General features: G+C 37.4%; 1 long non-coding RNA gene and 1 pseudogene across 1 annotated transcript, besides 1 other annotated feature; both read right to left on the reverse strand.

Moving 5' to 3' along the window:
• Nucleotides 1–3,208: 3,208 nt before the first annotated feature.
• Nucleotides 3,209–120,695, reverse strand: LOC105372529 (uncharacterized). Its single transcript, XR_937261.2, has 3 exons — nt 120,639–120,695; nt 48,655–49,148; nt 3,209–6,561 (listed from the first exon to the last, which is right to left on the reverse strand). It is a non-coding gene; the product is annotated as an uncharacterized LOC105372529 (long non-coding RNA).
• Nucleotides 38,784–39,256, reverse strand: RPS11P1 (ribosomal protein S11 pseudogene 1; annotated as a pseudogene).
• Nucleotides 73,975–74,024: an enhancer, noted in NCBI's record as "active region_17548". NCBI's record gives its function as "activates an Ori minimal core promoter by ATAC-STARR-seq in GM12878 lymphoblastoid cells {active_cell/tissue: GM12878}" and the evidence as "EXISTENCE:reporter gene assay evidence [ECO:0000049][PMID:35858748]".
• Nucleotides 120,696–144,179: the final 23,484 nt, after the last annotated feature.

The following is a 144,179-nucleotide window of genomic DNA, read 5'->3' on the forward strand; positions in this document are numbered from 1 at the left end:
CCAATCCATATCATTGAGTATTAGGCAAGGAACTTTTTCTTTTTCTCTGAAACTATTAGAAAAGAAAAGCATTTTTTGTTAGGATAGCTAAGGTGATGGAACTTAAACCTAGACTGCTGCTAGCCATCTTTCTGAAACATGGCAAGGGATTTCTTGAGAATGAAGTGCAGATGGGAAAAGTGCAGAGCCAAGAGATGAGGAGAAAGCACCATTTGGGTGCCTTAATCCTGACTAACCTGAACCTGGGACTTGAATCCCTGAGGCTTTTCAGTTATAAGAGTTCTTTTTTTTTTTTTTTTCTAGCTTAAGTTGGTTTCATGCCTTATTTCAAGAGAAGGGTGATGTCTGGCCATTATGCAAGGGTAATCAACACAGACTGGATATCTGATTTCACAAAGACTATAGTCTAGTAGGGAGATGGGCAGTAATAAACTACTCACCAAAATGACTAGTATTACAATTTATAGGTGCCCTGAGGAAAGGGACATTTTCTCTTTATCTTTAAAAGTATATCACAAAACTTTTCCTGGGAGGTGAATCAGGGAATTCTTTCCTATAAAAATTACCAGATATATGATAGATAAAAAGGATTTAAGTAGATGGAATTTGGATAAAATGTGGTTCAGATAGAGGGAACGGATACGCAAAAGGGATAATTGTGTATCTAATAAAATGAATTAATTTCAAGGTACTTGGTAGAAAAATAGTATAAGAGAGGGCTGAAAAGAGCCAAGTCCTATATGACCCCATAGACTGTAGAAAAAAAATTAAAGCCCTACCTTAAGAGAAACAAGAAGCCGTGGCAAGTTTTTCATCATGCTAACATAATCAGACTTGATTTTTGAAATGTAACCTACAGTGAGGATAGAGCAAAGGTAGCTACGGTGGATGTCAGAAAACCAGTTAGAAAACTACTGCAGTGGACTAGGTAACAGGGGATAGTATCTTGAATTGGGAAGGGATGTCAGAAGCTCTCCACTTCAGGAGAGCTAAAGTGGTTTGGGAGATATTTTAAAGGTGAATTTGGTGGGAGAGGAAGCAGAGAGAAGGGGAAGTAAGGGATGATTCTTAGTTATCCAGCTGTGCAACTAGATAGAAGATGTCCTCCTTTAATGATATAGAGATCAACAGTAGAACAAGGCCTAAGCCATTGGTTAAAGGAATAAATTCAAGCTCAATCCTGTTGAGCTAGAAGTGCCTTTGAGATATGTAAGTGGAAATGTTGAATAGGCACGTAAAATTAAGTGTCTGTGTTTGGAGCTTAGACAATAAGGTTTTAGATAGAGAAAAAAAATATATGGGAGGAACTGATGTCATGGATTGAGGCTAATTGAAGCTGTGGGTGTAAATGAAGTAGCTCAGGAAAAAAATATGGACTAAGGATTGCTGTGAGTCTAGAGATGAGCTGTGTGATACTCTAATATTTATCTGGTATTAAAAATAATTTTCATGAAGACATAAAATCATAACTTTTATAAACATGTAAATGAACACAAGTTAAAGACTTTAGTGACTTATTATTAATAATGGAACAAGGTAGATCTTACAACATGATTTAATCTTCATATTGATCTACAGATTCAACACAATTCCTATTGAAATCTCAACTGGCTTTTTCTTTTTTTATTTTTATTTTTTTTAGAAATTGACAAACTGACCCTAAAATTCATATGGAAATGTAGAGGACTCCAAATACACAAAACAACCTTCCAAAACACGAAAGAAATTTGAAAGACATACATTTTCCAATTTCAAAGCTTACTACAAAGCTATAGTAACTAAGACTCTATGGTATTGACATGAGGATAGACATATGAATCAATAGAACAGAATTGACAGACCAGAAATAAACTAACATTTATAGTCAATCGATTATCAACAAAGTGAGCAAGCAATTTGTTGGAGAAATAAGAGCCTTTTCAACAAATTATGCTGGTACAACTGGATATCTACATGCAAAATAATGAATTTGGGTGCCTATCTTACACTATATGCACAAATAACTCAAAGTGAATCACAGACCTAACTATAAGAGCTAAAACTATAAAACTATGAGAATAACACATAGGTGTAAATTGTGAAGTTAGATCAGACAGTGCTTTCTTATATATGACACCAAAGTGTCAATAGAAAAAATAGGTAAACTAGACTTCATCAAAATTAAAAACGTTTGTGTTTCAAACTACGCAATTAATAAAGTGAAAGATAGTATCTAGTCTTGGAGAACATACTGACCAATCACGTATCTGATTAAGAACTTGTACCTAGAATATATAAATAACTCTTAAAACTAAATAACAAAAAGCCAAATAATTCAATTACAAAATGGGCAAAGGATTCAAATAGATAGTTCTCTGAAGAAGATATGCAAACAGACATTAAGCATATAAAAGGATGCTCAATATCATTAGTCATTAGTGAAATGCAAAACAAAACCACAGAAGGTATTACTTCATACCCCTCAGGTTGTCTATAATAAAAAAGACAGACAATAGCAAGTGTTGGCATGGACATGGGAAATTGGCATTACCATACATTTCTGTGGGAATGTAAAATGGTGCAATTGTACATACTGCATTTTGGCAGTTTTTTAAAATGTCAAATATACAGTTACCGTATGGGCTAGCAATTCCTAAATATATACCCAAGAAAAATAAGAACATATGTCATACAAACTCTTGTACACTCATGTTCATAGCAGCATTATTCATAATAGCAAAAAGTAAAAACAATACAAATGTCTACTAGTTGATAATAAATAAAATGTGGTTTTATATATACAATGAAATATAATTTAGCCATTAAAAAGTAGTGAACTATTTATACATGCTACAAAATGGATTAATCTAAAAAATATTATACTATAAAGGAAGCCAGTCAGAAAAAAAACATATATAGTATGTATCCATTTATATGAATTGTCTACAATAGGCGAATCTATAGAAACAGAAATTAGACTAGTGTTTGTCAAGGCCCTGGGGTGAGATTTGGGGCAGGTGTTTGGTGAGCCATTGCTAATGGCTACAAAGTTTTTTTTTGTGTTGGAAATTTAAAAATCAAACAAACAAAAACCTCGTACCATCTAAAATGTTGGAAATATTCTAAAAATGATTTTGTTGATGATTGCACAACTCTATAAATATATAAAAATATTGAATTGTACACTTGAAAAATGGGTGAATTTTATGGTATATAAATTTTGTTTCAGTAAAGCTGTAAAAAATGAGTACAAATCAAAATAATAGACTATTGGTCAAGTATACTGAATACACAGAAATGAAATTGCAATTTGCTCAAATCTGGCTTTTTCACAGGAAAGGGGTTGTTCATCCACATATAAAATTTATTTGCATGTGTACAGACAAGAATTAATTGCATTGCCTTTAGTGCTGTACAGCATACAGAGTTATAAAATTGCTCTGCACAGGATTATGAAATAGCTTAAAGCAATGAAAGGTCCAGAGCCCCTCATAGAATCAGAATCAGATAATTCAGGAGAAAATTTTTTTTAGGTTTTTTTTTTCATTTGTATTGTGCTAAAATACCTATAATGTAAAATTTACTATCTTAACCATTTTTAAGTGTAAAGTTCAGTAATATTAAATATAGTCATATTATTAGGCAAACATCACCACCATCCATCTCCAGAATTCTGTTCATCTTACAAAACTCAAACTCCATACCCGTCAACTCCCCATTCTCTTGTTCTTGCAGCCTTTGGCAATCACCATTCTACTTTCTGTCTCTATGATTTTGACCTCTCTAAGTACCTCATACAAGTAGAATAATAAAATATTTGTCTTTTTGTGACTGGCTTATTTCACTTAGCACAATATTCTCAAGGTTGTAGTATACTTCAGAATTTCTCGCCTTTTTATCGCTGAATAATAGTCTATTTTATGTGGATACTGCATTTTGCTTATCCATTCATCCATTGATAGACACTTGGGTTGCTTCCATTACTCAATGCCTTTCCACAAGGTTCTATTGGCTAAAGCAAGTCTCGCGAGCTGGCTAAAGCAAGGCCAGCTCATATTTAAAGGGGATGAAGAAATAGACTTTACCTGTCAATGAGAGGAGCTGCAAAGTCATGTTACAAGTTGTGTGGTTATATTGAGTGGAACAATTAGGGTCATTTTTGCAAATAATTATCATAATATCCTGTTTTTCTTCTTAAACTGTACCTAGATTTGCAATTGCATATTGATTAATGTGTTCTGGTTATTGTTGTTAATGCTAATCCCTCCCACCAGATGAAAGCCACAAAAGCGCCAAGACTGTGCTGGTTTTTATTTAAGTTGGATGTTTGTTCCTAGCCTATTTTTTTGGTGCATAAGACGCACTAAGTGAATGGTTAATTAATTACCCCCTGGCTAATTCCCCGGATTGATGCAAGCACTGGAAATAATGTTGGCAAGGTGACCGAGACAGATCTTGCAATTGACTATCTAGTATCCACTGAGAAAAGGTATGGCTGATGACAGCTCAAATATATTGTTATATATGTACCACCAGTTGCCGGTTAGGTCAGCACAACTGGAGATAATTCATAGACATACAAAATCACTTTAGAACATCTGAAAATCCTTTGGGAAAGAGGCTGAGGGCATGACGGTCCTGCTTGTGTTGACAACATTGATAAGTAGTTAAAAAGATTATTAAAAATATACATGCATGGACTACCCACTCTAAGATTTTGAGTTAACAGGTCTGGAGTGGGGCCCTGGTATCCACATTAAAGGCAGTTAAATGTTCCAGTTGCCTTTTCCCTCATGCTCCGAGGAATAGTTCAGTGCAGTCCTTTATGGGTACCAGCACCAATGGGTCATAGTTCTGAGTATCAGCTCTACAGGGCCACTTGTTTGCATTTCTGAGGAATCAGGAATAGTTAGAAAGCACCACCATCTCAAGGGCCTGGGTTGCAGCTTTGCAGGACTTTCCTGCAAAAAGTAGGACAGATAGCCGTCCCTGTATTTACTCTGTCTGTTGCATTAATGTTTCTGTTTTGCCTTTTCGTACTCACCCAATTTCCTACGTTAAGTACATTCTGTTAAAATAGCTGGTATGGTTTTGGTTTTCCTGACCAAGCCTTGACTAATATACACATTAAACTTCAAATGCATTCATTTTCTTCCCTTGGAGTCACCTGGCATAGTTTCCTGTACATGGTTCTCCCATTGAGGAAGGTGCTACATAGAATAAACCCTTGCCAGCATCACACCCTCACCCACACTGATTGTTTGGAAAACCCCACCCAGATGATGTTGCTACACACCCTGGGGCCCAAAATATCCCTACCGACTTGTGGAACATGTTGTACACATATGACAATTCCAACAACAGACATCTGTTTTGAGATATTAGAGGTTAATCTATTTGGCCTACACAGATGGAGCCACATGAATGAAGGAGAGAAAAGCAATTTAGTCTCACTTGTTAGCAGTGACTTGGCTGGGGAGTGAAGGGCCATCTAGGTCCCACCCTGTTGATTTCCGGAACAAAAGTAATTACATTGGCCAAAGCCAGGAAAATCTCACCCTCTATTTATAGCGTGTTTGATTCCCCAGAGACAGATGGAAGAACCTGAGTCTAAGCATGTACCTGATTCTATGATCTTCTTTTAAGATACTACAGTACTCTAATGGGCAAAAGTAGTACACGGTTACTCCCTGTACCAACAGATATTTCTTTGGGAGCTAAAGTTTAGTGAAGATATTGGGTCAAAAAACAGAACAGAAGTGGACAACTGAGATTTGTTTTCCAATTTTTACATCCTTTTTTTTTTTCACATAAACATGAACTTTGTTTTAGCATCCTGATGCCTCAGTTCACCTACTTACAAAACATCTCTCAACCACATACATTAACGTATAGAACTGTTGAAAATCTAAGCAGGCCCAATATGAAACATAATTATTTAAGAAAAATGAGTTTACTAAAGTCTCCATTTGCCCCAAATCTATCAAATCCATTTGTATTATAGGATCTAGCTCAAATCCTATTTCCTCCAGGAAACCTTGCCAAATCCACAGCTAGAAGTAATATGTTCTCCTCTTCAATCCCCATGCATGTTGCTTTGGCCATGAAATGGGCAGAAGTGATAAGTGTAATTTCCTAGCAAAGGCTTGGGAACCAGCATATGCCTTTTCATAATTTCTTTTTTCTTTTTTCTTCTGCAATGGAACTAGTAATAGATGTATCTCAATCAGTCTGCACCTGTGAATAAAAACATCTAAACCAAACGCACAGCCCTGGATGAGGTAGCATGGGCTACAAATAGAAAACCTTCACTGATGTAAGACATTGAAATTTGGGGCTAGTCTGACTGATACAAGCCATGTGGTATGTTATATGTGATAGTACTGAATTAAAAAAAAAGCTTCCACCATTTACATGACTGGAGACATTGACACCAAGATATTTAACTTTCCTGGACCTCAGCTATTCCATCTGCCAAATGGGAATAAAATCTTCTTGCCCGAAGGTAGAATGCTGGCTCTCTTGAAATTTATTTCTTCTCTGATATATGAAGCTGAATTCCTTACTGTTTCAAGGTTCCTCCTAAGGAAAAAAAAATTACTTCTATTAGCAAAGATGTCCATTCTTCAGCAAAGCAAATGTCTAAGAAGTCATAGTTGTGAAGACTTGTCTGCAGAAACAGGGAAACTTTCCAAAACATCAACTGCCACATCCATCCATCAGAAAACAAACAAACAAAACAACAGAATTAATGAGACACACAGAACTGAGCTATAGTCCTATCGAAAAACTAAATTATGCAACAGCTGCAGTAACCCCAGATATTGTTTTTGTCTTCTCATTTTTTTAGATATGTACAATTGGCGGGAAGGTATTCATGTTTGGCATTTCTTTTTCTCATACTTTGGCCAAAGATGACAATTACCTGGAAAGAAGGGTAGCTATGCTCACCAGTAGGCATTTGTGCATGCTTCTAGCTGACCAATGCCAGAATAAATTTTTATAGGCACACTGAGAGTATTACATTCCAGGGGGTGTTTTCATAGAGCTCTTCTCAAAAAGTTGGCCTCTAGTTCCTCCCAGTACCTCATAAGTTGCCACACAAGGTAGATCAGCCTGACTGCCAATTTGAGCAACTGGCAATGCTTTGGTGGAAAACACCAAGCTAGTCTCTTCCCAGAGTAACATTTGATGGGGATTGGGTCAAATGGGCTATACTTTAGCTATATTAAATTTATTTTAGGTAAGCCTTCTCTCATTATAGAGTCTCAAAGGGGTTTGTTTTTTAATGCAATTTTCTTGCAAAATTAGGGCATTTGCCAAAATTATCATGGTGGAAATTTGGGGTTTCAGTTTTGAATTGACAAAATGGCTTTATATTCAGGAGGAATCCCACTACTATGAATGTCAAAGGTACCTGGATATTTTTTTCATCACCTCATGTCTGCTGGAGACTATGCTTAACACTGAAATATGATCAATCAGAGACTGACTCCTACTTGGGACTGTGAATTCTAAGGATGTGATGAAATGGCACAGGGTCAGTAAGTCATTGTGATAGCCATTGTAGAGTTGATAGTTCAGTGATATTGAACTGTGTTCTGGGAATGGTTACTTAGCAGCACAGGGACAAATATATAGTGCAGCAGTGCAGGAGAACTGCCCAGAGATAATGGTACAAACACCATGATGGTACAAGTGGCCCTTCCTGGACCACTTGTCATGACCAGGTCTTGGCTAAGCCCTTGCTCCTCTTGATACCTCTTCAAGTCTCCTTTCCAGGGTTACTGAATGTTTTTGAGAATACATTGTTACCCTTACTTTCTACTTAAGTTAAAATAAGATCTTTTTTTTTTTTTGCCACCAAGTGCTTTGACTAATGTTTCATTTCTAATATTCTCAAGTTTCATTTTGAGAATTTTAATTTTAGAATTTCTCATGCATTGTTCTCCACGCTTTGCTCTTTTCTTAAAAGTCTCTTACTCATCTCTTGAAGTTTTATCAAAACCTCATTTAACACTGGGACAGTAGGATCGTGTTTACATTTTATTTGGTATGCTAAATATGTAAATTTAATTCTGTTCAATGAATCTATTTAAAAAGTCTATGTATACCTTTTGAAATCTCTCATGGTACTTGAGTTTTAAAATATTAATAGTATTTTAAGAAAATCATTCTAAAATATTTGGACGCCCATTTATATGCAAAAAAAAAAATTTTTAATGGATCCTTCCCTAAATTTATAACCTAAAACAATAAAAATTCTAGAAGAAAACATAGAAAAATAGAAAATTATGTGACTTTGGGATAAGCAAAGATTTCTTATATGTTACACAAATGTACAATCCAGAAAATAATAAATTAGACTTAATCCAAATTAAAAACCTTTACTCTTCAAAAGACATTTTTAAAGAAATGAAAAACCAGGCCACAGACCAGGAGAACATATCTGCATAGTACATATCTGATAAAGTACTTATAGTCAGAATACAGAACTGTCAAAATTAAACAATAAAAAGTAAATAAAACAAAGAAATACACAATCCAATTCTTTTTAAAAGGGGCAAAAAAATCTGAATACACACTCAATGAACAAGATATACGGATGACCCAGTTACAAAAAGTGCTCAGTATCATTAGCCATTAGGAATACAAATTAAAGCCACAAAGAACTAACAATACACATCTGTTAGAATAGCTAAAGTTGTCATCAACATTATCATCATCACCATCACCATTATTATTATAAAACTGACAATGCCAAATGTTGGCAGGGATCCAGAAACACCAAGATTCACATACATACATTCCCATGCATATGAACACTGCTGGTGGGAATACGAAATGGTACAGCCCCTCTGGAAAGTAGTTTGACAGTTTCCTACAAAGTTAACCATATACTTTTTATATAATCAATCTGTCTTTTAGGTACTTACCCAAGAGAAATAAAAATCTATGTTCACAAAAATACCTATTTACACATGTTTATAGTGACTTTACTAATAATCTTCAAAAACTGGAAACAGCACAAAAGTCTTTCAACTGGTGAACGTTTAACCAAACTGTGTTATAATGTTTAACTAAATTGTGTTGTATCCCTACAATGGAATGCTACTCGATGATAAAAAAGGAATTATTAACATATGCAACAACACAGAGAATCACAGATGCAGTATGCTAAGTGAGCAAAGCCAGGACCAAAGGGCTACTTACTGCATAAGTCCATTTATATAACATTCTGGAAAAAGGAAAACTATAGAAACAGAAACTATCAGTGGTTACCAGGAGCTGGGTATGTGTATGGGGTGTTTTGTTTTGACCTCAGATACTTACCATTTATTTGTGGTAAGGACACAAAAAATCTACTATTTTATCAGGTTTCAACTACACAATACATTGTTATTAACTAAAATCATCATGTTGTGTGGGGTGTTTGGCTACAAAGAGGCACAAGGGAATATCTAGAGATGATGAACTGCTCTACATCATAGAACTATCCCATTAAACAGACTAAATTTTACTCTATGTAAATTATATCTCAAATCATGACTTTTAAAATGTTAACAGAAAATTATTTGTTCTCAAATTAAGTACTAGAGAATGTATTCATTTAACAAACATTTATTGAGTGCCTACTATGTGCCAGATCTGGCTCTAAGTGCTTAAAAACAGTGAACAAAATACACAAAAGAAACTCTGTCCTTGTGGAGCTTGCATTCCATCAGGAGAAGCAGTGAATAATAAGTGTGATAAATAAGTGAAGAACAGAAAACAATGCTTCCACAGACATTACTGTATATGAGAAACTAGAAGGTGTGTGAAAATACAGAACCCTGTGCCCCACTCTGGTGATGCTGATTCAGCAGGTCTAGGGTGGAGCCCCAAAGTTTGCATTTCTAACAAGCTCTCAGGTGATGCTGATGCTACTGGTGAGGGAACTACACATTGGGTAGTTCTGACATATGATGTCAGAATGTGGTGCCATAAATGTAAGAAAAACAATGACTAAAGGAATATTAGGAAGGAAATCTGGGAAGATGTAGATCTCAACTTTAAATAGTGGGCTTCATGGAGCAGTTGGCTTTTGGGCAGAAACATGGAGAAGAGGAGGAAGTTGGCTGTGTAGATATCTGGAGAAGACACTGCTAGCTAAATAAACAGCCAATGCCTGTGAATTATGTCAGGGGACATGTTTACTTTTTTTTCAAGGACAGAAAGAGGCCAGTGTGACAGGAATAGAAAGGGTGAGAAGGAGATGAATAAGAGATGTGTTCAGAGGAATAATTGTAGGAGGAGAGTAGGCAGAAGAAGTTAAGGCCTTTCATTTTTGCTCCAACTAAAACATGAATCCACTGAAAGGTTTTGAACAGACAGTGACATCATTTGACTGATAGCCTACAAGAACCACTTAGGCCATTTTGATGAGAGTAGATAAAAATGGAAGCAATTCACTCACCTAAAAGGTTGTCTTAGAAACCTAGATGAGAGAATACTTTTGCATAAACCTCGTGGCCAATTGTGCATCTTCTTTGAAGAAATATCTGTTCAAGTCCTTCGTTCATTTTGGTTATTTGTGTCTTTTTCAAATTAGTGTTAGTAGTTCCTTATGTATTTTGGATATTAAGCTCTTCTCACATATATGGTTTGCAGTTCTTTTCGCAGTTCTTTTCCATAGCTGCTTTTTCACTCTGTTGATTGTTTCCTTTGTTGTGCAGAAGCTTTTTAGTTTACTGTTGTCCCACTTGTCTATTTTTGCTTTTGTTGCCTGTGCTTTTGATGCCATATCAAAGAAATCATTGCCAAGACCAATACTAAGAAGATTTTCCCCTACATTTTTTTTCTAGGAGTTTTAAAATTACAGGTCTTACATTTGAGTCTTTAATCCATTTTTAGCTGATTTTCTGTAAAGTATATGGGTCTAAGTTTTATTCTTTTGCTTGTGAATATCCAGTTTTCTCAGCACAATTTTCTAAAGAGACTATCTTTTCCTCATTGTGTATGTTTGGCACTCTTGTTGAAGATCAGTTGACCATATTAATGTGGGTTTATTTCTGGGCTTTCTATTCATTTAATTGGTCTGTATGTCTGTCTTTATGTCAGTACTGTACTGTTTTAATTACTGTAGCTTTGTAATATATTTTGAAATTAGAAAGTGTGAGGCCTCCAGCTTTATTTTTCTTGCCCAAGATTAGTTTGGCTGTTCAGAGTCTTTTTTTTATTCTCACTGTTTGGGATGGGTTGTTTTCTTTTTTTTTCTTTTTTTTTTCATAAGTTTTTGGGGGGAACAGGTGGTGTTTGGTTACATGAGTAAAGTAAGTTCTTTAGTGCAGATTTGTGAGATTTTGGTGGACCCGTCACCAAAATCTTACAGTGTATAGTATACACTGTATGCAGTTTGTAGTCTTTTATCCCTCACCCTCCTCCCACCCTTTCCCCAAGTCCCCAAGGTCCATTGTATCATTCTTATGCCTTTGCATACTCACAGTTTAGCTCTCATTTATGACTGAGAACATATGATGTTTGATTTTCCATTTCTTAGTCACTTCACTTAGAATAATGGTCTTGAATTCCATCTATTTGCTGCAAATGCCATTATTTTGCTCCTTGTTATGGCTGAACAGTATTCCATGGTGTGTGTATATATATATGTGTGTGTATATATATATCTCTCTCTCTCACAATTTCTTTATCCACTCATTGATTGATGGGCATCTGGGTGGGTTCCACATTTTTGCAATTGTGAATTGTGCTGCAATAAACATCATTAATCACCAGGGAAATGCAAATCGAAACTAAAATGAGATAGCACCTCACATATGCTAGTGTGGTTATTATTTAAAAAAAGATAATGAGTGTTGGCAAGGATGTAGAGAAATCAGAACTCTTGTATACTGTTGATAGGAATGTAAATCAGTACAGCATTGTAGAATTCAGTAGGGAGGTTCTTCAAAAAGTTAAAAATAGAACTATCATATGATCTATCAATTCCACTTCTGGGTATTTATCCAAAGTAATTGAAATCAGGATCTTGAAGAGATATCTGCACTCCCATGTTCATTGCAGCATTATTCATAAAATCCAAGATATAAATGTCTATAAATAGATGAATGGAAAGAAATACACACACACACACACACACACACACACACACACACACACACACGAATGTTATTCAGCCTTAAAAAAAAAAAGGGAAATACTGCCATATGCAACAGCATGAATGGACCTGGAAGATATTATGCTAAGTAAAATAAGCCTGTCAAAGAAGGACAAATACTGCAGGATCCCACTCAGATGAGCTACCTAAAATAGTCAAACTCATAGAAACAGAATAGAATAGTGGTTGCCTGGGGCTGGGGGGAAGGGAGAAATAGGGAGTTGTTCAATGGTTATAAAGCTTCAGTAATGCACGATGAATAAGTGTTAGAGATCTACTGAACCACATATTGCCTATAGTTAATAATACTGTATGGTACACTCAAAAATTTAAGAGAGTAGATCTCAAGTGCCCTCCTCTCCCACCCAGCCCCTGGCACACACACATGGAAGCAGGGGGAAGCTACTGGAGGTGATGAATATGCTTATTACTTTTATTGTAGTGATGCTTTCATGAGTGGATGCATATGTTCAAACTCATCAAATTGTATACATTAAATGTGTGCAGCATAGTATATATTAATTACACCTCAATAAAACTATTTCTTTAAAAAAGAACCCTAGATGAGAGAATATTGAGACTTGGACCAGAGTGGTACAAGTGGCAGTGGTTAGATTTTAAGTCTACTTTTAAGATAAAATCCATAGGGTTCCTTGATTGATTAAATACCAGTTATAAAAAAGAGAGGGTCAAGTGTGACTTGAAGGTCATGGACATGAGCAACATCCCTAGATATGATGGACATGAGCAACATCCCTAGATATGAAGACTGGTAGATTTGACTTACAATCTACCAGTCTCAGGTTTCCAAACATTAAGCTTGCTAAAAGACTTTGGCTGGCAAATATCTTCCTTTCTTAACTCTGCAATAGTGGACAAAAGTTACATTTTTCCCAATAATAAGTGAGAAAAATATCAGAATAAGAAGCTGTGTAAAGTAAGATATATCTTACATGATGGACTTGGCCATAATAATCAAGGTATTCTTTATTGTTTTTATCACTCTCCTTATCATCTTGATCATCATCATCATTGTATTTTAGATTTTAAAGGAATCTGGATATTAAGAATCCGATGCACTGATTTTCAGGTGAGAACAGCCAATCTGATGCTCATTTCAGCTTGCAATACTATTTTTAGTAAACTCCATTTCGTAGAAAGATTTTTCTCTTTTTAAGAAGATTAACTGGTATTTTATCATTTAAAAGCTGAAAATTACTTCTAAACATCTTTGCTGACAATTTTAAGGAAATAATACTATGTGACTAGTGAAGACCTAACTTTTTGGACATTACACTTTTATGTCTCATTATCTCTATTTATTCAATGAGAGGCAAAGACAATTTTTTTATTAAAATATATATAAGGCACTACTAGAAACACAAGATGATTAAGATAATTTCCACTCACAAGGAGTTTATAATCTAAATTTAAGAAAGATATACAACATATTTTTTAATATTTCAATTTCATAATGTTTTCACATTTGGAAGCCTATTGCATCATATATTTTAATGCAACATCAATAAGATTTAGAGAAGATATTTTTAAGAATAATGAGCTTGCTGTAAGAGGAATATATACTTAGAATTAACAAATGTGCCTTTGAAGTACTTAGAAGCATGTGTTGCACTTACCTGACAATCATTAACCATTATCATTGTTTAAAATTATTTCCATTGCTACTATTATTACTACTACTGTCCTTACTAGTAATATTTTTCCAGGTTCCATGTATTGAATAAAAAGTAAGTGTTGACCTGGAAAGTGGATATGAAAGAGGGAAATCTGGATTTGAACATAGGCCAAAAGGTAGGAAATAGTAGGCTATGTGAACTCACAGAAATATGTTCATTGAGGTAAAAGGATGGGGTCAAATACTGCCTCTGATACTTATGAGGTATTCAACATTGTATAAGTTTCTTAATCTCTGTTGTGTCTCAAACAGAAAGAATTTTTTCAATTTGAAATAAATGAATGCTAGATAATAATTCAAAGCCACAAGAAAATATAAAGTTTTCCAGTAACAGTGAATACATAAACAAATATAAAAGCTAGTATTATTGTTGTGATTTATACTTGGCCTTTTAATTCTTTTATAGGATTTAAAAGGCAAAGCATAAAAATAATTGTATAAGTTAAAGAATACCCAGTATATAAAAATATCAGTTGTGATCTCAGTAATATAAAGTGTAAAGGCAAAGCTATACAGGATTGGAGATTTGTTTGGAATTGGAGCTACATTTCTATCAGTTAAAAATAGATTGTTATAACTTTAGGATGCATGTAATCACTTTAGTAACCATAAAGAAAATATCTGTAGAATATACAAATGGAAATGAGAAGGGAATCAAAATATGTCACTATAAAAAAAAAACTAAACGTAAAAGAGGGCAATAAGACAAGGAAGAAAGGATGTACAAAAAATCTATAAGACAAATTTCCAGAAAAACAACCTACCAGACTGAGCCATGACAAAGTAGAAAATCTTTGCAGACCTGCAACTAGTAAGGAGATTGAGTCAGTAATCAAAACTTTGCAACAAAGAAAAGCCAAGTACCAGATGGCTTCACATGTAAATTCTAACAATCATTTAAAAAAGAATGAACACCAATACTTCTAAACCTCTTCTAAAAATGTGAAGTGGCGGGAATATTTCTTAATTAATTCTATGAAGTCAGTATTATCACATCAAAGCCAGACAAAGACACTACAAGAGAAGACCACTAGAAGCCAATAATTCTGAAGAATAGTGATAGAAAAATTTTCAATAAAATAAAATCAAACAGAATTCTACAACCTATTAAAAGGATTATACATTCTGACAAAGTAGAATTTATCTCTGGAATTCAAGGATGGCTCAACATGTGAAAATCAGTGAATGTAACACACAACATTAACAGAAGGAAGAGAAAGCAAACATGCACACACACACACGACCATCTCAGTTGATACAGAAAATGCATTTTACAAAATTCAATACATTTTCATGATTAAAAAATAATTTGCAATGAACTATGTATTTTTAAAAAGCTATCTGCATGAAAAGCCCACAGATGGAAGACTGAAAGCTTTTTCTTTAAGATCAGGAATGAGAGAAGGATACCTACTTTCACCTCTTCTATTCAACATAGTACTGAGAGTCATAGAGCTATTACACAAGAAAAAGAAATAAGTGGAATCCAAATAGGAAAGAAAGAAGTAGAATGATCTTTAGATAACATAGTATTTAATGTAGAAAACTGAAAATTTCACACACAACAATGTTAGAACTAATAAAATAATTCAGCAAGGTTGCAGGGTACCTAATCAACGCACAAAAGTTATTTGTGTTTTTATACATTAACAATAAACAATCTGAAAAATATTAAGAAAACAATTTTATTTATAATAGAACAAAAATTGGTTTTTAGAATAAACTTATCTAAGGAAGAAAAAATGTATATACAGAAAACTATAAAATGTTGATTGAAAGAAGTTGAAGACACCAATATATGGACAGACATCACATAGACATGGCTTGGAAGACTTAATCTTGGTAAGATGGCAATACTACCCAAAGTGATCCACAAATTCAATGCAATCACTACCAAAATTCCAATGACACATTTTGCAGAATAGAAAAATTCATCCTAAAATATGTATGGGATTTCAAGAGACCCCAAATAGCCAAATAATCTTTTAAAAAAAGAACAGCAAAGTTGGAAGTCTAATCCATCTTGATTTCAAAGCTTAGTATAAAATTACAGTAATCAAAAAAGTGTGGTATTGACATTAAGACAGGCATATCAAACAATAAAATGGAATAAAGAGTTAAGAGATAAACCCTCCCTCAAACTGTGAATCTCTGAGAAGAAAACACAGGGAAAACTTTATATTGGTTTCAGCAATGATTTCTTGGATATGACATCAAACGCACAGGGAACAAAATCAAAATAGTTTAAGATATGATTCAGCCTTAAAAAGAAAGGAAATTCTGACATGTGCTACAGCATGGATGAACTTTGTAGACATTATCTTCGGTTAAATAAGACAGTTGCAAAAAGACAAATGCTGTATGATTCTACTTATAGGGTACCTAGGATAGTCGAATTTATGGAGACAGAAAGAAGAATGGTGGTTGCCAGGAGCTTAGGGGAAGAGTGAGTGAGGAGTTACTGTTTAATGGGTACAGTGCTTCAGTTTTGTGAAGTGAAAACAGTTCTGGATATGGATGGTGGTGATGGTTGCATAATAATGTGAATCTACTTAGTCCCACTGAACCCTATGCCTAAAAGTGGTTTCAAAAATAATGATCAACTGTCAAATAGGAAAGCTTAGGTCAGAAAATAAAACCCATCCATTGGGCTTGGAGATTTGGATTACATTCATAATTTTGCAAGTTAAGTGGCTCAGTGGAGGCACGCAACTACAGAATGAATAGAAGGTGGAAAAGTAGTGGATTGAAGGGCAGATACCACTGGTGAGGAGCTTGGTGAAGGCACGAAAAAGAGGGTTTCTAGAACGGTAAAATTTGTCCAGAACCCCAGGTGTGTTGCCAGTCACCTCTAGAATACACTTCCATTCTCCAGTTGCGGTGTTAGCCAACTTAGCGAAGTCACAGATTTCAAAGTGTAGCCCAGGACATACGTCTTTTTGATAAAAGACATATAAAATAAGTCTCCCTATATCAACAAAGCTATTGCTAATTAAAAATAATCATACTTTATTAATGTCTATATCAGTTTAAAAATATTATTTTTCGTTCTCAGAACAATCTTGCCATGCAGGCATTATCCTTATTTGACAAATAGGAAAGTCCAGTTGAAGAACTCCAAGGTCACAAGGGTCCAAATGACAGACTCTGTAACTCGAAGCCAGTGTGCTCCTGAATCCAAGTGTAGCTGTGGACTGATGGTCCTTAGCCTCCTTCCTCAGAATGGTGATCCATCACTCTGTTTACTTACAGGCAAGGGCATGAGGTAATGCCATTTATTCTGGCGAGACCATTGATGCTGTGTCTAAAGGAACCTGGCACAAATAGGTTCTCCGTAGGTAGACATATTGGGGAAATAGAAATACCCTTGAAGGACTAAGGCAACTTGGAAAATAGAAAGTAAGATGGATGGGTATGGATATGGAAATCCACTGAATCAGATACAGACACATTCCTTCATGGTTTAAAAAAAATAAAAAATAAAAGAAACTATGAAAGTACCAAAGACATGACCCTAATTCTCCAAGGAGCACAGTTGTAGGGCTGCTTTGGGTCTCTCTAGTTTCCGTGAGAAAATCTTGGCTGGCAGGGCCCCCTGATGAAAGAGAAATGACTCCTTGTGTGAGATTTAAAGCATTTCTAATTTGAAAGCAAACATAATTGCACATACTTTACATACACATGCCATGTGGAAATAATAAATGCATTTGTGATGAAAATGCTTGCTTCATTTATTATACTAGGAGTTTTTCCAAGAAATGGAAACAATTGTTAGAAGTGACATTAAATATTTAACTGAGTTTCTTTTTTCTTCTTTTTCTTCGTATTTTTTATTAACATATTTTAAAATGTTACTACCACCCAATAAGGCATATGGCTCCTGATTTGTCGGAGTCTTTCATTAGTTTAAAATGGAGAAATCAGTCTCCAAAAAACACATGCAACGTTAGAATATGACACAGGTGAAACCTGAAATGTAAAACTATGCTCTCCAAGGATTTTGAGGTCTGTGGAAAATAGCCTTCAATTCTTACACTGTGAAATGGGACTTCCTAAGTTAGGACTTGGAATAGCATTTGGTGGCATAGTAACCATGACCTAACTAACTGGATGGCTGTTTTCTGAAGTGGATAGTTGAATGGCCTTAAATTTTCAGGGTGAGATAGGCGAAAGTCCAGCCATTGATGCACGAGTTGTGAGGCAGGGAGATTTGCAAATGTAAGTATATTCGTGAGGAACCTACCTGCTATAAACTGAATGTTTGTGTTCCCTCAAAATCATATGTTGAAACCAGAATTCCCAGTGTGATGGAATTTGAAGATAGAGCCCTTGGGAGACTTTATGATAAAATTAGTGCCTTTAAAATAATAGGCAGGAGATCTCTCTCTCTCTTTCTCTTTCTCTTTCTCTCTGTCTCTTGCTCACTCTGCCATGTGAAGATACAAGGAGAAGATGGTTTTCTGTGAACCAGTAGGGCCCTTACCAAGAACATGACCATAATGGCACCCAGATCTTAGATTTCTAGGCTCCAGAACTGTCATAAAAATAAATGCTTGTTGTTTAAGCCATCCAGTCTCTGGTATTCTGCTCTAGAGGCCTGAACTGACTAAGACACTATGCGTCCATTAAATTGTGAGTTCTATTTCAAAAGACCACAAAAGCTCATTGTGATACGATTGTTGTATCAGCCAATACTGCATCATAAACCATCGCAAGGTCCTGTGACTAAAAACAATAAGCATTTATCATTGCTCATAATTCAGTGGATTGCCAATCTCAGATGACCTCACCTGGGCTTCCTCCTGCATGTGTAGTCAGCTATGGGCTAGGAAAACAATTCTGCTGATATTGGTTGGGCTCACTCACTGTTTGGTGTCTGGCTGGGTGCTGGCTGGTCATGGATAGTCTCTGCTTTGTCCCCACATGGTCTCATCATTCATTTGATTAGGCCACGCTTGTTCACATGGGGACTGACACCTCTGAAAGAATAAGCAGCTCTTCCATCCTCGGCTCTATTTCTCCTTCCTCCAACACACATAAACACACACACACATACCCCCAGACCGAAAATTTCAGAAGGTCAAATAGCAAATTTTTACCCAACATAGGATAAGTAAAGTGGATACTTCAGGGCTAAAATCATACATTTTAACACATCTTTCTCAGGTAGAAAAACTAGTCAAAGATTTAAAAAAATTGAACAATATGATTAATATTTAATCATATTATTAGTGAGAGGATTTGAATAATACGTTTCAAAAATTTGACCCAATAGCCATATGTGGAACACAACACCCAACAATTGCAAAATATACATTTGTTTCAATCTCATGGAAAATTTATAAAAATTGACCTTATACAGGACTATAAAGTTTCAATAATTTCAGAAAGTTAGAGTTAGTTTTATAGTTATGTATAGAGTTAAGGTAACTGTTAGGTTTAGACTGGAAGTAAGGAATTGGGTCTACCATTATCTTTAGGTTGAGCTTAGCTTTAGATGTAGGGTTTGTATTTAGAATAGATCTAATTCGGATTAGGGTAGATTTAAGACTAGAGTTATCATTTTGCTTGTTTTAAGACTAGTGTTAGTTTTAGTTTTAAGATTAGTACTAGAACGATTATTAGGTTAATGGTGAGAATTCATGTTGGGATTAGGATTAAAGTTAGGGTTGGGACTAGGTTTCATAATTCGGTCAGGGTTGGCTAGCATTTTATAGAATTAGTAGAGTTAAGGATATTATTAGCATTAAGATTTGGATAGACAAACTAATGAGGCAAAACAGAAAATCTGAAAACACACTTTCTTTATACAGGTGGCACTCTAGGTTAGTAAGAAAGTGGCTATCATTTAGTGGAGGCCACTGGACAAGTGGGTATCTACATGGGAAAAAATGATTTGGAATTCCTACTTCTCACTATCCTTAAAAATTAATTTAAGTTGGAGCATAGTGATAAATTGAAGAAAAAATCATACACATTTTAGAAGACAATATAAGTAACATTTTTCCTAATAATATAGGAGGAAAATGGTTTTTAACGTAAGATAAATGAAAAAAAACCTGATAAATATACTATATCAAAATGATCCATTTTGATTATTCAAAAGTCACTATTAAGAGAGTGGAAAGGCAAATCACATCTGGAAGATGTTTCAATACAAAGAGCCAAAACGACTTGCCTTAATGTATAAAGAACACCCGCAGATTAATAAAGAAAAGAAAACTAGCCCAAAAAACCAAAAGACTTAAATAGACCCTTAATAACAGTACACAGATTTGGCAAGAGATTTGAGCTATAAGAACTTTACAATTCTGCTGGTAGGTGAATAAACTGATACAGTTGATTTGAAAAATAGATTGTCAGCATGTAGTCTAGTTGAAGTTATAGCTATGTCCAAGTAATGGCATAGCAATAGATAGCAATACAGATACAAAATTGTGTGCTCAAGTGCAACAGGACAGAAGTTCATGAATATTCACAGTGGCATTGTTTTGTTTTTAATAGTTCAAAACTTGCATATTTCCCAAATTGAATCAACAATGGAATGGACAAATAAATAGTAACTAAAAACAGCCAGACACAATAGAATACATACAGATTGGATTTCATTTATATAGGGCTCAAAAACAAGAAAAAATAAAGCTACCTTGTTTAGGATTGCATCCATAGTCAGAAAGCAAGGAACTAATGATAACAAGTTCAGAAGTAGCTCTGATCAGAAAGTTGGGGAACTTCTGGAATGATGGCCCATTTCTCTTTTTTTTTGTTTGTTTGTTTTTTTCTGAGACAGGGTCTCACTCTGTCGCTCAGGCTGGAGCGCAGTGGCGCGATCACAGCTCACTGTAAGCTCCACCTCCCGGGTTCACGCCATTCTCCTGCCTCAGCCTCCCAAGTAGCTGGGACTACAGGCGCCTGCCACCATACCTGGCTAATTTTTTTGTATTTTTAGTAAAGACAGGGTTATGTTGGTCCACTTCTTGATCTGCATAGTGAATACATGAGTATTGTCTTTACAATAAATCATTAAGTTGTACCTTCAGTTTTTGTGGACTTTTCTGTAAGCATGCCACATATTATAACAAAAAGATTAAAACCATATTATTTTAATGGCTGCATTTTACTTAATGATTTACCTCATTGATAAATATTTACATTGCCTCCTCTTGTTTTCCCTGCTCAAAATAGTGTTTCAGTAGGCAAATCTTCATATGTATTTTTAAACTTCTTTCTTAGAATAGATTCCTGAAAGAGAAAAGACTGGGCCTAACCATATGGAGTTTTAAAGTGTTCTTGATATAGCATTAAAATATTTTCCAAGAATACTGCACCAGCTGCACTCCCTATAATGTAAAGATTTCTGAATCATTGCACATTCACCAGTATCAAATACTATAGTTTTTTTTAACCTATGCTTATTTAACTGGAGTGGGGAGATGGTGTTGAGAAACCAATATCGTGCTATTTTAATTTACATTTACTTGATTTCTGCCTAGTAAAATTGTTAAAGTATGCTACAACATTCAGATTGAAGGATCAAGAGTCAAATTTTTGGTGTTCGAATTCTGGCACTACCGCCCACACACTACTTGGCTTTGTGATGTTACCTAATCTTTGAGGGTCAAATTCCGTACATGTAATATAGAAAAGGGTGCTGTGATAATTAAATAAATTTTCTCATATAATAAGCATAGCACACTACTTGGCATATTTTAAGTCCCCTGTAAATGTGTGTGTGTGTGTGTGTGTGTGTGTATGTGTGTGTGAATAGTGTTGCATGGAGCACTGGAGATATGGGACATTAAGGGTGGAAAGATGAAGGAGGGAGGGAGAGAAGGATAGAGGATGAAAAGAAGGAAAAGAGATAAGAAGGGAGGGAAAGAGGGGAGGAGAAGAGCAAAGGAAAGAGGTTGGGAAGGAGAGGAAAGAAAGGAGGAAGGTTTGGAGTGGGGAAAGCAGGAGCTGATGGAGGAAGTTCTAAAGGGAGTAATGAATCAAGTGTTGGATGATAAGTTAAAGGGACTGGTGATCAGAAGCATTCAGTTCTTTATTCCTCCCAGAACAAGAGTTTATTTTTCAAAATTTAAAAACACAATATAGAGATAAACCATACCGGAAGCAAGTGTCAGTGATCAAGGCTCTGGAGACCCACAGTTCTGGTTCTATCAGTCTTTAGCTACATACTCTGGAACCACAACTCTCCGAACCACAGCAAACACCTAATGTTCGCTGCCTGCCTAAGAATTAAATAAGAAGTATATATAAAGCCTGGTTCACAGTATATTTCAGAAAATGAAAAAAGATCTTGTTTGACAATCACTACAAAAGTATTAGCAATGGCTTAACGTGTCATTACCTTAAAATTGGTAAATTTTAAATACCAGAATGTGATGAAAGAATTAATCACTTAGGAAAGGTTCATGGACTATTAGCATGTGAGTGTGCGTATGTGAGTGTGTGTTTGCCCATTCAGGGTAGAATCTGGAACGAAAATGTGGATAGCACAAATAAAGAAGAGATATTGAGAAAGTGTTCTTTGACCCATTTCCTTGAGCTATCAGGAAAATCACGGAAATCCCCGGTGTTGTTTGGCAGTTGAGTGGAACAAGGAAGGCACGGTGGCAGCCCTTGGCTGAGAATAAGAGAATCTTTACCTCCGTCATCACACCCAGAAAGACTTGGACTTACTGAAGCCAAGAGAGGCAAGTTAACAATGTTAGACCAAAGAGGCCGGGAACATGGGGTCTGAAACATCATGAGCTACACGGGACACATTTTATCAGGTAATCACATGTAAGTATCATGCACAATATGACCATTTCATTCTGTAACGTCAATTCCAATTCATAGCATGGGTATGCCTTGCTATTTTTCAGTGGTATTCCAAATATGCTCAAGAATAGCCGACTTTAAAAAAATATGAATAGAGGACCAAAAATACAAAGACAAAAAAACCAGTGTGTGAGTATCTGCAGGGATTTTACTTCATGGTGTTAATGATGTGAGATGAACTATTGGATGACTCAGTCAAGCTTGTCAGCCTAACTGCCATTCCTACAGGTTCTATTATTGTGTTCTCAAATCTCAACAAGCCTAGTAGAAAAGAAAAGACTCTAGGAATCAGGTTACATAAAGGGAAAAAAAAAACAGTGTGCTCTCTGGGAGCTGCAACCTAGTTAATGTATAAATAATGGCAAATTTATATTATAAAATATGTATTAAACATAGAGGATGACTGTCAGGTAAGGCTGTGGCCCTAGTAGATGAATCTCTTTCTCATACTCATGAAACCCTTCAAAACAATTGATGGATATGGGATCTGCTGAAAATCCTTCCACTTTTTGGACTAAGAATATCAGACTCAAATACTCAAATATTTTCCCGCATGAGAGAAATACTTCTCTAAGCTGTAACACGACAGCCCCTTCTAAACCTAGAAAGCTGATTACTAAGCTATCTGTGTTTGAACCAGCTCCCACAAATGTTGCTTATGAAATAACTTTATCTAGTTGAACTGATAACAATAGCTTTTGAAATTATAATATAACAATAAGAAAAACAAATCAAAAGTAATTCATTAGTCCCTAAAAAGGGCATTTCCTTGTAATGGTAGTATGTCATTTGGTTCTAGATTGCAATGGTAACATTCCCTTGAGGTAGAAGAGCTTTTATCTAATAATCTACAATTTCTATATGAGTCTTTTTTATCTGGAGCAGTAGTGAATGGTCTTAAAGGAGCCCAGACTTTATTTTGTGTATATCTTCTGGCACATATCACAGTTAATGGAGCTCTTTAAGATTTTCTCTAATGATGTTAATCAACACATTTTATAGTCCTAATCTGTAATTTAAATGGGAATCTAAGAATAAGATAGCATTTGGCTCAGAAGTAAAATGTGGGAACACCCTGGGCACACTGATTTATTTTGGTAAACAGAGCTGGCAAAGTTGATTTTAAGGCAAGAAGGCATATTTGATGAGAACAAGATGATAGGAGATTCTTCAAAACAATTGATGGATTTGGGATCTGCTGAAAATCCTTCCACTTTGTCTAATGTCTGATGATCAAATATCTTTGTACTGTGACCAGAGGGACATAATGAGTTAAAACACACACACACACACACACACACACACACACACACAAAAAAAAAAAAAAACGAACCAACCAGACAGAAGTTTACACCTGGGAAATTAAATTATCTGAATGGGGATCCTACAAGAAATATTCTCTAACTCCTGGATTCTGTCATAAGTGTCCTCTACAAAGTACTGAGATCATTTGTGTCTTGGCCTTCCCATGAACAGGATTGTGTTCTAAGTTGTATTGCTATTTTTCACAGAAAAATAAGTGGACAGTAAGGGAACAAATGGCTAATTGACTGGTTCCATCTCATTGGAGAAGGAGGAACACTGTCTAAATTGAAAGCAAATTTAATTTTTCCCTAAGTCATGTTTCTTGATGTCTCTGCAACATATAATGCACTTGACCATTCTTGTTTTAAAGCAAAAACAGCTTTGTTACGTTTTTGTTACTTAGCAAATTTGTAGTGATTTTAGAAAATTCACACAATATGGGAAAAAAATAAAAAAGAAAGTGAGAACCATCAAAATTCCTCTAATCATCATCCCTTTGACCCCTAAATAGCTAGGTCACCATTTTCAACATTGTAAAGATCATCTTCCTAGATATTTTTCTATTCCTTAAAGAAAGAACATCTATATGATTTACATAGATGGTATTATTTAAAAAGTGAGATGATGTGTCTCTTGCTCTCACTTATCAGCATGCCAAGTGCCCGATCTGGTTCAATAATACAGACATGCCTCATCTTTTTTATTAGGGCGATGTAATACTCCTTTGAATGTATGAGTCACATTTTATTTTACCAGTCTTCTAGCTGACAGACACTTAGCTTGTGTCCAATTTCTTATTATAGTAAACTACACTGCCATGAAAGTCCCAACTCTGTAACAGACACCTGGAGTGCCTTCCACCTCACTGGTAGTGTCCAGATTCTTGGACTTTTTTGGCCACTTTATCCTACACCATTTAAAAATGCTTCTTGCACCTCCTCTCTGAGAAAATACAAGCTCTGGAGCCAGACTGCCTAGATTTAATCTTATGATGTCTCTGTTACTATGGGCATTATTCTTTTACCTCTCTTGTGCCACAGCCTCCCGGCTATAAAATAAAAACAGACAACAATATGCATATCCTAGTTATAATATGGATAATAATAATAATATCAAATGAAATTATCCGTGTATAATGTTTGGCATGTATGTGTTCAATGTATTTCAACTATGGCCATTATTGTGATGTTCTCATTCATCTCTCTCAGAAAACCATTTCCCGTGTATTCCTGATCTTTCCTACTCAAGATTTCTAAATTATGTCTTTTGCCCACAAGTGTTCATTGCATGTTCTCAAATTTCTGGAAGACATTTATGCTGGATGTTCTAACACCACATAAATTTTATACAGATCAAAATGGCTACCAAATGACCTTAATACAATCCTCAGTGTCATATGTTATGGTTTCTCTTGTCTACTATATGCCCAGTCAGTCACAAATTCATGCTGAGTTTTCTCATTTCCTCAATGTGTTCCAAACCTATCTCTTTCCATCACCCTATTTCCAGCTTAGGTCAGACACTGCTGGGCTCATACTCAGATGATGGAATTATTAACACCTTTACGGAGACAATGCTTTCCATAAATGACATATCAGGAGGAAATCCAATATATTTGACAAGTGAAATCATCACTGCTGCTGTTATTGAGACAGGATTTAGGGCTTGGAACTCCACCTCTCTTCCTTCATCTTCCCCAAATGCCCCCTTAAGTAACTGAACCCCAATTATTCCTCCGGAAAGAGGAATTTCCCTTCAAGCTTCCACTTGCTTTTTCTCCAAGCTCTCCTGCACATGGGAGACAACATAATCAAACTAATGATACAACTGTGGTCACATTTCTCCCATGACCCAATCTATGCATAGTTGCATTCAAATTCCATCACTGACATTCAGTTCCTTCTCAAAAACTCCAAATTTAGCCCCAAGAAGTATTTTTGACTTTATAAATAAATCTATTCCAAAGTGGCCCAATAAGAATCTACATCATCATCTTGTTGTTACACATCTTGGTGTGGGGTTCATGCCCTCAAAGGCTGGCTTCCTTCCACCCACATGCTCTGACATCTCCACAAGCCCTCAAGGGCTTATTTAAATTCTGTCTCTGTGGTTTCACAAACATTATGGGACTCCCCTCTTAGATTTGAGCTCCCTTTTCTCTGATCTGCAGAAGTATCACATATTTCTGAATATCATTTTGTACTGAGAATGTGTCATGTTTTCTAAAACTTAAATTAATTTTTCAATGCCTTAGAGTGCCTCATACATGCTTAAAGTTCAGTCATAGACGCTGGTATCCCTGGATACAGTGTGCTCCAACAAGGCAAATTTTAAGATGCTGTGAAGGATTGGAAGGCTGTGAGTATCACCCTTCAGTCATTTACTTTTCATTTGTAACCAATGATGTTTCTTTTGGGGTATATTTGTATTCACTCTCACATCTTTTACGATTACAACTGTGGTTATTCTTCTGTAAAAATAAAACTTTGGTTTTTCTTTATTGAAAAAGGTAATATATGTATATATTAAAAACACAAATCATCTCCCAAAGTTATACAGTAGAAATAAGCATCCTTCTCCCTCCAAATCCCTCATCTCCTAGTTCTACTTCAAGGCCAGCATTGTTACAAATGTCTTAGTGATTATCTTGTAATCATAATTTGGCCCTGGACTTAACGCTGCCATTTCACCACAAAATTACGTTTTATTTCTCTCTGTGTCTGAAACAGTCAAGCAGACTTTGCAATCTCCTTCCTATCCTCAAGGATTACTGGCATCCTAGAAAACCTCCCAAGGCCCCACCCCTCTATGCTCTGGCTCAAAGCATCCCTTCAGTTTTAAACATTTGATAATGAGCTCACTGACCTTTTATTTAGACTAACTCTTCCTCTATTCCCACTTGGATAACTCAAATCAGACCCCTACAGCATCCAGTCTCCAAATTCCTGGAAGAGAACTACCAAGAGTAGAGTACTAATGTGGAACTTGGGCAACCAAAAAGAGTAAAGCCCATTAAATTAGCTTATCCATGAAAAAAAAAAAAAGTTGCTTATACTGAATTTGAAAATAAAGAAATATGAATAAATCTTGTTTGATGTGTTTGGATATAATTTAGAAGGTAAGAGAAAGAGCAGAGGGAATGGGGCAAATGAAAAACAGGGTTTGGGCAGGGTTACATTAAAGTGATTTCATTGATGAGATTTAAAAACTTAAAGTAATAATTAATTACTTTTATTTATTTTATTTTAGCATTTTATAAATAAATACAATTTTTATTTATAAATAAATAAAAATAAATATTTATTTAAAGTATTGAGTTAAAATTTAAGGTAAATTTTATTGATGAGAAATTCTGACTGAGGCAGGATCTCTGGACTAGATTCAGAACAAACATAATAAAATTCTCCACAGCTTGTGTGGATGCACACACCTACCTCTTCCCACACATGCCAACCAAAGAGATTCCATGACCAATTTCTGAAAAAACTTACATCTCAGGCCACACATGTTCTCTGCTGGGTATATTAATGGAAAGGCTGAATTCACAAACATCTATTTTCCAGAACTACTATTATACAAGCTGGGCTCTAATCACAGTCTGGGCCAAATTACTCTGCTCTGGTTTTAGAAGAATTCAGTTGGCGAGAAACAGTTGACTTGAAAACAGTCATTAGCTGAGTTCCTGACAACTTTATTGAATCAGAAAATTTATTTTTTTCAATACATTTGAACATGTCATGGATGCTTTTATGTAACACAAAGAGGTAGAATTAGACAATCCCTAAGATTTCTGCAAATTCTAAAATATTGTTATTAATATTACATCAAGTGACTGGGCAATATTCATACTCCTTAATGGGTATTCACCCTACTGAGTTTACAATTCAAATTATGGAAGTTTAAGAAGGATTCAATTCTGAGATTTGGAAGCAGCTATAAGATTGTTGAAAGTGTATTTGCTAAAGCAACATAGTTTAGTTTAGTATCCCTGCCTCCTACCAGCTAGGATTCAGGACAAGTTCCTTAAACCCTCTGAGTTTTTGTTTCTTGTCCTACAAACCTGAGATAATAATGACTTGCTTCACAGGGATGTGTGGAGATAAAATGAGATAACATGTGTTAAACAGCTGGCAGGTAATCAAGAAAACTTAACTCCCTTCCCCCACTCTCAATGAAGAGCAATTTCAAGATGGGAATCACTAGCATTTTTCCTGGGATGTGATTTTACCAGCCCTAGGGATAGAAGGTTAGGTCAAGAGCCTTTAGAGAGTAAAAAACACCCACGCAGTGAGAATATGCATTCCAGGCATTTAGGCAGCTTCACCTCTCACAGGGCCTTGAGAACAGGGCTTAGGAAGAAATCTCTGAGACTTTTGGTCTCCTGTTGTATGGTGCAAAGAAATGAGATTGTAGAGTTAGATTACGTATTAGCACAGTGCGTTTGAGACAAAAGCTGAAGTGGATGAAAAGAACCACATAGAAATAGCTGTATATTACACTGGCTCATATGTTCCTGTCAAGTAGAAAGTAGATGCCAGAAAGTCCTTTTAGCAATTGAAGAGCCAACAATATATGCAAAAAAAAAAAAATGGCCCAGGACAAAAAGAAAGGTTTTATATACTTTTGCATTTCGGTAAAACACAGGTAAGCATGTGCTGAGAGTTTGTGGTGGTTTGGAATCATTTTTATTCTGTGGATGACTTCAGAATGACAACTTTGATAGATTCATTCTTGCCAACAGAGTATATATAAATTCACTCTATGAATGAAAGGAGAGAATGGGAGTGTTTTCATGATCCATCTTAAGACTTTAATTGGCCAGGAACCCATCAATGTGCTAAGGCATGCATGCTATCTTAGAATTAATAGAACAAGAATGCTACAGCCTAAGAGATCTTCCTGAAAGAATAGGAGAAACCTCTGATTGCCCCCAAGTTCTCTGTTCAAGTGTATTTTAGAACTCATACTGAACTTATATTTACTCCTATTCTGATGAAATGTACTAAGACGGTATGTAATTGTATACATGATATAACCCAACTAAAAGCAGGGGTGTTGGGAAAGAATATGCAGTACTGATCCTTATTGAACACCTACTAAACTACAGGCAATTTGAATGTATTGTTTAGATTTTTCAAAGATTTCCAATGAAAGGGTTATAATACTAATTTTTCAAAAGAGGACAATTACATCTCATCTGATGCTGGTCAAAGGTAAACCAAAAATAGCCTTTGCTGTGAGAAGAATCATCTGACCTCCTGTCTCCTAAACTCCTAATGTTGTTCATTGAAAAGTAGCTTGCATGAAAGTGACCTTCTTTTTTCAAAAGGCTTTTTTTCCTCATCCCAGTGAACCCTGGTAGTATTCTGAGTGTAGAAAATAAAACAACAACAAAATGAGCTGAGACATTCAATTTCTCTTCCAAATCAATTCCTGCTTGCTAGGGCTTGAATGGAAACATGCTTTTTTTTTTTTTTGCATCATTGAATGAAGCTATTTGTTAAGATGTGTTTATTAGACTTACATAAGAGTTCTTGCCCAAAGAACTCACACTCAGTTTAAGGGGGAACAATCTTTATGATCTCTGGCTCTTTCATTTTAACATTACAGTGAAAGGCTCATCAACATGTCTACTTTTTAATTTCCACAGATGAAGAAGCAACAGAATAGAAGGAGGTGTTTAAAAATCATATACTCTATTTTTTTTTTTTCAAATCACAGGTCTATGTCAAGGTATACTTTTCACAAACTTAAGGATACTTATCTGATACAAATAGTGAGGGCCAGGCATAGTAGCTCACAGCTGTAATCCCAGCACTTCAGTAGACTGATGCAGGAGGATCACTGGAGCCCAGGAGTCCAAGATGAACATGGGCAACATAGTGAGAACCCCAGCTCTGCAAAAAAAATTCTCTTAAAAAATTAGCCAGGTGTGGTGGCATGCTTCTGTGATCACAGCTATTTGGAAGGCTTAAGCGGGAGGATGGCTTGAGCCTGGGAGGTCCAGGTTGCAGTGAGCCACGATGGTGCCACTGCACTCCAGCCTGGGTGACAGAACAAGAACCTGTCTCAAATAAATAAATAAACAAATAAATAAATGCATACATACATACATAGAAAATAGTGTGCATGAGTCAAAAATTTATTTAATTTACTAATAAAGGAATCAGCAAGGTGGTAAAGTGGTTGAAAGAGAATTTAAGAGACTAAACATATATATAGGCACTAAAATGGTTCTGGGATAAAAATGCTAGCTTTGATTCAACCCTGGTTAATGTTCCACAGGCAAAAAGACTGAAACTTTTGGAGTTATTTTTTTTTTAACCATACAAATCCTATACAGGTGTCTTTGAGACTGGTCCATAGTCAGTAGCAAATACTAACTCAGGCAGAGGACATCAAAGCTTTTCCATAAAGAACCAGATAGTAAATATCTAAGACTTGGTGGGCTATATGGTCTCTGTTGCAACCACTCAAGTGTACCATTGCAGCACAAAAGTGGCCATAGAAAATACATAAATGAATGTGGCTGTGTTCCAATAAAATTTTGTTTACAAAACATGTTAAAGGTCAGATTTGGCTAGTGTGTCACAGTTTGCCAAAACCCGCCTTAGAAAATTAAATAATCTTGGGAGGGCCTATTAGACAAGGTTCAGGTAGTGCTTTGAAAAGGTACATCGACTATTTGCATTATATCTTAGTATTGAATCATTTTTCTCAGATCATGTATAGTTCATGAGATCTTATCCAAGCTACTCATACTTCAGTTTCCTCACTTGCTGAATAGGGATAATTTTTAGAGATCTTTGGAGTATTGTAAGCATTCAGTTGGTTAGTATTCAAAAAATGTTTATTCTTTCCAACTTTCATTGTATTCTTATTCTCATTCAAAAAGGTGAGAGATGATCTCACACTGTCTGTAACAAAATCTGCTTGAGAAAATAAAGCTGCTTGCCTAAGTTGGAGGCAGAGATCGACTGACTTAAACAGCAGGAGGTTCAAGGAGAAAAGAACAATTGCCCACGTTTTTTTCTTAGTGTAACAAAAGTCCTGCTGCGATGTCCGATCTGGTCTGGGGCTTCTCTGGCACAGCCAAGACAAGCATGGAATGAGCTATGTCTTTATTTCATTTGCCAGATGTGACTTGAACTATAAGAACATCTCTGGAGACTGAAAAGGCTCAGTGATTTTTACAAACAAGTGGCTGAGGCCACTAGCCCACTTTATTTCCCCAACTGTGTGATGTTCACCTGTCAGTGTAAGCTTGAGCTGTAGGCATGCAAGAAGAGGTCATGCTAATGGTGATAAAGAAGGCTGAGCTGGGATCTATCCAGGGAAGATAATAAAACCCAATGAGCTTATTGGGAGAAAAATATTTACTTAGGAAGATTTTATCACACAATGTCCTGGGAGAAGAATTTAACCAGAAACACAAATGCCTTAAACTGGATTCTCCAGAATACATCAGGAGTTGTATGTAGAAGGTTTATTAAGGCATGCTCTTAGAAGGTGAACCTGTAAGGAAGTGAGGAGCAATATTGGGCAAACAGAAAAGCTGACCCCAGTGCCATTATGAAGGGGGTCTCAGCTGACCCCACAGGGAGCTCGGAACTGGGATGGTCTTTTGAGCTGTTGCAATTGAAACAAGGGGGCCAGACTCCTGTGTTTTTACATTAATCAGTCGTGTCCACAGCCATCCCCTGGAAGATGGTGTAATGTTGGAAGAGATAGTTCCTTGAAGCCAAGAGAAATTCCAATGAGGGAAGAAATTCTGAGCCATCAGTATTCACTGTTTCCATCACCTGGAGAATGGGTATGTTAACCCTGAAGAGCATCTTCTATACCCAATTGGTATAGATAGGGCTTCACATTTCCTCAACTGCATTTCAACTATGTAACTATTAATAAAAAGGAAGTGTACTTATTTATGTTCATTGTTGATGCTGATTGCAGATTTCTCTGGCTATGCTCATAGCAGGACCTGTTAGTTATCTATGGCTATATAATGAATTACCTGAAACTTAATGGCATAAGACAACAAACACTTATTATCTCAGTTTCTCTGAGTCAGGAATCCAGGCTGTAGCTTAAGCTGAGTGCCTCTGACTCAGGATCTCATGAGGCTGCAATCAAGATATCAGCTGGGGCTGCTGTCATCTCAAGGCTTGACTGGAGAGGATCCGCTTCCAAGCTCCCTCATGTGGGTGCTGGTAGGAGGTCTCAGGTCTTCACTGGCTGTTGCTGGGTAAGCAACAATCGCTTGCTTGCCATGTGGCTTCATCCACAGGATTGCTAACAGCTTGGCAGCTATCTGCTGCCAGAGTTGGAATCTGAAGAAAGGAAGAAAGGAGGAAGGGGGGAGGGTGACAGGAAGGAAGAGAGAGAGAGGAGATAGAAAAGAAAGGGAAAGAGGAGAAAGAGAGAGAGAAAAAAAGAGAGAAAAAAGAGAGGGAGAGAAAGAGAGAGAAAAAGGAGAGAGAGAGAAGAAAGAGAAAGGGGAAAGAGGGAGAAGAATAGAGAGACAAAGAAAGAGAAGAAAAAGAGAGTGGAGAGAAAGAGAGAGAGAGAGACCCTGACATAGAGAGAGAGAGAGAGAGAGAGAAACAAAACAGAGAGAGAACCTGAGCCCAAGACAGAAGCCAAGGTATTTTTATAACCTAATTGCATAATTGACATCTCATCAGGTCTGCTATCTTCTATTCATTATAAGTGAGTTAATAATTCTAGCCTACATTCCAGGAGAGAGTTGTATAGAGCTTGATGACAGTAGGTGAGGACCATCTGAGCCATCTTAGATGCTGCCTACCTCATAGAAGAATTAAAAATATTTTTGAAGAAAAATTAGTAAGACCATTCTGAAGCACAATCAATCAAATGTACCTATTAAAAATTTTTAAAAATCATTGTAGGACACACTGAATTTGGGTTAGGATGATATCCAATGTGTAGACCCTCAGTGAATTAAAATAAAGAAAGAAACTGCTAGCCATCTGCATGAGATAAGTACAGAAATTGAAAACAAACCTTAAGAAATTTTATGTTACTTGACATCCAAGTGCATGTTCAATGGATTCATCTCATTAACTGGGTACAGAACAAAAATATTGGCTCATAAGGGATTTGGAAAGAAAACTCATTCCTCACCACAGAATCTGAGAAGCCCTGCTACAACGATGTAACACCCTTGCCAGGTGGGCCACTCTAGGGCAGAGGAATAAGCTTAGGTTGTGGCAGATCACTAGACAGAGAGTCAGGAGATTTGGTACTCATTCTGCCTCTGATATTTCCTAAGAAGAACTGAATATCACTTAACCCACCTAGATTTGTTTCCTGGACTGCAAACAAATTGTGTTAATTACAAGGTTCCTTTGAAGTCTAAAGGATATTAATTTGTTAAGCAGTCCCTTCTATAATTAGACAAACTAATGTATTAGCAATTTTCCCCTGTGATTTCTACATCTCCGAATCTGCCATCTGCAGCTATCTAGACCTCACTCAAATTGACTTACTTCTATAAAATCCTTTCCACCTCATCATGGCTTCTTAAATGGTTCTAGAGACAATTTGGTAGTCTGTACTGACTCACAGAGCAGAGAGTGATGGCCATCTTCATAGTAATAATATCAATAATAATTTTTCTCTAAAAATACAGTTTTAATAAAATAACTTTTTTAAAATGAGCTATTTAAATTTTTTTTACTCAATAGTGCTTCATAAATGTACTGTTTCAGTTTTTAGTTATGTTACTAAACTCCAGAATTTACTAAATTTTATTCAGTAGAGGTATTTAGAGCTCTTCTGTCGTCCTGTTCCTATTCCTCCTCATAGCAAATGAAGATTGCTCTGGGAAGTGTATGTCCTAAACATCTGTCAGCAAAGACTCTTGGGTGATTGGTACAGAAATCATCCTATAGGTCAATGTTCTTAAATGTGGAGTTTTTGTGGCTAGCAGACTCTTCCATGGTCAGTACATGCAGCATAATCTAGAGAAGTATAATTATAATAATTGTAATAATAATAGCAGTGATTATCCCTTGATAAAATAGTATGTGCCCAGTGCTGTGCTAAGTATTTTCTGTGTATCACTTCATTCCTCCTAAAAAGTCACTTAATATCTCTGAAATAGGTACTGGCATCTTCATTTTACAGATAAGAGAGCTGAGGCTTGAAAGATAAATCAACTTCACCCAAGGAGAGGTAATTAAGTAATTTCTGGAGCTAAGATTTAAACCCACTGTGGTTGACTCCAGCATACAGTCCCAGTTTGAGCCTTAGCTATGCCTACTCTAGAATTCAGGCCTCCTGGCCAGGTCTGAGGAAGCACCCACGATGGATCTATCTGCATGGGACATCCTAAAGGAAGAGATGATTATATAAAATTTCATGCAAGAACAAGAGGCAGTGTCAGATGTCAGCATTTTAGACAACAGTCTGCCACCCATGAACTCTGGTCCATTCTCTTCAACTTGAGTAGCAGTGTTGTGCAGGGGCTATGATTTTGCTAAGGCACCCAGAGTGTGAAGTAACTTTGTTCTGTGGTCTATGTAACCAAGCACACAGAGCCCTTTCTTCGTGTGGGGTACAGTGGAAGCATAGCACTGATGTAATTCCCTGAGCTGTGCTCTGGGAGAGCTACATCTGGAGAAGAAAAGAAAAAGGAGAGGGCTTAGGTACCTGTCTATGCAGGCATTGTTGGGATATAAGGCAGAATCTCCAGGAAACATGGAGCAGTACTTGTGGATTGTGAAGGAGCAATGGAAAGAGTAGATTCCACCTCCTGCTTGAGAGCTTATGAGACTCTCCCTGAGGACCCCCAGAACTACTTGTGCAGAGTTTGGAAGAACTGGGAAGAACTAAAGGAAGGCATGTTTTATTAATATCCAGAATGTAGTTCTCAAAAAAAAAAAGTTTCATGTCTATCAATGCTTTCTAAGATTGTATTAGGTTTTATTTTTAACTACTATATTTTGGTTCTTATGGAATAATATTAACTCCATTAACCATGAAAGTCTTTATTTGTATGATTAGACATGAAGTCTGTTATGGCTATTGTACCTTAATATAAATTACCTGATCTCAGTCACACATCTTACATTGGCCTCTCGTAAATCTAGTTGATTTTAGCCAGTTATTCCAATTTATGAAGGATATTTTGACTCATGATTCTACCAGAAAACATTTTAGTTCTCTTCCAGCTTTTATAGTTTATAAATCTAATGAATATACTTATCAATCTGTGTATTATTTCTTGATATAAAATACAAGAGACCTCAGCTTAGAGCCAAATTTCATCAAGCCCAGATAACATCAGCCAAACTTCAGCAAACCGATAGTGAGTGAGAAACATAATTTTTTTCTCACTAAAAATGTCTTGTAATAGTCAAAGGTCAATGTCAGAGACCTGACACATCCTCAGCCAGTTTCACGCAGGTTGTCACTAAACCTCTTCCCAGTATGTTGTGATTGTTCAACACACTATACTTTCATGTACCTGTGATATCACCTGGCCCAGATTTCCCTAAATCCTCCATAATTATATTGTGCATAATGTTGTCAAATACCTTGCAGAAATCAAGATGCATTGCCTTTAGATAGAACTCTCTTAAAAATACTAGATTTGTTTTTGTTTGGAATGACTGATTTTTTGCCAACTGAGTTTCAACGGCAGCATGTGTAGGGCTTATATTTCAAATTTCAAAGTCAAGACTTATCTAATTTTTCTTTGCCAACATGGAGACAGGTGTTATGGAAGACACACTTTGGAAATAGTGTGGATAATACCCTTTAGGAATTTGCTGCCCTTAAGAGAAGTTGGCATAGACACAAAAGTGTGAAATGTCCTGTAGAAAGGTACAGATCCTGTGCTTTGGGAATTAAGATGGTGGAGAGATCATCTTCTGCATGATTCATCAGAGTAACCTTCCTTTCAGAAGTTGTAATTAAGCTGTCTCTGGTTGTGTGTGTGTGTGTGTGTGTGTGTGTGTGTGTGTGTGTGTGTTAGTTTGGGTTTTCCCAGAAGTAGACTCTGAAATAAGGAGTCAAACACCAGTAGAGAGGTAGAAAAGTGAGACAAAGAAGGGAGAACAGTCAGTGAGGTTCACATATGAAGAAAGTTACCACAGTGGGCAACTTAAGTCCTTATGGGAAGCCCTGGGAAGGGTTGTTGAGCAAGCACTTTAGATGAATTTTCTCCAAAGGATGAGAAAGCTGCGGTTTTTATGCATTATTCCTGACACCCATAGGTTGAGGCTGCTCCTGGGGGAGGAGGGCGTTAATTCTCTGGCATTTTCTGCTTGCCTGTGCAAGGTCAGAATTGGTTTCCTTGGCCAGAGAAAGGCCACAGACAAAGAGAGGCCAAGTGCTGACACGTTGGAAGTTAAGCCAGTGAGTGTGAAATGGCAAAGATGAAGCAGAGCTTCACACATAGTGTGTGCTTATGTGTGTGTTTGTGTGTGTGTGTGTGTGTGTGTGTGTACATGAAAATGAAGATATCCAAAGAAGGAGAAGATCTTCCAAGCTGAGAGAACAATAATTTATCAGGAGCAAAGTATACATGAAATGATTTAAGAGAAATTAGATGATAAGGATGCATCAAAATCCACATTGCCTGGATAACGAAATGTATCTAACATTCCTTAATTCCACAATGGGATTAGGAATTGTCGATATCCTCCTGGCAGGCCTGGCAAAATGCTGATTGTTTCTAATTAAAATGAAATAATAAAATAATGAAGCTAGAATTTGCGAGGCACACCAGAATTTTCCATCCATACCCTCAACCTGTACTGAATTCTGAGCTGTCAATTTGGCAAGAGAGAACGCCCAGCTCCTTGGAAGGCATTTTGTTTTCCTCTTAAACTCATCAGGAAAGGTAAGAGTACTCTGGGTAAAGAAGGCAACCTGGTTATGTTATCTTAAATATGGATTCCTACTGCCTTCTGTTACTCGTACCTTTTTTTCACTTAAGCATGCTATACAGTATGCTCTAGAATCTAGAGTTTAGAATATAAAGTCTAGATCCAATAACCTATTTGTTGTTTGATAGTAATTAAAAAGCATTGCCCTTATAAGACATTACACAGTGTTAAAAGTCCTTTTCTACTTAGAGAATACTAGTTTTATTTTCTTTGCAATTACAGTTCTGCATATTTATATATTCTTTCAAAATGTTATTCAAAACTAGATTTTTTTCTATATGAGAATCAGAATTTATACTCCACTGATAAAACATAGATTCTGACTGTATTTCTCTGAAAGTGCTTTCATATAAAGCTTTTGGTTTAGAATGATCCATAATGTATGGCAAATTCGGTGGTTATTTGACAGAATTGGAGCTTAGGATACTGCAAGGCTGGAGCGATGCAGTGAGCCAGGAAGTGTCCCCTGGGAACAGAAGGTAGTGGTAGTACAGCAGCTAGTAATTTTTTTTTTTAATCTGATATCTTCTGAAAGAAAAAAAGCACTTCTTCTATCATCTTCAAGACAACACTAATAGCCTTAGAGCTGCTGATTCTTTAGGCAGTAAAACACATTTTTTTTTTCCTTCAACACACACATTCATCTTGTCTATGGCTCTTTGGAGACATCTCAACTTTGACATCATCTTTTCTCCATCGTATTTCCAGATCACCCTCTCTGGGCAGTAGATTGTTCTGTCTAAATATAAGTTTCATCATGTTACGACCATCACTCACCTTAAGACCTTCACCCCCCCTTTCAGAAAAGTTATCTATATTCTATTTTAATGAATCATGTTGTTCTTAAAATAGTTTATTTTTTTAAATCCAGAGTTAAATTAGGAAAATATGTAATATAGAGAGTTTTTTATATTAAACTTATTGAATTTAAAGGACTTCATGTTATTCTGGGGTTATTATTTTTTGTTTTAAAATTTGCAAGTATATTCTCTTTATTAAATGACTGTATATTAGGAGAGGCTTTATCAGGTGCAGAAATAAACCCCCAAATCTCAAAAGCTTAACATGAAAGTTGATCTCTCATTCACTCAAAGACTGCTGCTGGTCTAGAGGAATTTTCAGGAATCATTTTTCCAAGCAGTAATGAAAGATTTTAGACTACTTGCCTACCCATTTTAGCAATGCCATCTGAAACATGTGGCCCCCCAGGGTCACTATGAAAAGAGCTGGAAAATACACTGGAACTTATCTCTGCCTTAGCACTAAAGTGATCCACATCCCAGACTACTGGCCACAACAAGTCTTGTGGCCCAAGGTAAAGTCAAGGAGTGAAAAGTGTAGTTTTTAAGTTTAAGTTAAGTCCAGGAAGGGATGCTTGAGATATAAAATAGTTTTCACTGGGAATTTCTGCTACAGAGATTTGTTCCTTAATGCCATGTTATGATAACAGAAAAAAAATTAACACCCTATGTGAGCACCCCACTCATTTGGGGATAATTTCTTGGTGCATGAAATGCCAAAATTTGGTAACTACCAATGCATTCTGTAAAATATAAACATCACAGCCAGAACCATCACATGGTTCTTCAAGCTCTGACCTGGCCAATATCTCCAGGCTTATCTATGGACACCCCCAATATGAATCATACTTCCTAGTTTGTGTCATTGCAGTTTACTAACATATGCCCATGTTCCAGTCATGCCCTACACCTTGTTCCATTTTCCCTTTAAGTCTCTTATTGAACATCTCCTGGTTGGGGATGCCATGCCTGATTCTTTCAGACACAGCCAATGCATTCATATCCTCCTGTAAACATGGATGCCCCTTTAGATCTTTGTGGGTGTGTGTGGATGAGAAAATAACTTTACTTCATTTTGGTGAATGGGAAGATGTCCATAGTCAGAACTTCTGAAATTGTTTCTTGGTGTTGGACACTTTGGTGACCTTGAGCATGTTGAAGTGTACAGTCTTGCTCAGGGGCTGGTACTCACCCACTGTGACAATGTCACCGATCTGGATGTCCCTGAGTGGGAGAATAGGTACACAGGCATATTCTCATGGCACTTCTCAACACAATTATACTTGGACATGTAGTGCACACAGTCTGGGCAGATGACAATGGTTCTCTGACTCTTCATTTTGTTCACCATGCCAAACAGAATCCTCTCTCAAATGGAGATGTTACCAGTGAAGGGAAATTTCTTGTCAGTCTAGGTGCCCTCAGTGTCCTTTTTGGGTGTCTTGAAGCCCAGACCAATGTTCTTTTACTACCGCGGGAGCTTCTCCTTCCCAGTTTCTCTCAGCAGGACTTTTTTTGTTTTGAAAGATGGTTGGCTGTTTTTGATAGCCTCACTCTGTCTTAAGTCTGCTATCTTTTCTGCTTCCTGAATAAAAAGCCTACTTTAGTTCATTGTTTTGTAGACATCCTTGAATCATCAAATAGGCCATGAGTTCTTTGAGTAAAGGCGTTGAGTTTTACTCATCTCCGTAATTCCAGAATCCACCAGACTGCAGGACTTAGTGCTTGGTAAACACTGAAGGAAAACTTGGCTCTGTTGATCAAAGCTCTCCTTGTTTATATTTTAATCAGATTTTTTGAAAGGGTCTCAAAGAATGGTTAAACTCTACCAAGTCTACTGTCCCTTGGCTTATGTAGCTTCTGAAAGTCATATATTCATCAGCTCTTACCTTATTTCCTCCCCACCACCATCTTGACCTATGCAATTGGTGAGGCCACAGACCCCTAGCATGAGGCCCTGTTTTTCCCACAGCAATGGGATTTATGAAATCATTCGAACTTCTCTGTCTGGTGGGGTTTGTGTTGATGCTGCTGTGTTGCAGTGAACAGGCGAATAGGGTCCTCTTTTCAGAAATTGTACAAAGCTGTGGTAAATTTGATTTTCATTATGATCTGATGGCACAATCAAGTAGCAGTTTTCAGCTTACTGATTGTAACATGAGAGGACCACACTCATTTCCTTCAGTAAATGTTCACCAGGAATCTCTGCAAAGATGCAATGGAAGACTGAGACATAAGTAGAATTCCCTTGAGAAGTGTTCACAGAACTTAACTTACTTGATTACATTGCATACTCACTTTTTGCAAAGCTACAATATGGATGAGGAAATGTCTTAACCTGCTGGACTCATAATAGATTACATACATGCTGGAGTTAGAAAGAAGATGAACGAGACAGCCTAAGGAATAAAGCTACAAGACAAATGGTCCTCTAAGCGAGGGACCACGATCAAGGAGTGAACTCACAGAAGAAAATAAATCATTGACTCATCTCCTCATGCTCCTTAACAGCTACTGGCAAGTTGGTTATTAAATGAACCTTGATAACTTTGGAAAACTAGTCAAGTACCAAGCAAGACACAATTTGTGATTCTTGGCATGGCTTGTATTACTGGCTCCCTGTGCCCGGGACAGTATTGAAAGGAGAAGTATCTATAAACAGAATGAATAATGTGCAGCCATAATATATTCTTTGTTTATTTTTACATCAAATGTTTGGAATGTTGGCACTATTAAGAAACTCATTTAATTTTGATTCCCTTTTGAACCTGTGATGTTATAATGCAAGCCCCCGAAATGAGCCATATTCCTAGTGACGAAAATTGGGTGCTGGTGCCATAATTATACCAATGTTGGTTTTGATAAGTCTCTTTTAATTAACAGAATCTTTGAAGTTTGCTGGCAATTTTTATTTTGTGAAAAGGCCAGTAATAATAACAGAAAGGTACCCGTTTAAAATTGTCCACCTGGTCTACTTCTTAAAGCTTTTCATCTTTGGATTGATTTGCACGTCATGACCAATTATGGAGGTGGGAAGATTCTATTATACTCATTTTGCAGATGAGGAAATTGAAACTGGGAGCTTTGGGGACTTGCCGGAGCAGGTGAGAATGACTCTCACACCGAGACTCCTAGAGACATCCCGCTCCCTGATAATCACAGTGGTTCAGTTCTCAGAACACGGGCTTTCCTTACCTTGCCACTATTGACACTTGGAGCCAGATAATTCTTGGTTGTGAGGATCTGTCCTGTGTGTTGTAGTATGTTTTGTAACATCTTTCCTTTGCCTACAAGGTGCCAGTAGCAATCCCCCTAGTTATGTCTCCAAACATTGCCTAAAATCTCCAGGAGGACAACATCATCTGATTGAAAACCACTTGACTAATGGAATCGGGCTCCATGACAAACGGCTTCTCCCGTTTACCTGGTTTACTCTTTCCTGTCTGCGTGCCAACAGGGGCCTCAATTTTTTTTGTGTGTGTGACAAATTATAAAAAGCTACAGTGAATTTGCCTTGCACTACGTCCTGACAGCATAATCAAATAACAGTTTTCAACCTACTGCCTGCACAGCAAGAAGACAAAGTGTGTAAGGACGGGAGCCACATTTTTTTTCCTTTAATAAATCTTCGTTCAGTGAATGAAAAAGTGGATTGCTGCTGCTAACCACGAGCCAAGCAGGTTACAGACTCTACACACATTATACAGTTTCATTCCCCAACCACCTATGCATTACATATTAAAAGGCCTGTTTCTGAAAGGCAGAGTGTAGAGGATTTGTAGGGCAGTGAAAAGGTATCCATAATCAGTGATCTATTGCCAAACCTTAACAGGAAGTCACATGGCCAAGGAGAACACGGTTTGTGGAGTTCCAGCACCAGCCTCAAAGCAGAGCATGGAAGGGTAAGTTTCCAGCTCAGAGACAATTGCTTCATATTGGGCACAATTTCTTGTACTTTCTTCCAGAGTATATGGGTATTTTATTTTCTTATATTTGTTTGTTTGTTTGTTTTAATGTCGCACTATTCCCTCTTTGTCTTTTGTTGGTATTTTAAAGACTTTTCTAAATCAACCCAAATCTACTTCTTTTCTTTGTTGCAGTTTATTCCATTATCTGGATAAACAGCTCTGTAAATGAGCACCTGGCAGCTGCTGCTTCTCCTTTTCCCTCTCCTTCCCCTTCTCTTCCTTTTTTTTTTTTTTTCACTCTTTTGCTCTCTCATTCTCCTTCTCTTTCTCCATCATCATGCTTTTGCATATATGAAAGTATATCTAAAAAAATCTAGAGCAATTTGGTGGGACTAAGGGCACATGTTTTAATTTTCAAACACATTACCAAATTGCCGTTTAAAAATATAGTAATCTATTTTTACCTTCAATGTTTGAATATATTTTTTATCACAATCTTACCAACATGGTATAAAAATATACTTAAAATATGTTCTTCATTTTTAAGGTAGGAAATTATGTCACATTGCTATATTATTTTGGATTTTAAAATTTTGTATAATATTCAACATTGGTTCATTTATTGTAAATCTTTGCATTCTTTTGCTTGTTTAAATCCTTGCTCACTTTTTCTTATTGATGTATAAAATCTTTTTACAAACTGAGGACAATTGTAATATGAATTATGAATATTTCCCTTGCTTGTTATCACCTCTCTTCTGACTTTGTTCTTTAGATATAATGTTTTTTAATTAGTGATACAGTTTGGACATTCCCTCCAACTCTCATGTTGATTGGTAATCCCCAGTGTTGGAGGTGGGGCCTAGTAGGAGGTGACTGGATCATGGAAGTGTATTTCGCATGAATGGTTTAGTACTATTCCTTTGGTGCTGTCCTTGTGACAGTGAGTGAATTCTTGTAAGATCTGATTGTTTAAAAGGGTGTGGCATCTTCTCCTTGCTCTCTCTTGCTCCTGTTCTCACCAAGTAATGTGCCTGCTCCTATCTTGCCTTCTGCCATGAGTAAAAGCTCCCTGAGGCCTCCCCAGATGCAGAGCAGATGCCAGCACCATGCTTCCTGTAGAGCTTGCAGAACTATGAGCCAATTAACCCTCTTTTCTTTACAAATTACCCAGTCTCAGATATTTCTTTATAGTGATGCAAGAATAGCCTAAAACAATTAGAAAGTTTTATACATTTCTCATTACAAATTATGTTACACATTACCAAGGTTCTTTTCTAGAACTTTCTGTTTAATTACATTAAAGAGTAATTTAATGTGCAATTTATATTGAGATAAAGAATAAGATCCAAATTTAAATTATTTTGAGAAGACAAATCAGGTTTTTCTTAAACAATACAACATAACTGATTTCAAATGTTGCCTTTGATATATGTTCAACTCCTGTGTGCATTTTGCATAATTTCTGAACTCTATTATGTTCTACTGATCAGAACATGTTATTGCCAGGATGTCATTTTAAAAAAAATGAATGAGTTACTAGGGGATATTTTTTTAATGCTGATTTGGATCCAAAGCCAAATGGAAAATTTTAGGAGTTTCCTCCAGTGGACTTTTTTCGAAGTGATCTTTTAAAATTTAACTTCAATAGAAATGTGTTGATTTATCTTATAGATCTTTCACTTACTGCTTTGAAGTTTTCTCTTTGTGTAGGACATTGTCTCTGTTTAGTGGGGTTGTCAGATGGTTTACATCATCTTCATTTGTTCCCTTAAGAAACATTTTTTTTTGAGCTACTACTATATCTAGGGCATTGTTCTAAATGCTAGGGATACAGCACTGAGCAATTCAGAATAGGTCTTTGCAGTGATATTGTAGTGGGTGGAGACAGGCCCTGATTTTTTAAAATAACAGAATTCAGATGTATCAAGGGCTATGATATAAATAATCAGAGCCACAACATAGAGAGTAATTGAGGTGGGGCCAGGTGAGATAAAGTGTCAGTGAACTCTCTGAGGAGGTGATGTCTCGGTTTGATGTCTGACAGCTATAAAGGGAGTTGTCATGTTTCTGTTCTTCGGTGCAGTGTCCAGGACTGTGCTTGTCATATACTGTTTCTTGACAGATATTTACTGAATGAACCAATCAATCAGTGATGGCTGGAGGTTCTGGCCTTGGCTGTGGGAAGCACTTCATGTTGCCTTTAAGCTTCTATTATGACAAGCTGTTTAGACAAGTTAAGTGGTAGGTTTTTACTTTGGGGAGGAAAGAGATTTTTCCTCAGTCTTTATTCATTACTTATTGCAAAAGGGATTTCGCAATGACTGATTTCAACATTTCTCCCTGGGCTTCCAAACCACCCTGGTCCTTAGCAAGCCCAAGCAAGTTTCCAAACACAGGGTTTTTCCTTCAAGCCCGACCTCCCAATCTGCCATGAGAGAGCTTTGCACATGCACACCTGTGTGGGGCACAGCACGGAAGTGAGAAGGAAGTTGAAAACAAGCCCGGAGGACCTAGGTGATATGTTTTCAGAATGTTGCCTCTCCCAAAATATTTCCTGTGGATCAAAATGTCTTGCTTAGACATGGTATCTGTGGCTCCATTTGCAGTGGATGATACACCAGCCCCATCTTGTGCTTCTCTAAAAATCTTTCCACTGTATAATTTTCAAAACAAAGAAATTCAGACTAGCTTAAGACACTTGCTTTTCATTGATGACTTGAGTAACAAAATATAAAATGAAAAATCAGAATGGATGAAAAGGTGAATGTTTGTATCTTCCATCGATTGCTTCATCTACTGTCTTTTTGTTGAGGGGATTTGTTTTTAAGATTGAAAGCCATTGGCTTATTTATTTATTTTTTTTTTGCTATGGTTTCTCTTCATGATTATTGATCTCTATTAGCATGATAATTATAAATACTTGATAAATTTCTTTCTTTGATCTGGCCTACTTGTCACTCAACAGTCTTTTAAACTCTAGATTCTTTCTTTCATTCTTGACATTTGCCATTGTCCTCCACCCTGAATGCCTCCCTGCTGTTCTCAAAAGCTGCCTAGAATCATTGAGAGAGTATATTGCGGTATCAAGTACCATGGCTTCAGGCTCCGCTGCAGCTGCCTGCTTTCTGAAAGCTCCCTTTATTCTTTGCAACTGCACTTATCGAATTCCGCCTAACAAATGTCAGCTTTTTTCCCCTTACCTTTCATGCAAAACACACACACACACACACACACACACACACACACACACAGTGTAATAAATCCTTACCTCTGCACAGTGTACATTTATACACCTTGTAATTGCCTTTCTCTGTTGGTTTTAGTCCTTTGCCCTTTTATTCTTTCCTTTTGTACTCTGGCTTCCTCAGCTCTAGTATTCCCAGCCTTGAAATCCAAATTGCAAATGCAGAAAATATGCCCACCCATTTAGGACAAACTGAATGACTCCAATTGTAGAGGGTAGCACTGCGTCTGGTGGTACAGCTCACTAAAAGCACTCATTGCCTGGTTCATAAGAAAGTAGCAGGTCTTGTATTCAAGACTAAGAATCTGTGAACTTCAGAGCACACTGTGGAGCTTCATGGAGGTGTGCAATAAATTAATATATTGTAGTATATCTATATATAAACTATATATACAGTATAGCATATTTGTGGTAATATGTAGTATTTTTCCACCGGCCACCATATGCACCCACATGAAAAAAGCTGGAAAGTTTGTCGACTGAGTGTATGATTCTCTGCTGCTCCTCTGATATTCTTTTTGCTGGTTTTAAGTAACAGCAGTTATTAGGACCAGCCATGTTTTCCTGCATAGAATAAACACTTGATGAGAGTGGCCTTGAGGAGGTCAATTAAAGCAGATGTAAAGATTATCCTGCCTCTATTGAGTTGAAAATAGGAGCTAAAAGAGCTCTTCACTTAACTGCAGGCCATTAGGCAAGAATTAAGGCTTTCCTTATAAGGAAACTGGAGTTATTCTGAAGTCATATTTGTTGTTTTATAGAACAATTCAAATGACCATTAAATTCTTTCAGAGCTATGAGCACCAAGGCCCCCTGAGGAATGTGAATGGACCTTTTTTTCCCCAAACCTCAAGGATTCTAGGAGCTGAATAGGACTTTAGAGACAGGACTGGATAGGGAATTCCTAAGGGCTTTTTTTAAGCCAATATTCCATGACTCTCTGACCTAACCCTTTGCTACTCAAAGAGTATAGTAGTCCATACACCAGGAACATCAGCATCACAGGCACCACATGAGAATAGGTTAGAAATGCAACATCTTAGGCCTCACTTCCACCTGCTACATCAAAATTTGCATTGTAACACGATCTCCAAGTAATTCATGTGCACATGAGAATTTGAGACACCCTGATCTACTCTAATCTCTTTTTTCCCCAAATAATAAAAATGAAATAAATTTCCCAAGGTCACTAAGTAAATTAGTAGCTAGGATAACTAAGAAAGCATTACATTAGTCAAGCTGTCCATTCTGGATAACAATCTCCTTTTTCCAGGCATCTAGTTCTTCACCTATATGTCCTGGAGTTGGCCTATGTAACCCAGGACCATCTATCTCCAGATATCTGTAGACATTCTCGAAGTCACCTCCTCCATCAGGACTTTCTGTGTTGGCAGAGACGTGCTATGTGTGCACTGACCACTTGTGCCTGTTGAGTACCTGAAATGAGGCTGGTGGGTCTGGAAAGCTGGAGGAGGAATGAGAGCTCCATCTCTAGTGCATGTTCATCACTCAACTCTAACGTGAAAAGAGGAGTTTCAGGGCTTCTGTTTGGATAATTCTGCATGGTGGTAATAGCTTTCAGGAAGACTTCACTAGAAAAAAACTCTAGGTTATTGATACAGACAGGAGACAGGGAAATATTGGGTAGAAGAGGGCAGTACCCCAGCAAACACCCCATCCTCAAGCCTGAAAACCCATGGCCCTAAATGAGGATAGGCATTTCTGTTTTCATTGCCAAAAAGTGGCCCTTTGGCCAGCCATGCCCCCTATCCTGCACCCATATAAACCCTGAACCCCAAACTCCAGAGCAGACCAGCAAGCAGCAAGCCAGCAGACCACCAGAGAGATGGCAGAATGATGCGGCAGAGAAAGGGAGAAGAGGGTTGGTCAGAGAGGAGTCCAACTGCTGGGCGGCCCAGCTCCGGGGGAGGATCACCTACCCACTCCATCCCCCACTTCCAGATCTCCATCCATCACACTGAAAGCCTCCTCTACCACTTAATAACACCTCACATTCATCCTTCGGGTCTGTGTGTGACCCAATTTTTCCGGGACTCTGGACAAGAACTCAGGATACAGAAAGCTGTTACACTGGCCCTCTGCTTTTGTGAAAAGACAGAGGGCCTATTGAGGTGATTAACACCCAAGCCATCTGTGGCCAACAAAGCTGAAAGAGCTTTGTAACACTGGAGTTGCAGGTACCCACTCCTAGACACTACCTGGGAGCTGGAGCTGGAGCCCGGAGAGCTCGCCTGAGCCTCTGCACCTGCCTGTCTGCATGCTCCCCTGTCCCTCAAGGGGTTTTGAGCCACACCCCTGTCGCAGGTCCTGCGAGGAGAATCAGGGAACTCTCTTGTTTTATTATCATTTTTGAACTGGGAAAAAGAGCAAAGAATCTTTAGGGTCATCTTTGAAACTCACAGTTTGTTGGATAAAATGTAAACAATCTAGTAACTTGCGGCTTCTTAGGCAAATGTAATGTCCCTGTTCTTGTGTTTGTTCTGAGGATTTTCCATTTAAAAAAAAATGAATGTTTGTGTACTGCTTATGATTTACCTGGCTGTGAAGTTTTAAATTGTCTAACTTAATGAGTGAAGCTTTAAATTGTCTAACTTAAAAAACACATTTCAAAACGTTTCAGAGAGAATCATGCAGACTCATCTAGTCATCATCTGGTTGTGTTGACTAATGGCCAAATTTTCCATTTTTTCATTGCTGCCAGTTTCCATACACCTCTGCAATGTGATTTTGTAGCAAAAATTGATGTCTATGTCCACACCTATAAATTTACTTTATGATGTACTTTGTAAATGTAAACATGCAGTATAATACATTGGAAGCAATGAAGTGCCAGTTCTGAACCGAGGCCCAAATGGCTTTGTGTACTTCCATTCTTTTAGAGAACCTGCCATTGATGTGGACAAGTCTGCACTAGCCTCTGGAAGACGAAAAGGTCCAGGCATTAGAAAAGACCCCAAGCCATTCTACCTGTCCCAGCTGAGTCCCACACAGACCAGCCATCCCCCAGCTACACACAGGTTTACTGCAAGCATGCGAGTAAATCCAGTGAAGTTCAACAACACCCAGCCAAAATCAGCCAAATTGTCTAGTCTACTTCCAGATTTGTGAAAATAGTAAGTAGTGCTGATTTTAAGCAACCAAGTTTGGGAGTGATTTGTTACAAGATTATTATGACTATAGAGGACTGCTATGCCAATGTTGTCATATTTTAACATTTTCAATGTTATTTCACCTTTCTAAAGAGAAAAGTGGACTTTGAGGCCATGATGAGATTAAGTTCCTTAGGATTAGAGTCTTTTAAAGAGGGAAGGACATTAGAATTAGTCCTCAACTATAGACAGAGTTTTATGGCTGAGAAAATGGAGGCCTAGAGAGGGGAAACAAGTACCATTGTATCACCCTGCCAGTCAGGAGCAGAACAGGACACAGGTCTCCTGTCTCCAAAGTCTTTGCAAGTCCTCAGTCCGTTCTTTCATGAATATGCTCTGAGTTTTGCTTGTCTGCCAACCAGCAAGTCTTTGAAAACATAGCTTTAAGAAAGGAGATTACAGTTACAGAGACCAATGCTTCCGACTTTACAATCTGATTCTTCAGTTTCTAAAGGCCCTCTTGATTCTTTGTTAAAAGAAATCCCCACTTTGCCATTTGTCTTTTATGAAAAGATTAGTGGATAGCTTTTACCATCACCATAGCACCGCTTACTTAATCAACCACTATGTTCTATTTGTAATTTGTCAAAGATGTTGGATGTTATAATAAAAAAAAAGTCTTGAACGTGGTGCATTTTCTACTCACCATTGAGTGAATTTCTTCCCTGGAGTGTGTTCACTTCCCTGGCAAGTTAGTGACTCAGCTTGTCTTCTTGCTTCTATTCTTTTTAAACTCTGGTGGTCACGCTTTACATCTCAGAGATTATAACATATTTTCACGTAAATTATCTGATTTGAATTTCCCAATAACCCATTTCCATCTCCATGAGAAAATTAAGGCTTAAGGCAGTTGTGTGGTTAGCACCAGGTCAAGTGGACTGGAAAGAGAAGGGCTATGCCAAGCTTCTCGATTTCTGTAGTCTGATTTTCTACTGATGATGTCACTTTGCCAATTTACAGTCTGCACCTGTTGGGTTTGTTTAAGTGCCAGTCATGTCCAATTTTCCCCTTCTTGCTGAAATGCCCTGGTCCAAAGACCCTTCCTAAGGAAGTAGCCCTGGGCTTTTCTTGGCAGAGAGGTTGTCCATGATGGATGATCTCAGGTCCAGAGCCCTTCTCTTTGCTGGGCCAGGATTTAAACTGAAAATATGAGGGAGAGAGGAATCTGTGAGTCTGAAGAATATGAAAGGAAAACCTAGAGAGAGATTATAGGCAACCCGTTGTTCTACTCTGTTCTTTGGCGCTTTCTGTTTCCAGTTCCAATCCATTCATGTCCTTAAACTCTGTTTTCCTTATGAGGACTTGAATTCAATTCACACAGTCACCTTTCCTTTGTATGGCATTTTATTTTTTTAAAAAATAGTAGTGCCATTTCATAAACAAAATCAATCTGTTAAGGGACTTGCAATCAATTATTATTATTATCATTTCATGAGGAATAAATATAGCTTTGAAAGGAGATTAAGTGACTTGCTTAAGGTCACACAACAATATAATAAAATTTAAGCTTAGTTCTCTCACTACTAAGTCCTAAGAACTTTGGGATTAAAAAACATGATATGGAACATTTTTAGTAGGCTACATATAGTATGTCTCTCAATTTTCTTTACTGAAAAATCTGCAACAATCACCTCGGGGATTACGTCAGAGGAGAATTTGGAGCCTCACAGAACTGCTCAAAAAATCCTGCTGCCAGCAGTTTGTTGATATTTCAAGGCAGGGTACATATCACGTCCCACTCTCTATACCACACTGAGCTTTTGCCTTCTTGAAGGCTATTCAACAACACTCAACACTTTAGTTGCAAATCACAAAACCATCTTCCAAGTTTCACCTAACAATGTCAAAGGCCCCATTGCCCCTATATTTCTCCAAAGGAAACATAGAGCCATAGAGCTTTCTTGTAAACACACAGTTGACAATTGCTCTGATAGTGCAGAATTCCTAAGGTGAATATATATATATATATTCAGTGGATGTTTATTTATATGCTGTATGTCATATTTATGAAATGCTCCATGAGATGTCAAATAAACTGGTATATGGTTCTTTGAACACTAAACATCCACTGTATATTTTTGATAAGGAGGAAAGTTATGGCCTTGAGATTGTGCCTTGCACACCTTTGACTATAGGGAGAGTCATTGACCAAGGATCTCAATTGCTGTAGACTGACATCCATCACCTTCTTTGCATTGAAGCTACTCTCCACGAATAACTGAGCATGGTAGGAATACTAAGGGAGGCCAGTTTCTGGAAGACATGGGGTTCCTCTGACAGCCAACTTTGGCTCAGGACCTCTTTGCCAAGCTTGCCAAACTTTCCTTAGATTACACAGTTGTCTTGGGTACTTCCATACAATCTTCCTTCTCTCTTTCTCTCCCTCATGGGATTCCAACCTGCATCTCAATCTAACAGTTCTCCCAGCCTTCCCTGACTCACCCTGATTTTTCTCAAGACATTTTTTCTAATAAAATCTTTGCCTAGCTAATTGCACCTTGGTCTTCTTGGAGGAACTGGCAGGAAGCAGATGAGTGTTATATGTTTAAGTCAGCAGCCACTATATGTATATATACTTTGATATAGCAACTTTGATACTAAAAATCAATTTTAAAAATTATTATAGACTCTGAAGATGGTTCTAGTCTTGGTCAGATACCAATAAGTGCCTGCTCTTCCCATATTTATCCTCAGATTACAAAGAATCCAAGAGCCTAGGCACAGCTGCTGACAGAGGCTGATACACCAAATCTGTACCATGCAAGTAGTGAGCAAGATAAGACAATGGAAGATGTGGTCCACTGAAGCATCTTGTCCAAAATGCTTTTGTATCATAGAAGTCTCTTTCTATACCTACGGCCTCAAGGAAAGCAGAAGTGACAGAGGCAGATTGTTTTAAATCCAACGCCCTGAGTAGAAATTTGGGCAGGAATACCTCACCCACACCCAAAGGACAAAACTTCCTCCCCCTTCCTGCTGGTCTCAGCTGCTGATCCAAACTGAACAGAGAGGGAGCAGGGAAACCATTACTCTTCTTTTTTCTCACAGCTCTTGCCAAGATGGGAATTGATTCCAATTGTGTTCCAGAAAGAACACTGTCTATAACTCAGTTCACTTCAGCCTGATGCATTCCCAAACCTTTATTAAGCAGCCCTATAAATGGCAGAGTATTAAATCCTGAAGCTTTCCTTCTTTATTTGCTTCAATCCAATGTAAAAGCAGCACTACTTGGCTTTCCCTTTTTTCCAATAATTTATTTATATTTTGCCTAATTCTATATTCTATCTAATCAGTTCCTGTTAGAGTAGATTGGATTGAAGCTATGCTGTAGACTTAAGCATCATTTCCCAAATTTTAATAAGCATACTGAACTACTGAGGATCTTGTTAAAATACAGATTCTAGTTCCATAGGTCATTGGTTAGGGACTAAGTTCTTGCTTTCCTAACAAGTTGAGAGGGGACCAAATTGATGGTGTGAAGCTGAGGCCCTAAAGCCATGCTTCTCAAACTTTAGCATGCCTCAGAATCACCTGAAGAGGTTATTAAAAATAGATTCCTGGACCTCACACCAGAGATATTGATTCAGGAGTACTGGGGTGAAACTCAAGATTTTGCATTTTTTTTGGTAATTGATGAGTTTAATTTAATAACTTGGAGGTTTATAAAATTTCTGTTATTTTACTTTAGGTTCTGGTATACATGTGCAGAATGTGCAGGTTTGTTACATAGGTATATGTGTGCCATGGTGGTGTGCTACACCTAATGACCTGTCCTCTAAGTTTCCTCCCATCACCCCCCAACCCCCAACAGCCCCTAATGTGTGATATTCCCTCTCTGTGTCCATGTTTTCTTATTGTTCAACTCCCACTTATGAGTGAGAGCATGCGGTATTTGGTTTTCTGTTCCTCTGTTAGTTTGCTGAGGATGATGGCTTCCAGCTTCATCCATGTCCCTGCAAAGAACATGATCTCATTCCTTTCTATGGCTGCATAGTATTCCATAGTGTATATGTGCCACATTTTCTTCATCCAGTCTATTATTGATGGACATTTGGGTTGGTTCCATGTCTTTGTTATTGTAAATAGTGCTGCAATAAACATACCTGTGCATGTGTCTTTATAGTAGAATTATTTATATTCCTTTGGGTATATATACAGTAATGGGATTGCTGGGTCAAATGGTATTCCTGGTTCTAGATTCTTAAGGAATTGCCATACGGTCTTCAACAATGGTTGAACTAATTTACATTCCCACCAACAGTGTGAAAGCATTCCTATTTCTCCACAGCCTCACCAGGATCTATTGTTTCTTGACTTTTTAATAATCACCATTCTGACTGGTGTGAGATGTTATCTCATGGTGGTTTTGATTTGCATTTCTCTGATGATCAGTGATGATGAGCTTTTTTGCATATGTTTGTTGCCCACATAAATGTCTTATTTTAAGAAGTGTCTGTTTATATCCTTTGCCCACTTTTTGATGGGGTTGTTTGTTTTTTTCTTGTAAATTTGTTTAAGTCCCTTGTAAATTCTGGATGTTAGACCTTTGTCAAATGGGTAGATTGCAAAAATTTTCTCCCATTCTGTAGGTTGCCTGTTCACTCTGATGATAGTTTCTTTTGCTGTACAGAAGCTCTTTAGTTTAATAGAATCTCATTTGCCAATTTTGACTTTGTTGCTATTGTTTTTGGTGTTTTTGTCATGAAGTCTCTGCCCATGCCTATGTCCTGAATGGTATTGCCTAGGTTTTTTTCTAGGGTTTCTATGGTTTTGGGTTTTATATTTAAGTCTTTAATCCATCTTGAGTTAATTTTTGTAAAAGGTATAAGGAAGGGGTCCAGTTTCAGTTTTCTGCATATGGCTAGCCAGTTTTCCCAGCACCATTTACTGAATAGGAGATTCTTTCCCCATTGCTTGTTTTTGTCAGGTCGGTCGAAGATCAGATGGTTGTAGATGTGTGGTGTTATTTCTGAGGTCTCTGTTCTGCTCCATTGGTCTATATGTCTGTTTTGGTACCAGTACCATGCTGTTTTGGTTACTGTAACCCTGTAGTATAGTTTGAAGTCAGGTAGCATGATGTCTCCAGCTTTGTTCTTTTTGCTTAGGATTGTCTTGGCTATGTAGGGTCTTCTTTGACTCTATATAAAATTTAAAATAGTTTTTTCTAATTCTGTGAAGAATGTCAATGGTTGTTTGATGGGAATAACATTGAATCTATGAATTACTTGGGGCAGTATGACCATTTTCATGATGTTGATTCTTCCTATCCATGAGGATGAAATGTTTTTCTATTTGTTTGTGTCCTCTCATTTCTTTGAGCAGTGGTTTGTAGTTCTCCTTGAAGAGGTCCTTATATCCCTTGTTAGCTGTATTCCAAGGTATTTTATTCTCTTTGTAGCAATTGTTAATGGGAGTTTATTCATGATTTCACTCTCTGCTTGTCTATTGTTGGTGTAAAGGAACACTTGTGATTTTTGCACATTGATATTGTATCCTGAGACATGCTGAAGTTGCTGATCAGTTTAATGAGTTGTTGAGTTGAGATGATGGGTTTTCTAAGTATAGAATCACGTCATCTGCAAACAGAGACAATTGGACTTCCTCTCTTCCTATTTGAACACCCTTTATTTCTTTCTCTTTCCTGATTGCCCTGGCCAGAACTTCCAGTACTATGTTCAATAGGAGTGGTGAGAGAGGGCATCCTTCTCTTGTACCGGTTTTCTTTTCTTTTTTTTTTTTTTTTTTTTTTGAGATGGAGTCTCGCTCTGTCACCCAGGCTGGAGTGCAGTGGCTTGATCTTAGCTCACTGCAACCTCCACCCACCGGGTTCAAGCAGTTCTCCTGTCTCAGCCTCCCGAGTAGCTGGGATTACAGGCGCCTGCCACCGCGCCCGGGTAATTTTTGTATTTTTAGTAGAGATGGGGTTTCACCATGTTGGCCAGGTTAAACTCCTGACCTTGTGATCCACCCACCTCGGCCTCCCAAAAGGCTGGGATTACAGGCATGAACCACCACGCCCAGCCTGTACTGGTTTTCAAAGGGAATGCTTCCAGCTTTTGCCCATTCAATATGATATTGGCTGTGTGTTTGTCATGAAGAGATTTTATTATTTTGAGATATGTTCCATCAATACCTAGTTTATTCAGAGTTTTTGACATGAAGGGATGTTGAATTTTATCAAAGGCCTTTTCTGCATCTATTGAGGTAATCATGTGGTTTTAGTCTTTCGTTTTGTTTATGTTATGGATTACATTTCTTGTTTGCCTATGTTGAACCAGCCTTGCATCCCAGGGATGAAGCTGACTTGATCGTGGTAGATAAGTTTTTTGATGTGCTGCTGGATTTGGTTTGCCAGTATTTGATGATTTTTGCATCGATGTTCATCAGGGATATTGGCCTGAACTTTCCTTTTTGTGTCTCTTCCTGGTTTTGGTATCAGGATGATGGTGGCTTCACAAAATGAGTTAGGGAGGAGTCCCTCCTTTTCAATTGTTTGAAATAGTTTCAGAAAGAATGGTACCATCTTCTCACTGTAACTGGTAGAATTCAGCTGTGAATCTGTCTGGTCCTGGGCTTTTTTTGTTGGTAGGCTATCAATTAATGCCTCAAGTTCAGAACTTGTTATTGGTCTATTCAGGGACTTGACTTCTTCCTGGTTTCGTCTTGGGAGGGTGTAGGTGTCCAGGAATTTATCCATTTCTTCTAGATTTTCTAGTTTATTTGCATAGAGGTGTTTATAGGATTCTCTGATGGTAGTTTGTATCTCTGTGGGGTTAGTGGTGATATCCCCTTTATCATTTTTTATTGTATCCATTTGATTATTCTCTATTTTCTTCTTTATTAGTCTAGCTAGTAGTTTATCCATTTTGTTAATTTAAAAAAAAAACAGCTCCTGGATTCATTGATTTTTTGGTGGGTTTTTCATGTCTCTATCTCCTTCAGTTCTTCTCTGATCTTAGTTATTTCTTGTCTTCTGCTAGCTTTTGTATTAGTTAGCACTTGCTTCTCCAGCCCTTTTAATTGTGATGTTAGCGTGTTGATTTGAGATCAATCTAGCTTTCTGATGTGGGCATTTAGTGCTATAAACTTCCCTCGTAACACTGCTTTAGCTGTGTCCCAGAGTTTCTGGTACATTTTCTCTTTGTTCTCATTGGTTTCTAAGAACTCCTTGAATTTTGCCTTAATTTCATTATTTACCCCAGAGTCATTCAGGAGCACATTGTTCAATTTCCATGTAATTGTGTGGTTTTGAGTAAGGCTCTTAATCCTGAGTTCTAATTTGATTGCACTGTGGTCCGAGAGACTGTTTCTTATAATTACAGTTCTTTAGCATTTGCTGAGGAGTGTTTTACTTCCAATTATGTGGTCGATTTTAGAATAAGTGCCATGTGGCACTGAGAAGAATGTATATTCTGTTGATTTGAGGTGGGAAGTTCTGTAGATGTCTATTAGGTCCACTTGATCTAGAGCTGAGTTCAAGTCCTGAATATCCTTGTTAATTTTCTGTCTCCTTGGTCTGTCCAATATTGATAGTAGGGTGTTAAAGTCTCCCACTACTATTCTGTGGGAGTCTTAGTCTCTTTGTCGGTCTCTAAGAACTTGTTTTTTGAATCTGGGTGCTCCCGTATTGGGTGCATATATATTTAGGATAGTAACTCTTCTTGTTGAATTAATTCCTTTACCGTTATGTAATGCCCTTCTTTGTCTTTTTTAATCTTTATTGGTTTAAAGTCTGTTTTGTCATAGGCTAGGTTTGAAATCTCTGGGGTTTTGTTGTTGCTGTTGTTGTTGTTGTTGTTGTTTGCCTTCCATGGTAAATATTCCTCCATCTCTTTGTTTTGAGCCTATGTGTGTCTTTGCATGTGAAATGGGTCTCCTGAATATATCACACCAATGGGTCTTGACTCTTTATCCAATTTGCCAGTCTGTGTCTTTTACATGGGGGATTTACCCCCATTTACATTTAAAGTTAGTATTGTTATGTGTGAATTTGATCCTGTCATCATGATGCTATCTGATCATTTTGCACACTAGTTGATGCAGTTTCTTTATGATGTCATTGGTCTTTATATTTCGGTCTGTTTTTGCAGTGGCTGGTACTAGTTTTTCATTTCCAAATTTAGTGCTTCCTTCAGCGCCTCTTGCAAGGCAGGCCTAGTGGTGATGAAATCCCTCAGCATTTGCTTGTTTGGAAAAGATTTAATTTCTCCTTCGTTTATGAAGCTTAGTTTGGCTAAATATGAAATTCTGGGTTGAAAATTCCTTAAGAATGTTGAGGTCAGGAGATTGAGACCATCCTGGCTAACATGGTGAAACCCCATCTCTACTAAAATACAAAAAAAAAAAAATAGCTGGGGGTGGTGGCAGGTGCCTGTAGTTCCAGTTACTCGGGAGGCTGAGACAGGAGAATGGCGTGAACCCGAGAGATGGAGCTTGCTGTGAGCCGAGATTGCACCACTGCACTCCAGCCTGGGCAACAGAGCGAGACTCTGTCTAAAAAAAAAAAAAAAACAAAAAGTTGAATACTGGCCCCCAATCTCTCCTGGCTTGTAGAGTTTCTGCTGAGAGGTCTGCTGTTAGTTTGATGGGCTTCCCTGTGTAGGTGACCCGGCCTTTCTCTCTGGCTGCTCTTAATCCTTTTTCCTTCATTTCGACCTTAGAGAATCTGATGATTATGTGCTTTGGGGTTGATCTTCTCATGGAGTATCTTAATGATGTTTTCTTTATTTCCTGAATTTGCATCTTGGCCTGTCTTGCTAGGTTAGGGAAGTTCTCCTGGATAATATCTTGAAGTATGTTTTCCAGCTTCCTTCCATTCTCTCCTTCTCCTTCAGGTACTCAATCAATAGTAGGTTCAGTCTTTTTACTTAGTCCCATATTTCATAGAGGCTTTGTTCATTCCTTTTTGTTCTTTTCTCTCTAATCTTGTCTGCATGCCTTATTTCAGCAAGGTGGTCTTCAAACTCTGATATTCTTTGCTCCACTTCATGAATTTGGCTATGGATGCTTGTGTATGCTTCATGAAGTTCTTGTGCTGTGTTTTTCAGCTCCATCAGGTAATGTTTGCTTTGCTCTAAACTGGTTATTCCAGTTACCAGTTCCTCTAACTTTTTATCAAGGTTCTTGTCTTCTTTGCATTGGGTTAGAACATGCTCCTTTAGCCCAGCAGAATTTTTTGTTACCCATCTTCTGAAGCCGACTTCTGTCAATTCATCCATTTCAACCTCCGTCCAGTTCTGCACCCTTGCTGGGGAGATGTTGCGATCATTTGGAGGAGAAGAGGCACTCTGGCCTTTTGGATTTTCAATGTTGTTTCATTGATTCTTTCTCATTTTGTTAAGTTTGTCTAGTTTCAACCTTGGAGGCTGCTGACCCTAAGATGGGGTTTTTGTGAGGGCTTTTTCTTGTTGATGATGATGCTGCTGTTGTTACTTTCTGTTTGTTTTTCTTTCAATGGTCAGATCCCTCTTCTGTAGGGCTGCTGCTGTTTGCTGGGCATTCACTTCAGGCCCTATTCATCTGGTTCGCTTCCGTGCCTGGAGATGTCACTCAAGGAGAAGGAGAATAGCAAAGATGGGTGCCTGCTCCTTCTTCTGGGACCTCTGACCTCAAGGGGCACCAACCTGATGCCAGTAAGATCACTCACATATCGCGTATCTGATAACCCCTGTTGGAGGGTCTCACTCTGTTGGTGGCATGGGGAACAGGACCTGTTTTATGATGCACTTTGATTGTCCCTTGATGAAGGGGGTGTGCTTTGCTGGGGGGAAACCCACTCGTCTGGGCTGCCCAGACTCCTCAGAACTACCAGGAGGAAAGGCTAAGTCTGCTGGTCCACAGAGACTGCAACCACCTCTCCTGCTAGGGGCTCAGGCCTAGGGAGATCAGAGTTCTGATTTTGCGTTTCTAATAAGCTCCCAGATGATGCCAATGCTTCTCATCCCTTTGAGTAGCAAAGATTTAGTGAACATATCTAATAGGGGTCCGTTAGTGAACTGATGAGAAAAGTGTCATAAACCCTAACTCTTTTTGTTATTGATTTTATTTGCAGGGGAAAGTGGATTTGGAAAACCTGCTGAATATTTTTGCTTGAGGCAGAGTCTTTTTTTTCTCCTTTTTTTTTGAGACACTTATAGACAGTGCCTCAAAAAAAAAAGTGGGGGGATCTTACCTTGTCTTTGTTGCTCACGCTGGAGTGCAGTGGTATGATCACAACCACAGCTTCGACCTCCTGGGCTCAAGCGATCCTTCCACCTCAGCTTCCCAAGTAGCTGGGACTACTGGCATGTGCCACCGCGCCAGGCTTATTTATTTATTTATTTATTTATTTATTTATTTATTTATTTATCTTGTAGAGATGGAGTCTCACTGTGTTGTCCAGGATGATCTCAAACTCCTGGGCTCAAATGATCCTCCCACTTCAGCCTCCCAAAGTGCTAAGAAGAATACAGTTGTGAGCCACCTTGCCAAGCCTTCTATTTTCAAATTGACCTTTGAATACAAGGAGAAATGTATGTGAATAGGGGCTATAAGTCTGGGAAGTAGATGAAAATCATGAAAGATGGGAAATAGCACAGGTTTTAAATCAGAGAACCCTGATTCACCGTAGCCGTTCTCCCCCAATTTTAACCTTTTTCATCATAAATAAGGCAACTTGCATTTTATCTCTGCTTTAGATCTGCATGTAAGGCTGCCAAGACACAAACATGGTACTCTAAATTTAAATATTGAAAGCTACCTGGCACTGGGACCATGGACATTTATCAGAATCAGGCCCCATTTCTGTGGAGACTGCATGTGAAACATTGGCTGACTGTACATCTCTGCATAATACAATAGCTCCATATTCTCTTCATGTCCTGTGTGCTAGAAGGTGTAACTAGTCCATTAAACGATGGTCTTATATATATATCTTATGCCAACTTAATGAGCAGATGAGAAAGTCGAAGCTGAGGATAACTGGGTCACAGGCCTATTTGTCCAAAACCTGTGCTTTAGATCTTTGCTACTGAAAGTGTGGCTGGTAAACCAGCAGCATCAGCGTCACCTAGGAGATAGTTAGAAATGCTAAATCTCAGGTTCCATGCCTGACCTACTTGATCAGATTCTGATTTTAACAAGATCCCAGGTGATCACTGTGTATTTTAGAGCACTGCTTGGGCACACTCTGACATATTGCCTCCTTACCAAGAAAGTATTTTTGCAGAGTCATTTTCTTTATTGGAAATACTTTAGCTCAGATCCAGTGAGACATCAAAGGCAGTCATTTTCATCACCAGCAAAGGGATGGTTTGATTGCTTTGGGAGGAGGACTGTTTGGCAGCACATCAGAGTTCAGGGGGAGCTACATGTGCTGACACAAGCAATCCCTGGCTCACTTGGGCTGGACTTGGGAACTGATGTGTAGCCATCATCCAAGAGTAAATTAGGTCAGACAGCAGGGCTTGCTTTCCTAGGGCCGCTTTTTACTAAGGGTGAAGGCCCAACATCTGCAAGGGTCTTCAAGATGGTAGAGTTAGATTAAGAAAGAGAAGAATCATATCTCACTTGGCTTTTGGGGATTCAAGTTTCTTTCTTTCTTTCTTTCTTTTTTTTTTTTTTTTTGAGACAGAGTCTCACTCTGTCGCCCAGGCTGGAGTACACTGGCGCGATCTCAGCTCACTGCAACCTCTGCCTCCCAGGTTCAAGTGATTTTCCTGCCTCAGCCTCCCAAGTAGCTGGGGTTACAGCCAGCTAATTTTTGTATTTTTTAGTAGGGAAAGGGTTTCACCATGTTGGCCAAGCTAGTCTCAAACTCCTGACCTCAGATGATCCACCCGCCTTGGCCTCCCAAAGCACTGGGATTACAGGTGTGAGCCACCATGCCCAGCCTCCAGTTTCTTTTCTATGAAGAAGAGATAATATGTGGCAGAGAAATTTAGCATCTGACTGAAATAGGAACCATATCCCCCAAAGGGTTTTGGACAACGTTGGACAACTTTAGTCAAGTCTGCCAACCTCCTTCTACTTGATGGGTTGAAAGAAGAGCCATTTATTATTTCTTCACAAATCTACAGGTGACCAGTGGTTCTGTGAATCTGGCTCAGGCTCAGCTTATCCCGATAAGGTGCTCTTATGAGTCTCCTTTCAGATCACCAGGATGATCTCAGTTGGGGCATCTCTGCTCTGGTCCATGTATCTCTCATCCTCCTGTAAGCTAGCCCAGGTTTGTTCATTTTGTGGCTCAGTGAAATTCCAAGCAAATGAGTATAAGCACGCACAACGTCTGAGGCCTAAGCTGACCTGATGGATTGTTACTTCAGCTGCATTTTACTAACCAAAGCAAATCAAAATACCAGTGTGTATTTAAAGGCTGGGGAAATAAACTCTACTTTTTGACTGGAGAAGAAGAAAGGTCACATTGTCTAAGGATATGATAACAGGGAGGGTAGAGAATTGAGGCCACGTTTGCAATCTGTTGTGTTCCTACTAACTGCCTCCCACTGGTTCTTTTTTGAAGCAGTCATTGGTACCTTGGTCTCAATTCCATTTTGTTGTTCATGGGCTGACTGCTTCTCCTGGCTAGATGCATTTGGGGCCACTGCATTAATTTAGGGGCTCTAGTTGAGTAATTTAAAAATGCAAACCATCAAATATAATAAAGACTGGTGGAAAAAAGCAGTTAAGAGATTGCATACTTTTCATATAAATTAAAATCTCAGTGGGATAGCAGTATATGCCTAGAACGTGCTAAATGAAAAAACAAAGCAAAACAAAAAAAACAGACAATTGCCATGTATTGTCAAGGATGTAGAATAATTGGAACTCTCATGCACTGCTGGTGGGCAGGTAGATCAGTACCACCACTTTGTATAACTGTTTGGCATTATTCAATACAGCTGAGGAATGTACATTTCATGAGCCAAAAATTCCTCTTCTAGGTATATACCTAGCAGAAATGTTAAATAAGTGCGCCAAGAACGCACATATAGGATTTTTTGTAATAGTGACAAGCAGAATATGCCTCATGGGTTTGTCAACCATAGAATGGGTAAATATATTATTTTATAGTCTTGTGATGAAATACTATATAGCAGTAAAAATCAAAGATTTACAACTCTTTATAACATTATGATAAATTTCACAAATGTAAGGTAAAACAAAAGAAGTCAAAAGAAGACGTGCTATATGATTCCATTTATTTAAGCTCTCAAACTGGCAAAACAAATTCATTGTATTAAAAACAAGTAGAGTGGTTTTCTGTGGGAGACGAGTGTCAGGGCAGGAACAAAAGAGGCTTCTAGGGTGCTGGTAACGTTTCTTGATCTGGGGGCTGCTTACACGAAGTGTTTGTGAAGTAAAAATTTCAGCATTTTACAAGTAAAACTACGGTACTTTTTGGTATGAATTCTATGCATGAATAAAATGGTGTTAAGAAAAAGTGATAGAGAGGAAATAAACCTGAGTTCAAATCTAGTTCTCCTCTGTGTCCTTGAAGAACATTCTTGACTTCTCTGAGTACCAATTTCTTCAGCTGCACAATGACGATCATTTAATATTATAATGATCTTTATGAGGATTGCATTTTAAGAGATATGTAAATCTCTCTGTGTCCAATAAATATTAGTTCCTCCTCCTCCTTGCTGTGGAAAAAGTTGTATTTACTCTCCTAGATGTGCACAGTATAGTGCCTTCCTTACAATATTGCATTAGATCACATTCTGAATGTTGCTTCCAAAAAAAGCTTCTAACCTCTTCCTATTTTATTACTTGTGAGTGTGCATATTATGAGTCCTGGAGGTTCTATCTTAAATGGGTTATCGCTTCATATGTCATTCTACCATCATGGATGGTGCTTAGTTCCTTCCTTTTGTTTCTGCTGATTCTTTTGCTGTTACTGCATATCTAAATTTTAAGACATTATTAACTGTCTTTTAGATCAACAAATTCCTCAAGGGACTTTACAGCAGTAAAGTTGCTACTTTAACAAATACAGAAAATAGTACAAAACCTCATTTTGTCTAATTTAAGGAGGTAGAGTCATTTATCCTTCAGCAACAAGCTGCTTCAAAATTATCCTGAGGCACAAATGAGTGAATTATGCAGGAACAGCCTGTCCTGGCTTCTGACTGTCTGTGCCAGAAGCAGAGGCATAGCACCCGTGGATGACAGGAGACCGCGAGAAATCCCAACTCGTTTCCTTTCCTTGTTCTCAGGCACTTTGGAGCCACTTCATTAGGAAAGAGGTTTAGAGGTAATTTCAGAAATTTTGAGAAAGTTGGCTGCTCCCCAAAGCTGTTCTCTGTGGCAATACTCACATGTACATGCTCATACACTGTCACACATTCGCACACATTAATGCCCATATACACACATGCACTGTCGCACACGCATACAGACACATACACACACATGCACTGTCACACACATACACACATACATTGTCACACACAAACACATACACACACACGTACTGTCACATACATACACGCATACACACTCAAATACACATATACACACATGCACACATGCATTGCACACAAACGCATGCACTGTCACACATACACACTCAAATGAACACACTCAAATACACACATATACACACATACACACATGCACTGTCACACATGCATACATATACTCACACACATGCACCGTCACACACACGCACTGTCACATACATACACATACTCACACATATACACACATACACACATGCAGTCACACACAAACATACACGCACTGTCACACATACATGCATACACGCTTAAATACACACATACACACATACGCACATGTACTGTCACACACATACACGTACTCAAATACACACATATACACACATACAAACATGAACTGTCACACACAATCATACATGCACTGTCACACACATACACACTCAAATACATATACACACATACACACATGCACTGTCACACACAAGCACATACACATGCACTGTCACACACAAACACACACACATGCACTGTCACACACATACACGCATATACACTCAAATACACACATACACACATGCACTGTCACACACATACATGCATAAACACACTCACATACACTCACACACATACACTGTCACACACACACTGTCACACACACTCACACACACACTATCACACACACACACGTGAAACTCATGTCTAAAGTTCCATGTGGCTAAGATTGGTTCTTGTCAGCCCGCCAATAATGAGACCTTCGCAGCTTTGATGAGTGGAAAAATACTCTAGGGGCTCAATGAGAGGAGAAGCTGACTTTGTCTATTTCACAATTTTCCGCAGACCTCAGCTCTGCTCTTTAGTATACCGATCTACAGGAGAAGCAGAAATCATGTAGGGAAGGACTAGGATCGACAGCAATAACCAGTGCAACAAAGCACTGGATATATGCCAGGGAATGTACTGTAGATTTCATGAATATTGTCTGTGTTCTCTGCAACAGCTCTGTGAAGTAAGCAGCACTCTTATCCCCAGTATACAGCCAAGGAAACTGAGCCTCTGAGAGGGAGACTAATAATTCAAACTCAAGTCTCCACATCCTAACCAGCGACTTTTTCTTAGGTATTTTACTGGAGTCCATTTAAAAAAGTAGTACTATGACTATATACTTAATATTTTGATAGGTGTAAGGAAGCAAAACTAAGAAAAAATATATGCATATGTAATGTAAATCATGAATACAGTAGAGCGGTGGTATGCTAAGATGGCATGGGGTTTAAGCTGGAGTTTTGAAAGAGCATTCATAGATAAAGGAAGTTAGAAAGGAACTTACTGGAAGGGATTGAGGATTTGGAGAAAATGCACAAATGACAGGTGACAGGAAGTCATCTAACTTCTTCTCCATGATTGGTGAGTTGATGTGTGAGACTGGAGGCCAACAGCACCTACATATCAGGATCACTTGCTCAGGTAACTGCCAAAATTGAAACATCAGATGTTACCTCTGGAGGAGGGAGAATAGAGAAGTAGAGAGAACACACCAAGGATTGAATTTGGGGAAATGCCCTTGTTTAGTGAAAAGGTGGACTAGGAGGGTCTGAGAAACAGGATTTGAGAAATTAAGTGGTATCATATAAGAATCCCAGAGAGTCAAGTTTCAAGAATATTGCTAATGGGCAAGAAGAAAAAGGATGGAGAATTCCTGCTTATCGGGCCATTTGATGATTTTAGCGTATGCTCTTGCTTGAGGTGGTGGATGAGGGGTTCTGTAGAAGGTGGATTTCAGGTCCTATACAGGGTATTTTGTGAGACTATGAATGGCATGATGGTAGGTTATATACAATTTGAAACATTTAAAATAATAAAGTGTTAAAGGTAGAAGACAGGAAGTTTTAACATTATTATTATTATGGTTTGATTTTTGTTTGTCTTTTTTCCTTGCCTTCTTGCTTTCTCTTGTTTTTAAGAAGAGAAAAAAATCTGTGCTATGGACAGAAAGCAAGAGGAAGCATCAAAGGTGCTGATGGTGAAGGAGGATATGCTATGAGACAAAACCTTGACAAGATGTATTGGACAGCAGAGCTTCTCACATTTGAACAAGCATAAGAATCTCTGGGAGAACATGTGAACGCAGATACCCAGGCCTTCACCTTGGGAGATTTTAAATGAGTAGGTCTAAGGTGGGACCCCAAAAACCTGCATTTCTGATGAGCTATGCTGATCCGGTGCACTCTGAGCAGATCCATGCAGCACTTTCAGGCTTCCTTTCTCTGCAGCTTTCAGCTTCAAGACACCCTGGGACTCTGCCCTCTCTTGGCTTTCTAGAAATACCACACTATTCTAATTCCTCAGTCTCATTTCCAAAGTCATCTCTTTCCTCTTTGTGTCCTTTTCCTCTCAAACTATGAGATATCCAGGGCTTGACTTTCTGACCACTTGCTTTCTGCAGGATACATGTGAAAATAATTTATATCAATATTTCTAGACGGATCCACTGGCTCCTCCCAGGCCATGTATTGTCATTCCTGCTATATCTACTTGGAAATCTCTTCCTAGTTGTCTGTGCCTTCTACCTTACCTGAAAAACACCTGTCCTTTATTTCTCCCCCAAATCTAGAGTCTTCCTTGACTGATGTGGGACCCCACAGTCTCTACCCCTCACAGTTCAACAAAGGAGGGAGTACTTGTCCGTTCATAACATCACAATCCAAAATGTGCTCCTTGATTGAATCTGGATTTGAAAATATCAGTGTTAAAAATATTTGAGAACAAGCGGGGAAATTTGATAGTGGACTGGGGTGTGTAAGATGTTATTAAAGGATTATTAGGTTTTTTTGAGTAACATATTGGGGTCATGTGGGAAAATGTACTTTTTCTAGTAGAAAAATAGACCTCCAAACTATTTTTTAGCTTAAATTGTCCTGACCCCATCACCTAAGCGATGTAATAGGGGAACATGACTAATTCATTAGAGTTGCTAAAGCTGTTTGCCATGCCACTGTGAGCAGTTTAAAGGATAACTAATAAAATATTAACTTAGGTGGCATGTCCAGAGGACACTTAATATAAGACTATTTTCTTTATTAGAAAAGTGAATATGGATATTTTTGAAGTCTGCTTGAAGATAATTCTGACTATTCATTTTTTTGTCCTGAACAGAATGTACTCTGAGGTTGAAAATGGTCTTGATTTTCAAAAATAGAGTAGTCTGGATATAGATCATAAACATGTAGCTGAGTGCTGAAAAGAAAAATGAGATTTTGTAAAAAGGGGATAATTTTCAAGTTGACAAACATTGGTGAACTTCAGGGCCCAGGGCCATTTCAGAATTCAGAGAGATTAACAAGTAATTACATTTTTATTGAGTGTCTAGGATTGACAGACCTGGGGCTGATGGATTCTTGGGAGGTTACAGTCTAGGTGAGTGGGAGACATGCATTTGTGGAATGGTCCAGACAACAGATGGAGTCACTAAGAGCTGCCAACACTGTAAAGCCCTGGTTTACAAACTTGACTGCATTTTGGACTCGCATGGAGAGGTTTAAAAAATACTGATGCCTGGGTCCCAACTCTTGTGTGTCTGATTTAGTTGCCCTGGGGTGTGTCCTGTGCATCGGATTTTCAAAATTCCCCAGGTGAATCTAATGTGCACTTAAGGCTGAGAACAAGTGTACAGAAGTCCAGGATCAATTCCAGCTGGAGAATTTGACTTCCTGGACTAGGCTCTGTGCCTGCCCTCGAGGAGCTCTCTAATTGTTTTACTCTTTCTCCTCCCCTGCCTCTCATCATTTGTTCTACTTAGAAATTTTTGTCTTTCTTGCTTGAAAGTGAACTAACCACAACAAACAAAGGGAAATAAATGATTATTACACCCAGGCAGCAAACAAGCACTACCAATGATAGAGATCTTGGTTTATGCAAGTAGCTCAGTAAACAAATGCTGTGTTAAAAGCTGAAAGAATGCCCTCCCTCTACTGCTAGAACAAAACATCATCCATGTGTCGGCCTGTGGTCTGATGAGTGATTCAACTTTCTTCCTCCGAGACTTTGTTGGTGTCTGATAGATGCCACTAGAGGCTATGTTCTATTCCAGCCTGTTTGAAATGCAAAGACTTGCGTAGCAAAATTATCTCACTCTAGGAAAATAGACAAGTGGTCAGTAAACTATGGTTCTGTGGGCCAAATGCAGCCCACTTACTGTTTTGTAAATCAAGTTTCACTGGAACATAGCCATGCCCATTCATTTACTTATTGTCAATGGCTGCTTTTGCACTACAGCGACAGAGTTGAATAGTTGTGAAAGAGCCTGACTGACAGGCCTGCAAAGCCAAAAATGTTGTCTATCTGGTCAGTTACAAAAAAAAAAAAGAAAATAGTTGCCAATCCCTGTAATATAGGCATTTTCATGCTGTCTTGTTAGCATTTGCCTGCTGTGGTCAATCAATTTGAAAAATGTCTCCAGTTCTTCACTCCTCCCTATATCTGTCTCATTTTCAATGTGACTGCAACTCCCCTCACCTGGGCACGGAGCCAGTTTCACCAGCCATTGCATCTGTGTTGGCCTGAGAGTTATTTTGACCTAGAATGCCAAGAAAGTGACACTGTATCCACCCTGAGCTGAGACTTCAAGAGGCTTTTCAGACTTTCACTTGCTCTGTTAGCATCCTGACTCTATGAATAAGCTTAGGCTAGCTTTCTGGATGATGGGAGACACACAGCCCAGGTTGCCCCATTGCCTTAGCCAACAGTCAGACAGTCTTCCAAAGCAGAATTGCCTTCTAAACTGCAACTGACCACAGGTGCATGAATGAGCCTGATCAAGACCAAAAGAAGGGCCCAGCTGAGCACAGCACAAATTGTCAACCTGCCGATGCATGGACTATATACATGTTTGATGTTTTAACCCACCACATTCGAGAGTGGTTTGTTGTACAGTAAAAGCTAACTGATTCACCTGTCATTAGGAATTAAGCCAACTAATTTTGTGGTAGGATTTCCTTTTTTCCTTTCTTTATTCAAAGCCAGAATATCTCAGTCTTGTCCATAAACCTCAATCTGAAAACAGAGAGAACAATGCAAAGAAAGAAAAACTTTATGATGATTCTATGACACTTTCACCAAACACTAAGAAAACAAACATAAAATGAACAACTTGGTTTTCAAACAGAAATAATAAATCTGTAAGGGCCCACATATAAATATATACTGACAGCATTTGAAGGTAAAGAAAAAAATATATACGTATATAAAAAATTAAGCAAGAATAAAACCAATGGTTGAAGAAATTGTAATAAAAAATTACCATGTGCCAGGCACTGGTCATGCCAGAGGTATGACAATGAATGAGAAGCATGAAGTCCCTAATCTCCCCTAAAGCACATTCTTGTGGAGAAGGACAGACTACAAAGAAGTGAACACATAAACAAGATATAATATAGCACAAACATTTAGGAAAACAAAAATGCAGTAATGTGATAAATCTTAGTAGGCTATTATATACACTTTATGTATATATATAATACAGGCTTATATATATAATATAGGCATATATATATTCTCTATTATTAACTTAATTTAGTGACAAACCATTAAGCTTCACCTTTCCATTAGATGCTTTTTCTGCCTAAAGGACTCTACACTTAGATGGCTGCATGAAGTATCTGGGTCTCAGTTAAATGTCAGTTCTTCATTGAAGCCTTCCCTGATGAGCCAGTTTATAATAGCCTACTAAGATCTATCACATTACTGGATTTTAGCTTTTCTGAATATTTTTGCTATATTATAGTGTCTGTTTATTTATGTGTTCACTTCTTTGTCATCTGTCCTTCTCCAAAAGAATGTGCTAGGGACTTCATGCTTCTCATTCATTGATGTATCCCCAGAATGACCAGTGCCTGGCACATGGTAATTTCAGTTACAATTTCTTCAACCAATGGTTCATTCTTGCTTCTCATGGATACAACATCATTTTATCTGAAAAAAATAAGTACCCCCAGTCCATGACTATTTTTGAGCAAATGAGGATAGTAACAGTATAAGATTTTTAGTGGCATTTTCAATGAAAGAATTATACAACAATCCCTGATTACTCTTTGTCTTTATGTGTCCATAATTTTACTGCTAACACTAAGAGAGTGTATCTTGCTGTTATCAACTCTGGCCACATCTTCACAAGTACATATAGCAGGTCACTATTTTGTTTTACAAACAGAAGTTGATTAAGTTGTCCATTCTGTAGGACCCACAACAAACCACAGCCCAATATAGCAGCAGAATGTAAGGATTTAGAAGGCCTAAAATCTACAAGCTCAGGAAGACACCCAATTAACAGAAATTAAAGTTCAAATCTGACTCATCCACCTACTGGAAATTCTGGGCTGTCAAACAATATCCAAGCTTATTTTGCAATCAGATTAAAGCTCTGGGCCTTGTGGGGGCCGGAGATTGGAATTCTATTTTAAAAAGAAACGTGTAAGGCACTCTGCTTCCCATCAAGAAGTGTAATGAGTAGGTTTCACCTATGATCCCCAGTCCCAAATGATTGAACTGGCATTAGTGCCAAAAAAATTGAAAATGTCTTAACATGCATTAATCGCTTAATGGATGTGTTGTCTGCCTGAAAAGGGCGGGGTGGTATTTAGGTTGCTTAATGACTTTACATTTTCCCATGGCAAAATACTTGTGATTTGATTATGCTGTAATTAAAGAGTTACATAAACAATATCTTTGGAAAGGAACAAACGGGCTTCCTTGAAAGAGGGATTTTGGTCAGCTCCAGCTGGTATCTCAGGCCCCTTCATGAGGAGAAAACTCTCACCCCCAGGTAAACTCCTCTCTCTGCCTCTTAGAAGTTGCCCTTAGTTTTATGCCTGCCTGTGTGTGTGTTGTGAGTGTAGATCATGGGAGATGGGGAGTGGGCAGAGGGAGGATTTTTTAAAAAATAAATGACATCTTTAATAGACAATTTTAAAACAGGTTGAAATACAAGTAATAAAGACAAGCACTTTAAATTTAGAAAAGGCTTGGGATCTTGAAGCCAAAAAGCCTAGTAATGAGAAACCCCAAGGGCAGAGTGGGATCTGTCTTGTAAAACCAGTCGATCAAATGTTTATTACTGTATAAGGAAGAACCTTTGAACTCATGTGGTTTGCTCTCATGTGTCCCAGAAACTATTTCCTCCAGGAGCACAGATTCTAAGTTTCTTAACCATAGGTTTCTCGCAACTTTTGGCAGTCAAGAGAGGTCTTTAGCAGGGAAGGTGGGCATTCCACCTTCCAAAGAAAGCACACCAGTCAGGATAATTTAGAAAGAAACCCAGAGGTTTGGCCTCAGGTTTACATTGAATCTTTATCTTTGGGTATTAGGAGCGCTTTTCTTTTCAAGTCCCTACTGCAATCCCTGCTTATTATACAGTTACAAGAAAGGTGGGAACCAATGAGAATAAATGTCAAATTATTTAACTATAGTTAACTTTCACAGTACATTTTCTTTTAATTTCCTAGATTTCAATCTTTTTCATGTTGTAATCTTTGCTACATTTGGCAATGAGTCATTCATCATGTTCACTGATCCAAGTTTCCCACCAATAATTTACAACCTATTCTTAAATAAAAATAAACATCAACTGCAACTTTATTTTTCTTTAGACATTTTCACCTCCTCAGCTTTCAAATATTAGAAACTAAATCCTATGAGCCTTTCATTTACTAAATAGCTTAAGCCAGCAAACTGAGCTGAAATCAACTTGCTTTTCCATTAGACATATTGGCAATTTTTCTAAAGCTGGAATGAGAGAAGAGGTCTGGGGTTTGGGGAGTTTGCCTTAGAGGCTGTGGTAGATTGACGCCATTTCTAGTCCTATTCATGACTTTTCTCTATCCCAACCTTTTGCACCAAGACTCTGAAACTCTTCTCACCAATAATTGAAGCCCATTTCCCTCACTGTTTGAATCTGGACTGCCTTGTGACTTGTTTTTGCCAATAGAATGTGGCAGAAATAATGGGAGGTCTTTTCTAGGCTTCAAGAGACTTCATGCTTTTCCTATCTGTCATAGAAGCTTCCACAGCTACCACGTGAACCAGCCCAGGCCAGCCTGTTGGAAGTTGAGAGGCACATGGAGACTTTAGCAGCCTCAGCCAAGAACAATATAAACCAGTCTAGACCCCTAAACATGTGAGGGAGCCCAGCCAATATCAGCATAGCTGCCTCCCAACCCACAGCTGACCACAGATGCATGAGTGAGCTTGTCTAAGGCCAGCAGAACCACCTGATGCATGGAAATGCATGAGCAATGAAAGATACTCATTGTTCTGAGTGCCTGAGTTTTGAGGTAGTTTGTTATACACTAGTATTTTACGGATACAAATATTTAAGAAAGATATTGTTTCTGGATCACTGCAACATCCACAGAGGTAAGCAAGTGAAGACACCAACATCCATATCATGTTTATGAAAGTACCATAGAGGAACATTGGTCATTAATGACAAATATGCAACAGATACTAATGAGATCTGAGACAGCTATTCTAGGAATAAAGTAGGAAAACCAACAGATATGGTACTCATCCTCAGGGATCTTACAGTCTATTGGAGATGATAGATATTTCAAATTATTTATGTTGAAGTGAAAGGGAAAGAAAAAGACAGTGGATCTCAATCCTGGCAGTACATTAGAATCATCTGGGGAAAATTAAAAATATACCAATGATGAGTCCCATCACAAACCAATGAAATCAAAATCTTTGTGGTTGGGTTCTGAGTATCAGTGTTTTTGGATGCTCCCCAGATGATTACAATGTGTGGTGCAGATTGACAATTACTGGTCTGCAGTGCTTTTCCAAGAGCAGTCGTAGACCACCAGCAGCATCAATCAGGAGCTTGTTGGAAAATGAGAATCTCAGATCCCACTTCTGAATTGCTGAGTCAGAATCTATAGATGAAACATGGGAGTGGCAACCTATATTCTGACAAATTATTTGTGTGATTCTTATGCAAGCTAATGTTTGAGAAGCACTGGTCTTTGTTTGGGGGCAGCCAAAATTGACATCAACTATTGATTATTTGGTACAATTGATGCAGGTCAGGCAAGCCCCCAAATTGGGGCTTAGCCCAGGACGGTTCATGGCTTTGTCCAGAAAAGAATTCAAGGCTGAGCTGTTGGTGTTAAACAACTTTTATTGAAGCAGTTGGGTACAGCAGCAGCAGAGGAGCCGTTCTCTCTTCGGCAGCTCTACCCCACAGACACTGTGCCCAGAGCAGCAGCTCAGAGGCAGTTCTGCACTCATATTCATATGCACTTTTGATGATATGCAAGTTAAAGGGCAGTTTATGCAGAAATTCCTAGGATGAAGGTGCTAACTTCCAGGTTGTCAGGTCATTGCCATGGAAGGAAAGGGGTGGTAACTCCTGGTGTTGCCATGGCAACAGTAAACTGGCATGGAACACTTGAGGAGTGTGCCATGTCTTTTGAAGAGGTGCTTACCCCCCTCACCTGTTTTAGCCAGTCCTCAATTTGGTACTCTATCTGAGTCCCACCTCCAGTGTTGTGCCTCCTACCTCACAATCACCAACACACTCACACACACAAGTACTCCTAAGAATAAAGTAAATTGTCAGCATTGTTTTCCTAGGCACAAAGGTGAGGCATATGTGTATTGAGTGTTCAGTAATTAATATGAGTGAGTTATACAACAAACTCATATGATACTTATTTTAACCTTGCTCATGATTTGAGTGTTCTGTTAGCCACTCTGTTTAAATTCTCTAGAAATTGTTCTCCACAAATACCAGAATTTACAACTTTATTTTAAGACAGGAGTCTAATGGTGCCATGTCTACCAGCATTTCCTCTCTTCTATAGTTTCCATCTCAATTTGTAATATAATATTTTAAGAGTTGTCCTCATTTCTGGATGGGCTTAGAGGCTAATCCAGATTTAGTTACCTTTGAAAGGGTCACTCTCCATCAAATTAAGGAGATCATATTCCAGATTTTCCTGGGACAGTCCTAGTTTATGCCTGTTCCCTGGGCATAATTATTAATAGCATCTCCTTTCACTCTCTGAAATGTCCCAGTTTAGACAATATATTATTGATTACCTTACCTAATATTAATAACTGCATTATCTTTTGGAAGAAGTAATTTTTGCCTTTTTAAATAAAACTATAAATTGCTATTAGATGTAAACATTTCTTGGGGGGCAGGGCCAAGATGGCCTACTAAAAACAGCGGTGTTCGTTGGCTCCATCGGAAAAAAAACATAATAAGCATGTGAATCCTTCACCAGCAACAAAGGCATACAGGTTCTCTCATCAGAACTGACTAGGAGGCTGGCGTGACCCACAGGATGAAGCAACAACAGTGTGGTACAGTGGCCAACCTGAGAGCTACATGGGGGACGGGGAACCTCCTCCCCCCAGCCAAGGGAAGTGGTGAGAGAGCGTGCTACCCAGCTGAGGAAACTGTGCTTTTTCCACAGAACTCTGCAACTCACGGATCAGAAGATCTCACTCGCGAATCCATGCCACTGGGGACTAGCGTCCCAACTCCAGAATGCACAGACTCTTAACAGCCGCTCAGCTGGAATCTGCTTAAGCCTATGGAACTCCCACAGGGAGAGACAACCAGCACCGCACTTCGGCTGCCTGCTGTCTAAGCACTTTGAGCTCCTTGGGGGAGGGGCAGCAGCCAGCACTAGGACTGGCAACCGCCAAACACGCTAAGCTCCCTAGGTGGGGGAAGGGCGGCACCCATCTCTATAGCCCCAGGCTGTGCTTTTCCCCTGCTGGAGCCAGAGAGGCTGGATTCCTTGGTCCTAAGACTTGTCCCCCACAGCCCAACACTGCAGCTGTGGCAGTCTGTGGCCAGAGTGCCTCTTCAGGCTTAACCCTGACCCATCCTTCCTCATTGGGCAGGGCTTCCCTGCAGGAACTCCAATAACTCCAGCCAGAGAGGTTCAGGGACAGAATCTGGATCTCCCTGGGCCCGAGCCCTTAGGGGGAGGGGTGGCCACAGTCTCTATGGAGCAGCAGACTTAGCCTCTCATCCTGGTAGTTCTGAGAAATCCAGGCAGCACAGATAAGTGTGTTTCTCCCCAGTGAATCATACCCTCTCCACTAAAGGACAAAGTTCTTCATTAAACAGGTCCTGTTCCCTGTGCTACCCAACTGGGTGAGACCCACCAATCGGAGTTGTCAGACACCCTATACAGGAGCAATCCTGCTGGCATCAGGTTGGTGCCCCTCTAGGTCAAAGATGCCAGAAGAAGGAGCAGGCACCCATCATTGCTGTTTTCCAGCCTCCTTGAGTGACATCTCTAGGCACAGGAGCAAATCAGATTAATAGGGCCTGAACTGAACCCCCAGTAAACTACAGCAGCCCTACAGAAGAGGGAACTGACCACTGGGGGGAAAAAAAAAAACAGAAAGCAACAACAGGAGCATCAACCACAACAACAACAACAAAAAGCCCCCACAAAAACCCCATTCACGGGTCAGCAGCCTCAAAGACTGAAACTAGACAAACTCATGAAGATGAGAAAGAATCAACAAAAGAATGCTGAAAACCCAGAAGGCCAGAGTGCCTCTTCTCTTGTAAATGATCACAACATTTCTCCACCAAGGGCACAGAACAGGATGGAGGATGAGATGGATGCATTGACAAAAGTAGGCTTCAGAAGATGGGTAATAAAAAACTACACAGAGCTAAAGGAACATATCCTAACCCCATGCAAATAAACTAAGAACATTGATTAAAAAGTTCAAGGAATTGCTAACTAGAATAACCAGTTTAGAGAGCAACATAAACCAGCTGACAGAGCTGAAAAACACAGCACGAGAACTTTGTGAAGCATACACAAGTATCAATAGCTGAATCGACCAAGAGGAAGAAAGGATATCAGAGTTTGAAGACCACTTTGCTGAAATAAGGCATGCAGACAAAACTAGAGAAAAAAAAGAATGAAAAGGAATGAACAAAGCCTCCAAGAAATACAGGACTCCATAAAAAGACTGAACCTACAACTGATTGGAGTACCAGAGGAGACAGGGAGAATGGAAACAAGCTGGAAAACACAGTTCAGGATATTATCCAAGAGAACATCCCCAAACTAGCAAGAAAGGCCAAGATGCCAATTCAGGAAATACAGAGAACACCATTAAGATATTCCATGAGAAGATCAGACCGGAATGCATAATCATCAGATTCTCCAAGGTCAAAATGAAGAACAAACAGTTAAAGCCAGCCAGAGAGTAAGGCCAGGTCACCTACTAAGGGAAGCCCATCAGACTAACAGCAGATATCTCAGGAGAAACTGTACAAGCCAGAAGAGATTGGGGGCCAATATTAACATTCTTAAAAAAAAAATTTTCAACCTAGAATTTTATATACAGCCAAACTAAGCTTCATAAGTGAAGGAGAAATAAAATCCTTTCAGACAAGCAAATGCTGAGTGATTTTGTTACCATCAGGCCTGCCTTACAAGAGCTCCTGAAAAAAACACTAAATATGGAAAGGAAAAGTTGGTACCAGTCACTGCAAAACACACCAAAATATAAAGACCAATGACACTATGAAGAAACTGCATCAACTAGTGTGCAGAATGATGAGATAGCATCATGATGACAGGATCAAATTCACACATAATAATAATAACCTTAAATGTAAATGGGCTAAATGCCCAAAGTAAAAGACATAGACTGGCAAATTGGATAAAGATTCAAGACCCATCAGTGTGCTATATCCAGGAGAACCATCTCATGTGCAAAGACACACACATTGGCTCAAAATAAAGGGTTGGAGGAAAATTTACCAAGAAAATGGAAAGCAAAAAAAAAAAAAAAAAAAAGCAGGGGTTGCAATCCTAATCTCAAATAAAACAGACTTTAAACCAACAAAGATCAAAATAGACGAAAAAGGGTATTACATAATGGTAAAGGGAAAAATTCAACAACAAGAGCTCACTATCCTAAGTATATATGCACCCAATACAGGAGCACCCAGATTCATAAAACAAGTTCTTAAAACTAAGAAGAGACTTAGACTCTCATACAATAATGGTGGGAGACTTTAACACCCCACTGTCAATATTAGACAGATGAAGGAGACAGAAAATTAACAAGGATATTCAGGGCTTGAACTCAGCTCTGGATCAAGTGGATCCAGTAGACGCCTACAGAACTCTCTACCCAAAATCAACAGAATATACATTTTTCTCAATGCCACATGGCACTTATTCTAAAGTGGAACACATAATTGGAAGTAAAACACTCCTCAGCAAATGCAAAAGAATGGAAATCATAACAGTCTGTCAGACCACAGTGCAATCAAATTAGAACTCAGGATTAAGAAACTCACTCAAAACCACACAATTACATGGAAATTGAACAACCTGCTCCTGAATGAATCTGGGGTAAATAATGAAATTAAGGCAGAAATCAAGAGTTCTTAGAAACCAGTTAGAACAAACAGACAATGTACCAGAATCTCTGGGAAACAACTAAAGCAGTGTTAAGAGGAAAATTTATAGCACTACTTGCTCACACCTGAAAGCTAGATTGATCTCAAATTGACACCCTAGCATCACAAAACAGCTAGAGAAGCAAGAGTAAACTAATCCAAAAGCTAGCAAAAGACAAGAAGTAATTAAGATTAAAGCAAAATTGAAGGAGATAGAGACATGAAAAACCCACCAAAAAATCAATGAATCCAGGAGCTGATTTTTTGAAAAATTAACAAAATAGGTAGGCCACTATCTAGACTAATAAGGAATAAGAGAGAGAAGAATCAAATAGACACAATAAAAAATGATAAAGGGGATATTACTACTGACCACATAGAAATAAAAACTACCTTTAGAGAATCCTATAAACACCTCTACGCAAATAAACTAGAAAATATAGAATCTATGGATAAATTCCTGGACACATACACCCTCCCAGGACTAAACCAGGAAGAAGTCAAATCCCTGAAAAGACAAAATACAAATTCTGAAATTAAAGCAGTAATTAATAACCTACCAACCAATAAAAGCCCAGGACCAGACAGATTCACAGCTGAATTCCACCAGTTACAAAAAGGAGCTGGTACCATTCCTTCTAAAACTATTCCAAACAATTGGAAAAAAGGGACTCCTCCCTAACTCATTTTATGTAGCCACCATCATCCTGATATCAAAGCCTGGCAGAAACACAACAAAAAAAGAAAACTTCAGGTCAATATCCCTGATGAACATCGAAGTAAAAATCAGAAAATACTGGCAAACCAAATCTAGCAGCACATCAAAAAATTTATCCACCACAATCAAGTAGGCTTCATCCCTGGGATGAAGGCTGGTTCAACATACACAAATCAGTAAACATAATCCATCACATGAACAGAACCAAAGACAGAAACCACATGATTATCCCAATAGATGCAGAAAAAGGCCTTTGATATAATTCAACATCCCTTCATGTTAAAAACTCTCAATAAACTAGATATTGATGGAACATATCTCAAAATAATAAGAGCTATTTGTAACAAACCCACAGCCACTATCATATTGAATGGGCAAAAGCTGGAAGCATTCCCTTTGAAAACCGGTATAAGACAAGGATGCCCTCTGTCACCACTCCTATCCAACATAGTATTGGAAGTTCTGGCCAGGGCTCAGCTGGGACTGTCTGCTGAAGTATCCACACATGGCTTCTTCACTTGGCATGGCTTCTTATAGCATGCAAGATGGATCCATGAGAGAGTATTCTAAGAAGCATCCAAAGAGAAAGCATTCCAAGAAAACTGGAAGGAAGCTGCAGGGCCTTTTACCATCTATCCTCAGAAATCATATTAGCATAACTCCCATTGCTTGATTGGTTGAGGCAGTAATAAACCCATCCAGATTTAGAAAGAGGGGGCATAGATAAGCCGTCTTGTGGGGAGAAATGTCAAGGAAGTTGGGGGCCACATTTGATAAGCACTACTTCTACTGATGCCACAATCATGACGAGGTGTTTTCCTGCCTCCCTTGCTCGACACTCTCTTCCTCTTTCCTTTTTCTAGTTCCTGATGTCCTTGTAGTGTCCTTTAATTATATAATTCTCTGTAAAAAATTTCCCCCATGATCCAATATCCATGCACCCTATCTTCTACCTCTTCCCACGGAAATTCTGTTCTCTCCACTTGGATTATCCCTGCTAGGGTCTAGTGTCAATTACTTTACTGAAATATCGCCTAAATTTTGAATGGCTGAGCAATTTAATGCATCCATGAGGGTCTCTTCATATTAGATGGAGAATGTGCTAATCCAAATGAACAATAATTAGTAGTAGGTGTAGAAATCTTTGTTAAGCTCAGAAGCCTTCCTTTACATTGTCCTGTTTTCCATGTATTTCTCATCTCTTCCCTAGACCCTACACTACCCCAAACTAAAGGATGGGCTAAGAGCACTGTGTCATTCCATTTCAGAGAGAGATGCTACCCCTCACTGTGGCTTTCCCTGCACCACCCTAGTCCAGTTGTTATAACTGCGTTTCCATACTTCATAGTATGTAAGATGAGTTTAACTATAAAGCTGTCTGTTTATGTACCACTTAGGAAAAACTGCTGCTAATTAACGTATAATGCAAGATTTTTTATAAAGGGGCACAGGAAACTTTTGAGTATGATGGGCCTGGCCTAAATTTTGAGTGTGATGGTGGTTACAAGGGTGTATTCATTTGTCAAAACATATGACCTAGTGCCATTTGACTATGTGGTTTATTGTATGTCATTATAGCTGAACTAACTTGAAAAAAAAGTACCATGGAATACTGTAATATTGATACACTTAAATAATGTTTTCTTAACTGCAAGGAGCATGCTTGGAAAGGAATCATGTTCAATATATTGTGTGAGATGAAACTAAGCTTTCATCCTCAGATGAAAAGCATCTCTTAAAATGCTTTAATTTTAAAGCCATCTGTCACTCTAAAGACACCCTTGGCTAACAGGCTCGCTGACAACCATTCTCTTCCACTTTGGAGGAACACTGAAGTGGGCCAATAAAACCTGGGTTTTCCAAGGTGATAGTTGTGGATGAACGTGAGCTAACTACCTCCTGTTATCTCCTCTAGCAGTTCTGACTGAGGTTTGTTCATATTCTACTGATGCTTATTTCCCCTCCTTGCCCCATCTGAGCAGTTTCTCTGTTGACAACTGCTCAGTGGATCAGGCGGAGTGAGGGTATAACTACTTGTCAAGGTGTCAGACACTTCCATCAAGATTCAAACTCCTGACCATAAGTAACAAAGGGGCTTACAATTTCAAAAAACAACAATATTAAATAAAACACGAAATAGATACAGCTACCACTCCCGACCAACTATATATGATGCTTAGCATCCCCAAACTAATGCTCACTTATAAATACAGCAAGTGTCCCAAACACTTAAAGACCAGCCACACTCTTTTATAAAAAAGACTTTTATGTTTTAAATATTTGTTTACAGTTTATTTTTGAGTTAAAATATACATACAGTAAAGATTCAAAAACATAAGTGTACAATTTATTCAGTTATGACAAATGATAACATCCATATTAACCATACTCCAGTAGATATATGGCCATTTTCTATGGTATAATTTTTAAATTATATTTTAAATGATTGTTGCTGGTATATAAAAGTGCAGTTGGCTTTTGATATTGATTTGGTAACCAACAATAATGCCAAACTCTCTTATTTATTCTAAAACTGGCCCTTAAACTTTTAAATTTTCTAGGTAGGCATTTATAATATACTATCTTTAGATAATGACACTTTAAAAAAATTCCAAGTCCTCATTTTTTAATCTACTTCTCTGATATAATTACAACATCAAAGACATATAATACAGTGAGAAACAGATGTAGTGATAATGAGCCTCTTTTTTTCAGAAATTGATCTTTAAAATTTTCACCATTAAGCATAATGTTTGCCATAATTTTTAAAGATATTGTTTATCTGGTTAAGTAAATCATTGTTTTTCCTATTATTGCTAAAGATATCTGTATATGTATATTTACATATATATATTTAGCCACAAGTGAATGCTAATTTTATCCAAACACTCTTTTTCATATCTATTTAGATAATCATATAGGTTTTTTCTTTTAATATGTTAATAAAGTAGATAATATAATCTTACTTTCTAATGTTAAACTAATTGTATTCCTGGGATAAAACCAACTTAACCAAAAATTATTTACTTTTTTTTTTTTTTTTGAGACAGAGTCTCACTCTGTTGCCCAGGCTAGAGTGCAATGGCATAACCTTGGCTCACTGCAATATCCGCCTCCCAGGGTTAAGCAATTCTCCTCCCAAGGAGCTGTGATTACAGACATGCGCCACCACACCCGGCTAGTTTTTGTATTTTTAGTAGAGATGGGGTTTCACCATGTTGGCCAGGCTGGTCTCAAACTCCTGACCTCAAGTGATCTGCCTACCTCAATCTCCCAAAGTGTTGAGATTACAGGCGTAAGCCACCACGCTTAGCCTAAAAAAAGTTTACTTTTAATGTATTATAGAATTTGATTTGACAGATACTATTTAATATTTTTATATCTGTGTTTATAAGTGACACTAGACAGTAAGTTTAATACTCTCCTTGTCTGATTTTGATATTGACATTTCCCTAATCTCAAAAAATCAGCTGTGAGATGTTTCCTCTTTTTCTGTATTCTGAGAGTTTTTGTAAGATTGGAGTTAGCCATTTATAAAATTTTTGGTAAAACTTGTTATTTAGTATTTGATAAAATAAGGATAGATTACTTTTTAAATAACAGTTTTAGATTAACAGAAAACTTGAAAAGATAGTCAGAATTGCAATGGGCTTTGCATCATTTCCCTTATTATTAACAGGTTATATTAATATGGCATATTTGTCACAACTAATGAACCTATATTGACCCATATTATTAATTTAGGTTGTTAATTTATTCAGATTTCCTCAGATCTTACCTAATGTCTGTTTTCTGTTCCAGCATCTGATCTGGGAAACCACACTGCATTTAGTTATCATGACTTATTTGGCTGTGACAAATTCCCAGACTGTCCTTCCTTGACAGTTTTGGAGAGTACAGTTCAGGTAATTTTGTAGACTATCTCCTATTGGCATTTGTGTGGTGTTTTCCTCATGATTAGACTGGGGTTATTAGTTTTTTAGGAGAAAGAGCTTAAGGAGAAAATGTTGCATCATATGAAGGTTACACAGTATCAACATGATTTATTCATTGTTGATGTTGACCTTGCTAACCTGGCTGAGGCAGTCTTTGTCAGGCATATTCTTTTCTTCTTTTAAAAGTAGAAGAGTCTTTTGCAAAGTGTGGACCATGAGTCAGAACATTCACGTCATCTGGGAGTTTGTTAGGAATGCAAAATCTCAAACTTCATCACAGATAACTGAAACAGAATATGCAGGTTTACCAGATCCTATGTGATTCATATTTTTTTTTTTAGACGGAGTCCCACTTTGTCATTCAGGCTGGAGTGCAGTGGCACAATGTTGACTCACTGCAACCTCTGACTCCTGGTTTCAAGTGATTCTCCTACCTCAACCTCCCAAGTAGCTGGAATTACAGGCATGTGTCACTACCCCCAGCTAATTTTTGTATATTTAGTAGAGACAGGGTTTCACCATGTTGGCCAGGCTGGTCTCAAATTCCTGACCTCAAGCCATTCACCTGCCTTGGCCTCCCAAAGTGGTGGGATTACAGGAGTGAGCCACTGTGCTCAGTCTCATATTCTTTTTAACATTTGAAAGAACTGCTTTAAGATAATCTAGAGCAGATTTTATCAAACTTTTTTTATAGAGAGCCCAATAACAAACATTTTCAGCTTTGTGAGCTATAGGTTCTTTGTCACAACTTTTCGATTCAGCCCTTTTAGGAGAAAGTATCCAAAGACAATGCATAAATGGCATAGAGTTTAAGTCCTTACTTAACTTCGTCAATAAATTCTTGGAAACTATGTGTATTAGCCTGTTCTCATGCTGTTAATAAAGACATACCTGAGAGTGGGTAATTTATAAAGGGAAGAGGTTTAATTGACTCACAGTTCCACACGTCTGGGGAGACAACGAATCATGGCAGAAGGCGAACGAGGTGCAAAGGCATGTCTTACATGGTGGCAGGCAAGAGAACATGTGCAGGGTAACTGCCCTTTATAAAACCATCAGATCTCACGAGACTTATTCACTATCATGAGAACAGGATGGGGGAAACAGCCCCATGGTTCAATTCTCTCTACCTGGTCCCTCCCATGACAGGTGGGGATTATGGGAACCACAATTCAAGATGAGATTTGGGTGGGGACACAAAGTCTAACCATATCACTATGACTTTAAGTGAAACAACATACGGCAGGTCCTCAAATAACATTTCTTTTTTCAAAGCCTAATGATAAGGAAAAAACATGTTTTTTTTATAAGTGGTTTTGCTTAAAGTTACATTTTCAAAGAACCTATTGGTGACTTACTGTATTTTTTTTGGAAAAACTTATAGACACTAAAATTTGAATTTGAAATTGGAAATAAAATGAAAACTTGAAATGTGTTGTGAAATATTCTTATTACCTCTTAAAAATTTAAAAAACATTTCAAATAAAAATTTTAAAACCTTTAAAAATTATTTTAAAGCATTTATTTCAAACATTTAAAAAATTAAAAACAATTTCTGTTTTGCAGAGGCTTTGGGCTCTGCCAAAATAGGCATCCAGTTGGAGTTGGCCCATGGGCTTAGCTAGGCCATCACTGATACAGTGGCTTTTCTTTGGATCCTGCCAGCTGCTAGCTCTACCTGATTAGTAGCTTTTAAAGATGATTTTCATGAAAAGGTAACACTGTGACTCTCATTCAGAAATATAAAGTGAACATGTATCAGATATTTTATTTAATCCATTAATTAAATGAGAAAACTGAAAAAGATGTTAAAACTGGCTCAAAGAAAAAAAAATCCAAAAACAGATATATTTCTAAATCAGGAATATTGAAAACTTAAAATGGACACAAAGTCACCTTTTTCAGAGGAAGATTTGCCTCTCTACCCTGCCTCAGACAGAATTATTTGCATGCTTATGGTCAAGAGTAATTTGCATTGCTTGTTCTCTACATGCTAACTTTGATCTCTACTGAGTTGTACAATGGCCTAGTCAAAGATATGGAGGGTATTCCATGGGACTAGATAATCCCAGGAGGCTGTAGCATTTTATTAAAAGAATATCCAGTAATCTCTTTTGCTTATTTCAAAGTGTTAAGTTTTTCTTTGTAGTTGATTGGGATATTTTCCTCTCCCCACTCCCTTAAGAAAAAAATAGATGAGGAAATTGATGGCTCACCTTACTAAATGACTCACCTAACTTCATGCCAGAGCTACTCATAGGCAACCTCAATGCAAAGAAGGCTCTCCTTTGGGTCTTTCTAATTGGGAGGATTCATCTGACAGATTAGACTCTTTAAATAGAGACAATGATGGGCCATTTCAAAGACACCAAAATGTTTTCTACAGCTTCAAGCACTCATTTATCACTTATTTACTTACTAATAGGAACAAATTACATTGTTGTGTTTTTTTTTTTTTCCTTTGGCACAACATGGGGACCAGGAACCTTGTTCTCAGTGTGGCTGTGCCATGGAACCCTCTGCAAGGAACTTTTTGAATGGCAATTTCCTCCTGCCAGACATGAGGAATTGAAGCAATTTTTGAAATAAAGCAATCTATGGGCCTTCTAAAATTATATCTCCCCACTATGATCCATAAAACTGGACCCTTATGTTTTGGAAGGAGTCTTAGAAATCAACTAGTTGACTATGTTTGCACCATGTCTTCATTATGCTTAGTTGTGACTACTCTTATCCTTCCTCTAGTTCTTCCTATGCAGTTCCACTTGAAGTGCTTATGAGGTGATAGGTTAAAAAGTCTGGATGTCTTTGACTTCTCCAGTCTCTGGAGTAAGAGTCCACCCATCCAAATACTAACTTACAGTTGAAAATAAACTTTGGTCTACTCTAGCTGATCACATTTAAATGATTAATTTTGTTAAATTTTCATATTGATAATCTCTACTTTTCACAATAATAGAAGTGCATTGATGATGTAATTAGTATATTATTTTATTTCAATCTATCAATATCTCTATCAATTCAGCTGCTTTAACAAAGGAACCTCTTTCTTTGAGTAATAACATCAATTACCGACCTAAAAACAGAATTTGGAGCTAATAATGGGAAGTATAGGAAGAATTCCAAGTTTACTCTTGTTCTCTTTCTCTCCTTGACTCCACATACACATTACTTTTTCAGGCATCAATATTACCTCAAACCAAGGCTTTTCAAACCTTAGCATGTAAAAAATTAGCTGGAAGACTTGTTAAAACACAAATTGCGGGACCCTCAAATGGCATTTCTGATTGAGTAGATATTCACTACAGTTGAGATTCTGCATTTCCACCAAGCTCCCAGGTGACCGAAATGTTTCTGGCTGAGGACCATACTTTCAGTAGCAAAAAACAACTTAGTGGGAAAGAGAAAGTCAAACATATGCTAAGGCATAAAGATTAAAATAATAAATGACAAGACCCGAAAGGGTTTACAATCTGTTGGGAAAGGTAAATATGAAATAAATGAAAACAACAAATTGACAGAGATGATGCAGTATTTTTGTTTTCTGTTGTTGCTGTAACAAATTACCTATAAAAGTGGGCTTAAAACAACATCCTTTATTATCCCACAGTTCTCTAGATCAGGGGTCCAAGTGGGCTGGGCAGGGTGATCTGCAGAAGGCCTCACAAGGCTGCCATCCAGATGTCAACTTAGCTGTGTTCTCATCTGGAGCTTAAACTTTTTTCCCAAGCTTATTCAGGTTGTTGGGAGAATTCATTTCCTTGGGATTATAAGACTAAGGTGCTTATCATCTTCCTGGATAGTAGCTGGGGTAATCTCAGCTCCTACAATCCACTCTCAGATTCTTCTTATGTGGCTCCTCCATCTTCAGAATTTCCTGTGTGTTTAGTTCTTCTCATGCTACCCATCTCTGACTTCCTCTGTTTCTGATCCTAGACCCAGACTTAAAAAACTCATGACATACATCAGGCCCACCTGGGTAATCTCTCTTTCTTAAAGTTAACTGTGCTATTACCTAATCACTGGAGTAAAACCCATTATATTTACAGTCTTGGAAAAAGTTGTGCATGATGAGTACACCAGGAGGCTGGGATCTTGGAAGTCATCTTAGAATTCTGCCCATCACATAGAGGTTTGGGCAAAGTGCTATTGGAACAATGAGGGTGATGTATCAAGTCTATCCCAGGGAGTTACGGAAGACTGGCTGAAGGGGATAGTGCTTGCTGGGGTCTTAGAAAATGTAGGTTTTTGGCAGCTTAAGCATGGCTCTCTGAAAAAATAGTAAAAGGGAATTCCAAGGAGAGGAAACTGTGTCCAGATGTATGGATCTTTTAAGGCATGTTCAATAACATGGAGAAGTTTTCAGAGACAAGAGCATAGAATGTAAAGGAGAGATATCAGCATGAAATATGTGCCTTATGATCCAAAGAGCAAGCAGAGTAAAGAACAATCAGATTCAAAGCTAGCTGGTTACTAGAGCAAGTCCCTAACCTCTCTTATACTCAGCTTCTTCCTCTATTAAATGCATATCTTGGCCTAGGCCAGTGTTTGGTAAACAGTGACCTAAGAAGCCCTAGAGTTTTGGAAGAGAGGGGGTTGATATACACACGAGAGGGTGGTGCAAGGGTCTGGGAAGCTGTGTGTCAGTCTTTGAGGCCCTCACTCTCAGTTTCACCAAAGTCCCACTCAGCTTCTATCTGCCTTATATGGTTTGGCTCCAGATAAGATTTTACTTAGAGTTTATATGTTTAAATGTTCTAAAACCACAGATAAACTCTTTGCATAACATGATTTTTTTTCTATTACACTCAGCTCTTGTATTTCATTAATTAATTCATTCGTTCAGCTTTTTTTTTTTTTTTTAAATTGCGCCTACTATGTGCTGGGCAGTGTTCTAGGCAGGAGATTTATTGGGAAGATTTATGGTTCTTTTTGTCCTGGAGCTTGTCATCTTATGGAGGATATAAACATTAGTCAAATAATCATAACTAAATGTCAAATTGCAACTGCACTAAGTGTGACAAGCTGGTGATTCTTGATGCTATTATAACTGAAATAGTTTATCTTATAATGTAGAAGCAAGAAGGCCTTCCTGAGAAACTGACGATGAGTTTGAGAATTAGAGGATGAGTAGAAGTTAACTGAATGACTACAAGGAGGAATTGTGTTTGATGTAAGGTGGATGTATATGCAGTGTCCTTTGGCAGATGAGAGCACAGCGATGTGAAGGACAGAGGGAAGGTCCATGTGGCTGAAATAAAGAAAATGTAGGGGAGGCCAGAGCTGATGCTGGAGAGGAGGAAGGCCAAGATCATGGAAGGCTTTGTTTTTAATGTTAAGGCATTTGCATTTGTCTTTTATTTTTAGAGACAGGGTTTCTCTCTGTCACCCAGGCTGGAGTGCTCTTACACGATCATAGCTCACTAACCCAAACTCTTGGGCTCAAATGATTCTCCTGCCTCAGTCTCCTGAGTATCTAGAGACAAGAGGCAGGATCCACCATGCCTAGCTATTTAAAAAAGAAAAATGTTTTTGTGGAAACAGAGTCTCACTATGTTGCCGAGGCTGGTCTTGAACTCCTGGCCTCAAGGAATTCTCCTACCTTGGCCACCCAAAGCACTGTGACCACAGGTGTGAGCCATCACACTCAGCCATATTTGTTTTTATTATAACAGAAATAGACTTGTCTTTATCCTAAGAGACTTGGGGTTTCAAAAGAATATGGTCTGAAAAGAGAAAATGGGTAGGAAAGAGGTAAGGGGTATTGATTCAAGTAGACTGATGAGGAGGATTGAATGCAGGAAAGATGATTACACAGGAACTCAAGTAGGTGGTGGTAGAGAATATGAAGAAAATCAGTACATTTAGCAGGTGTCAAGAGGTAAAATCAAACGGGTTTGGTGAAGGACTGGATGTGAGAGATGATGGAGAGGAGACAGAGGTTTCAAAGGTAACTCTAAGATTTCTGGATTGCAAAACCAGAGCAAAAGCCCTGACATTAATGGAGACAAGGTGCTGGAAGAGGTCCAGGTTGACGGAGAAGATTTTGATTTATTTAGTCATGTTGCATTTTAAGTTCCTTTAACATCCTTAGTTTTAACTAAGTCAATTCAATCTGTAGGACTAGAGCTTGAAAGAGAGATCAATTAAACTCCCTGGGTTTTCACATCTTCATCTTCTTGTAGCAATAATAAAATATCACTTAAAGACCATTGTAAAAATAGATAACAAGTACAAATGGAAAGCATGATGCAATGGAATTCATGCCAGTAGTTACTATAACACAAAAATAACATCAAGCTTTTCACTAGTGGCTGTTGGGCAGTTCGAGGGACTCAACATTGCCAGTATTTTAATGGGTGTAAAATTGTCCATATGATACAATTTTGGGCAAGAGAGTTTTTGACAGAAAACTTTTGGAAGCAATACATTGACCTCAAATGACTACAAGTAAAGGATTTTAGCCAGAGTTACAAAATGATGGGGTAAGATTTTCTTCATGCAGGACTCTTTCAGACCACATCTTCCGGTACTCAACTTTTACTGCTCATTACTGGGAGGAACTTCTAAGAATTCCAGCACCTAGGCCAGTTAAATCAGAATGCCAATACCTAGGCCAGTTAAATCAGAATCTCTAGGGATTAGGGACCAGCATTGATTTTTTTATTTCTTTGTTTGTTTGTTTGTTTGTTTTTGAGACGTAGTCTCGCTCTGTCAACCAGGCTGGAGTGCAGTGGCGCGATCTTGGCTCACTGCAACCTCTGCCTCTGGGGTTCAAGCGAGTCTCCTACTCAGCCTCCTGAGTAGGCACCTGTCACCACACCCGGCTAATTTTTGTATTTTATTAGAGAGGGTGTTTCACCATGTTGGCCAGGCTGATCTTGAACTCCTGACCTCAAGTGATCCACCCACCTCGGCCTCCCAAAATGCTGAGATTACAAGCATGAGCCACTGTACCCAGCCAGCATTGATAGTTTTTAAGCCTCCAGATAGTTCTGGTGTGCACTCATGATTGAAAACCACCAAGCTAGAGTGAGAGTCTTTGTGTGAGGTGAACTTGGGTAATAAGCCACCCAGAGAAACATTTAGAATTTTCTCCCACGGTCCAGGAGGATTGAAGTAGAACTAGTGGCTTTGGATTTTTCCTCTATTTCCCCATATTGCCTACTCATCAGGCATAGCTCCTTTGTTCATACTGCCTGAGGCTGTCCCTGATGTCTTCCATCAGACACTGTCTGATTCTCCTCACTACCTAGATGTCTCACTTGAAGACTGTGAGTCAAAAAGTTGAGGTTGGAGACCTCACCTGAAAATCTGTGTTTTGAGCAAGTTCTATCTGTATTCTTAAGACAAAGAAGGTGGGTTTGAGAAGCAGTGTCCTAACCATTGTTACTCAAATGGTAAGTGCTTGGACTGGTATCACCTAGAAGATTGTAAGAAACACAGCATCTCACACATTCCAGACCCATGAAACAAAATGCACTTTAACCACATGTCCTGGTGATACATATGTTCGTTAAAGTTTGAGAAGCACTGCCCTAAAACTAAGTTTCCCAAGAGAGATGCCAGACCACCTACATCATAACAACTTGAGATGCTAATAATCTACTCTGAACCTTATGAATCAGAATATCTTGGGTGAGGCCTGGAAATCTTCACATTTAACAAAATCAGCTATTGGCTCTTACGCACAATTATTGTTTAAAAGTACTCGGTCTTGTATTGGTTTAGTGAACACATGCTCAGGCAGCTCTGGGGATCTGGTCCAACATCACAGGGTAAAACAATGTGAGTTGGGTTATTGGTCTCACGTACTCAAACATGGGCTACAGTTGCCACCCCACCCACCACACATTGGTCTTCATGTATCAGTCCTTCAAGCCTTACTCATGGGTCAACATGTTAATTGTGTGTAACTCATAGAGTGTGATCACAAAGGGAGATTTATTTTTCTCTCTCACTGTCCCTTTAAACCAGTTTGGTGGGAAGCCAAAGTGGCTACCTCCTCTGCTTTCAGACAAAAATCTAGGCAGTCATCATGGTTTTATAGTTACCTTTAAATTAATAGAAAGTCATATATGAGCCAGATGTAGTGGGTGCATGGCTGTCATCCTAGCCATGTGGGAGAATCACTTGAGCCCAGGATTCATGACCAACCTGGGCAGCATAGTGAGACCCCGTCTCTTAAAAACAATGATAACAGGAAAGTCATATATCATTTCAAGCCATTTAGTCACAATTAAACACTTAAAATATCTACCTCTAGATAATAATCAACTCTGAACCAGATTTAACATTAGCATGCGTTTTCTCCCTAGCTGGGGCTGGCTACAGGCTGGCTCCCTGCTTTTGGAGAGAAGCTATGATTACGTTTCTCTTTTTCCCTTTTCTCTCCACCACTCAATAGCTATATTAATAACATCTCCTTGAATAAGTGAAGGAGGCAGGAGGGAAGGAAAGGAGAGCAGAAAATCCTTATCAGACACTACCATGAAATAGTTTCACATTCTCTGGTTTTGGTGGAGGTTGAAATCACACTTTTATGGACGCTTTCAAAGGTTTATTTTGGTTCTCATGCTGGGCTGTGCTAACCCACCTCCTGTGATGTGGATGATGTGTTCTGTTCCTCTAACTCTGACTCTGCCCTCAGCCACTAGTTTTCTGGTTACTCATTCAACACACACAACTGGATTACCAACAGCCTACTCAATGGTCATTTTGGACAAGAATCAAGGTGGCTTTAGGTTCCTACTTTTCCATTTGACCTACATACGGATCATAGGACACCAATGCATCTTTTGTCCCACTGTTGTTGGAACTGTGGTTACTTCCTAAATTTGATCCTCAACTCTCACTTCTTCTTGTCCTGCCCTCTAGAGCTGAAAGTTGTAGGCTTTTTACCTTAGGATACTCAGGTGGAGATCAGACCCGAGTCACTGTGATCTTCTTGCCATGAGGACAACACTTTCCAAGTTCTTCAAGTGGTCCCAGTAAAGCCACTCTCAGTAAACTTGAGGGGCAGAGAAAATGTTTCCTCACCTTTCTAGAATAGGACCTGGATCTCATAGCACAACTCATCATAAAGAAATCTTCTCTCTAGTATTCAATCACTGACCCTTTATCCTTTTGTGACAAATTCAAAAGTTATCAAAATGGTTCCCAATCATTTCCTTTTGCTCATGGTTCAGCATCTGATTGGAATCTGATGTCTATCATGTCTTGGTGCTTCAGTTGAAAGCTCCAATTTAACATCTTGATAACTCTGAAGCACGCACATGCTCCTTTACGTCAAATCAAGTTTAAAGCAATGAGTTTTAAGATTGGTGGTAAATTCAGCCAATCAATCAACAAATATATATATGGAAATATTGTGCCATTTTATATCAGGAACTTGAGTGTTCATGGATTTTTGCGTCCAAGAAGTGTTCTAGAACCAGTCTCCTACACATACCGAGGGACAATTTTATAAAGCAAAATAGTTAAAATTATAAACAAAACTGATTACATTGGAACACAGTTACCCCAAAACATGAAAAATAACAAGTTTGAGATAAAGCCATTTGGATGGTTAGTTTTATGTATCCAATTGACTGGGCTATGGGATGCACAGATAGCTGGTGAAACATTATTTAGGGGTATTTTTATGAGGAAGTTTCCAGAAGAAATTAGCATTTTGATGGGTAGACAGAGTCAAAAAGATTCGTTCTCTCTAATGTGGGCTTCATTCAATCCTTTGAGGGCCCCCCTCCCCCCCCACAAAAAAAAGGAATGGAAAGGTGAATTTGCCCTCTCTGTTCGAGCTGGGACATTCATCTTCTCCTGCCCTTAGACATCAGCACTCCTGGTTCTTGGGCCTTTGGACTTGGATCAGGACTTACACTGTTAGCCTCTTGCTTCTCAGGCTTTTAGGATTGGACAAAAACACCACCACTGACTTTCCTGGGCCTCCAGGTTGTAGGAGGAAGATCACGGGACTTCTCAGCCTCCATTATCCATGAGCCAATCCCTCATAATAAATATATTTCTATATATCTGATTTTATCTAGTATATAATTGTATCTAATAATATATAAATAACATACAATAGGCCAGGCATGATAGCTCACACCTGTAATCCCAGCATTTTGGGAGGCTGATCAGGAGTTTAAGACCAGCCTGACCAACATGGTAAAACCCTGCCTCTATTAAAAATAAAAAAATACGCCGGGTGCAGTGGCTCACATCTGTAATCCCAGCACTTTGGGAGGCCGAGGTGGGCAGATCACGAGGTCAGGAGATCGAGACCATCCTGGCTAACATGGTGAAACCCCATCTCTACTAAAAATACAAAAAATTAGCCGGGTGTGGTGGCGGGCCCTGTAGTCCCAGCTACTCGGGAGGCTGAGGTGGGAGAAAGGCATGAAGCCGGGAGGTGGAGCTTGCAGTGAGCTGAGATCGTGCCACTGCACTCCAGCCAGGGTGACAGAGCGAGACTCCGTCTCAAAAAAAAAAACCAATACAAAAAATACAAAAAATAGCTGAGCATAGTGGTGCCTGCCTGTAGTCTTAACTACTCAGGAGGCTGACACAAGAGAATCACTTGAACCCAGAAGGTGGAGGTTACAGTGAGCCAAGATCCTGCCACTGCATTCCAGCCTGGGTGACACAGCACGACTTTGTCACACACACACACACACACACACACACACACACACAAAATATATATATATAAATATATATATATATAAAATATGAGGTTAATAATAAATATATATATTTTATCTAATGATTTTATATGTCAATTATATATTAGGTGTGTTTAATTTTATATATTTAAACAGAACTAATTTATATAGTATTAGTATAGTATATTAGTATTCAATATATACTATTCTATATTACTAATATATAGAATATATACTAATATTCTATATTAGTATACTATATTAGTATATTAGTATATATAGTATTAGTATAGTATATTAGTATTTAATATATACTATATTAGTATATTATATACTATTACTATAGTACAGTATATTAGTATTTGGATTTCTATATATAAATACAAATAAATACTAATTTATAAATTAAAATTTTAAATATGTATACATAAACCCTGGCCAATAGAGTCATACATGTGCTTTTTTATCAATACCTACAATAATAGAATCAAGGCTAGATCTAATTCATTCATAATTTCAAAGTAGTGATGAGTATAAAGAATACTTGGAGAGATTTGGAACAGGAAATACGACAATAAAATACCTGTGATTTCTATTTCTAATACCTGTGATTCTATTTTGCAGTTATGTATAGTACAAACCCTGCTGTCTTTTTTTTTTTTTTTGTAGCCCCATCTCAAACCAAAAGAAATGGTGAGTTTTAGTTAGAAACTGGTGAAAGTAAAAATGTAGTTTTTTTCTTACCTACACACAGGGTGAATCATTTTTTGAATCATTTTCTATTTATGTTCTGTGATTTGTTTATTGCTGAACTCTACTCCTGTTCGAGAACATTCTTCAAATTATATGCTTTGGAATTGTTGAGATTTGTTTCATGCCTTAGCATATTGTAAATTTGTGTAAATATTCCATTTATGCTAGAAAATAAGTATTCTACAGTAATTGAGTACAGCATTCTGCATTTATGAGGACAAGTTTGTTAATTCTTTTGGGTCAATCTTTCAGATTATTACTGATATCTTTGCTGCTTCTTTGATGAATTACTGAAAAAGAAATATCTTATTATTGGTTTGGAATTGTTTTATCTTCTTGATGAATTGAATATTTTTGCTATTTGGATAGATTCTCTTGATTTCTAAAAATGCTGTGTGTTCTTAAAGTACATTTTACAAAACATGAATAGAGCTACACCAACAAATATTTTCTTAATGATTATATGCATGGTATACTCTTTACATCTTTGGTTTTCATTTGTGTGTGTGCATGTGGGTGCGTTCTCATATATTAGAAATCTCTCCCAAAAACAGTAGATTATTGTTTTCTAATTATTCTTTAAAAATCCAGACTGCCCATTCTTTTTGAAGCAGAGAACATATCTACATTGTGCCTGGATTCTTGACACATTAAATATGAGATAAAATAATATATATCATTTCAGGCAACTAACTTTGTGGAAATATAGTTATACTATGATGAATAACTGATGCACACTGTTTCTTTTCTTAATTTTTTCAGTAGTTACCCTAAAAATTAAGGCATGTATATTTAACTAAACAAATTTAATTTTTATTAACACCTTTACCCTCATTCAGAAAATATAAGGGAATTAGAGCACTTTGGATACTCTTAAAACTTACATGTTATTATTACTGTTAACTTTACTTACATATAAATATATATTAACTCCTCTATCATTATTGTTTTCAAGAGTCAATATTCATTTAGATTTATTGGCATATTTAACATTTCCTTTACTTTCATTTTCTTCTCTCTGGGATCACTTTCATTCTTCCTACAAGGTGTTATGTATTGAAATGTCTTAAAAAGATCTGCTCAAAAGAAACTCTCTTAGGTTGTCTAAAATGTTTTCATATTTCTTTATTTCTTGATGGGTACTTTGGTTAAATACTGAATTCTAGGTTGCCAGCCATTTTCTTGTCTTCTGGCTACATAGACGTATTGAAGAATCATTGGAAAGCCTGTTTTACCTTTAAAGTAATCTACTCCCTCCCTCCCTCTATTTTATTCCATTATTTTACTTTTGTTTCTGGGTTGCTGTTGTTTGTTTGTTTTGTTTTATGAAATATATAAGAGGGGATGATTCTTATTATCTTGCCTGTAATTTGTTAAATTTCTTGAATGGATTGATATTTTAAATTTTCAACCACTATCTCTTTAAAAAATCTCTATAACCCATTCTCTCATTCCTTTAGTTCTAAAATTTCAATTAAATATTATTTAGATTTTCTTACATACATTCTTTATCTCTTAATCTTTTTTATTTATAAAACTTTTTTCACTCCCTATTTCATTTTTGAATTGTGTGTGTGTGTGTGTTGATGTAACTTTCGTTTTGCTAATTCTCTGTTGATCTATGTTTTAGCATCTGTTAAACTCATTCACTGTGTTCTTAAATTTGGTCATTATACTTTTCTTTTTTAGAATTTTTATTTCTTAAAAAGTCAAATGTAATTTTTTAAAGTTTATCGTTTTCAATTCATTCAAATTAGGTTGAAGAATTTTAGAGTTAACTTTGAAATACACAAAAATTACTGAGTTTTCAACATTTTTAAGGATTATATAAGCAAAAATATTTTAAAATTAAAGATATTTTAAGATTATTTGTATGTAAGATAAAATGGATATTATATTTGGCTGTTTAGTTAATTTTGCACTTACTAGGTAACTGGATGACTCCCTACTTTTCTTGTTCTTTTAATCAATCAAAAATAACATATCACTAATAAATAATTTTTAAAATCCAGTTTGCATTTAATTTACCCATTAAATTTTTTCAAGATTAACATCTTTTTAGAGAAGGAAATTAATTGGTTTATGAATCATAATGACAGAATAATTGTTTATTTTGTGCTGAGTATGTAAGAGTTAGAGACCTTGAGGTGAAGAAAATATGAAAGAGAACAAGGAAATTAAGATGGTTGGATCACCAGATTACTTCCTCCATGGATGGGAATGACATTGGAGAGCTGGAATTTGTTTCAGTCACGGAACTGATAACATAATTGCTAGGTTTTAGATACTGGAATGACACACAATTATATTATAGCCCAAACACATCCTTGATAATTTTAATGTTTAAAAGACTCAGCTTTATCTGTGAAATATTTTAATTAAATACTTTGCTTTTAACCTCTATCTAAATTTCTTTGTTGAAAAACTGAACAATTATCTGTACTACCTTACTTACATCACAACGTTGTTTTCTATTTAAATTACCTCTATTTATTAAAAATATGTACCTAAGAGTACATAGGTGATGGAGTTCAGAATACACTACCCCAAACAATGGTATGTTGGTATCTGAGAAAATGGCAGAAGCAGGAAAGTCACTCTCACAGTCCCTTCATCAGTTCCCCTAAACCAAGTCATAAAACCCTCATTTGAGAGGGGCCCTCCCTATGCCCAGAGGAAAAAAGCATTCTTAGCTCTGAAGACACAGGGAAGAGAAGAGTAAGAACAAACAAGCCTTGCTAAGTTTTCCCTCGTTTATTACCATTATTATTCTCTTTCCCTCCAATCATATTTCTCCATAACTATCCACTCTTCATCAAACCTAGGCATAAAAATACACATATTTGTCTATTTCTTTGTGTCTTCATTTCCTCACAAAGACCTCAGTGTTATGTAAACCTTATATTAAATACATCGATTTGCTTTTCTCTTCTTAATTAATGTCTTTTGTTAATGAAGCCTCAGCCATGAACCTCAGGAAGAAAATATGTTTATTTTCGTTTCCACTTCATAGACTTTTAACACTTGACATTTTTCTCAGGTCCAAAAAGAATCCCAATCTAACATACTTTCAAAATTATTATGACAGATTTAAGGGTCTTTCTTCAATTTTATAAATTATTTAAGTACACATTTTATCATTCTTCTATAGAATGTTATATTTTAACTTAGTTATAACTTAATTATATTTTAACTATTTTTGTTATATCAAACTACTTTCATATAACTAACCTGCAAATATTTTTACCTCTTCCTTCTCTGTGTTAGTTAGCTATTCACAGACTGACAAATCACTTTAACCCAATGACTGCTATAGTTTGAATGCATCTTTCAAGGTTCATGTGTTGGAAAGTTAATCCCCAATGCAATAGTATTAAGAAGTGAGACTTTTAAGAGGTGATTAGAGGGCTCCAGCCTCATAAAAGCATTAATGTCATTACTGTGGAAGTGAGTTCATTATTGTGGGAGTGGTTATCAAAGGACAAGTTCAGGCCCTCCTCTCACCCTCTTTCACTTTCTCTTTGCCCTTCCAAGAATGTCCTCACCAGGTGCTGGCCCCTCAATCTTGTATTTCCCATCATTCAGAATTGTAAGCCAAAAAATTCTGTTCATTATAAAGTACATAGTCTGTGATATTCTGCTATAGCAGCACAAAATGAACTAAGATCGTGACTTAAAACAATAAGCATGGTAAGCAGGGGAATGCTAACTTACGTAACTTTCAAAATGAGTGAGGACTGTAACACCAAATGCAAAAGGAGCTGTGCACAAACGCTGTACCTCAGTGGATAAAGTTGTTTCCCACAGAGTATAGGCTAACAATTCTGAAGCCACTATGAATGTACACTGTAACTGATCAATTAAGTAAATGGATGACCGATGGTGAGAGCCAAGTTTCTCATTGTTGGAGTGAGAGAGAAAACAGAAGAAAGTGGAATGGGCTACATGTGTTAATGGATTGGAATTAGAGACTGCAGCATGAATTCATCTTCAAACGAATGTGGATATAGATCATTAGATGGAAAATATTAATACACATGCATATAGACACACAGGTTAGTATGCATACATATATTTTCTGACTCTGTCAGCTGGGAAGGCTGAGAAGCATTCGCACCCCATTGGCAATGAACACATCTAACATCCAGATCTTGGTTTTCAATACCATTCTCCAAAACAAAAAACAAATAAAAAACAGACAAACAAAACCTTGGGAAAATGGCTGATTCTTGGACTAAAGCAGAAAATATATAAGTCTGAAGCATCTTGAAATGCCAAAAAAGTGAGGAAGTACTTAAAGTGCACACACACACACACACAATAATGGGGTAAGTAAATGGGATATGGAAGCCAAGTGAAAGAGCCCCAAGTGGCCAAGTTAGAATGATCTGGGCAACACAATACATAATGTAGCATTGAATTGTAACCCAAAGTATAAAATAAATACCTATGATTCCATAGTAACATAAATAAATAGGATTGAACATACTAAACTGTTGTGCAGAATAATTGCAAATAATTTATGTAAATATCTTCAAGGAGTTGGAACATAACTCTTCCACTCCTTAAGTGTGGGCTGTCCATAGTGACTTCTTTCCAAAAGTACAATACGGAAAGCAGGTGAAGAGTAAGTTTACCATAGAGAAACTTGACAAAAACTACCTCAGGCAGATCATTGAGATTAATATCAATACTGATGTTATGTTGATAACATGACATCACTTTTGGTATTATGATGAATATGACACTTTACATTTGTGGTCTTCCTCCCCGAAACCTAGAACTCAAGTCAAATTATAAGAAACAGGAGACAAATTCCAATAAGAAACTTTTCATGAAATACTTCAGCAGTACTCTTCACTGCTGTCAAGGTCATCAAAACCAAGAGGAGTCCAAGAAACTGTCACAGACAAAAGAAGTCTAAAGAATATGAAGACTAAATGCAATGTGTTATCCTGAATGGGATCCTAGACCAGAAATAAGACATTAGGTAAAAATTAAGAATATCTGAATAAAGTATGAACTTCAGCTAATAACACTGCATTATTATTGTGCATTCATTTAAACAAATGTACCATGTTAGTATAAGATGTTAACAATAGAAGAAATTGGGTATGAGAAATATGGGAACTCTGCCCTAGCTTTGAAACATTGTTGTAAATCTAAAAATACTCTGAAATAAAAGTTATTTTTAAAAACATAATTCAACAAAGACAGATTTACCAGAGGTAATAAAGAAGACTCAGAAACAAAACAACAGGCATGAGTTATGGTCATAGCTCTGTCTCAGCCAGAAGCTTTTTTTGGTCTCACTCATACGTCTGTGGACTCTGTGAGGAGAGGCAGCTCTGCTGATTTTGGCTGGAATCTATCACATTTTTGGCATTGCCTGGCTATAGGCTGGTCTAGGATGGCCTTATCTGAGACAGTTGGGCTCTGGCCCACCCCTCCTCTTATCTTCTAGCACTGCTGGTCTGGGCTTGTTCACATGGTGTTACATGGGTTAAAAGAGAGAGTGGAAGTACACACGATTCCAAAGGCCTGGAATCACAAATAAAACATTATCACTTCCTCCGCATTCTGTTGGACAAGGCAAGTCACCAAACTAGACTAGACACAAGTAGAGTGGGGTGTGTCAGGGGTTGGGGGGAAGCAGAGTAAGTGAAAAGAGATTCCATTTCCTATAGGAAAGAGTTCCAAAGTCATATTGCAAAGGCATGAAGCATTGGAGACATTTTTGCAGACAAACTACCACACTTTTTTAAGATGAACCAGAATAGGTCAGATTATCTTTTTATGACAATTCTTGATATGCTTTTATTTCTAGGCCATAATTTCTGCCTTGCATTCATACATGTATCAACAAATATTTATGAGTGCCTTAAATGTATTAGGCTCTTTCACCTATCTTCTTAGAACTTACAATTATATATTATAATCAAAAGTGAAATGCTAGATTCCTTTATTTTGGGACATTATTTTTGAACACACTTGGCTAGGAAATAAGCCACAATTTATTTATTTTTTTGTCAATGTTCCTTGAACCATACTAGACATTCTGGTATAAATTCTAACTAGTCTTTCCTTAGGGATAAATATAGAAGAACTTCAGTTACTAACCAACTGACATATGTAACTGTGGGGGCAGAAAAATTTCAACTTCCTCCTCTTAGGGTTCCAGCAGAGCCTAAGAATTAAATTGACATAGATAGATAAAAGCATGCAAATTTATTTAACAAGTTGTATGTGTCATGGGGACCCTCATAAAGAAATAAAGACCTCCCCAAAGCAATTAGAGTATATTACTTATATACCAGATTGAACAAAGAATAGTAAACTGTGAAAATGTGGCTAAACTATGTGGGGGACCGGTAAAGAGGAGTTATTCTAATAAGGTCTGTATAGTATTCTCTCAGTCCCAGCTTCTCATTCTTGAAGACAAACATCTTGCCTTTTCTTCGGGTATAGGGAGAGTGTCTTATACAGGAGTTAAATCTTTTGCTTTTAGGAACAACATGAAGGCCAAAGTCATCTTTTATCACCAGCTGCTATACAAATGTCTTTAACTTAATGAGTCAATAAGCCAAAATAAGGTATTTCAGCCTCTTCATAACATTTGAGCAACAGTACTCAAAGTGTGGACAGACTGTGGACCAGAAGCTTCAGTATTACTTGGGGGCTTGTTAGAAAGGTTAGAATATCAGACCCTAAACCAGTCCTGCTGAATCAGAATCCCTGTGGGTGGAACCCAGGAATTTGCATGTTTTCTAGTTCTCCAGGTAAAGCTGATGAGTAAAAGTTTGTAAACCACTGGTTTATGATCCAGTTTTTCAACGCTTTTTCATCATTAAGAATAAAAGGAGGCCAGCCGGATGCAGTGGCTCACACGTGTAATCCCAGCACTTTGGGAGGCCGAGGAGGGTGGATCACCTGAGGTCAGAAGTTCAATACCAGCCTGGTCAACATGGTGAAATGTCATCTCTACTAAATATACAGAAATTAGCCAGGCGTGGTGGCAGGCGCCTGTAATCCCAGCTACTCGGGAGGCTGAGGCAGGAGAATTGTTTGAACCCGGGAGGTGGGCGTTGCAGTGAGCCAAGATCACACCACTGCACTCCAGCCTGGGCAACAGAGCAAGACTCCATCTCAAAAAAAAAAAAAAAAAAAAGAAGAATAAAAGGAGTTGGGTATTTCTGTATCACCATTAAATGAAGTAGTGACCATGATGCAAAAATATAACTTTATACAAAAGTTATATTTTTGAATTAAAATATTTATTCTTATTCTACTGTATTCTGAATATTAGGCTTTCAATTTATTTAATTCTGCATTACCCCAGTCCAGAACATACTATTCTTTGTTCTGGATATTAGGCAATGGCTTTTGAGCAGAAGAAATAAAGATTAACTTTGACCTTGATATAACACAAAAGTATAAAATTCACCATGGATATTTCTTTTCATGTTATTAATGTTACTCTTTTTAGCTGATTTCTTAGGTTGTTTTATTAATTCTTTGTATTGAAAGATATAATAAAATGGGATTTCATTACCTCAAGCTTTTTCATTTTTGCCCTGATATTCATTCTGTCTCATTGCATTCAGTCAGCCTCATTTTTCCCTCTATCAGCTCTCAACTTTTTGGACTCAGTGTTCGTCCATCCTCACACTTTCCATCTTTCTTTTATCTTTAAACAAACAACTCATTTTAATTGCCTGTGTCTTGATTCTTTTCCTTTTGTTTCATGGATGTCACTTTCTCTCTCTCTCTCTCTCTCTGTCTCTGTCTCTCTCTCTACCAAATCTGACTGCAAAAGCCCTCAGATTTCATGCCCTTGAGTTTGTGGGTGAGCTGACTGTTCAGGAGAATCAAGACAATCTTATTCCAGGTGGTGATTCGGGAATCCAGTCTGCCTGCACCTTTATCTTTGCCATTTTATCATCCATCATGTAGGAAAAGAGAAGAGAGAGCCAGAATGTCTCTCAGTGGACTTTACTGTTTGCATTGAACAATGTCTGGGGTTGTCCCGTGATCCCTGCCTCCAGGCTTCACAATTCTTCCCCCTTGAGTGTGGGAGAGCCGGGGACTTGCTTCTAACCATTAGAACACGGCAAAGGTGAGGAAATGTACATTGTTTCGTGTCATTACATTTCATAAGATGTTGAAACTGCCTTGCTAGAAGACTCTCTGGCTTAGAAGAGGTAAGCTCCCATATCACAAGCTACATATGGAGAGAATTGTACAGCAAGTTGCTGAGGGAGCCTCTAGCTGACAGCCAGCAAGAAACTGAGGCTCACAGTCTGGCAGCTGGCAAGGAACTGAATGCTGCCAACAACCATGTGAACTTGGAGGAGGATCTTGTCTGGGCTTTTCAAGCTAGCACGTTGATTACAGCCCTGTGACTCTGAAGTGGAGGATCCGGTTAAGCTATGGCCAGAATCCTGAACCCCAGAAACTGTGTGATGATACACGCATATTGTTTTCAGCTGCTATGTTTATGGTAATTTGCTGTATAACAATAAATAATCCACGCCCTTAGCCCGGAAGTGCCATGCATCCCTATTATTCACATTTCGCTGACTAGAACTAGACATATGGCCAATTCTTTGCAAGGGAAGTTGGTAGAACAGTATTTCTTGTACCCAGGAAAGAGATAACTGCATATAGGTGGGCACTAGCAGTATCTACCACAAAAAAAGATTCAATAAACTTTTACTGCTTTTTTAACATTCATGTTCTACTGGTGAGATGGGAAATGAATACATTATTAGTGGAGATGACTATATAGTAATAAAAAGTGGAATTACATTTGCCATTGACTTTAAAGTTAACTATGTTTATTTTTTACCAGTCTTTATGCACTAGAATGTGAAGTCTATGTAACTAAGTTTGATATTGCACTTCTATTATCCTTTATTAATTATAGACCCTCACTTAAATAGGTACCTGTGTGAACACATAGTAAGTATTATGATTTCATTACATGGGTTACTATAATCTAAGAACTTGTACTATGACAAAACTTTTCAATCTCAGGAGTATGATAGAGATGTTTTATCATGACAATTGTAAAAGACATAAAAATCTTTATTTTCAAATGAATATCAGATGAGAAAAGAACTATGAGTCGTTAGATCGTCATGATGTCTTTACTTTTTCATAGCCTTGGTGGTGGGTATCAGTCTATGACTTATCAGGCCTTTCTAGTTTAAGAGACTGCCTTAGGGATGGGTCAAATGTTTAGTGGATTTGAAGACAGGGCTGCCAATGGTAATGAAGAATGTGATTCAATAAATGTTTACTGCTTTTTTAACATTCATGTTCTACTGGTGAGATGGGAAATTAATACAAAATCAATAATAATAACAGCAAAACTTAGTAAACCGGAGCTGCTCATATAGGGAGAAAAGTAAAAGAACAATGTCATTCTTTGCTAATCTAGAAATAAAATACTATAATTCTCTTGTGTCTGAATTTTGGCAGTCTGGTTCCTTCTGAACAAAGATTTATTAGCAGTGAGACTTTTGCTATGGAGACCTCATTATGCCTATAAAACATTCTACTGTGGTTTTTCAAGTAAGATAGAGAGTTGCTTCTTAAGAAATCAGAAATTGGCATTATCTAAAGAAATGAAAAACATCACAGAAATTTTTGACATCTGCATTTCTGAGACTATGGGAAATGCCACAACAGAGACAAAGTGGGCGGCGTTCTGAGGATTCTGTGTCACATGGTAGCTCCAAAGGCTATCCCTGGACCAACTAAAAGTTATCCACCATCCCACAAACCTCAAGAATGTCCTGACATACATCATGTATCTAAAATTCTCCCTAATTTTTTATTATTAATTTATTTTCAAAATTTAACAAAACTCTTTCTGAAATTGACTAAAATTTATACTAAGTTGACATGCCACATTCATAATCACACTGTGTATATTTACAACTTGGACATTAGGTTTGCCCATGTAGAAAATCAGGGAGACCTCGATCTCTTTCTTGGAAGATCTGGGGGGACTGCTAAGTATATCAGTGCTTTATTGTCACTCAAGTGAACTGCAGCATAGCCATCCCCTCTACAACAAGACCTGAAGTCAATATTGCCTACAGGTGAAACCAACTAGCCCTGTGTTAGAGGAGGAAATGTCATGATGAGATGATGTCTCCGAGCCTATGCAGTTCACCTGCCAAGGAAAAGCCCAAGGTGCTATGTATTCTTCTCTTTAGGATTTAGGATTATCATTTATGTGCTGTTACACAGTGAAACCTTGCTTGTGTGTATGTGAAAGCTGGTTGGCATTGTTTTCAATTCAGTTTTTGGATGGCTAACTTGATTGTTTTTACTGTGCTGCTGGAATGCCTCTGTATCTTTCCGCCTCTTTGCCTATCTTTTCTAAAATTATAGCGATGAATACTTTAGCCAAAAAAAACAAAAAGCAAAAACTCTCAGATGAGAGTCAGAATTTTAAACATTATAAACTAATGGAGAATTGAAGTGTATAGAGTCAATGTATTTGACCTCTTACTTTTTAAATGTTTAATCATATTTAATTTTAACTACATAAGTAGTAAATGCTAATGCTGAGCCACAATGCAACACTCTCACTATATTCAAATTTAAAGTTTTGTGCTTCTGGAGCCCTATTTAATAAATCTTTTGCATAACAAATGATCATAAAGATCATTTGGGCATATAGTAACTTCTGGAAACTTCATTAATTTATCTTTTATATTTAGATCTATAATCCACCTGTAATTGTGAATCTTATATGATGTCTTCAATCTTCTGGTGTCACCTTTGCTATAGTAAGTGACTCTCTTTCTGAACATTTTGTTCTATTCAAGTAAAATACTTATTTGCTCTCGTGCCAATATGACACTGTTTTACTATTTATAGCTTTATTATATGTCTTGATAGCTAATAGTGTAAATCATCCAGGTTTCTCCTTCTTGTTAAAGATTGCTGTGGGTATTTTTGGTTTATAGTCAATTTAATTTGTGGCTTATAGTTGATTTAATTACTTGTCTTCCTTCTTTTGTAGTAGTACTATACAGCTATATATTTACCATAGCCAGATGCCTGCCAGGTATATTCTCCTTGACTTTGGCTTGACTGTTGACTTGATTTTATTGATAGAACATTGGCAGATATGAGATGAGCAAAGGCTTCAGACATGCTTGTTTAGTTGGCTTCTTTCTCTTGTGTTCCTGACATTGCCATGAGAAGAGCATATGCTGGGTAACCAGGGCTCCAAATGAGCCAGATTGATCCAAGCTGCCCCAGCTGACTTGCAAACCTGAAACTAAAGCAGAATCATCTCAGCCAACCTTCAGACCTTCCAGTAGGAGAGCAAATGCATGCTCATTGTTAAAAAATATGTTTACTCCTAGCTTTATTTATTTTTAAATAAATTTTATTTCAAAATAGTTTTAGATTTACAGAAAATAAAAATGGATCTAGAAACATTTATAGAGAGTTCCTAAATACCCGGTTTCCACTATTACTAATACCTTACATGACTATGGTAGACACTGGAGTAAGACCTAAAAACACCAAAGAATCTCCTACTTGAAACAAAGATATATGATCTGTAATTAAGGCTTTTTGATTTTTCACCCCAGTTTTCTTTATTTTCTCTGCTAAATACATTTTCACCACTTTAGAATTGTTTGGATTTTTTTTTTTTTTATTTTAGAATAGTTTTAGATTTACAAAGTTAGTAGAGTCCCCATGTACTCCATACTCAGGTTCTCCTATTATTAATATTTTATGTTAATATGATACACTTTTTATAACTAATGAGTCAATAATGATACGATATTATTAACCAAAGTCTGTATTTTATTTAGATTTCCTCAATTCTTATCTGGTGTCTTATTTATATTCCTGGATCCCATCCAGAATACCACTTTACATTTAGTCTTCATGTCTCCTTGGCTGCTTTTGGCTGTGAATTTTTCAAACTTTCCTTTTTTTTGATCATCTTGACCATTTTGAGCAGTATTGCTGAAGCACTGAGTAGTACTGCTGAGGTAGAACATCTCTTTTAAGAGTTTCTGTGATGTTTTCCTAATGATTAAACTGGGGTTATGGGTTTTGGGGAGGATGAAAATAGAGAAATAAAGTCCCCTTCTCATTACATCATATCAAAAATATTGTTAAATGAAAGTTATAGGAGGCCATTGTTTTGGACTAAGCTCCTGTAGTAGGCTCCAACAAATCAGACTAAAATCAAAATGGAGTCACCTATGCTAAAGTTCCATGTCACTAAACTGAAACTAAGCTATCTGATATTCCCAGAAATCAGGAAAGAGAGATGATTACCAATTACTCAATAAGTCAATTTCTTTTTTTTTTCTTTTTTGACACGGAGTCTCTCTCTGTCGCCCAGGCTGGAGTGCAGTGGCGGGATCTCAGCTCACTGCAACCTCCACCTCCCGGGTTCAAGTGATTCTCCTGCCTCAGCCTCCCGAGTAGCTGGGACTACAGGTGCGTGCCCCCATGCCTGGCTAATTTTTTGTATTTTTTTTTTTAGTAGAGACGGGTTTTCACCGCGTTAGCCAGGATGCTCTCGATCTCCTGACCTCATGATCCACCCACCCCGGCCTCCCAAAGTGCTGGGATTACAGGCGTGAGCCACACACCCGGCCAGTAAGTCAATTTCAAACTCCAATTGGCATGATAATGAAGTTCCTTCTGTTTTAATCCTTAAAACACAAGGTAACCTGAAGTGACCCGATGCTAACCAATCAGTTATTTTTTACTGTTTTGTTTCCCTGTTCCTGACTTCCAAGGAAAGTAACTTCTAAATGACCAATGTGATTTTTGTTTTTTGTTTCTGCTTTTTTCAGCCTTTACTGTCTATAAAACCAACAGCATGTGCTCAGCTTCTTGGAACATTTCCTCTCTTTTATAGAATGAAATGTTGCCTGATTCTAGAATTGAAATAAAGATAATTGAGATCTTTAAGCTAAATATGTTCTGATTTTGTCTTTTGACATATATCATCAACCTGAGTTATCAGTGTAGATGTTAACCTTGATGACCTGCCTGTGGCAATGTTTATCAGGTGTCTCTGACATAGGAGTTAAAAAGAAATTATTTAGGCAGATACTGACGGTAAAGAAGTCCTCAGTAAGGTTTTCTTTTTAATGAAAAGCAGCCCCCAAATCTTCTTCTTTTCTAACAAAGAGCAGTTTGTAAAACTGAGCTGCAGACACAAAAACGCAAGCTGGAAGCTTGTATGGGTGAATGCTGGCAGCTGTGCCAATAAGGAAAGGCTACCTGGGGCTAGGCGTATTCAAAATGGCGGCTCCACCTTCCCCTTTCCTTGCAAACCACACAACATGGCCCCAGGCCACGCAAAGACTCCATTTGCATAATAAGATTCCAGTAGGGCAACCAGTTTCCTCATGCGCTATGTAAATGTCACACCTGGTCCAACCAATCTTTGGATCCTATGTAAATCAGACACCGCCTCCTCAAGCCTGTCTATAAAACCCGGTGCATTCCACTGCTAGACGGAAGTCCCATTGGGGCGCCCCTGTCGCTTAGCAGCAGAAAAAGCTGCTCTCTTTTCGCTTTCTTTTTTCTATTAATCCTTCGCTCCTAAACCCACTTCTTGTGTCCGCATCCTCAATTCCTTTGGTATGAGACAATGAACCCTGGGTGTTTACCCTAGACAATGATGCTGCTTCATTTCCATTACAAAGTTACTCTTTATTTCTCTCTAAACTCTTCAGAAGAAAGTCACTATGCACAGCTAATGCTTAAGGACTGGTAGTTATACTTCTCCCTAAAGACAGAGAGTAACTACATACATAATTTTTTTTCTGTACAAATTTGTCTATTTTCCCCAATTTATTTACTTATTCAATCATTCATTTATTTATATCAGTGTGGACTCATGGTCATTTATTTTATATTTTGGGTTGTAATACAACACTATGTCCTGTATTATGTTCCAGCTTATCTTTTTCCAGCTTTGGCTATTGAGAGCTCTTTCAGTTAGCTCCTGGGTCCTGGGACAGAGACTTACCATTGCGGAATTTTTTTTTTTTTTTTTTTTTTTTGAGCACTTTCTCAGTTTATAGAACGGTAAAAATGCAGTTTTCATTACCACTGGGTAAAATTACTTCTAGACCTCTTAAGCTGACAAAGCCTGAAAAACACGTGTGTACACTAATCTGTGTACTTACAAATATCCATAAATATTTCTATATGTAACCATCATTATTTATATTAAGGTAAATACGACATCATGCCAATGTCTCCAACTCTAACCCAATACCACATGGATCATTCCAGACTTCTCCCCTGCTTATCAGTAGCATTCTACTCCCAACAGTCAGAAAAATGCCCCCCACCACCTGACATTTATGTACCTAATTTTAAAATTTCAATATACATGTATAGTGGCTATTTAAAAACTGTTAACAGTACCCCCATTAGATGCACACTTATCAACTGAGGTACAGTGCTTATATAGAGTGTCTTTTGGTTTTAGTCTTACAGATCCTACTCATTTCCAATCTTAGCTCAGTATCTCTTCTTCACTTCCCTTTAGTGATGTTGTTTTACATTTGTAGTACAGTTAGATTCTTTTGTCACATTCTGTATTCTGTTTCTGGGGTTTCCTGGCCTCCTAAATAATTTTTTAAGCTAATACGCACTAAGTTTCACTTTTTGTGCTATAGAGTTCTATAGGTTTTTTGACGAATGGATAGATTCATGTATTTACCAGTACAGAATGATACAAAATACTTTCCCTGCCCTAAAATTTCCCCCATATCTCCTCCCCTATTGCATCTATTCAACTTTCCCCCTGCCTCTGAAAGCCCTAGATCTCTTGACCGTCTCTATCATTTTGCCTTCTTTAGAATGCCAAAGAAATGGAATCATATACCACAGAGACTTTTCAGACCAGCTTAATCACTGAACAACATGCATTTAAGACTCATTCATGTCTTTTTGTGGCTCAGTCCTTTTTATCACTGAATAAAATTCTATTGAATGGATGTCCACAATTTGTTTATCCACTACCCTGTTAGATGACATTTTGGTTGCTTTCAGTTTTTGATGATTATCAATAAAGCTGCTATAAATATTCATGTCCAGATTTTTTAAGGGTTTAGTGTTCAAAGCAGTCAGTTAAATACCTAGAAGTGTCACTGCTGGATCCTATGGTAAGGCTATGGCTAACTTAGTAAGAAATTGCCAACTGCCTTCTAAAGTGACTACATCAATAATGAATGATAGTTCCTGTTGCTCTATATCCTCATCAGCATTTGATATTGTCAGTGTTTTGGATTTTGGCCATTTCATTCATCATGTGTATAGTTGTATCTAATGTTGGTTTAATTTACAAATCCCTAATGGCAAATGATGTTAAGCATTTTTTCAAGTGATTATTTTCAATATGTAAGTCTTCTTTAGTGAAGTATCTTTTCAGATATTTTGCCAGTTTTTAATTGGATTATTTCTTACCTTATTGTATTTTAGGAGTTTGATGTACATTTTAGATGCATATTCTTTATAACATATGTGTTTAACAAATATTAATATTTTCTTCTAGCTTCTGTCTTGTATTTTTATCCCCTTAACATCTTTCCAGAGCATAAGTTGTTGGGTTTTGTTTGTTTGTTTGTTTGTTTTTTGACAGAGTCCAATTACTGTAGTTTTATGGAAAGTCTTGAAATTAGGTAGCATCAGTCCAATAACTTGTTTTGCTTCTTCAGGTTTGTATTGGCCATTCTATGTCTTTTGCCTTTACATGTAAACTTCAGATCATTTTGTCAATACCTACAAAACAGCTACCTGAGATTTTGATTGGGATAACTGGGTTGAAACTATAGATAAAGTTGAGAAGAATTTATCTCTACAGTATATATAATCTATGAACGTGGACTATCTCGCTATAATTATATTTTTTATTTTCTTCACCATCAATTTGTAGTTTTCTACACCCAGTTCCTGTTATGTTTTGTTAGCTATATACTAAATATTTCTCTCTCTTCATATTATTTTAAATAATATCTTTAAATACCATTTTAAATTTCCAATTCCATCTGTTCATTCTGGGTATATAAGAAAGCAATTGGCGTTTGCATGTTGATATTGTACTTTACAGTTTTGCTCTATTCACTCATTAGTTTCTGGAAGTTTTTGGTAGAAATTTTGAAATTTTTGAGATTTACAATCATGCCTTATGTGAATAAAGACTGTTTTATTTGTTGCTTTTCTTTAATTTCTCTGTTATTATTCTTTAATTTTCTATTATTGTACTAGTTAGGGATTCCAGTACAATGGAAATATGAGTGGTAAGAGAGGACATCTATCTTTCATTCTCAGTTTTAGAAAAAAAAGTAGCTAGTCTCTCATCATTAAGTAAGATGCTAGGTATGGGATTTTTGTGGATGTTTTCAAATTAGGTTTCAGAAAGCACCCTTTTTTATTAATTTTATGAGAGTTTTTAAAATATTATGAATGGGTATTGGATTTTGTAAAAAGCTTTCCTGGTATCAATTAATCTAGCATATATTTTTTTCTTCTTTAGCATGTTTATATAGTTGAATAAATTGATTTGTTTTCAAATGTTGAACCAGCCTTACATACTTGAAATAATCCCATTTAATCATTCTGTATAATTATCTTTATACATTGTTAGAAAACTTTGCTAATGTTTTGCTGAAGAATTTTGCATCAAAGTTCATGAAAGATGTTGTTCTGCAGTTTTTCTATATCATAATGTCTGTGTCTTGTTTTAGTTTCAGGGTAATACTTCTATAATAGAATGAGTTAGGAAGTGTTTCTGCTGCTTCTATTTTTAGAAGTAATTGTGGAGAATTCATATTATATTTTCCTTAAATGTTTTGTAGAATTCACCAGTGAAACCATCTAGGCCTGGTCCTTTTATTTTTTTGAAAATTACTAATTCTTGATTTGATTTATTTTAATATCTATAGGCTATTTGGGTTATTTCTCCTGTACATTTTGGTAGATTGTATCCTTGAAGGAATTGTTTCATTACATATAAGTTATTAAAAGTGTGAAACAAAATTATTCAAATATTCCTCTTTTTCTCTCTTTAATACCTATGAGATTAGTAGGGCTGGCACCTATTTTATTTATTGTATTGGTAATTTACGTCTCTCCTTCTTTTTATTTGTTAGCCTGGCTAGAGGTTTATCCATTTAATTGATCTTTTCAAAGAAGCAGCTTTTGGTTTTGTTCAGTTTTGCTATTTTTTTGTTTCCAATTTCATTGATTTCTGTCCTATTATTATTTATTTCCTTCTGTTTGCTTAGGCTTATATTTCTTTAGTTCTCTAGTTTTACAAGGTAAATTAGGTTATTAATTTTTAGGTTTTTTTCTAGTATTTGAATTTTATGCTATAAATTTTCCTCTTAGCATTACTGTTGCTGCATCTCATATTTTTTTTCAACTTTTATTTTAGATTCAGGGGGTACCTCTGCAGGTTTGTTAATTGGGTATATTGTGTGATGCTGAGAGTTAATGATCCCATCACCCAGGTACTGAGCATACTACTCAATAGTTGTCCCCCTCCATGCTCCCTCCCTCTAGTAGTCCCCAGTTTCTATTGTTGCCATCTTTGTATCCATGAATACCCAATTTTGCCTCCCACTTAGGAATAAGAACATAAAATATTTGGTTTTCTGTTTCTGTATTAATTTACTTAGGATAATGGCCTCCAGCTGCATCCATGATGCTGCAAAGGAAATGATTTCATTCTTTTCATGGCTGCATAGTATGGAATACTAAGTATTCCATAAAAATGTGGTGCATATATACCATATTTTCTTTATGCAGTCCACCATTGATGGGCACCTAGGTTGAATCCATGTCTTTATTATTGCATCCCACAAATTTTGGTGAACTGCATCTTCATTTTCATTTAGTTCAAATTTTTTAAGTATTTTTTTTTTAGTTTTCTTATTTGAACATGGGTAATTTAGAATTCTTTTAATTTCCTAATAATGTAGATTTTCCAGCTATCTTTCTATTATTGATTTCTAGTTTAATTCCATTATGGTCTGGAATCATACTTTGTATAATCTATATTTGTTCAATTTATTACGATGTAATTTATGGCTTAGAATGTAATCTATCTTGATGAATGTTCCATGTGAGCTTCAGAAGAATGTATGTTCTGACATCCATATTTACAGTATTCTATTCATTTCAATTAGATCAAGTTGCTCAATAGTGCTATTCAGATCAATTATATCCTTACTAATTTTCTGCCTCCTTGATCTAACAATTACTGAAAAAGGCATGCTAAGGTTTTTAACTATTATAGTGACTATTCTATTTCACCTTTATTTCTATCAGTTTTTGTCTCATATGTTTTGATATTCTGTTTGTAGGTGCATATATGTTTAGAACTGCTGTCTTTTTGGAGCATGGACCCTTTATCATTATACAATGTTCTTCTTTATCCTTCATGATCTTCCTTGTTCTGAAATCAGTTTTGTCTAAATTTAATATAGCTGCTCCAAATTTCTTTTGATTAGGTTTAACATAGTATATATTTTTTCATCTCTTTACACTTAATGAAATGTTTATATTTAAAGTAGATTTCTTGTAGACAACATAGAGTTGTGTCTCTAGTGTTAAAACCTACTCTGGAAATCACTATTTTCAGTAGACTTTTTAGACCATCCACATTTAAAGTGATTATTGATATAGTCATAATAATATTTGCCATATTTGTGACTGTTTTCGATATCTTGCAATTGTACTTAGTTTATTTTGTTTTTTAAATCTTCCTCTCTTTTTCTGCCCTCTATGGTTTTAGTTGAGCATTTCATGTGAGTTCATTTTATCTCCTTTCTAACTATATCATCATGGTTTCTTAAAAGCATGTAGTCTTGACTTATGCACTTATGTTCTGATATTAATTCACCTTCAAATAATGCCACACCACTTCACATATAGTGAGGTTATCTTATCCAGGGTTTTTTCAGTTCTTCCTTCTTACCCTTTGTGATATTGCTGTCATCTGTGTTGCTGCTCCATATATTACAATTATCTAATAAACTGCTGCTATTATTGCTTTAAAGAAATGGTTATCTTTTAAATAAATGAAGAATAAGAAAAATAAAATATCTTTCTTTACCATTATTTATTTCTTCTCCAGTGCTCTTCCTTTATGTATAGCAAATTTTCAGACCTATAATATTTTTCTTCTAACTGAAGAATTTTTTAGCATTTCTTGCAAGTCAGGCCTGCTAGTGATTAATTCTCTCAGTATTTTTTGTCTGATAAAGTCAATATCCCTCATTTTTGAAACATAGCTTTACTAGATATAGAGTTCCAGATTAATGTTTGCTTTTTTTAATCACTTTAATTAATTTATTTTAAATTAATTAAATTTAAAATTTAATTAATTTTAATTCTTGCTTTCATGGTTTCTGGTGAGAAGTCTGCTGTAATTTTAACCTTTTTCTCTATAGATAAGGTGATTTTTTTCTCCCTCTGACGTCTTTCAGAATTTTTTGTCTTTGGTTGTCTGCAGTTTATGATATAATATGCTTAGAGATGTGTGTGTGTGTGTGTGTGTGTGTGTGTGTGTGTGTGTTTGATATTTGTGCTGCTTGGTGTTCTCTGAGCTTCCTTGATGTACCATTTAGTATCTTTTATTAGTTATAGAAAATTTTGGTCATTATTACTTCACATATTTTTTCTGCTTCATTCTATCTTAATTTCCATTGGGGTATCCAAATTACGTGAGTATTATATCACTTGAAATTGTCCCACACTTCCTGGATATTCTGTTTTGTCTTTTTCATTCTTTTTGCATTGCAGTTTGGAAAGTTTCTATTGGACTATCTTCAAGCTTACTTACTCTACCCTCAGCCATGTTAAATCTACTGATCCAGCCATCAAAAGTTTTCTGCATTTCTCTTACAGTGCTTCTAATTAGATTCTTTTTAAGAGTTTCCATCTCTCTGCTTATATTACCTATCTCTTCCTGCATGTTGTCTCCTTTGTCCATTAGCGGCCTTAGCCTATTAATTATAATTACTTTGAATTTCAGGTCTGATAATTCCAGGATTATCTGATTCATATCCGAATCTGGTTGTGATGATTGCTTCATTGCTGCCTCTCTTCAGAATGTTTCATTTTGTTTTTTATCTGTTTACTTATTAGCAGGTCTTGAAATTTTTTGATGAAAGTTGGACGTACTGTATTAGGTAATAGAGAAATGGACTGTTAGTGAGGGCATTTATGTTAATCTGCACAGGGGTTTGGCTTTGTTAAGTGCTTGCTGTAGCTATAGGTGCCAGAGTCACAACATTTCTGTAATGTCCTTGTTTTGTTCTCTTTTGATATTTGATTTTCATAATTACTTTTCCTCAAAGAAGAGTAATTGTAGCTTTTCTAGTTATAATTCACTGTTACACTTTGAGCCCTGTAGATGCAGTGGTAAAATTTGAGAGGTGGGAAGCATCCTATAGTCTTCCCATTAAGTCTCAGTCTTTTAGTGGGTCTGTGTCTCAGGACTGTGAGTTTCACGAATTTTCCTATAGTGCTACAGCTTTCCCCTACATCCCTACCACAGTTCTTGGCTGAAGTGTTCCCAGTTTATCTCCTTAAAGCCAATTACCTCCCTCTTAACTGTGTGAACTTTTTCCCCTTAGGTGAGACAGAAAAACTGGTGGCACCAAGATCAAGCCTTTTCCTCAGCTGAGACAAAACTGTGACAGTTTTCTCTCCTGGAGAGTAAGGCTTTGATATGAAGGAGGCTTTCACTATTACACATTTGCTCCTTTACCAGAACCATGAGAGTCAATATTTTCGGATTCTCACTGCGAGAAACTGGTGGGGTTCTCCTGAAGGTAAAGCCTAGAAAGTGTGACTCTCCTCCTCCCCACACCTTTACCCACCAAGACCGTCCCTCACAGTAGTTTCTCAAATTCATTCTAGTCCATACTCAGCCTCCAGCAATTCATCAAAATTGCCATTTAAATGTTCCTACCAGTTTATGACTGCAGTAGATACTGCTCTAGGTAAATAGATGTCTGCTATGACTCTCTCTAGGTGCCCCTTTCTCTCCAGATTCCAGGGTGTTGGTTTTCCCTGAAATCTCAGTTCTCTGATGTGTCCAGGAAAAGTCACAAATTTTCAGTTTATCCAATTCTTTCTTATGATAAGGATAGGAATTATGACCTCTAAACTCTTTATTTGATAGAGTTAAAACAAGAGAAGTGCTCGCTCTTTTAAGCCTCTGAATTTTTGGATAATTTTATATGCAGCAATTTTATAGAAATAACTAGTTGACACATTTAATCACATACTGTATGTGTGTGCGTGCACTTATGCACACACACACGATTTTGATTGAGATTACATTGAGTTCAAAGATCTTTTGAAGGGAGTTGACATCTTTACAATATTATTTGTTCTGATTAAATGTATGGACATAGTACATCTTCAATTTATTTCTTAAATTATGCACTGTAGTTTGCTGGGTAGAATTCTGAAACATTTTTTAATCATAATTTGACTTCTTTTGATATCATAAATAGCATATTAAAATATTTTCTATTTGTTCATGGTATATATAATAAAAATATATATTTATTTATATATAAAAATGTATAATATAAATAAAATTTAAAATGTATACATGAAAATTGCTTTTTACATTTTTTTAATTTTGGTGTAATTCTTTTTTTTTTCTTTTTTTAAAATTATACTTTAAGTTCTGGGATACATGTGCAGAATGTGGATGTTTGTTACATAAGTATACATGTGCCATGGTGGTTTGCTGCACCCATCAACTCATCATCTACATAGGTATTTCTCCTAATGCTATCGTTCCCTTTGCCCCTCACCCCCTGACAGGCCCTGGTGTGTGATGTTCCCCTCCCTGTGCCCATTGTTCAGCTCCCATTTATGAGTGAGAACATGGGATGTTTTGTTTTCTGTTCCTGTGTTAGTTTGCTGAGAATGATGGTTTCCAGCTTCATCCATGTCCCTGCAAAGGGCACGAACTCATTCTTTTTTATGACTGCATAGTATTCCATGGTGTATATGTGCTACATTTTCTTTATCCAGTCTATCATTGATGTGCATTTGGGTTGGTTTCATGTCTTTGCTATTGTGAATCGTGCTGCAATAAACATACCTGTGCATATATCTTTATAGTAGAATGATTTATAATCCTTTGGGTATACACCCCATAATGGGATTGCTGGGTCAAATGGTATTTCTAGTTCTAGATCCTTGAGGAATTGCCACACTGTCTTTCACAATGGTTGAACTAATTTACACTCCCACCAACAGTGTAAAAGTGTTCCTATTTCTCCACATCCTCTCCAGCATCTGTTGTTTTCTGATCTCCATTCTCACTGGTGTGAGATGGTATCTTATTGTGGTTTTGATTCGCATTTCGCTAATGACCAGTGATGATGAGCTTTTTTTCATGTTTGTTGGCCATGTAAATGTCTTATTTTAAAATGTGTCTGTTAATATCCTTTGCCCACTTTTTGATGGGTTTTTTTTTTCTTGTAAATTTGTTTAAGTTCCTTGTAGATTTTGGATATTAGCCCTTTTTCAGAAGGATAGATTGCAAAAATCTTCTCCCATTCTGTAGGTTGCCTGTTCACTCCGATGATAGTTTCTTTTGCTGTGCAGAAGCTCTTTAGCTTAATCAGATCCCATTTGTCAATTTTGGCTTTTGTTGCAATTGCTTTTGGTGTTTTAGTCATGAAGTCTTTGCCCATGCCTATGTCCTGAATGGTATTGCTTAGGTTTTCTTCTGGGATTTTTATGGTTTTAGGTCTTACATTTAAATCTTTAATCCATCTTGAGTTAATTTTTATATACGGTGTAAGGAAGGAATCCAGTTTCAATTTTCTTCATATGGCTAGCCAGTTTTCCCAACAACATTTATTAAATAGGGAATCCTTTCCCCATTGCTTGTTTTTGTCAGGTTTGTCAAAGATCAGATGGTTGTATACGTGTGGTGTCATATCTGAGGCCTCCGTTCTGTTCCATTGGTCTATATATCTGTTTTGGTACCAGTACCATGCTGTTTTGGTTACTGTCACCTGGTAGTATAGTTTGAAGTCAGGTAGCGTGATGCCTCCAGGTTTGTTCTTTTTGCTTAGGATTGTCTTGGCTATACGAGCTCATTTTTGGTTCCGTATGAAATTTAAAGTAGTTTTTTAAAATTCTGTTACGTAAGTCAATGGTAGCTTGACAGGGATAGCATTGAATCTATAAATTACTTTGGGCAGTGTGGCCATTTTCATGATATTGATTCTTCCTATCCATGAGCATGGAATGTTTTTCCATTTGTTCATGTCTTCTCTTATTTCCATGAGCAGTGGTTTGTAGTTCTCCTTGAAGAGGCCCTTCACATCCCTCTTAAGTTGTATTCCTAGGTATTTTATTCTCTTTGTAGCAATTGTGAATGGGAGTTCACTAATGATTTGGCTCTCTATTATTGGTGTATAGCAATGCTTGTGATTTTTGCACATTGATTTTGTATCCTGAGACTGCTGAAATTGCTTATCAGCTTAAGGAGTTTTGGGGCTGAGACGAAGGGGTTTTCTAAATATACAATCATGTCATTCTGCAAAAAGAGATTATTTGACTTCCTCTCTTCCTATTTTAATACTCTTTATTTCTTTCTCTTGCCTGATTGCCCTGGCCAGAACTTCCAATACTATGTTGAATAGGAGTGGTGAGAGAGGGTATCTTTGTCTTGTGCTGGTTTTCAAAGGGAATGTTTTCAGCTTTTGCCCATTCAGTATGATATTGGCTGTGAGTTTGTCATAAATAGCTCTTATTATTTTGAGATACGTTCCATCAATACCTAGTTCAGTGAGGGTTTTTAGCATGAAGGGGTGTTGAATTTTATCAAAGGCCTTTTCTGCATCTATTGAGATATCCAGAAAATTTAGAAGAAATGGATAAATTCCTGGACACATACACCCTCCCAATACTCCCAAGATAACCATGTGGTTTTTGTCATTGGTATGTGATGGATTACATTTATTGATTTGCTTACGTTGAACCAGTCTTGCATCCCAGAGATGAAACTGACTTGATCGTGATGCATAAGCTTTTTAATGTGCTGCTGGATTTGGTTTGCCAGTATTTTATTGAGGATTTTTGCATTGATGTTCATCAGGGATATTGGCCTGAAATTTTCTTTTTTTATTGTGTCTGTGTCAGGTTTTGGTATCAGGATGATGCCTGCCTCATAAACTGAGTTAGGGAGTCTTCCCTCTTTTTCTATTGTTTGGAATAGTTTCAGAAGGAATGGTACCAGCTCCTCTCTGTACCTCTGGTAGAATTCGGCTGTGAATCCATCTGGTCCTTGACTTTTATTGGTCGGTAGGCTATTAATTACTGCCTCAATTTCAGAACTTGCTATTGGTCTATTCAGGGATATGACTGCCTCTTGGGGTAGTCTTGGGAGGGTGTATATGTCCAGGAATTTATCCATTTCCTCTAGATTTTCTAGTTTATTTGCATTGAGTTTTTATCACTTGGCTCCCTGCCTTCAGCCCCCTTTCCAGGGGAGTGAATGGTTCTGTCTCAATGGCATTCCAGGTGCCACTGGGGTATGAAAAAAACTCCTGAAGTTAGCTCGGTGTCTGCTCAAACAGCCATACAGTTTTGTGCTTGAAACCCAGGGCCCTGTTGGTGTAGGCACCCACGGGAATCTCCTTGTCTGTGGGTTGTGAAGACTGTGGGAAAAGCATAGTATCTGGGCCAGATAGCACCATCCCTCCAGGCACAGTCCCTCACGGCTTGCCTTGGCTAGGGGAGGGAGTTCCCCTACCCCTTGTGCTTCCCGGGTGAGGTGATGCACCATCCTGCTTCTGCTTACCCTCTGCCACACCCACTGTCTTACCAGTCCCAATGAAGTGAACTGGGTACTTCAGTTGGAAATGCAGAAATAACCCCTCTTCTGCATTGGTCTCTCTGGGAGCTGCAGGCCAGAGCTGTTCCTATTTGGCCTTTTTGCCCAGGAGTTTTTCATAAGTTTTTAATTGAAATAAAACATATGTGACGAACAATACAAAAATCATTAGTGTACACTTTGATGGATTTTACAGCTCACTGGTATAATCATCATGCCAGCAGCAAAGCTACATGCCACCATGTAGTTCTTATACCCAAGCACGAGTACCCACTTTCCTGACTTCTAGCAGATAGGTTATTCCTGGCTGTTTCATACTTTATATTAATTAAGCCATACTGCATATATTCTTTTGTTTCTGGCTTCTCTCAGCATTATGTTTTTGATATTCTACCATGTTGTTGAGTATAGGTTCATGGAGTTTCATTGCTCATGGATTCCTGTTGCAGATAGTTCATGGAGTCTCAGAGCTATATAATACTCAACTTTGTAAATGTTCCACAATCTATATATCCTTCTTACTATCAATAGGCACTTGGGTCATTTCCAATTTTTAACTATTATTTACATATATTTTTGTAATATATATACATATCTGCAGCAGTATTATGGAAACAACTTATATATGTAATATATTAATGTAATACCTATATACATATATTTTTGAGTGAATATGCAGCAATATTATGGAAATAACTAGATGTATGTTATATATAACTAGTTGACACATTATATATATATATATATGAAATTCAATTCATCATTTTCAAAAATAAATAGCCTTTTGGGTCTTGTTTAAGAAGTCTTTACTTACTACAATGCCATGAAGCTATTTTCTCATTTTCTTTCTAAAAGCTTTATATTTTACTTTTCACATTTAGACCTTCAATCTTTATGGAATTGTTGTTATGTATGGTATGAGATAGGAATCAACACATATATGTATATATTCATATATATTTTTCTATATCAATATACAAAAACACAAAACCATATACTAAAATCACCATTCTTACTCCACTGTACTAGTGTTACCTCTGACACAAATCAGATGACCATACATGTGTTGAGCAGTTTCTGGTTTCTTTATTCTTTTCCATTTGTTTGTTTTGTTGATTTATTGATTTACCTGGTGTCTATATCACAATATCTTAATACGTATACTATATATTTGGCCTTAATATCTGATAGTACAAGTCATCTAGTTTGTATTTAATAACAATAACAACCACTTTGGCCATTCTAGTTCTTTTGCAGTTCCAAAGGAACTTTGATTCTAAATTTTTATAATCAAAACTCTGATAAAAATGTTGCATTAAATTACACTGTATTTTAAATCAATTTGGAGAACACTGAAATTTTAAAATGTTTAGTCTTTTATTCCATGCATATAATCTCTTTGGGTCTTTCAAAATTTCTTCTCAATAGCATGTTACTGTTTTCAGTGTAGAGGTCTTTCATGCCTATTATTAGATATATTTGGAGCTATTTGATGTTTTTGATAGTATTTTAAGTGTTATTTTATCAAAATTGAATTACCTATGTATTTATTGCTGATGTCCAGAAGTAAATATGATTTTTACATTAACCTTCTATTCAAAGGCCTTGTTACATTAATGTATTAATTCTACCCATGTGTCTACAGAGTATTTTGTTTTTTTAATGTACAAAACCATGTTAGCTGCAAATAATAAAACTTTTCTTCCTTCCTATTCAATTTCTAAACAGTTTATTTTTCTTATCTAGGTCTTACCTAGGACATCTAGTCTATAGCTGCACCTTTATTTTATTCAGATTTTAATTTTAAAGGAACAAATGACAATTTTCATTGTGTGCTGTTTATTGTAGGTTTTGTGTAGACACTATTATCAGATCTTAAAAGTTGTTGCCTATACCTGTTGTGCTAATAGTTTCTTTTTAATCATTAATGAATATATAATTTCATTTAAATATTTTCCCCCATTAATTAAGAAATTTTTTTTTCTTTTTTCTGTTAGTGTTGTAAGTGTCTTAGTTGAATTTTGAAGGATAAGCCAACTTTAAATTTCTGGAATAAATCAATGTCATCATGATATATTGTCCTAGTCATATGCCACTGATTTTCTAAAACAAAACAAAAGACTACAGTTAATCCATCCCCCCTGAATAAGATAAAAATATTATTTCAGCTCTCTAGCCTTCTATGTACACTACCATCTATAGAATAACTAAATTTGTTTTGTTTACTATATGTTAGATGTTCTTCCAGGTATTAAATCTATATTAACCTCTTTAATACTCATGATTAAAATGAGAAATGATATCTCATTTCTATTTCACAAATGAGAAAATTGAAGCAGGAAGAGGTTAAGTACCATGCCGAAGGTCACCCCAAACTAAATTTTGTTCCTGGCTGGCTGATTCCAGAGCTGGTGTGTTTGTGATTCCACCATGCTGCTGGGCTGTGTCTTTCAGCTGAGATTTTTAACCTCAAATATTTTAACAAGTTATTTAGAGATACCAATAGGATTCTCTGGTTTTCTTACTATTGTTTCTTGTACACTGGATTCGTTTGTTTCTCTACTGGATCATATCTGCTATTGCATATTTTAGAGAAAGTCTAGGTATGATAAGACTCCTGAATAAATGCATGTCTGAAAGTATATTTCTTTATTTTCACATGTAAATGATAGCACTGGGAAATATGGCGGTACATTTATTTCCCCTCCACTTACTCTTGCATGTATCTGTTCCAAATCTCCAAACACTAGGATCTTTGACCATTCTTTTTTTGTCATTCCGAAATTTAACCACAATATGTGAATAGCTATATCTTTTACAATTCATTCTGCTCAACAGACCTTCTTATCCTGATGATGTATGACCTCTTTAATCCTGAGAAATTTTCTCTCATTGTTTTGAGAATTTCAGGCTATATGTTTAAGATTCTTGCAGCTTCATTCAGGTTTACTTAATAATTTTTTCACATACGAAGACATTTATAAGAGAAAAAAACCCTTCATAATTATATCATCCAGATATATCAACTGTTATCATTTCTCTGTAATCGTCTCTTATAAGCCATGTCTGTGGTTTTTAAATAATTTAAATCACTTGATGTTTAGTGCTATATTTTGCTTTTATCTCATTACGTGTTACGTATTTTTTTTACATATCGCAGAGCATTAGTAACCATTTAAAGGCTTATTTTACTCCATTGAGTTAAAGGCTTAATTTATTCCATTGAGTTGTCAAAACTTTTTTTACCTAGAAAAAAAAGATTCTGGAGAGACAATCACATTCTTACATGTAGCTTGACAAACCACCCACACCTTTCCCTGCTAAGCCCGATGAGTTTACAGCCAACTAAGAAACCATAGGTATTAGACAGATAGAAATTTAAAAATACTAACTTTACAACTTATAAAATTAAGTGAAGAAAAAACACTTTGTCTGGTAGCCAGGGCGCACATGGGATCCCGCACTTAGAAGAGACCAGCCCTTGGTTTAATGCTACTCCCTCAACACTTTCAAATTAGTCACCATTTTTGAAAAGGGAGCTCTGCATTTAACCGTGCACGGGGCTCTGCAGATTATGTAGCCAGTTCTGCTAGTAGCCTTAGTCAGTATTTCTAGTGTTTCCTTTTAAGTCTGGACCTTGTAATGACCCCCCATGAAAAGGAATTTGCAGAGCTGACCTTTGCTTTTCAGCTGAAATGGGATCACTCCCGCCCTTACATCAAGCCCCAATTTCAAGAACAGAGAGAGAAAAAAGGCCTCATCACTAACCTCTAGATGTGTTTATCCCTTGGAGAGGGAGCTGTTGAAGAGGATCACTGTTCTTTCCCAAACATTTGAAAGGGCAGAGGCACTGCTTTATGAGCTAAGTTATGACTTCCTAAAGAGGGAGGAACATGTTTTTCCTATGACTTCAAAAATGTGAAGGGCTGTCAGTGGAAAAGATCTCTGATTGATTCAGAACTATAACAGGTATAAAACTCAGTCAGAAGAGTGAAAGTAAGAGGCAGGCTTATTTGGAGAGAATGTGAGATTAATCTATTTTAAAACGAGTATTACTGAAAAACTAGAATCTGATAACTTGAGATATAAAAATTTGTTATCATTGGAAATATTCAGCCACGAAATAACTGAATGCATATCTACTGGGAAGAGGTCTTTAAATACAGAGTTGAAACTACTGCTTCAGGAGGAATAAATAAAACAACTTCCTCTGTAATTTATTTCGTTTTCCTTCTTCAAGGGATGCGTTATTAATCTATTGCTGTTCTTTTCTGTTCTTTTAATTTTTCAATACTCTTTCAATATTGAATACATCTCTAAGACTGTGCTTATATCCATACTCAACTGTCTTTCAAAAGTATATATGTATATATCACTTTTATTAAATATATAGTAAGAAGTTATTGTATGTTTCCTATTGCAAGCCACTGGACTGAAATTTAAATTATGTATATAACATCTTACTTGATTTTATCAGATACTATCATTATCCCATTTTATAGAGCAAGAACCCAAGGCTTAGATAGGTTTACTGTCATGTTCATAGATACGCAGCTAGAAAGGCCCATAATTTTATTCAAACTCCCACCCATCTGATTATAAAACTAGGATTCCTAAATACCACAATACAGTGTTTAACACATCCTAATATTTTTGCCCTATATTTATACACACTCAAGGTATCAAACCTTTTGCCTTTTTCCCAGCAATCCGGCATACCTGTCATTAGAAAGTTCTGTAGTTAATATTACTATGGCAAAAAAAAAAAAAAGAAATGCCACATCTGACTGGTAATCATCATGGAAATTCCATGAGATGGGTAGAGTTTATTATTCCCATCATGGATGAAGCAACAGAAATTTAGAAAGATTAAATAATTTGCCCAAGAACCCAGGACTACTTTTTTATCAATTTTCAAGAATACAGTATATTACTATTAACTATAGTCACTATGTTGTACAATAGATCTCTTGAAGTTATTCCTAAGATTACTCCTAATTGCTAAGAGAGTAGTTTTTAGGTTTTCTCACCAAGAAAAATGACAAGTTTGTGAAGTAAGGTCTATGTTAATTAACTTGATTGAGCCATTTTACAGTGTACGCATATATCAAAACATCATATTGCACAGGTAAATATATATAATTTTATTTCCCAATTTAAAAATAAGTAACTAAATGAAACAAATAATTTTAAATAAACAAAAATAAAATTAATAAATATAGACTTTTAAATCATTTTGTATTATTGAAATTCATAGAAATTAAATATACATAAAAAGCAACCACACTGTATTTTTTTGGAAAAAAAAATTTGTTTTTCATACAATTGTATGTTTGAGTAAGAAAAAAATCATTCAACTCCTATCTTTGATTTATTATTTTTATTTGCATGGTTTACACTCTGTTCAAGCAAGGATTCCCTATCTGGACACCACAAGCTACCTATAAACTGATATTCGCTTTGTGAATGAATTACACAAGAGAAAAATAAAGCTCAAAATCTGCTTGTCAAATCAAAACTCAAAAAGATAGTAAATGCTACTATTTAAATTTCTAGATATCAAACAACACATAAGTTATGATTACCTGTATAACTTTTTAACATAATAAATGAAATTTAAACATTAAATTTAAAAAAGAACCCATGAATAGTGACTTGATAGAGAGGCAGGCACAGGAACAGACACCTTGAATTACACTAAGGAAAATACTAAGGCTTCAAATTAGGATGAAAGAACTGCAGAATTTGGCAGCAGCCATGATCCTTGAATCTTTCTTGCATCCTGGCTTCCTTTGTCACTTTTGTGATCTCAGTGACTTGTCATTTTTGCTCCTTGGTTTTCCATCTCAGACACTGAGCTGACTCATAATCCCCCAGGGCAGCAGTATGGAACCAGAACAACCCTGTCCCAGACAGTTCAGTTGTGTTTTATCAATGTCTCACTCATACGACCCACTTTCTTCCTCATTGTCATGGCCACAGTCCTATGTACCTTTGCTGAGATGGTGTTCAAAGAAATTTCACAGCTTCACTTTGTTCTCAGGTACATATGAATGTTCAGGGGCCGTCCCTTGCCTTCATTCTGCATTTCAGTATTAAGAGTATCTTTCTTACTGAAATAATAACAGAAGTTTTTCTTTTTGCTTTTCTAACTTCACTGAACTATACCATATTGAGTCTTTGGATTAAAAAATATTGCCTCTGCCTTCTTTCCATGATATTGCATAGTATAAAAGAGATTCCTTAATTTATGCTTGAGTTTATCACTAAACAGATGATTATTTTAAATTAACACTTTTTATTTCTTTACTTGTGCTTCAGGAAAATGCCACAGAGAATTATTTAAGACTGTTGGGCTTGGCGTACCATTCGTGTTCTTCGGGTTAATGACCAGTTTCCTCAAACTACAAAATGCTAACATTTCACTGTTTCATCATAGAATGCACAGGCTTTATATTGATGCAGAGAAGGGCTTTCACAGCCCCAGAATGAAGCTAATTGTACTATTTATTATACTATTTATACTTGCTGCACCTCCTTCCATTCAAGGAGAGAGAACCTTTTAAGAGCCCTGTCAAAACTGCAGGTGTGCCAGAGGCTCCTGCTAACAGCAGGGGCAGGCTTTATAGCATTTCCTCAAGACTGCTTCGGATCACTTTTCAGTGTGTAAAACCGGATTTTCATTAATGGCACTAATGACACGCTAATGGGGACAGGGCAGCACACCCAATGCCAGAGGCAGAGCAAGCCAGGCTGAAAAGTGGCCAGCCCAAGCTGCTGTAAGATGAAATGCTGCAGGGTGTTGATACATTGCATTTCTTCTCAAATACCAGGCAGGCCCAGGGCCTACTTGTTAAATGGGTTGCCTTTGAGGCTGAGCAGAAGTGGATCTAGTTACAGTTTTTCACGTAAGGACAAAACAAGAAGACAGAAAAAGCTCAGGCTTCAGACATTTGCAAGCTGCAGCTGTTTTTCATGGCAGGAGATTCTGAAGACTTATGAGCTGACACATTACCCTCGACATTACCATGCATTGACCTCTCTGCTCCTTCTTCTCCCTGGAGTGGTGTTCAAGGCTACTGTTTGACACAAGGGCCACCAAAGACCATATCAAAGCAGTGGCCCCATCACAACTCATCACTTTTAAAACACATACAATCTGCTCTAGGTGGAAATGTGGAGGAGCAAATCCAGTGTTCTGGCCTTTCCTCCAGGGAGGGAGCTCAGGTGGACGGTAGTCCCTGATTTCTAAAGCAGCTCTTCATGGTAGGTCAGTGTAATTTTTAAACAAATGGTGTAAGGGCAAGGGAGGCTACAGAAGGTTGATGGAGATGGATTATTTTGACTTCCTTCTCCTTGTGTGATCCATCAGCACGGAAAAGGCTTACTGTGCATTATTCTTACCTTTCTTTGATCTTTTTTAGGGAATGCTGGGAGAAATGTTGGCCTTTCCGGTTTGCTTGAGTATTTGTAATATTAAAAGCAATGAACAGGCTGCTTTTCAGAGAGGATGGTCAGTCACAGAACCAGGAATGCATCTTAACAATCAGGTCTATAGGCATAGCAAAAGCAAGTTGCCTACAACACCTCTTCCTCTCTCTTTACTGAAGCACAAGATATTGGCATCCTAGGAAAAACTCATTGTCATTCCTGTTCTAATTTTACAGACAAAGGTGAAAGATGCAGAGGGAAGTTGAATAACTTGTCCAGAATTACATAGAAGTTTGCGAATGAGCCAGAACTAGGAACCTGGTCTTTTAACTTTCCATCCACTACTGTTCTCTGCTTTGTATTGCTTCTCAAGAAAATCTCCTTTAAATTGTGGCTGTGCAAGTTGTGCCGCCACAAGAGCCTCTTTGGTAGGGCAGCAGTTGCAGAGTCAGCCTCCTGGTCAGTAGCTGATAGTTCTGCTTCTGTCGTATTTGACATAGTTGCATTCCCTTGGATGTCATAGCTGTCTCCTATGCAGGGCCCAAGCAAAAGGGCAGGACCATTGTTAATTCTCTTGGTCATTTTTCACTGAGACCCATGGAGCTTCCAACAGGAACTTTCCTTCTAATGTTCCGTTCTGGAAAATTGGGATTTTCTTCCATTTTATTTCTCCAGCTGGATAATCCCTCCAAGTTTTACACTGTGAATTTTTCATCAAAGTAATTTTCTCACGTCCATATTTGTAGCATTAAATTACCAAGAATTCTTTGCAATTCATGTGTACATAGTAGCCATTTTTATGTCAGTACAAAGGATTACTATGCTGAAATACACATAATGAAGCAATGGGAGTTAGCCATTTCAGCATTCTTTTTTTTTTCCCTCTTTATCTAGATTTTGGTTTGGCTGGCACAGAAGTATGACCACAAGATGGACCTAAAATATGCACATTTGTAAGATTTTCCCCCATGGTAAGTAAATAGTTGGCTCTCTGTGCCAGTGCACTGACATAAAGCTATTTTGAATATTCTTGTTAAGGCTGGTGGAATTAGGTTGTGATAGTAAAGAATTTAATGTATCTTGAAGGGCCAGGATAAAATAATTGAAGAAACAAAAGCATGAGTTAGTAATCACTGGAGAAAGAAGAATGGACTTAAAGGCTACTTTGCTTGCTTCTTTGGCTTGAGATGATAAAATGAAATAATAAGAAAGGAAATACTCTGTGTAATATGGCAAGTTTTATATATATATGTATATGTGTGTATATATATACACATGTGTATATATACATGTTATATGTGTGTGTGTATGTATATATACACACATACACACACATATATGAAACTTGTCTTATTCCACAGGAGATACATATGTATATATACACACACACACAAATATATTTAAATTATATTTTAAATAAATGTAAACATTGTAAGTTGTTTTATTCTTGAGTCAAATGATTAGCCTTCCCATAATTGACATCCTGAATTCAAAATCAGCAAGAGAATACAAATTCTCATAGTACAGTCTATTGGTTAGTTATTGCCACAATAATGTTGCATACAACCACAAAATCTCAATAGCATGCATTTATTTCTCATGCATCTGTGGGATTCCATTGATCTGGGCCTGACTTGCTCATACATTCACAGTTCAGCTGGCTTACTTATACACGTCTAGGTTGGCTCTGTTCCACGTTATTGCTCATCCTCTTCCTGGGACCAGTAGGTTAAGCTGAGTATGTCTTTTCATTACAATGACAGAGGTACAAGAACTAGTGGAAACACACAAATGCTTTTTTAAGCTTCTGCTTATATCAAGTCAGCATTTATCACAAAGCAAATCACATGGCCAAGACCAGTTTCAAGGGATGGGGCAGGTCACTCTGTCCACGTGGGAGGGACCTGAAAATTTACTTAGCAAAGGGCATAAATACAGGAAGAGATACAGATCTGGATCAACTACTGAAATTTACCATATAGACACACCATTGAAATCATTAGTAGAAGCAATGGATTAACTGACTATAAAGCAATCTGACTGGATTTTAATAATACAGGACCTAGTGGAAAACACTGGAAGAAGAATAAGCAGTATAACAATATCATCTATAAAAATTTAAAATGTACAAACTCAGTAACACATTCAAATAAAAGTACCCCAACTGAGCCTACTAAAATGGTTGACTGTGGGGAAAAGAGAAACATATCTGTAGTGTAGTATATGGATATACTTCTGGATATATACAGAAATATATTCTTGTTAAATGTTAAATGCAGTTCCTGCCATAGCTTCCTTTTCCATGGATAGGAAGGGAGTTATGGAAGGAGCTGCATTTAACATTTAACAAGGAACTGCATTTTTAAAAAAAGTCATTGGTATATACTCTGACCACTAGAGACATATTTGCAATCATGATCAACAGACCATTCATCAATTCTGATTTTAGGCCAATAAATGAGGTAGTCTTCCTTAGGGCTAAGTGATGGTCTTCAGGTTACAAAATCTCCCCTTCTCATAGTTATTTTCTCAAAAGGCTCAACAAAGCCACTTGGCCCTAACAAATACACATACTTGTGCCCTATTATCAGAAATTCTAAATGAGTAGTACTGAGTATGATGGTTAATTCTATGTGGCAACTTGACTGGCCAAGGGGTGTCTGGATGAAACATTATTTCTAAGTGTGTCTGTGAGGGTATTTCTAGACGAGATTAGCATTTGAAGCAGCGGACTCAGTAAAGTGGATTGTCCTCTCCAGTGTGTTTGGGAATCATCCAGTCTTTTGAGGGCCTGAAACCAACCAAAGGTGGAGAAAGGAGGAATTCACCCAGTTTGTCTTTCCTCACTGCTGAGCTGTGATGTCTCATTTCATCTCATCTTCTCTGGCTTTCCAGGTGGGATTCACACCATCTGCTCCCCGGTTCTCTGATCCAATCTGTATTCATCACCAGATTTCCTGGGTTTCTAACTTACAGACAACAAATTGTGAGACTTCTCAGCCTCCATAATCACATGAACCACCTTCTCTTAATAAATATATGTATTTATGTGCTGGGCTCAGTGGCTGACACCTTTAACACCAGCAATTCAGGAGGCCGAGGTGGGCGGATCACCTGAGGTCGGGATTTAGAGACCAGCTTGACCAACATGGAGAAACCCCATCTCTACTAAAAATACAAAATTAGCCAGGACTGGTGGCTTATGCCTGTAATCCCAGCTATTTGGGGGGCTGAGGCAGGAGAATTGCTTGAACCCGGGAGGTGGAGATTGCAATGAGCCAAGATCGCGCCATTGCACTCCAGCCTGGGCAACAAGAGCAAAACTCTGTCTCAAAAAAAAAAAAAAAAAAATATATATATATATATATGTATACACACACACACATATATACACACACACATATACACACACACAAAAAAAACACCTCTATTTTTATAAAACTTTCTCCTTAAGAATTTTGATATATTTCAAAAGTCAAGAACTCTTGACCCAAACATGCTGTCGTCACAAAGACACAAGTTAATTTGTAAGAGAAAAGGTACATTTTGTCAGTCCCATTTTCTATTTCCACGCTTTTTCACACCCTTCCAATTGGCTAGGTGCTTCCATCCCTGAGAGTTATTATCTCCTTTTGCTAGTTCTTCCCATTTCCCTCTTGACCTAAGGTTTAGTTAACTTGTTTCTGCTTACTTGCTTTTCTAGAGGATTAGGCAAAGTTATTTATAACAAGAAACAGAGTGGAAATATTGTTCTCTTGTCATAGAGAACAAAATAAAAGACTCATAGCCTTTCTAGTTGCATATAACATTGATCACTTTATACCTTTCAAAGCACTTCCATGTTCTGCACTTTATCCCTTGTATTCACAAACAGATATGATAGCATAGTGGCCTGGTAAGATAGTTCAGCTCTTCATCTAGAGAGCTAGGTTGCAGCCCTGGCTTTGCCAATGACCAGCTAGGTGACTTGGAACAAGTACAGTGGTTCATGACTTGCCCTGCCCATGAATAGCCACTAATAGATACACAGCCAGTCCTGCTCTAAGTCTTGTTTTGGAAACATAAATTTGTGTCAGTGATATTGATAGACTATGGAAGAATCTGAGCATAACATGAATTGTGTGTTTGCATATTATGGTAGTTCATTTTCACACTGCTGATAAAGACATACTCGAGACTGGACAATTTACAAAGTAAAAAGGTTTAATTGGACTCACAGTTCCACGTGGCTGGGGAGGTCTCACAATCACGGTGGAAGGCAAGGAGGAACAAGTCACGTCTTACATGGATGGCAGCAGGCAAAAAAAGAGCTTGTGAAGAGAACTCCCATTTTCAAAACCATCAAATCTCATGAGATGCATTCACCACCACAAGAACAGCACAGAAAAAGACCAGCCCCAATGATTCAATCATCTCCCACTGGGTCCCTCCCACAACACATGGGAAGCAGGGGAGCTACAAGATGAGATTTGGGTGGGGACACAGAGCCAAGTCATATCATTCTGCCTCTGGCTCCTCCCAAATCTCATGTTTTCACATTTCAAAACCAATCATGCTTTCCCAATAGTCCCCCAAAGTCTTAACTCATTACAGCATTAACTCAAAAGTCCACAGTCCAAAGTCTCATCTGAGATAAGGTAATTCCCTTCCACCTATGAGCCTGTAAAATCGAAAGCAAGTTAGTTACTTCCTAGATACAATGGGGGTACAGGCATTGGGTAAATACAGCCATTCCAAATGGGAGAAATTGGCCAAAACAGAGGGCCACAGGCCCCATGCAAGTCCAAAATCCAGCAGTCAAATCTTGGAGCTCCAAATGATCTCCTTTGATTCCATGTCTCACATCTAGGTCACGCTAATGCAAGAGATGGGTTCCCATGGTCTTGTGCAGTTCTGCCCCTGTGGCATTGCAGGGTACAGCCTCCCTCCCAGCTGCTTTCACAGGCTGGCATTGAGTGTTGATGGCTGTTCCAGGTGCACGGTGCAAGCTGCCGATGGATCTACCATTCTGGGGTCTGGGTTTGGAGGACGGTAGCCCTCTTCTCACAGCTCCACTAGGTGGTGCCCATTAGGGACTCTGTGTGGTGGCTCTGATCCCACATTTCCCTTCCTCATTGCCTTACCAGAAGTTCCCCATGAGGGCTCTGCCCCTGCAGCAAACTTCTGCCTGGGCATCCAGGCGTTTCCATGCATCATCCAAAATCTAGGCAGAGGTAACCAAACCTCAGTTCTTGACTTTTGTGCACCCGAAGGCTCAACACCATGTGGAACCTACCAAGACTTGGGGCTTGCACCCTCTGAAGCAATAGCCCAAGCTGTACTTTGGCCCCTTTTATTCATGACTAGAGTGGCTAGGATTCAGGGCACCAAGTCTCTAGTCTGCACACAGTGGAGGGACCATGGGCCTGACCCAATATTTAAGACGTTTATTCCTCCTAAACCTCCTGGCCTGTGAAGGGAGGGGTTGTCACAAAGGTCTCTGACACACGCTGGAGACATTTTCCCTATTGTCTTGGTGATTAACATTCAGCTCCTCATTACTTTTGCAAATTTCTGCAGCTGGCTTGAATTTCTCCTCAGAAAATGGAATTTTCTCTTCTATCTCATTGTCAGGCTGCAAATTTTCCAAACTTTTATGCTCTGTTTTCCTTTAAAACTGAATGACTTTAACAGCACCCAAGTCACCTCTTGAAAGCTTTGCTGCTTTGAAATTTCTTCCACCAGGTACTGTAAATCATCTCTCTCAAGTTCGAAGTTCCACAAATCTCTAGGGCAGAGGCAAAATGCAACCAGTATCTGCTAAAACATAACAAGTTCCTCATTTCCCAACAAGTTCCTCATTTCCATCTGAGGCCACCTCAGCCTGGACTTTATTGTCCATATTACTATTAGCATTTTGGGCAAAGCCATTCAAGAAGTTTCTAGGCAGTTCCAAACTTCTCACATTTTTCTGTCTTCTTGTGAGCCCCCCAAACTGTTCTAATCCCTGCCTGTTACCAAGTTCCAGAGTCGTTTCCACATTTTCAGGTATCTACAGTAGTGCCCCACTCTACTGGTAACAATTTACTATATTAGTCCATTTTCATGCTGCTGATAAAGGCATACCCAAGGCTGAGCAGTTTACAAAAGAAAGAGGTTTAATTGGACTCACAGTTCCATGTGGCTGAGGAGGCCTCACAATCATGGCAGAAGGTAAGGAGGAACAAGTCATGTCTTACACGGATGGCAGCAGGCAAAAAAAGAGCTTGTGTGGGGAAACTCCCATTTTCAAAACCATGAGATCTCATGAGACCCATTTACCACTGTAAGAACAGCACAGAAAAATACCCACCCCTATGATTCAATCATCTCCCACTCAGCCACTCCCACAACACATGGGAATCATGGGAGCTACACGATGAGATTTGGGTGGGGACACAAAGGCAAAGATTTCACATATGCAAGATTTCATCCTTGAGAACACTATATGCATACAGAAAACTGCACTCAGTCGAAATGAACTATGTAACTGTCCACAAAATGCACACAAGCAGACACCTCAAATATCTACTGGCTACTTCAGCTCACTAGGAGCCACAACTATACATATCCAGTGTTACAACTTTCTGATTTCAAGTAAGCCTCTCTCCACCCTTCACAGTCACTCACAAGAGCAACCTTTCTAACATCCCCATCCACAGGCAAGCTTCAGGTCTTTTTTAAAGCAGGACACCATAATTATTGTAATATTTAAGTGACATAAGTCTGTATTTCTAGACCTTTGGGACCCATTTGACATCTCACCCTGCAAAGGCTTCCAAAATAGCCTAATTCTGAGAGTGCTTTTCTGAGCTTCAGCGGAAGCATGGGAGAACACTGCCCACCTTCCCGCATTTTTGTCTCCTGCATCTTTCAGTTATTCACTCTTTAGGAATGTGCCAAGGTGAAATCCATGTTGAATTCAATATAAGCCTTCAGTCTCACCCATTTTTGAAACAGAAGCAGTCTCTGAAGAATGGTCTAGCACAATTTTCAAATTGTTTAGATGTGATTCTTTGTAAAATGAAGGAAGAAGGAAACATGAACTCTAAAATTTTCCAATTTGGGGTCACAACTGGTCCCACTCTAGTCACTTGGGATTTAGTATTCATATTCAAAATGCTGAGACTTAAAGTTTTTTTTTTTTTTTGAACATTTCATTAGCACTGGAGTCACACCCCAGTGTACTCCATAAGGTAACAAAAGAAAATAAAAGCAAAAATCTTTATCCCGTGTTATTGTTTAGTGAGTCAGTCACACACAACAAAGGCAGTAAATCTCCACAGCTAAAAGGAGCTTAATGGTTGAAACATCCTCAGGGGATATGAGAAGCAGCAAAATAATAATTGCAAAGAATAACACATGATGCCTGCGATTACTAATGTTTAGTTTCTGAAGATCGCTATAGTATAATATTTGAAAGTGAATTACTGTATTAATCCTCACTAGAAGCTCCAAAGAGGAGTATTTTCAGTTTTAATACAGACTTACACCATGACTAAAGGTTCTTTTAATCTTTGTTCCCTATCTCTGTCTTTCCGTAAAATGGTCCATCTAAATTTTCTTACCTTCCTAAAGTGGAATGAGGATTATCTATTAAATAGTTTCAAAGCCCCTGGGAAATGTGAATTGTGGCGCTATGACTGCATGACAGTAGATGGAGCCGCGAAGACATGAGGAATTGGCTGATTCACTGGGGAGAGAGGACAAGTGTCAGTGAGTATAGGAAACCTTCATTCGTTGATCCCAAGGGATCACAGAGTGCCCCACGGTCCATTCATGGGCACTGCACAAAGAAACAGAAAGAAACCTGCATGTCCTCTTCATGCTCACAATGGAAACAAACCTCACCTCTTCCCTCACTCTCTTCATGTTCCCCAAGTTATAAAGTTATAAGTAAAATAATATCAAACACTATTTTTTATTCCATTTTTATACAGGCATTTATACCTTATTTAGCTTTTTATATTGAAAAAAAAGTAGCAAAAAGTTGCAAAAAAATTACAATAAACTTTACAATACCTGTCACCCATATTCCTCAGTCATTGACATTCTGCTGTTTCCTCTCTCTCTCTAAATAGATCTACATCTCTATCTGTATGCATGTACCTACATATAAATATATTTATGCATTTGTACTTGAAATTATTAATACTGACGAAACTTTTGAGATTGTTTCAGACATCATAACTCTTAATTTCTAATTACTTCACTGTGTATCTTCCAAGAATATGAAAATTTTCTTACATAACCACAAAACAAAAGTAAATTGGAGAAATTTAATATTGATGGAATACAATAGTGCCCCCTTATTCTCAAGAGATGCATTCCAAGACCACCAGTGGGTGCCTGAAAACACAGTACTAAACCCTATATAGACTGTCTCCAACTTACTATGGTTCAACTTAAGATTATTTTTGCCTTTAGGATGGTATGAAACCATTCTGTTTTTCACTTTCAGTACAGTATTGCATAAAGTAATGGGATATTCTAGACTTTTTTATAAAAGGGGCTTCAGGTTAGATGATTTTGCTCAACTGCAGGCTAACGTAAGCGTTCTGGGCATGTTCAAGGTGGGCTAGGCTAAGCTATGATGTTTGTCAGGTTAGGTGTATTAAATGGATTTTCGATTTACAATATATTCAACTTACAATGAGTTTATAAGGATGTAATCCCATTATAAGTGGAGAAACATCTATACATACTGTTTTTTTCTATGCACATCTATAATAAAGTTTAATTTATAAATTAGGCACAGGAAGAGATTAACTGTTATAAAATAGAATGATTATGACAATATACTATAACAAAAGGGTATGAATGTACTCTCTCTCTCTCTCTCTCAAAATATCTTATTGTACTGTACTCTAGGTAATGGAAACCATGAAAAGAGAAATCGTGGATAAGCAGGTGCTACCATACACACAGTTTCTGACTTACAATGGTCTGACTTACAGTTTTTCAACTTTAAGATTAGTTTATCAGGATATAGTCCCATCAAAAGTCAAGAAGCATCTGGATTATGATGGTTCAATTTATGTATTTTTAAGATGGGTTTATAGGAGTATTAAATACATTTTTGACTTGTGATGTTTTTGACTTACAATGGTTTCATCAGTATGCAATTTTAATGTAAGTCAGAGTATCTGCTATTATCTAATATACAATACAATCCAAGTCAAATTCTGTCCATTTTCAAAATAATGTCTTTTGTAGCTATTATTTTCAGTCTAGGACACAATTCAATTTTATGTATTGCATTTAGTTTTTAATGTTGTTTAGTATTCTTTAATGCAAACAGTTCCTCAGCTATCTTTGTTTTGTATGTCATTAATATTTGAAAAATATATGAAGATTAATCTATACAAGCATATTCCTGTGTGTTTCTTAACAATTAGATGCAGGTTATATTATTTTGATAGGAATACTACAGAAGCTTGAGACAATAACTATTTCTTTAGTTCATAACATGGGTTGGCAATTTGGACTAGGCTCAGCCAGGCGCCTCTGTCCTGTCTGGCCTCACTCATGTTTCTGCCACCATTTGACCAGGAGGCTGAGATTGACTGATTTAGGATGGCCACAGCTGAGATGGCTTGTATCTTCTCCAAATGGTCACTCATCCTCCATAGGCTGGTCTGAGTTTGCTCACATGGCAGCTGGCCAGGGTTTCAAGATAATAAGTGGGAACATGAAAGAGCCTTGAGACCCGGGCTTGGAAGCCGCACAACCTCATTTCCATCACAATGTACTTGTCGTAGCAAATTATAAGACCAAGCAACATTGAAGGGGTGGGAAATTCAACTCCATGTTTTGATGGTAGGAGCTGCAAAGTCATATTTCAAAGCATGTGAATTTAGGGCATGGAGGAGAATTATGGCTATTTATGCAATCACAGATAGCTATCACCATCCACAGTTTATAGTAGTTTTTAGCAGTGTTCATTATCAAAAGGAAGTCATAGCATATGGCTTGCCATTCCCATCAGCAGCCTCTTTGAATTTGCTATCTGAAAATACCAGGTGTAAAACCCTGCTGGTTGAGAAGGGTTCAGTGTAGACTAACTCTACTTAAGGGCCAAAAACAGCTTAGTATATTGTTACCAACTTGACTGTGATTTCCTCCATACATATAGATTATTTGTAACTTTGAGTTTAACACATTGTGTCCATTTTATAGACTCAATCTATTGAGAAAGAGTTGGATCTCTCTCTCTCTTTGTTTTAGAGGTTGTCCTCGCTCTGTCGCCCAGGCTGGAGTGAAGTGGCATGATCTCAGCTCACTGCAAGCTCTGCCTCCTGGGTTCACGCCATTCTCCTCCTGCCTCAGCCTCCCAAGTAGCTGGGACTACAGGCACCTGCCACCACGCCCAGCTAATTTTTTGTATTTAGTAGAGATGGGGCTTCACCGTGTTAGCCAGGATGGTCTCGATCTCCTGACCTCATGATCTGCCCTCCTCGGCCTCCCAAAGTGCTGGGATTACAGGCGTGAGCCACCGTGCCTGGCTGGATCTATTATTTTAAGTAATCAAGGGTTATATGTCACATTGTGTCTTGTCATATTACATGAAAGGGCTTTGTTGAGTCAAGGCAAAAAGAAAGAATGATGGTTTTTCAGACTTTATAAAACACTGCGACAGACATCAGAAAATAACAGACCCAAGACTCCCAGAGGATGACTGGGGAAAGCCAGCACTGTATTTTCACAAAAGTGCCACATGAAAAAACCAAGACACACTCTTCTGGAGCTCCACAGGGTCATGCCAGATGCATGATCGAATAGAGATTGTGGAAAGTGTACATTCTGGAGGGAAGAGCATTCCAACCTCAGAGCAGAAAGTAAGACCCCAAGCTGGTAGGTCACAGAGCAAACTTAGGGGATGCAGCCAAGTGGGGACATCTTTGGACAGTCATGACCTGAAGGTGATGGGCTAAAAAGAAAAATGTCAACAGGATTTAACATCTCTGCCTTCGGAGTTTTGATATGGTAGCTATCATCAAAAAGTTCCACAAAACAAAGTGGGAATACTTCTTCTCCAGGATTAAAGAAGTTAAGTTTTGTGTGGAAGCACCCAAAATTGGCATAGTGCAATAACACATAAACGGTGACTGTTTCTCTCCCTAAACAAAAATGGACAGAAGTGATATATCAGATATATGTAGAGAGAGAGTTTAAATAAAATTTTGTTAACTTTAGTACTATTTTTGCATGCTTTAGTGAACATACCTCAAGCATCTGCACACTTTTATTTCAGAATGTCATGTGGCTTTAATTTCTTAGCAGGATCTTGAATAATCTTTAGGCTTGAGAACACAGGAAGTAATTTATAATGATATGGCATTTAGATCATGTTCATGCATTTAAGTGCCTTAATTTTATTGGTAAAATCTGTCAATGAAAGAGTAATAGTTGCTGCATATTTAGACTTTTCAAGAGATTTCCATCTTTTTTACTTGACACATCTTATACTTTATATAATTTTAAATATTCACAAATCTACAACAATCAAGATCTTATTAGTAATAATTAAAACACGATGTGGTAAAGGGAGCTCCCTAAGTAATTTGGGGCCCCAGTTTTCTAAATTAAAGCATCTTATGGTTCAAATTTTAAAGAATAAAATTTCCACCCAGGAAAGTAATACTGCCACCGTGGCCAAAGATATTTTTCTTATCTCCACAAAGCAATTAATTCAGCTGAAATAAGAGAAAATGATCTTTAGAAAACACCCATTTTATCATGTTACTGAACTAATTATAACTGTTCAGGAATTCTCAGTAATTTTCACAAGACTCTGACTGTTGACCCTCAAGTTCTGCCAAAATTTTTTATACAGGAAAAATAGTGGTAGTAACCTAGTCATTAATCTTATCTCTCTGGATACTTACTTATCTCTCTTTATTTCACTTATTTATTATGGTAAATATCAACTCATTTTTCAGATGAGAAAGCAGTTGAGGGATCACTGAAAGTTAAAAATCGTCAACGATACAGGGAAAAATAAGATAGAACATCTTGATTTCTGTCTCAGCGGATTAAACAAAATGCTCCTTTTAAGAAGTGATCTTTCCATATAAGACTTGTGCTTCAGCCACAACAGGAAGCCTCGTTTGGGCACTGAATTGTACTCTACAAAGTCCTGGGCTGACCCATTAGCACACATTACTTTTGACATTCAACTAATGCAATGTCAATTTAACTAAACAAGTAAACTTGTTCTGATGGACATAAAAAACAGAAGCAAATGGAACCATAAAATACACTTGATGTGACAGTCCTTCCTCATCTACCGTCAGGGTACTTTATTTAGTTGAATAACTGGAGTTGACTGGGTTATCACGCAATTATTTTCTTATTTATTCCTTTTGAGCCCAGCTTAACTGTGGCAGAAGTTCTTCCATTTAACAAATGAGTCTTCATACTAGTTTACATATTACTGTAGACATTGGAATTATAATAATGAATTGGGCTAAATCTCTCCTCAAGAAGTTTAATTCGAAAAGAAATGTAGGCACCAAATTTTATTATCACGTGGTAGATGAATTAACAAAAGCAGACACAGGGTGTTTTAAGAGACCAGAAGAAAGCAGCTTATCTTAGGCTAGGAGGTCAGGAAGGGCTTCAGTTCATTCTTAAAGGTATGTGGGATTGATTCAGGAAGAACAAAGAGAAAAATTCAGATGAGGTAACATGAGAATGTCATGGCATGAGAGTTGGGAGGGGGTAATTATAAGTGGGTTTTTTTAAAGCAGACCATAAGCTCAGGTCAAGAAGTGGTGGGAGATGGAGGCAGAGAGATGATTTTATCTTGTTCCTCGGTACAACTGAAGATGTAGTAATTTTATTTAGAGTCTTTTCAGTTACTCTAACCTGCCTGGGTTTCTCCTAATTCTTTTACATTCTTTTCTAATTCCTTTACCAGGGTTTGTTATAAGCTCTCCAGTGGTGCAGGGGTCTTAGTACAAGAGCTTTCTGGATCTTTTCTCCTTTTCCACAATGTCCTTTTCTTGCCAGAGGAATTTGGTTTTTTGAGCCTAGCCCAGCCCAGGAGCCTGGCTTTATTCAGGGAAAGCCTTCCTAATGCTATTACCTAAATGTGGCCAAATTGTTCCTATATAACTAACTGTTCCTGCAGTAATTGACATAATTGTTCTCTGCACCCAGCCAGGTGAAACTCCAGCTTTTAATGATAAATTTGTGGAAAAAAAAAGTTAAGGTATATACACAGATATTTACGTCACACCTCCCACCTTTGCCCCACTTCTTTTTCCACTCTGTTGGCAGCCTCAGAAATTTCAGTGCAAAGACAGTCATTGAAATGTTATTAATTATTATGAAAAATTAGAAATGAGAGAATGGTTGAATATATTATAGTAAGTTCATATTTGTAAACTCATGTTTAAAAACTTTTAAATGAAGTTTTCTAATATTGTACAAAGATATGAAAACTTCCTACGATGTATATTTAATTGAATGAATTGAATTGAATTAAATACATGTCTTTGCTTTAATTTTTAATTTTCAAAAATATTGCAACACTTGAGAAAGTTACAGGGAATAATCTAATGAACACTCAGAGAATCTGAAGGATGTGGTCCGTGTTGAGTCTGTGACTTGGCCAAGAATTTTGGAAGCATCGCCTTAGAATCCAGGACTCCTTATTTCAAGCCTAAGTTTGCCTTCTACACTGTTTCCTCCCTTTCCATGATAAACGTTTTATCAGACTATCTCTTTTCCTTACTTCTCTTAGAGCAGCTAGAGGTAGAAGAGGAAATTGCTTCAAATTCACCCTCTGGTCATAAATTATATCTCCCATATTTTATGGCAGGACAATTGTTTCAAGTTTTCTTCTATTCTTAAGCCAAAGTTGCAATATGTTTCAGAGATTTACCAGAATTTAGATTTTAATATAGAATAAGTGAATATATAAGTAAATCAACATATAAATAATATTTTAGATTTTTGTAAAATGTCACTAGGTCTGTAATACAGTGACATCAATCAAAATAAAACAAAAGTCAGTTTAAGAATGTTCTTCATTGTCCCCACCTTCAAAAAGCCTGGGTGTGCTAATGTAATTAATTGAAATTATAGGTTTAATAACTGCAGTGAGTTTTTTGCCATTCAACATTGAAGCCAATAACAATTTAATTTGGCTTTACATTGAAGATCAACACATTCTTTGACCATTTTCCTAAGAATAGCTTCTTTGGGCTATACATTTTGGAAACTAACAAGTGATTTTTAGGCCTGGAAATTCACTGGTGGATGAGAGAGACACCTCACAGAAGGTAGCTGGAGTTGGGATCTTGATTTCCTTTGAACGGAGGTGGATAGAAGCATACAGGCTCAGTGTTCTTTATTTAAAGAAATTGCTTCTGCTGGCAGTGTCCAATCTTGGCACCAATTCAGGTCACTCTTAGCTGGGGGCCAGTTCATTCCTCCCTCAGTACTTCCCCTGTTCTAAAATCGTTTCCTCAAATGACCCTGATCCTCAGCACTCACTGACTCTCTGAAGTTGAGGACTGGAAGAAATGACAATCATCCAACCAAAGCGTCTCAATGTATTTCTAGTTGAGCCTTTAATAAACATGCATGACATGCCACTTTTCTATCTTAAAATTCTGCTAGGGTACCCTACCCTTGTCAGAAAAGTAAGTTCTTCTGACCACTAACATTCAGAAATTTTTTTCTATCTACATGTTTTTTTTTCCTACCTCATGTCAGAAATTCTGATATGCATATCTCCCTCCCAAATGGTATGCTATTATTATTAATTGACAGTCATTGATTTAATCTAATCATCCAACTTTACAGGTAAAAAGTTTGTAATTTCCACAAGATTAAAGAACTCATGAAAGGTACAGAGTGAAACCTGAGTTTTCTTATTCCCAAACTGGAACTCTAGAATAGAGCCGTGTTGAGAATTCAGGCCTCACTGCTTCCTGTTCAGTTTCTCCATGCCATTGCTTCCTGTTCAGTTTCTCCATGTTGTCCTTGAATATTGCCTCCAACTTTTATATCCTAACCACCCCAGAACTGCCATCCCACCACCAAGACCTTACAATAGTGACTGCAGAAGCCAATCAAGTTTCTGTAATGAGTTTACAGACTAGGACACAGTAACAGATTGTGCAACTCACCAGTGGTTAGATCCTGTCATAGTAAGTATCCATTTACTGAATACCTTTCATGTTTTAGGCCAGTGCCTGGAAATATAGATAGAAATACAATACATAGTTCCTGGAAATAAAGACAGATATAAAAGCTAGCAGTTAAAAGTATTATTTGCAAAAGATTTCCCAACCTTTGCCATTTTTTTTTTGTATGATGACACAGAAAGTAAAGCCATTGTTTTCTTCTTCTGTGTTCCTAATTTCTATAACGTGGGTGAAAGCAGCAACGTGTAATAGGTTAAACAGTAAACTAGTTGTTCTAGCTAATTCTCAGCTTTGGCATGTCTCCTCATTCATAAAATGAGAGAGTTGAGGCAATTAATCACAAAGATCCTCATCAACTGTAACATTCTATGATGTTCTTTTATCCAAATTCTTATTGACTTGATGGAAATGCTTGTCATTTTCCTATAATATGCCCCTGTTAACCAATGGGTCATTATAAAATGACTCATGAAACTAGAGATTTGTTTGTATTGAGGGTCAATTTATAATACCCACACATAGTAAATTTCTCACTATAATGCAAAAGACATGTAGCATATGTATGAAATAAGTGATACTAGCTATTTCTAGAGGTGACTCTACCCTATTCTGACACTTTTAAAGCACGTGTTTCCATTATTTAGCCAAAGATTACCAGGGAAATTTCTCATGGTCAAGCCTATTCTACAGATAAAGAAAGTGGTAGATTTCTGTCCAAAGTCCTAAGAGCCCAGCTCACACATCTCCCTGCCTAATAACATAGCCTCCCATTGCCTCCAAACAAGCCAGCTAACGATCACTAACCAAGATGGTACATCTAGTGATAACTATGGTCTGTATAATAAACCAGACTTCCTTTTCAAAATAAGCATTTCGTCTCATATAAATAACCTTACTAGGATTGAATGAAGGCAAATAAACTTGGCATCCATTTAAAATGGAAAATATGGTCACCAACTGTGATAGGCAACCTCTATGATAGCCATCAATGATCCCTTGTACCTCCTAGCATCCATGCCCATGTGTAATCCCCTCTCCTTGAGCGTAGGCTGGACTTCTTTACTCACTTCTAATGAAGGGAATACAGTACAAGTGATGAATTGTACTTCAGATATTAGGTTACAAAAAGAACGTGGCTTCTGCCACATCAAGGCCTGCGTTCTCCCTATCTCTGAGTCTCTGTCTCTGTCTCTCTTTGTCTTTCTGTATCTCTGTCTCTCTCTCTCTCTATCTGTGTGTGTGTGTGTGTGTGTGTGTGTCTGTGTGTGTGTGTGTGTGTCTGTGTGTATGTCAGAGGGAGGGTCTTGGAATACCTGTTCTGGGAGAAGCAAACTGTCATTTTGTGAGTGGCCTATTGAGAGGCCAGTGTGTCAAGGAGCTGATAACTCCAGCAACAGCTAACAAGGCCTCCCAGCCTGCCAACAGCCATGTGAGTGATCTTGGAAGCAGATCGTCCCCCACTCGAGCCTTCCGATGACTGCATCCCCAGAAAGGACCTTGACTGCAGCATCTTACAGACTCCAAGCCAGAGGCACCCTGCTAAGCTGCACCTGGATTCCTGATCCTGTGAGATAATAAACTTTTTTCTTAGCTGCTAATCTGAGGGTAATTTGTTATGCAGCAATACATAACTAAATTCCAACAAAGTAATTTTGACACCCCAAGTGTACTCAGTCTTCTAATCTAAGGGAAACTCATAGTTCATGCTCTCATATTTGCTGTCATTTTTTCAGCAACGACAGAGCTTTATGAATGGATCACAGCTGTCCCAATGTAATTCTCCAAGAGGAAACCCTGGCACCATCTGCCAGCAGGGAATCAGCCAGCCCATTGTTAACGACAATAACAGAAATTCTATCTAAAGTATTTTCACTTCCTCACACTCATGTTCAAGCAGAGCTTCTGAACTTTCCTTTTGGCAAACATGTCTCCTACTGCATCTTTAGTCAAACAATTGCATTTTCTAGCCCTTTGCCTGGGGACATTCCTTGCTATGCCAGCTGCCCAGTGCTCTTCCAAAGTCAGTGCCCACTCAGGGGAAATGCCACACGTTTTCATTTCAGGTTCATGTGGATACCCATTTGAATGCATACCTGTGTTTTAAACTTTCTTGGCGTGAAATAAATTTAGGCTTTTACATTTGTCTTGTAAAAGGAGGACGGTCTAAGATATTCGCCTTATTCCTTTAGTTTGTTCCTGGCTTCTAAAGTGGCATCCACGTGCATAAAAATGCAACTTATTTCATCATTTGTCAGCATTTCCAAAACAGAGAAATACCACTTTCCTTGTAAAAGTTATATTTAAATATAATAAAATTATTTTTCAGGAAGGCAACACCACAAGGACTCAAAAGAGACAAATCTATATGCTCAGAGCATGGTCACTGAATTAGAGCTTTGGAAGAATTAGAAAAAAAATTGAAATTTTATCAGGAGGAGAAGTGTGCTTTTAACTATCTAAATAGTCTACTAGACATAAAAGTATATATTGCCGTATCTAATAAGCCATTACACTCACCAATAAGCATTGATGGTCATCTGTTCAGGTTGGGTAGACAGGTACCAAGTGGTAAAAGTGTTTAAGAAGAAGTTCATGTGTGAAAATACGAACACTGAGGGCTCGGACTCAGACAAGTGGGAGAAACGACCTACCTGCACTGAAGATGTAAATTTAATGATGGAGTGAAGGATGACTATTTTGCTTATTCATCTAATTTTACCTAACCTGGACTGATGTTAACTCAATTTTTTTTTATATTCTGTATTTCATGTTATTTAAATAAAAATATCATGTTTTCCATTGTCTGCAATCTATTGGTCTGACCAAAAGTAGAGAGCACATTAAAAATATAGCAGGATTAAACTCTATGAGAGCAGAATAATATTATTGCTACTTGAGTGGTAATCTAATCATAATGGCAGTAATGGTTCCCAAGAATCCAAACAAGACATTACAGGAAAAAATCAAGGCCCACCTCCATAGGCACTGACTTGTTAATGCAGCTTTCCCAGATGAGGATATGTCTGCATGTTGTGATAGAGTCTTAAGAGAGAATCAGGAACTTATACAAATAAAATTGTATTTGATGAACCTACCATTTCTAAAATTAGAACAAATGTATTTAAATCCTCCAATCACTCTCCAGAATTATGATGATGAGCTATAAGAGATCAGTACATTTTTCTTACCCATTTTGCCTTCTTTGTCAATTTGAGGAGTGATGGTAGGAAGGTGTGTATGGCTAAAGAGAGGCCCACATGGCCATGCCAGCCAGGGTGGCCTTGAGTGAATTTAGTGGGAAAAGAAGTTGTAAGGTCATAGGTAGATCATAATTCCATTTTTCTTATTATCAATGCTACGTATTGGATATTACAAATTTCTTGAGTTAGGAAGATTTTATATTCCTCCCTCAAATACATTTTGATTCTAAATAATTAGCTTAAATCAAGTCAGCCTGATAGAGAGAGTACTGAATTCCGAATCTGGAGAACAGAGGTTTCTGTCTCAGCCCTGTTCCTTATGGTAGGCCACACTGTGTTTCTACACATCAACATGCAATGTGAAAGGTAAGAATCTTAAATATTTATTTATGTATCTCAAAAGGTTGATGTGAAGATTAATATTGCAAGTGGAAAATCAGAAGCTATTGATTATATGATTATATTATTATTACTTCTGCTAAGATATTTGAAACTGATCATTTTCCATAATGCAAAGTAATGACACAATATCACCATAAATGTTTATGTGAGACCTAAATGAGTAACAACAGAACTAGGGTGTGTTGATGCCTCTAGTTCTTACTTTTTTTCAGAGACTCTTAATTTATTTCAAATTGTACACCAGTCTGATTTATATCCAGACAAGCCCATTTCAGTTTGGGGGCTCAGGAAGGCTCTTTGCAACACCCCATTCTCACATGTAACTTCTACTTTTTCTCATTGCCTAATAAAAATCTCAGTAATGGCTTTCATTCCACAGTGTGCACTAGATTTAAAAAACTATTGCCCTCCCCACCCCTGCCAGGTAAGATAATGCAATGTCTTCAATCCACTAGAAGTTAGGAGTGACTGATTGCTGCTGCTTGGCTGAGAGCTTTGGTGGTAGGTGGGGAAAGAACAAGACACCAGGAGTCTGGAGAATCACCCATGTATTAGTCTCTCCTCATACTGCTATAAAGAACTGCCAGAGAGTTGGTAATTTACACAGAAAAGATGTCTAATTGACTCACAGTTCCACATGTCTGGGGAGGCCTCAGGAAACTTAGAATCATGGCAGAAGGGAAAGCAGGCACATCTTACATGGTGGCAGGAGAGAGAACATGTGAAGGAGGAACTGCCAAACACTTATAAAACAACCAGGCCTCATGAGAACCATTTGCTATTATGAGAACAGCATGGGGGTAATCACCCCCATGATCCAATCACCTCCCACCAGGTCCTTCCCTTGACATCTGGGGATTACAATTCAAGATGAGACTTGGGTGGGGACACAGAGTGAAACCATATCAACCCACATGTGAAGAGTGAGGATTCAGTAGGGTTAATGAAAAAGTTGTGGTTATTTTACCCATGAATGTCTCCCTTCAGTAAAATTAGAATTTGACAGCAGATCTTCTCTTAGAACTGTTAATATCTTTTTATTTTAAGGTCTAAGAGAGAAAAAAAGACAAATTCCAAATATATCATGCTATGGGTTT

The sequence above is a fragment of the Homo sapiens genome, chromosome 20, assembly GCF_000001405.40.
Source record: "Homo sapiens chromosome 20, GRCh38.p14 Primary Assembly".
Classification (NCBI taxonomy): domain Eukaryota; kingdom Metazoa; phylum Chordata; class Mammalia; order Primates; family Hominidae; genus Homo; species Homo sapiens.